This window comes from Aethalodelphis obliquidens, unplaced genomic scaffold (assembly GCF_003676395.1).
Source record: "Aethalodelphis obliquidens isolate GAN/ISIS:26980383/991018 unplaced genomic scaffold, ASM367639v1 scaffold59, whole genome shotgun sequence".
NCBI classification, from domain to species: Eukaryota; Metazoa; Chordata; class Mammalia; order Artiodactyla; family Delphinidae; genus Aethalodelphis; species Aethalodelphis obliquidens.
The window spans coordinates 5,430,134-5,574,312 of record NW_020838003.1 but is presented as its reverse complement, the minus strand read 5'-3'; the positions used below and the strand labels follow the sequence as shown (position 1 = coordinate 5,574,312).

The 144,179-nt window shown below is 41.6% G+C and overlaps 1 long non-coding RNA gene and 1 pseudogene across 1 annotated transcript; one reads left to right on the top strand and one right to left on the bottom strand.

Moving 5' to 3' along the window:
• Window positions 1-26,349: 26,349 nt before the first annotated feature.
• On the bottom strand, window positions 26,350-104,790 carry LOC113609877 (uncharacterized). The gene is made up of 2 exons (XR_003428855.1): window positions 104,634-104,790; window positions 26,350-29,257 (listed from the first exon to the last, which is right to left on the bottom strand). It is a non-coding gene; the product is annotated as an uncharacterized LOC113609877 (long non-coding RNA).
• LOC113609876 (graves disease carrier protein pseudogene) lies at window positions 49,616-51,572 on the top strand (annotated as a pseudogene).
• Window positions 104,791-144,179: the final 39,389 nt, after the last annotated feature.

The window sequence follows — 144,179 nt, the reverse complement described above, 5'->3', positions numbered from 1 at the left end:
AACTAAGCAAAAAGTTCACTGGAATCTCACTTAAGTCTGAGCCTTTGGGAATTCTGAAGCATAAATTCCACCATAAAACTAGTTGCACCTCAAGGCAAGGGGGCTGGCTTCTTATGCCCCAAGCTAGTCATTGGAAGGTCCGGCCCAGGTGAGAGCGTGGGGGAGGGAGGAGGTGTAGTGCAGCCTCCCACAGGTTTCTGTTTGCCCAGAGCCAATTCTCTGGAGGAGGAGCAGCTGTGAACTTTATTGGCTAACACCGAGAGAATCTGGGGGATGGGTGCACCAGCCAGTAAAGGGGTGGAACACCAAAAGCATCAAGAACACTATACACCTTAAAGAAATGATCTGTTTGATCGAAATATTATAGAAGGTTTCTATTATACCTGGGCTGCCAGAAACAGTACCCCTCATGGGACTTATTTTAGGCTTAGCTCCGCCATTAGCTAGCTGGAGGACCACTTCGGCCACTTTGTTTTGTGGCCTCAGCTTCTAAATCTTTAAACATTAAAAAGAAAGTACAGCAGACTCAGTTTTGCCTGTGATTTCTAACCTCATTGCTTGTGGTGAGTGAGATGGCTGTGCTGTAGCGTCAAAATTTCCAAGACGCTCATCTGTGGCCAGCTGGGCTGGGATACAGATAGAAGGGGATGCACTAGCTTATGCAATCTGCAGAGATCTCGCACAGTGGTAAGCTTAGGGACCATGGAGCCAGTTGGTTATTAAATGATGCTGATGCTCTCAAGGAAGAAAATGACACGTTCGGGTCAGCTAACTACCAACTCGGTCACAATATGAAAACTAAAGGGCCTCCCCAGGCACTATTTAAAGAGGTCATTTCCTGCAGTTTGAGGGCGGACTGTGATAAAAATCAGATCCAATACCTGATTGTAGAAGAGCAGAATTATAAAGAAGGCTGAACTCATAGTCCCAGAAAATCTCCTATGCTAAAGTCTGGCCCTATAAGAAAGAAGTAAGTAAAGAACTGTGACAGGAACATCTGGTGGGATGCATTTAAGAACCCTAAATGCCCACATTACACCGAACACTCTGGGGATGGTGGACTGGAGCATAACAGGCCCCCTACTACCTGGAAACATGCAAAGGTTTCACCTGAGGCAGGTGCCTGCAAGATGATGCTTGTCCTAAATTTTGACTGCATCTCTCCTTGTGGCTTCTAAACTAATAACAAGGATCAAGAGCCAGCATGGCCCAACTAAGGAGGTACCATCATGCTTTAGCAGTCAGAGCAAGAGAAGGCTCTGCAGCAAATTCAGGCTATGGATTCGGGCTTCATCCCATTGCTATGGGAACAAGGTTGGCTGTAACATGGGGATGAAGTACCAGAGAGTCAACATTCCCAGCAGTGATCCTCAGTCAGTGAGGAATGGGAGTGGATGAGTGAATACCCCAGTTTCCTTGCCTGTCAGTAGACAACGCAAAGTGCATTCTATGCAGCTCCTTGAGGGTCTCCAGTGGGACTGAGCCTCAGTTGCCCACAGTCGTAGCCCACTTGTTAAAACACAGTTTTTTTTGGTTTTACTCTCTTCCTTGTCTCATCTCTCTTCTCTTCACTGTGTTCCCCGGATTCCTTCCAAAATAAACTAGAGCATACAAATAGTTGTCCTGGGCTCTGCTTTTAGGAGCACCTGATCTAAGTCAAAGCTCATGGTGTCTGGAATTCAGTGAGGGCGGGGAAATGGAATGAGGTGAAGTGAAGAAGCAGAGAGGATCACGTAGTGGCTTAAAAGCTTGGATTTAATTCTAAGAGCAGTGGGAAGTCAAGACATGTTTTAAATAGAGGGATAACATGAATAAATTTGAGTTTTTTTAAAAAGCTTATGCTGGTTGCTTTGAAGGGAATTATTTTAATGAAACAATAATGGATGCAGGAGGGCCAGTTATGGAGAGATGAGGGTACTTAGTTGAGAAATGTGGCCATGGAGAGGAAAGAATGATTCCAAATATTTTAAATATTTTAAAGTTAAATTCTCCAGGATTTGCTGATGGATTTGTTATGTGGACCAAGGGAAAATGATTGTGCCATTCACTGAAATGGTGAGGATGAGGGAGGGCATGCTTCAAATTTCAGATTAAGTATTTCTTCGCTATTGTTTACCTTTTTGTCTAAAGAGGTCCAAGATCCAGGAACTTCTGCCCAGGTTGAGTCGGCAGTGAGTGGGGTGTGTAAGAGCTCAGTGGACACTGACAGAACTCCTTTCACAGGTTGGGGCAGTAAGTGGGCTGAGGACATACCTGTTAATATTTTTGTTTATGTCATACTTTCTAGGAATAATGATAAGACACTGTTGCCTTTCCAAGTTCATTTTATTATATAATTACAATTTCTTAATGACAAAAAGAGTTGCAAATTTTAACTTGACTCTTAGCCAAGTTATACCACGCAGACTACTGGAAGTGCATATTCTGAAAACGAAAACTAATTACAAATGGACCATGTTCTCTTCATGCAGAAGGAGGAACAGTCAGCTTCCCGGACAGCACGGATGGCTTGTACATTCTGAACTGTGCAGGGCAGAAGGACACTAGAAAATAGTCCAAAAGCCATTGCTTTCTAGACAAAACATAGAAGCACTTCAAACAGTCTGCATCCCCCGGCCAGCTCTTTAAGCCTCTCTCTCCACTGGATCCATGATACCCTGATTTCGGAAGAAAGAAATAGCTCCCTTTTAAACACTGGGGAAGACAACAGTCCTGCTGGCATCAGCTGTAGGTGAACAATCACTAAAGACTTATATTTCAATGACTGGAGACTTATATTAAATGGGTAGGAATTCTAGAGGCTTAGAAATAGGAGTGATGGGCCATACAACAAGCTCAGCTTCTGGAAATTTGTCTGTAGGCATTCACACGTGTAACTTTCATTTTGGTAGATGACACCACTCATGGAGAGGTTGGGAAGGGGTGGAATCCTGCTGGACAACCCCCAGTGAACTAGGGCACTTCAGGTTCAGTCCCTTTCAGGATTTCGTCACTGTGTGTGGTGCAGAATGGCTGATATTGAAGTACTAGATGACTAGGAAGAGGCCCAAACACCTCCCAAAGTCAAACATTTGTTCTTACAGAGTAGGCTCAACATTCCTACTGAAAGTCAAAGATTGTCCGAAATGCAACCTGAATTGCAGACTGCTGTCCTCGATGGGATTAATGTCTCACATCACCCACAGCCCTGTCAGTCATCATTCACATTGTATTCATTCTCTGCTACTAGAATGGCTATCAGAGCTCGCATTTTCTGGAACTGGACCAACCACAGAATCATATACCGGTTGGTTACAACCCCAAAATACAGCAGGAACTCAGAATGCTACCTAATTTTACCTTAGAGCAGATGGCATTGCTAGGCATATTCAGGGGTATGGTAGATGCTGTTTGTAGATCCTGCTCTACGTCCCCCTGGTCACTTCCAAGCTGGTCTGTGGCTGCAGTGGGCAGCCTCCCTCCTCAAACATCTATCTGAGCTGCTCTGCCTGAGGGTTTTCCCTGGTGCTAAAGGTGCTTGCCTGGAAGTGCCAAGGACTGAATGACCCTCAGGGTATCCCTCAACTAATGACAGGTGGAAGTCAGTGGAGAAATACTGTAGCCCCCCATCCCTTGGTAGGACAGTCCTGAGGCATATTCTTAGCAGATGCTCAGTGAGTCCCCAGGGGAATTGAACCACAGTTGCCTACAGCAGTATGCTGCTCAACTGTATTGGCTTTCTTCGGTGGTAGACAAAGAGATGCACTGTCCTGATCCAGAGATTGTGACCAGCAGCTCCAGACGTCAGCTCCTTCCAGGTCTACCTTAGTCCCAGAGTTGTCTCACCTGAGGTCATGTGCTTCCTGGGAAACTCACACCTGACAACTACGTGAGATGAGGGCACAAAGGTGTGGCCATTTTGGTCCCATGCAGCATGATGCTACGGGCAATATTTGCTCCAGAGCACCCTTCCAGGCTGACCTTGGCTTTGTTAAGCCTACATCCAGTGTGACTGCCCAATCCCACTTCCCCTTGCCTCCTTTCACAGACATTGATCCCTAAGAAACACCTTGCACCCCAAACTCTGCCTAGAGACTGCTTCTAGGAAACACGATCTACATTTTTCCCATCTCTCTCCACTCCTTCACTTCTGCTCCAGACACCACAGATTGACCTGCACTCAAGTCTTTGACTCTTTGGAGGGAACTCAAACTAGAACCAGAAGGAAAGAAGAGAAGTGTCCTTCCGTGTTCTTAAACTTTCCATGTTGAGGTAGCTCCTGCAGCTAAAGCACTCGTCACTTTTCTCTCACCGTTCCTTCCCTCTTCCCTGAAAGAGTAGACTGTGGACATGAAGCCCAGCTTGTTCCTCTTTCCTTTTGGGAGTGAGGCTGCCCACAGGAAACATGTGTTCTCTCCCATTCCTGCCTCTGTCAGTTTTCTAGAGGCAACATGTGACTTAAGAGTCCTGGAGGGGTCAGTGTTGCTAGAATGGCTAAGTGTCTAATTCTGGGCTGTTTTGAGAGGCCCACTGCCCTGCAGATGTAAGTTACTTTCTCCCATATCTGCCTTCTCAGTAGGAAAGGCAATATTTTGGCTACCACCTGCTGGCTTTTGTCCTGTGTCTGTATTGTTTAGGAATTCAGGCAGGAAAGAAAAAGATAATTTGTTCCCCTTCACTCATCTAGAGAGCAAACTCCAGCTCTGTTGTGAGTCACCTGGGTTGTATCCAGGCAAGGAGGGTGTAGTGGCCATGGAGATGCCCATGATGTTCCATGAAGAAACCAGCTGCAGAAAACTTAAATGACTGGCAACCTCAGCTGCTGCTTCCTGGATCTACCATGGTGTTCACCCAGAGGCCAGTGGGGCTGAGGCTTTCCAAGCCAATGGCTGAGCACATCAGGAACTCTGAAGCCAGCCAGTCCCGTGGGGTGCAGGTTTCATCTCACAGTCAGCTTTGGCTCCAGGACTACATCTGCCTGGTCACAATTTTCTCAGAACTGTACTGCAGGCTGAGAGGCTCTTCCTAACCAGCCCTTGCTTCCTTCTCTCCTTTTATAGGTGTCAGTCCTGCATGATAGTCCGAAGGCTGTCCCTGCATACTCCTGCTTCTTTCTCCTTTACACTTCGTTGGTATCTCCCTGTATCTTGCATGTCTAATCCATCCCAGTGTCTGACTCTGGGGGGATCTGAACTGACACAGGAAGTAACTACTAAAAGCTGAAAAATGAAGAATCGTTGAGGTCGTGCTTGCTTCTTTAGTGTTAGAATTCTGCTTTGGGCTGCCCATGTGTAAAGCAGTACCGGAATCTGGGCACCCCTATCTTAATTACAAAACCTTTCTATTTCATTGTTGCACATGTGACGAAAAAATTTTAAATTGTTTTGAAGGCTTAAATCTCCCACTTGCTGAGGACCTTCAGAGACATCTTGATCAGACCTTGAAAAAGGTAATTACCGTGTTGAGCCATTTTTTTATAGGTCTAGTTAATTAGGGGTCTAAACTTTCTTTCCCTAGAGATTCTTCTCCAAAAATCTTCCCCCAAAAGAGAAGCCCTACAGCTTCTCTCTCATAGGGCCTCTTTCAGCCATTTCTAACTGGCGTAGTCCTGACTGCTCATTAAATAAACAGACAAAAAAAAAACAGGTCTTTTTGGAAAGCAGTGCCAAACTTTCAGCATATAATCCTCGGCTCAAGTGGTCCATGCTGCCATTAGGAGTGAAGGAGGGCACTGTGTGACTGAAAGTACAGGACTCGTATGGAAAGAAAGATGGACTTGAGCTCAAGCTATTTCATCCACAACTGAGTGGTGACGAGCAGACCACTGTTCAGAGCCTTAGTTTCCTCATCTGGAAAATGAAAAGACTTTCGCTTTTTGTGAAAGTTACAGGAGAATGCGGAATTTACTTTATAAACTGTAGAACAGAGGTTGTACAGTGATGGTCAGTGGGGCAGACCTGGTCTACAGATGTGCTGGGTTTTTCCCACACACAAAATTTTCTTCATCTGAAACTTTTACAGAAAATCTGGCTTTCTGGCTTCTTATGAAAAATCCCACGTGGCAACAATCCAATGACAGGGAATAACAGTTGCTTCCTCATACAGGGTATGTTTTCTCTAGTTCACTCCTGTCTCCAGAACTCCCCACAGCTTAGTCCCTGAGAAATCACTCATTGCATCACTTGCCAGGCCCCTGTCGGCATCAGAGTTTGAGGCCTGAGGTAGAGCATGATGAAAGTGTCCACCGTCCGTGAGGGGACAGTCAGGTACTAACGAAGAAGGTCCATGAAGGAAGACAGTCTGTCAACACTCAAGATTGGGGCTGGCAGATTGGCTGCCCACCGTACTCCAAACTGTTTCCACGTACAACTTCCCAGAGCTGCCACGACTTTCATGACATTGTGCTTGAGGAGTAGCTTTCAGTGTCCATAAAGCTTCTGCGAGTGGAAGCCATCGTCCCTTCTGCCCCCACTCTCTCCCCTCACACAGCCCACGGAGCACTAGTCAGACCTTCCATGCAAACACCAGGGCCTGCACCAGGCTGTACCTTTCAACCACCCTCTTCCTCACTCATCAGTGGAGGGAAGTTCCATGGTCAAAGACAGAGGCATTTGTATTGTTTCCTGTGATAAGCAAAGGAATTAAAGGCCTGCACCCTGTGGGCACAGTCTCTGTGGATTCTCACTCCCCACGGATAGTGAGTGGGTGCTCTTTCCTGAAAACAGCCCCGGCCTGAGATCTGGGATCACTGGCCGAGACCCCAGCTCTGCGCTATTAGCACCGGACACATGCAGTTTCTTCTCACGGGAGGGGCAGCTTTTCTTTTGATGGGCTTTTCCTTGCCTTAACAATGAGACAGTAAACTCATGATTCATTTTTCGAGTCTCAGGATAGTGCCTTTTAAACGGAGAAGGCCAAGCACAGGCATTAGCTCGTCTAATCTTCACAACACCCCTACAGAGATAGATCCTATTATTATCTCTACTTACAGGCAAGTAAAGTGCTGGAAAGTTAAGTAATTTGTATAAGGTCCACACAGTAGGAAGAGTGATGCTGGTATTTGAACTCTTGCAACCTGAAACGAGAGCTCCTGCTTTGATCCACTCCTGTGCAATGCTGTCTCTCAAGAGATTTGAGCATATGCTTAAGGACGAAGGAAGCTGAAGTGTAGCTAAGGCAAAAATATTCTGTATGGTCCAAACCATCTTGGATGTGGAGAATGTCTCTTTGCCTTGATCCACAAATATAAGATAGGGTGTGCAGTTACTTTGGGGAGTCCTGTAGAAATCCCACAACAACATTCTTTACCAACTGCTCTTATATGATCCTGCACTGGATGTCAGAATGTAACTTTTTTAAAAAATGGAGGTAACATTGTTTTTCAACATTGTTGACGTTTCATGTCTACAATATTGTATTTTGACTTCTGTATATACTACAGGATACTCACCACCAAAAGTTTCATATCCATCCTTCATCATATAGTTGATCCCATTTACCCATTTCACCATCGCTTCACCCTCTTCCCCTCTGGTAACCACTACTCTAGTCTATGTGTTCTTTTTTGTTTGGTTTGTCTTATTCATTTATTTTGTTTTTTCATGAGGTCTTTTTATATACACCCATATCCTGCCTGGAAAGACAGCAAACTTTGGTCTGCTGTGGGGCTTCTTTCAATCTCTTGTGCACAAGGAACCAGAGAGTTCAGAATGCACTTCGGTAGGTGGAGGCAGTGTACACAGAGGAGAACGAGAACTGCTCTTAGTGGAGTCTCCTTCTGCAAGTACCCCATCAGGCAGAGGTCTGCAGTTCTGGGCAAGCGCTTTCTTGAGGACAGTGACCCTCCATGACCTCTGTCCTATGGGAGAGTGGCAAAAGATCATTTCAGGCAAAGGCACTCATCTCTGAAGGAATGGTTCAAACGCTGCTTTAGCTGTCTCTCAACCTCCTCCAGGGAGAATGTCCCTTCTGTAATACAAGAATAGATTCAAGAGGGGCTGGCAGGGCAGAATGCTGGCTCTTTCACTGAAATGGGAAACCTGTGTGGAGCTGTCCATGTAATAACTAACCAATCCATTTAGTAATGAACTTGGTTAAGGCAGCAACCTGTGCAGATGGCGGCTCTCCTGTTGTCTTCCATTCTAACATGGTCAACCCTGTTCCCATCAGAAGGGTGTCCCATCTGCTTTAATCTTTTCACAGTATTCCCCTTAATCTCCCTGGCTTCATTAACATTTGATCACCACTCAGTCTCTGCTTGAGAGGATTACAAGGGAGATGATGTCTCTCCCTCTTGGCCATGCCATGCACAAAAAGAGAGAGAATAGACTTTCTTCTCACTCCGAGCTAGGTGCTACCTTCCCCATCTTATCGTGAGCGGAGAGTCTTTGCCATGTGTTTCTTGGTCCCTGATCATGGCCTGTGTACAATTCAAATGCCTTGAGTTCAAATCTCCTCTGTTCCTTCCATACCATCTAGGTTCTTGAATCAATGGAATAATTTATGGGGAAGCAAGGTCATCCAGCACCACTTGCATGTCATCTTGGCGTGACCACTGAACATTTTTGTGTTCCAAAGCAGAACAACTGTAAATAGAATATTTGGGGATTCTTGTTTCAGGGTTCATAGAGTATAGATTTTTTAGATTTGTTTAGATTGTGAATGATTTTAGTCTAACAGGACACTGCTCCTAAACAGGAGCAAGAGTTATTGCAGCATCTCTTGTGCTCTCTAGCCCTGTCCCTTAGTTTGGGGTCCCCCAAAAGCAGACCATGAGGCTAGAATGCAAGTTGTCTGAGAGGTAGATGGAACCCTGGTAGGAAAACAGGGAAGCAAAGTCGCCAGTGAAGTGCATACTATCAAGCCAGCTACCACTGTGAGCAACTGGAGAGTAACTCCAAGGAGAAATTTTGTGCCTTGGTGGCCACCATAGTTTATAGCTCACTGGGACCCTTTCTGTATTATCAAGCAAGAGTGTGCCTACTTTGGAGACTATGACTTCCAACATGGTAGAGCCCAGATTTGTGAGGATGAGAAGCACAATGTTCCCTAGTGAGATACTGGGGATAATGATGAGTAAAGCCATTTCTGCTTCCAACTCTTGGCTCCCGGGCCAAATGTGCTCCCTGTTGGAGTCACAGTACCATAGAGAAAGCTCTTTATAATATGTACAATGTATTCTGGAGAAAGGTACCTCAGTTCTGCCTTTAGCAGGCCTTTCCAAAGCTCTCTGAGACCAGCTGATTCTGGATGGCACAGAGCCATGTGACTAGGGAATCCCATGGTCATGACTCACTCCCATACCTCCTTCACTGTAATGGGAGACGTCGGTCAGATACTGTGTTGTGTGGATCTCCTGTGATACTCTGGATACAGATGCTGAACGAGGTGCTGAGGGCAAGAAAGGCAAACCCATATCAGGAATGGCTATTCCTGTGAGAGTGATTCACTCATTTTTCTGAGACCGAAGGGTTGATTTGCCTCCAAATGGCTGGTTGGTCTCCTTGAAAATAGCTCTATATCAGGGACTCAGCGTTGGTCTATGGTGCTGGCAGGTTAAACATTCAGAAGCACCAGTAGTTAGATTGGCCTTATTGAGTGAGAGTCCACATTGCTGGGTCCACTCATGGCCTCCATCTCTGCCACTGTGGACCCTCTATCTGTATGCCCATCATGTCATTTCTGGGGTGGCAGATGACAAAGGCTAACAAATATCGACTGGCAGAGTAATTTGGGCTCAGTCTGGGGACAGTGCCAGACATTATGACTTTTTAATCGGGGTAACCACTCTCAGCCTTCTTGTCATCCATTTGTTCATTCTTCTCATACGTATTAATCAATGCCCTCATTGATTCTTAGGTATACTGCTTCTATGAATGCTGTGTTCTGTGAGATGTTACACATCTCAGAACTCTCTGGAGGTCATTTCCACTTGGCTGCCATTCCAGCCTTATCTGGCTTTATAATAATCATGACACCCTGGCTTTTGCTGGTTGAGGGCTGCCACCTGGCCTCTTTTGCTTCAGGAGCTCCACCATTCCATTATGAGAAATGAGCCAAGACCTTTAAATGCACCTCCTACTGTCTACAACTGGCCTTCAGAAGAGAGTGACTGTTGAACTTTTTATTGACGCTGGTGACCCTCTTGCCAGTACATTCCTAATGACCTTGGTGAATGAGTGTCTTTTGGGCTGTCCTGTGGAACATCATTCCATGGTAGGTATTTTATCATCACAAAATATATTTAATCCAGTATGCCCATGTCCTTGGGCTTCTTTAGTTCCTTCTTCTACTGTCTGTCATTGCAGTTAAGGTGTTTCAACTTGGCTCAGCATGGGCCCTTGCATTTTCCAGGCTTCTAGGAGTCACCATAGCATTAAGTTTGCTTCATCCCCGGAAGCCCTTGCCGGGGTATTAAATCCAGTATCAGCAGTAGTGCCACCAAGTCAAAAAACTCTCCCTCATCTGGTCTAATGTCCTGGTTCCCTAGGTCAAGCACACTCAAATCCAAAACCATGGGTGCTCTCCTGACCCCTGCTGGTTCATGTTGGCTAATTCTTGCAGGCTCATATCTACCTGGCTGTGTAATGCTTGACCCCAGGTATCAGCCTGGCTGCCAGAGGAAAATGGGGGCAGATCTTATGGTAGAGCTTCTGCTGCCTTGAGGGTGAGGGTGGGGGCTAGGGTAAGAGGTAACTCTCTTCATAGGAAAGGGAAGGGTGAGCTAGCCAATTCTGCAGTCTCTAAGGGTTCAGGGCAGTGTGAAGAGTAACATAGTTCCATCCCATAATAATGATTCCAAGTCTGTCCAACCAGGCCCTGACCTTGGTATAAGAGACCTGCCTCAGTTGAGCATTCAGTCAACTTTGCTTCTCAGGAACTCTAACTATTAAATCCAGAGTTTGGTCTTCCACTTCTTTTGCTCTTTCACTTTAGGAAATAGGGCTTTTGGGAAGCTTCTGAAGAAGTTCTCTGGCCTCCACACTTGATTTTAATGGTTTATTAACTGTTTCAGCTTGTTCCTCTCTCTATCTAGTGGCTCAGTGTGATTTAGTACCAGCCAGCCAGTTCTATTGTCCTCATTTTCATTTTCTGCTGTACCTACCCATGCCTGCTTCTCAAACAGTTGAATGATTGCTCTGGCCAGACTGTTCTCCTCTACTAAAACATTCCACTAAGTTAACCTGGAGAAAATTTTAGCAACTGGGCTGCCACCTTGTGCCATAGAACAGGAGTCAGGAGACTCCTTGTAAAAGGCTGGATAGTAAGTACTTTGGGGCTTCTGAGACCAGTCTCTGTAGCAACCACTCAGCTCTCTTGTTGTAGTGCAAAAATAGACAATATATAAAAGAATGCAGAGCTTCCCTGGTGGCGCAGTGGTTGAGAGTCTGCCTGCCGATGCAGGGGACACGGGTTCGTGCCCCGGTTCCGGGAAGATCCCACATGCCACGGAGCAGCTGGGCCCGTGAGCCATGGCCACTGAGCCTGCACGTCTGGAACCTGTGCTCTGCAATGGGAGAGGCCACAACAGTGAGAGGCCCGCGTACCGCAAAAAAAAAAAAAAGAATGCACATGGCTGAGATCCAATACAACTTAAAAAAAAAACACAGGTGGTTGTATCATTCCAACTATATGACTCTGGTAAAGGCAAAACTATGGATCAGTGGTTGCCAATGATTTGGGGATGAATAGATAAATCACATGGGATTTTTAGGGCAGTGAAACTATTATGTGTCATACTATAACGGTGGATACGTGTTTATACATTAGTCAAAAGCCATTGAACACACAGAAGAAAAAGTAAACCATAATGTAAACTATGGCCTTTAGTTAACAATATTGAACCAATATTGCCTCATCAGTTGTAACAAATGCACTACATTAGTGCAAGATGTTAACAATAAGGCTAACTTGGGGGGAGGCGAGGGGATTTCTGCTCAATTTTTCTGTATCCCTAAAACTGCACCCAAAAAAGTCTATTAATTAAAAAAAACTGAAGGTAAAATAAAGACTTTTCCATACAAATTAAAACAACAATAAACAGGTGGCAAGGTGGAATTTGGCCCTTGGTCTGGAGTTTGCCCATCCCCCTACACACCCATAGATTATCCATGTCTCACATAACAACCAGGATAGGGTTCGCATTGCCAGCTGGGAGATGAGGGATCCAGTCCCCAAAACATATCTTGCTTTCTCAGACCATTCTTGGTACCAATTGTGTCAGTTCAGATCCTCTAGGAAAGAGATGCTGAGGTGAAATTAGGAGTGTAAGAGGCTTATTGGGGGGTAACACCTGTGATAAATGAAGGGGAGGAACCAGGATTAGGCACAGAAGGTTTTTGCACAACATTCCATAGCCAGAGATATCTTGGGCAACTCAAAGGGGCTCTGGAGCAAAGATTACCCCCTGTGGAGTTGGTCAGAAATGGCCAGGCAGGCCCTTGTATTTTCACTGTACTAACTCATTGGCTGGGAACTGCTCCAATATTGGGTTAGATCCCAAAGGCACTGCAGAGAGGCTGTCAGCAGCTGCCTTCCTCAGAGCTCCATGGTAAGTTCTTTCATGAAAGGAGATCTGAGGGGACATCCCCAGGGCTGCACAGGGTTCCAGTTTCTTTTTGTTTTTTTCTCCAATTTCATTGAGATATAATTGACATATAACACTGTATAAGGTATGCAACATAATGATTTGATATGTGTTTATGTTGCAAAATGATTACCACAATCAGTTTATGTAACATCCATCATCTCACATAGTTATACATTTTTTTCTTGTTCTGAGAACTTTTAAGATCTATTCCCTTAGCAATTTTCAACTATGCTATACAGCAGTATTAACTATAGTCACCATGCTGTGTATTACATCCCCAGGAATTATTTATAACTGAAAGTTTATGCCTTTTGACAACTTTCACACACTTTGCCCATGCCCGACCCCCCCTCCTCTGGCAACCACCAATCTTTTCTTTGTTTCTATTAGTTTTTTTTTTTTTTTTCACATTTCACATGTAAATGATATCATACAGTATTTGTCTTTCTGTCTGTATTTCACTTAGTATAATGCCCTCAGGTCCATTGATACTGTCACAAAAGTCAGGATTTCCTTCTTTTTTGTGGCTGAGTAAGAGTTGACCCTTGAAAAACATGTGTTTGAACTGTGCTGATCCACTTATATGTGGATTTTTTCAATAAAAATGTACTATAGTACTACACAATCTGTAAGTCGGTTGAATCCATGGATGCAAAACAGTGGACACAGAGAACTGACTGTTATACATGGATTTTTGGCTGCAGGGGTTTGGCCCCCTAACCCCTATGTTGTTCAAGGGTCAACTATATTCCATTGTATGTTTTCCCACATGTTCTTTATCCATTCTTCTGTCCATGGACACTTAGGTTGTTTTGATGTCTTGGCTATTGTGAATAATGATACAATGACTATGAGAGTGCAGATATCTCTTTGACATAGCAATATCATTTTCTTCACATATATACCCAGAAATCAAATTTCTGGATCATACAGTAGTTCTATTTTTAATTTTTGAGGAGCCTCCATACAGTTTTCCACAGTGGCTGCACCAATTTACATTGTCACCAACAGTACACAAGGGTTCCCTTATCTCTACATCCTCACCAACACTCGTTTCTCTTGTCCCTTTGGTGATAGCCCTTCTAAAAGGTGTAAGGTTATATCTCATTGTAGTTTTGATTTGAACTTCTCTGAATGTTAGTGATATTGAACACGTTTTTACAAACCCACTGGCCACTTGGATGCCTTCTTCAGAAAAATTTCTGTTCAGTTCCTCTGTGCACTTTTGAATCGAATTATTATTTTTTGCCATTCAGTTTTATGAGTTCTTTATATATGTTTTGGATATTAACCCCTTATCAAATATAATTGCAAGTATTTTCTCCCATTCCCTAGGTTGTCTTTTCATTGTTTTGATGGTTTCCTTTGTTATGCAGAAGGTTTTTAGTTTGCTGTAGTTCTACTTGTTTGTTTTTCTTTTGGTGTTAAATCCAAAAAATCATTGCTAATACCAATGTCAAGGAGCTTACTGTCTATGTTTTCTTCTAGGAGATTTATGGTCAGGTCTTACATTCAAGTCATTAATCTGTTTTCAGTTAGTTTTTGTGTATGGTGTAAAATAGTGATCTGGTCTCATTCTTCTGCATGTGGCTGTTCAGTTTTCCCAATACCATTTATTGAAGAGACTGTCCTTTCCCCATTCTATATTCTTGACTCCTTTGTCATAAATTAATGACCATACACGAGTGGATTTATTTCTAGGTGCTCTATTCTGTTCCATTGATCCATGCGTCTGTTTTTATGACAATACCATACTGTTTTGAATACTGTAGCTTTGTACTATAGTTTGAAATCAGAGAGTGTGATGCCTCCAGCTTTGTTCTTCTTTCTCAGTATTGCTTTGGTTATTATGGGTCTTCTGTGGGTCCATACAAATTTTAGGATTGTTTGTTCTATTTCTGTGAAAAATGTCATTGAAATTTTGATGGGAATTGCATTGAATCTGTACATGGCTTTGGACAGTATGGACATTTTAACAATATTAATTCTTCTAATCTATGAGCATGGAATATCTTTCCACATATTTGTATCTTCTTCAGGTTCTTTTATCAGTACCTTACAGTTTTCAGTGTACAGATTTTTCACTTCCTTGGTTAAGTTTATTACTATGTATTTTATTCTTTTTGATGCAATTGTGAATGGGATTGTTTTCTTAATTTCTCTTTCTGATTGTTTTCAGTGTATCGAAACATAACTGGTTTTATATGTTCATTTTGTACACTGCAACTTTACTGTATTTGTTTATTCTAACAGTTTTTTGGTGAAGTCTTTTTTGTTTGTTTTTGTTTTGTGAAGTCTTTAGGGTTTTTATATAAAATATCACGTCATCTGCAAATAGACACAGTTTTACTTCTCCCATTCTTTTTTTTTTCTCTGTACGCGGGCCTCTCACTGTTGTGGCCTCTCCCATTGCGGAGCGCAGGCTCTGGATGCACAGGCTCAGCGGCCATGGCTCACAGGCCCAGCTGCTCCACGGCATGTGGGATCCTCCTGGACCGGGGCACGAACCCATGTCCCCTGCATCAGCAGGCGGACTCTCAACCACTGCGCCACCAGGGAAGCCCACTTCTCCCATTCTTATGTGGATGCTTTTTCTTTCTTTTTCTTGCCTGATTGTTCTGGCCAGGAGCTCTGTTTTAAGATTGCAAGAGTTCAAATTCCACCATCACCCTTTCCTACTATATTACTTCCAATACTATGTTGAATAAAAGTGGTAACAGTGGACATATTGTCTTTTTCCTGAACTTATAAGAAACTGTTTTAGCTTTTAACCATTGAGTATGATGTTAGCTGTGGGTTATCATATATGATCTCTATTATATTGAGGTACAATCCCTCTATACCCAGTTTTTTTGAGAATTTTTATCATAAATGGATGTTGAATTTTTCAAATGCATTTTTGCATCTATTGAGATGATCATATAATTTTTATCCTTTATTTTGTTAATGTGGTGTATTGTATTGATTGATTTACAAATGTTGAACCATCTTTGAATCTCTAGAATAAATCCAACTTGATCATGGTGTATGATCCTATTAATGTGCTTTTGAGTTAGGTTTGCTAACATTTTGTTGAGGATTTTTGCACCTATGTTCATGAGGGATATTGGCCTGTAATTTTCTTTTCTTGTAGTGCCCTTGTCTGGTTTTGTTATCAGAGTAATATTGGCCTCATAAAATGAATGTGGAAGCATTCCCTTCTCTTCTATTTTTTGGAAGAATTTGATAGGATTGGTTTTAATTACATTAATATCAACATAATTTATTGATTATATTATAGTTATAATGTTATATACTATAAAATATAATAAATAGTATATAATTATATTACATAAAATATAACAAATAATACATAATTATATATTTATATAATATATAATAAAAATATAAAAAGAATATGATAAAATTCCATTAATTAAATGTTTGGTAGAATTCACTACTGAAGCCATATGTTCCTGGACTTTTCTTTTGGGATATGTTTTTGATTACTGAGTCAGTCTCTTTAGTAACTATTGGTCTGGTCAGATTTCTGTTTCTTCATGATTCAATCTTGGTAGGTTGTATGTTTCTAGGAATTTATCCATTTTTCTAGGTTGACCAATTTTTTTTGCATACAATTCTTCATAGTAGTCTCTTATGAGCCTTTGTATTTCTGTGCTGTTGTTTGTAATGCGTCCTCTTTCATTTCTACCTTTATTATTTAAGTCCTCTCTTTTTTAAATTAATAAATCTAGCTAAAGTTTTGTGCATTTTGTTTATCTTTTCAGAGAACCAGAGTTTCATTGATCTTTCTATTCTCTTTGTAGTCTCTACTTCATTTATACCTGCCTGATTTTGTTTTATCCTTCCTTCTACTAACTTTGAGCTCAGTTTTTCTAGTTCATTGAGATGTTAGTTAGGATGTTTGAGATCTTTCTTATGTCTTAATGTATACGTTTATTGCTATGAACTTCCCTCTTAGAATTGCCTTTGCTGAATCCCATTTCCATTTTCATTTATCTCAAGGGTTTTTGATTTTTCTTTTAGTTTCTTCTTTGATCAGTTGTTTGTTCAGTAGCATGTTCTTTAACCTCCACATATTTGCAATTTTTCATTAACGTATCAGCATATCATGCTTGATGTGACTTCAATCTTCTTAAATTTATGAAGACTTGTTTTGTGGCCTAACATATCATCTGTTCTGGAGAATGTTCCACGTGCAGTTGGGAATAATGTGTATTCTGCTGCTTTTGGATGGAATGGTCTGTAAATGTCCATTAAGTCTGTCTAGTTAAGTGTTAAGTCCAATGTTTCCTTATTGATTTTCTGCCTGAATGATCTATTCATTGCTGTAAGTGGGGTATTGAAGTCCCCTAATATTTTGGTATTGCTATTTCTCCCTTTAGATCTGTTAATATTTGCTTTACATATTTAGGTACTCCTATGTTGGGTGCATACATATTTACAAATGTTATATCTTCTTGTTGGATTGACCCCTTTATCATCATAAAATGACCCTCTTTGTCTCTTATTACAATCTTTGTTATAAAGTCTATTTCATCTGATAAGTATAGCTACCTCTGCTTTCTTTTGGTTTCCATTTGCATGGAATATCTCTTTCCATCCCTTCACTTTAAGTCTCTATGTGTCCTTACATCTGAAGTGAGTCTCTTACAGGCAGCATAGTTGGGTCTTTTGAGAAATTTATTTAGCCACTCTATGTCACTTGACTGGAGAATTTACTTCATTTACATTAAAAGTAATTATCAATAGGACTTACTGTTGCTATTTTGTTAATTGTTCTGGCTATTGGTAATGCCTTTGTTCTTTTCTTCCTCTTTGTCTCTTCCTTTGTAATTTAATGATTTTTCTGTAGTGGTATGCGTAGGTCTCTTTTTCTTTATCTTTTGTGTATTTACTATAGATTTTTACTTGTGGTACCACAAGACTCATATAAAATACCTTCTGTTTGTAACAGTATATTTTAAACTGATAACAACTTAAGTTTGAACACATAGTATAGCTCTGTATCTTTACTCTCCCCCCTCCATGTTTTATATTTTTTATGATACAGTTTACATCATTTTACCTTATGTATCCATTAACAAATTATTGTGGTTATAGTTAGTTTTACTACTCCTGTGTTTTAATCTTCATACTAGGTTTGTAAGTGATTTACCACGACCATTACAACATTAGAATATTCTGAATGTAACTATATATTTACTTTACTGATGAGATTTTATGTTTTTCTGTTACTAATTAGCATCCTTTCATTTCAGCTCAAAGATGTCCCTTTAATATTTCTTATAAGGCTGGTTTAGTGCTTGTCTGGAAAACGCTTTATCTTACCTTCAATGCTAAAGCACAGCTCTGACATGTAAGGTATTCTCAGTTGGCAGTTTTTCCTTGCAGCACTTTGAATATATTATGCCATTCCCTTCCAGCTTGCAAAGTTTCTGCTGAAAAAATCAGCTGATAGTTTTATGGGCTTCCCTTATATGTAACAAGTTGTTTTTCTCTTGCTACTTTTAAGATTCTCTCCTTGTCTTAACTTTTGTCATCTTAATTATAACATTCCTAGCGGAGTCTCTTTGTGTTTTCTTATTTTGAACTCTCTGGGCTTCCTGGATCTGGATGTCTCTTTCCCTCCCCAGGTTAGGGAAGTTTTCAGCCATTATTCCTTCAAGTAATTTTCTGCCCTTTCTCTCTCTCTTCTCCTTCTGGGACCCCTATAATGCGAATGTTGGTCCACTTGATGTTGTCTCATAGGTCCCTTAAACTATCTTCACTCTTTTTTTTTTTTCTGCTCTGATTAAATGAATTCCTCTGCCCTGTTTTCCTGTTTGCTGATCCTTTCTTCTGCTTCATCTAGTCTGTTTTCAAACTTTCTCTATTGAATTTTTCAGTTCTATTATTATATTCTTCAGTTCTGTGATTTCTGTTTGGTACTTTCTTATATTTTCTATCTCTGTTGAAATTCTCATTTTGTTCATGCATTGTTCTCCTAACATGGTGAGCATATTTATAACCATTCTTGGAACTCTTTATCATGTAAATCACCTTTGTTTCATTAAGGTCTGTTTCTGGAGTTTTGTCTTGTTCTTTTGTTTGGAACATATTCCTGCCTTTCTTCATTTTCCTTGACTTTCTGTGTTGGTTTTTGCACTTCAGATAAAATAGCTACTTCTCCCAGGAGTGATCTTATGTAGGAAAGGAATCTTATCAGCCCTAGTTCCTGGTTATCTCTCAAACATTTATGATGGTCCAAGCTGCCTTCTTTGTCTTTGTGGCTCCCAGTGTTTTAGGGTGTTCCAATACTTATCAGTATCCAGGGGGAGGATCTTAGTCAACACCTAGATGCTGGCTGATTGGAAGCTGGACCTTTAGGCAGCAGCTTCTAAAGTATACAAGTAGACCTCTGTCAGAGAAAGACTGGGAGCTGGGTGGTTCTGTCTACTCCCTCTGCACTGAGTCCTGGTGGGGTGGGTGTGGATGGCTGGTTAAGAACTGAGTCTTCTTTGCTACAGTCCCGTGGGATCCATGAACACAAGCCCCACTGGCTACCAGAGCCATGTGATCAAAGGTTGCATCCTCTGGGCAAGAGCTAAAAAAGCCAGGGCTCCAGACACATGCAAACGCTTCTTTCAGGGAGATATTAGTGACCTGTAGCAGAGCAGAGGGAGGATCCAGAGATGGCTCCTAATGGCCTCCCTAGTCTCCAGGGAGAACCACAGTCACCCTAGATGTGGGCTAAATTAGGAGCCTGACCCTCAGGCCACACCTTTTAAGATATGCAAATAGTCCTATTTCAGGGAAAGACAGTGGGTAGGGGTTTGGGGGGGGGGGGGGGCCACCCCCCCCAGGTTGAAGTCTTAAAAGTTGGGGAGTGAGATGTTGGGTCTAAACCCTTCACTCCTCAGGGCGAAGCTGGGAGTTGGGAGTTCCCTTCCGATTGTAGGGTACTGTGCCAGGGGTGGAGTTTATGGTGAGTATGTCTCAGCCTGTCCTTTTTGATGTAGGTTTTTTTCTCATTCACCTTAGTGTAGGAGTCACTCCGTTTCTGGATTTTTTTTCAGAGGGAATTCTTCCATGCGTATCTGTAGATTAGTGTGCCTGTGGGAGGAGGTAAGTTCAGGAGCCTCTGATGTCACCAAGTTGGACTGGAACCCTCTGAACAGGATGCCAGTTTCTTAAGACAGTCTCCCTCAGCCTCTCAATCAGAATCATCATATAATCTTAGATCTCCTTTACAGTTGAGGCAAAAGCCACCCTTTAAAAGAATGAAAGAGGAGCAGCTGCAGAGGGAAGCAAAAGGCATGGTAGGCACCAGGATTCACTGGCTCCTATGAGATTGAAAAGAAAGATAAGAAAAAAGTCCACCAAATGAGGAATTATGGCAAGGCTCAAACAGCAAAAAGTATGCAGTGCATGTCAGAAGCCAATTTTTCTATTCCTTCACTAATGGAGGAAACTTAAAACATTGAATGGAAGTTCCCTGAGGTCAAGAATTATTTTCACCTCTGGTGTCTTCTTCCATTACTGAATGATGCCTTACTGTGGTTTTATAGCTTATGATGTAATTTTCCCTCACTCACTTTTTAAAATTATAGGCTTTTTTTCTGAGTGACCTAAATCTCCTGAAGCTGGGGCCTGTGTCTTAGTTAGGGTTTCCTTAAAAGCAGAGCCTGAGATAAGGATTTGGGATTGCCTCCTATATAAACTGCCTACACCCAGAAAACAGGAGTGTATAAGGGGAAGCTTCAGATAGAAAAGAAGGAAAAGCCACCATGAGGTGCAATATTGAAGTCCACCATTCAGCTTTTCACCTTTGCAGAAGGATTTGTATGCTTCTCAGATTTGCCCCCAGAAACAACTCCTTAACTCTTCCAGGCTGCACGTAGAAAAAAGCCTGGACTGGCAAAAGCCACGCCCCTCAGAAGAGGTCCAGTGTGAGCCTGGGGAGCATACTGCCAGCGTGAATAAGACATAAATACCCCCTCAGGTGTGAAGTCATAAGTGGCTGAGGGCATGTACCATGGGGCAACAGGAAAATGCTATGGCCCATTCTTCTAAACTCTAAATATTCAAAATAGGTCATTCCTTTGGTTTAAAGCTGTTGTGTTTAAATAAAACATAATGGTGCACATAAGGGATGCCATGTTGTCTGGATGTGAGCTGCTCCAGTGGCTTAAGGAATCAGAGTGAGTTCAACAGTTTGACAAGTTAAGCTATATCTGAGAACAGGGTATTCTGAAAGCAAAACACTAGAGACCCTTGATAGCATGTTTTACCCAGATCTGACCCCACTGTAGGGCTTTCCAAAGTTACCACCAGGATACCCCCAAAGACCCCTCTAGTCATGAATTCCATTACAAGTGAAAAGTTCCTTGTGGCCTTGGGGGCTGAGTATTTTGTTCCATGGTCTGGCTTCCTGCCTAGTGCTGGATCCTCCCCCAGGGGCTTTTCTGTTTGCCTGACATCCATCTGCCTCTGAAACACAAATATCTAAGAAGGTCAAGATTGGTCTTACATCTTTAGGAGAAAACAGTGCCCACAATGGGCATTGCAGTATTTTTGATTGGCCTCAAGAATGATTCATGTTCTACAGTTGGGTGTCTCGAATGACACCTAGTGAAGAACCTCCAGGCTAGTAGGGGGAAATGGAGCACCAATTTCTTCAGTCCCATTGCTCTGAGCAAGGTTCTGTATGGACACAACAGAGCAGGTCTCTTCACCTTGGTTTCCTGATCACCATCAGGTACCTTCTCACAAAGGAGTGCTCCAAAGAGTTTACTAATATTCAAAACTCCTACAGCTTATAGTGTGTGAACCCATGAGACCTGAAAGAGTCCATGGGTGCAGTTTCTGCTTACATAAACTAGACTGTATCATGGTGTATGAACAAAGTTCTCTGGACTAAATCAGGAGTTCTGGGATCCAGAGTTAGTCCATCTCTCAGAGCTGAGTTACCTTGGACAAGTTATTTACTCATATGCTCCAGATGAGGTTGTCGGTGTTAGAATGTGCCAGCAAGTCACTGATTACCAAATGGAGTCATCTAAGAACCATTTAACAAGTATAAACCACTAATAAGTATTGGTATTATATTAGTATGACAATAAGGCAAAATAATTGGAACCCAAGGCCATAAAGTATTAGTGTTTTTAATAAGTAAAAGTATATTTAATAAGTATTTAAAACCACTGTTTCATAATTATAAACCACTGTTCTAGTAAGTTATTTTCTTAGATAGTTTAGCTTCTAGGCAAATCACCTAGAAGTTCACTGGGTTTATATTTTAGAACCAAAGTTGCTATGGTATAGCATGTTATTTTCTTTCTATGGCACATAGTATCTCTTATCTCATAAAAGCCTTCCCCCTACCATTACCATTTCCATTTTAGCAGACCCCAAAACAGTGCATATAAACCAGGGATCATCATGCTTTTGGCAAAATAGAAGCCTCCAAAGAGGAGGGACCCATACAGGTAGGATTGCTGAACCACTGTGAGGAACACCCCTCCCAAGGCAGGTAAAAGTGGTCACGTGCCTTAACGAGAAAACAGAGATCCAAGAGATTAGGGACCATCTGTGTCTTGCCCACCGGTTGCCAGCTATGTTAGCTCAGTATATGTTTGGGGCATAATCTATTCTGTGAGAGAGGAGAGGTCAACAGAGCCATGCATACTGGTGCTTTGAAATGTGGTCCCCACAATTTCCCCACTGACAGAACCCATCTTTTCTCTCGCCTCCCTGGGATTCGTTCTCTTCTGAGACCTACACCTGTTGGTCCAACTCTTACCTCTTCTCCAGTGTGTCTTGCTCTGCTTTAGCCTTTCAGCCTCTCCCCCACTTCTTGGGGTCTTCTTTCTGCTAATCAGCCTCAGATTGGGTCAATTAGATTAACCTGGTCATTCTCCTCCCAAGAACTATGTATCTTTACCCATAGCTGTAGAACACAAGATGTCCTAAGACTGCATTAGTCGGTCACGGCTAGTCATTTCTTCTCAGAAAGCCTTCTCAGAAGCTACCCAGTTGTGGTTCCATCCAGCCAAGGTGGCTCAGGGCTCCATGAGCTCTGCTGTGTGATTAGACACTGCCATCTCCTGGCCAAAGCACTAAACCTGGTCCCACGGGTGTGCCCCAGCAGTTCACCCTTGGGCTTAGTTGTGTGCATTCCCCATCTACACTGCCAGCCAGGATTGGAGAGACACTCCTGACCACCGTGCCTCCACATCTTATAAGGCCTACAACTTACAGAATCAACAGCTAGTACTGCCCTGGGGACCCATCTAAAGACCACACCTCCCTCAGAGTTCAGATGCATCTCTCCCATAGACATCAACTTTGGATCCTAGACCTCATTATTTTATCATCCACTTAGCTGGTCCAATGAGTCATCTGAAAGGGATCTTAAAAAGTGCTGTCTTAATTTGGGTGAATACTTGTCTTCATGTGGACTTCTAATCAGTCTCTCCTAGTAACCAGGGTTAGGTTGGGTTTTTTATACAGTAGCTTTGGGAGTTCGATTTCTGATGGATGACTCCATATAAATGTAAAGGAATCTTTTGTTGAGTTATTAATCCGTTCAGTAAGCTGCAGCAGGCATAAGACATCTACTTTTCCAACAGAGAGACTGGCTAACTGACATATTCAACATCTCTATCGAAGCTAAGGAGCTGAGGCCAGAAGTGCTAAATATCTACTCTAGTCTAAAGTCTAAGCCAGCTGAATCCATAGACACTATCCTCTCTCATTCTTCATTCCCAGACCCTACGGCACAGGGGATTCTCTTGGGTGGAGCTGGCTCTTGCCTGCAACATCTGCCAGAATCTACGTAATCGCCAGCCCTGCCTCAGGAATTCCCTCAGGATCACAAAAGGGAAAGATTTCTGTTCCTCTGGCCAGAAGTACCCAGATACCAACGGGCAGATATAATCCCTGAAAACAAGCAGGCCTTCAGGAGTTGAAAGAAACTGCCAGACATAAGTTTCTAGAAGTGGGTCAAAAGAGCCTATGGCCTGAAAGTCTAAATGTGTAGGAAGTTGGTTCCAGTTTATAACGGATTATCCAGTAGACTTGGGACATGAAAGACTCTGGCTTTGCCTGTGTGGACCTCCAAGTCTATCCCAAACGAAAGAGAGATGGAGATTCATCTGGTTCAGAGGGCTTAGTGAATCTGCTTAATTACCATAATTTGGGATATTAACTTTACCCCATGCTCATTTGGTTCTTTAAAGTATTGGATGAAGTTTGAACAAGCAAAACAATTCCCCTCTACACTCTTAGTAGAGCTTAATTTCAAATCATCTGCTTCCTCTTTCCAAAAGACTAATGGAGAAAAGTGATGTTTGTGGAGAACTGATTACAGGTCAAGCAGCACATCCAATTCTTGTTATTGTGCATTCCATCCTCAGCTTGAATAGAACCCTCATGTACTTGTACAATATTTTCTTGGCCTCACACACAATCACGTTTGCTGTGTTATACTTTGGTGTTGTGCCTTCAGCTTTCATCAAGGGATGGTATTAAAAAAAAAAAATAGGCTAATGGAATCCATTACTCTCTTTGTTCCAGCAACATGGGAGATGTTGCTTACTATATCCCTCAGCTCTTGCTCTATAAAGCCCCTCAGGAAAATTGTCTGACAAAGTTGCCTGCTAGGAGAGGCTTTGCATCCCTTGAGTAACAGGCATAATTTTTCCTCAGTTGATAAGAGTATAATAACTGACTCTCCTGGTAATTTGCCTGTCAGGAACTTAGAGCCTTATTCAAAGGTCAGAGACTCAGGCTCCAATGGGAGGACATGGCTTATCTAGCACTGATGGGGTTGTTTCCTACATGGGGTTGGAGACCCCAGACACAGGAGGCTAAAATATCTTGTTCTGGGCTGCCCAGAATGAGATCTCAGTCCATGGGGCTCCTGAACTAAGTGACCAGCAGAGATTGTTTTGGAGGAAGCTTTCCCTGCTAGCCTATCAAGTTACTGAACTTGGGGCTTATAGAGGATAATCCTTCAAGGTCCCTAGCTTGTAGCTATGTTACACTTCCTTTAAAGGCAAAGTTATTGGCCTATTCCCCACAGGTTTGTTTTGGTTTTGGGTTTTTGGTTTTGTTTGTTTTTGTCAAGTAGGGAAGAGGACACAGACTTCTAGCTATTTGCAAATGTACTATCGCACATATACCCTGGATTAATTATCTCAGATTTTTCTCCTCCTCGCCTGCCCATTGCAAGCTGCTTCTTTCCATTACTTAAACTGATGAGCTCATCACTTGTCACTCTGCTGGACACAGTGGCCCCCATGACTGTCCCCCTCTCAAATTCAGGAAGGCAAAACAGTAATTACATGTCCAAAATGTCAGTCTTGCCACTCAGTAGCAGGAGCAGAACTCAGACCTACCCCTCTGAAGTTTGGAGGCCCACTGTAGACGCTGCTGCCCTGGGTCCCAGCTGCTCAGGAAGGAGTGTTTCCACAGTGCCATTGTTGACACCAGGAGGAGATTGGGTGTTTCCTCTTACTCTTATCTGTCTCCACGTGGATCTCACCCCCACCAGCAGAAGTACTCCAAGCCTCTTCACTTTCCCTAGTCTTACCCCAGAATTAATGTGGAAATGTCTTTCCCTCACAGTGTGGACTCATGGTGCGGCCTCATAGGATCACTATGGTGTGGTCTTGTGGAATTAGTGGTGCTTTGGCATATTTCCCCAAACCTGGGTCATTCCACATTGGCTATGGTTAGGTTATCCTAGAAAGGGTCATTAGCTATGGTTAGGTTATCCTAGAAAGGGTCTCCAAGAGATAGGTCCGGGTTTTAACAAAACAGAAGCCACAGTATATACCTATGTTCACATGTAAATCCAATACTTCCTACATTAAGTATATCATAGTGTCAAAATACTATGTGATTTTAAAGTGGTAATTGTACCAACTATGACTTATAGCTTTGATTTTGATTTTAATTTTAAAATTAGTACGATATAGTAAACAAATTCTAACACAACAAACACTATTAATCTACTTCATAATCTTGACTGCCATGACCCTCCAATAGAGTATCCTTCCAAAGATATTCCAGGTCTATACAATTTGATTAATGAGTTTTTATCAAACTTCTGTAAAGTTAGGATGAAGTTAATGGATTTTCTGTAGTAAGGTCTAACTTTAATATCTTGGAATGAGATATTTCCTTAGTAGGAGTAACTGACATAATTACTGGCAACCAGCCTGCAAAATCATACAAATATTATTTATGAACTGACCAGTTGTGGTAGCCCCATCATTTTAGATATCCTTTGCCTTTTATAGCAGTCTTCTTGATTTCATACTTTGGCATACGTTTCCCAGGAAATTAAAATCTTTAACTCACCCTGAGGGCTTGATGATCAAATAAACAATAATTATGAAATACACTTGATTAATAGAGTTCATCCAAAAGAAGGGTGCTGCCCAATTTTAATTTATCTGGAATCACTCTAATGTCTCAAGTTATGTAATATTAAAAAAAAAAAACCTGAGTTGCGATTTTTATCATCGTTTTGTTATTGCCTGATTAAATCCCAAGCAAGCCATTCAGTTTAAAGAGACGCCAGATGATGATTAATAGCAACCCCACTGTCTAATGAATTCCACAACCAGGTTAATTTGTTCTTGAAATATATGTGCATGGAATTGAAATTCTCCCAAAGCCAAGGCAATAGTGGAGCTGCCATCTTGTCCCCACTATCTGGGACAAATAACCCTTGATCTTCCTCACACTGGACACTCTGGCAGGACAGGCAGGGAAGTAAAGTGGCTCAAGGACCCTGCAGTGGCCTTGCCAAACTTTCCTTAGAGTTGCACTGAGTCTAAGAAGCTTCCATGCAACCTTACTTCTTTCCTCTGGAGTTAGACATGCAATGCAGCCTAATGGCTCTCTCAGCCTCACCCGGCTGCTCCGCCATTTTCCCCGATAGGCACTTTCTCTAATAAATTTCTTGCCTGATGTCATCTATATAGTGGGTCCATGCCACATTCCACAGGGTGTCCTCATGGTTCAGATCTCTTTGAGCCAGATTGCAACCCTCTGGCTGCCACTCTGACCACGCTGCTGATGACAATGATTGTGTCCACTGGATTTCTGATGCTTATGCGCTATCTCCTGCCTCTACTGTTTCAGAATCTGATCATGCTCTTTGCTCTCAGTGGTGCCAGTCCTGTAGTGGCATCTCCATTTGTCACCTCTGGCCTACAAAGGCAGCCACCACTGAACTTCTTAGCGATGCTGACGCCCTTCTCATTAGCTCATACTCAATGTTCTGGTAGACAGTGTCTCCTCCGTGCCATCCTGTGAAGCAGTTTAGGCCAGCTGAAACTCTTCAAAGGATTGACATCTTTTTTCTCCTACTTCTACGTCTGGTCATAAGGGACCCTGATGCTGCCTAGGGTGTGACCCGAGGGTAAGACACTAGTGCAACAGTGATGAGGTCTGGGCTATCTGTTTTGATGCTTTGTCCATCAGCTCTGTTCATGCTTGATCCTGGAGTACCATTCCATCTACCCAATCTAAAGATTTTTGGGTTCTGGTTTAACCCAAATTTATGAAGGGCAGTGTTGCTGCATAGTTGCTTGGTATAGCGTATTCAGATGCTCCATCTACATCAAGGCCCAGTAGCAAGCCAGAAGCTGTTTTTCAAACGGGGTACAGTTCTTGCTGTAAATGACCTTGTCCAGAACCCTAGCAATCTGCATTGTGATTCTCCCATTGAGAATTATATGGATTCCACATGGCATCTTTCTCACCCAAGAAACTTCCTTTGGGGTAGAGTACCTTTTCTCCCTGATCAGCCTAGCCAGCCTAGCACATCCCCAGCTGGGTTTTGTTGTGATTGAAATCTACTTACTGACTGAGTATAGATCTGGAGCGGGGGTGTTGGGGTTCTGCATCACCATGAATCCCATTAATAGGGAAGACTGGATAAGTTCTGCAGGTTTGTGGGTTCCGAGGAATCCAGGGATTTGAAGATGACCCCATTCTGTCCCAACTAGGACCCTGACCTTGGCATTGCATACTTGCCTAGCTGCGAAGTGAATCTTCTTCAGAGCTCTTCTATATTTATGATTAAGTCCAGAGCCTAGTCCTCTGTTTTCTCTGGCTTCTGGTGAAGGAGACAAGAGCCTCTTTAGATGCTATAAAGAAGGCCTCTGGCTTACCTTTTAGTTACTGATTAAACACTCAACTTCCTGTTATTTTTCCAAAATACCAATTGCATTTAGCAAAAGCCACCTAATTCCACTGTACGTGTGGTTAGTATTTCCCCATACTTCTCAAACACCTGACCCAGTGCACCTGCTAGTTCATTTCCTTCCACTTCACCATCAGCAAACATTTTAACAATTTCAACCTTTTAATAATTCAGCCTTGTGCCAGGGGTTATCAGTACTCCACGCATCATCAATGATGGGGTCTGTGCTAGTTTCCTAGAGCTGCTGTAACAAATGACCACAAACTACATGGCTTAAAACAATAGAAATTTATTTTTTCATAATTATGGAGGCTGGAAGTCCAAAATCAGTGTGTCAGCAGGGCTATACTCCCTCTGAAGGTTCTCGGAAAGAATGCTTCCTTGCCTCCTCCAGTTTTTGATGGCTCCAGATGTTCCTTAGCTTGTGGTAGCATCCCTCCAATCTCTGATCCCATCTTTACTTGGCCTTCTCCTCTACGTCCTCTTCTCTTGTCTTTATAATCCACCTGTCACTGGATTTAGGGCCCACCTTAATCTACCACGATCACACCTCAATCCTGAACTAATTCCACCTGCAAAGACCTTATTTCCAAATAAGGTCACATCCTGACGTTCTGAATGAACGTGAATTTGGGAGGTGGGTGTGCAGTATCCAGCTCACTACAGGGTCCTTCTGGCCAGCTGGCTGGTGACAACCCAGCTTCAGGATCCTTTCTTAGCACTGACTTTCTTGGATCATTCCTGGCACTAACTGTTGCAGGTTGGGTCCCCAGGAAACTGCCTCTGAGACAAATAATAGTGTACAGGAAGTTTATTAAATGTTGCTCTTAAGTTGAACACATGTGGAAGGGATGGATAGAAAAGAAGGATTCAGCAGAAAGGGAATTTGAACCACCGTATGGTTACACAAAGACCTCGCCAGACTCGACAGGAATCTCTGAAGCTGAGATGACCCCTTATTGTTCTCAGTTGGATCAAGGGGGCAGAGGCATCAATGAGTAGGAATAATCAGTCACTGAATGTGGACTGTTCTAGGAAGGGGCTGTGCCCTCAGGCAAAGTGCCTCTCTTCAGGCAAGACATGAAGACTGATAGCTAAGTGTTCTCAGTAGTAGGTGAAAAATACTTCACTCCTGAAGAGGTGTCTGGGTGACATGGGACACCATCCACTATACCTATCATTGATCAAGACTGAATTAACTTATTTTTATAAAACTAACTATTTTAGACAGACCATTGTTTTTATTCCCAGAAAGATAAATCAGAGGGAGAAAAAAAGCATAAGAACCCTTGAAAAGAAATAAATCTTAGTTGGATGAGACGACTGAAGGGAAGTTTTGAGACATACATTCTGGAAGATGGAGGGAACACTCACCCAAAGTGGAAGCTCCTCCTTCTGAAAACTGGAAGAATGGAGATTGCACTCTGGTGATTGAGTTTAGGGGAGGGATGTAGGAGATGCTCCTCTCTCTCTGATCTGCCCGTCTGGAAGAAGAGTATATGTTCTCCTCTGTTCTGCTCTTCTATACCATCAACTTTTCAGGGGCTGGACCTTGTTAGGGAGACCTGCCAGAGTCCAGCTCAGCTTGTACTGAGTGGGTAAATTTAACTTTGGGTGCAGTATTTGCAAGTCTTTCTGACCAAAAACCTAAATTGCATTTCTCCCAACAGCTTTATCAGCTAAAAAAGGAGATTTTTTGACCTCCACATCATCAATTCCTCTATGTCCCAACCTGTTCTGAACTCAGGTAAAGGAGAGTGGTTACTATTCACAGGGCCCTCCCTCAAACTCCAACATGGTCATCAGTATTAGTGAAGTTAAACACTTTCACTAGAACAACATTTTGGAGTTTCAGAAGTGAACAGGAAAAGAAAGTTGCATCTCAGTCCAAAAATAACCATGTGTATCCATTCAGAGTGCAGGCAGAGACAATTGAGCCTTCTCCTGCTTGAAAAGCAGACAGGGACGTAAAAGGGTGTGAAATGATTTACAGAATTGATGAGAGAAACAGACTCTAGGGCAAGCTTCCAGATATGATTCCAAAGACACCACAGAATTTTTTTAAAATACAATTGACATAACATTATAATTCGTTTCAGGTGTACAACACAGTGATTTGATGTTTGTATATATTACAAAATGATCACCACAGTAGTCCAGTCAACATCCGTCACTATACATAGTTACAGAGAATTTTTTTCTTGTGATGAGAACCTTCAAGATCCACTTTTCTAGCTACTTTGAAATATGCAATACAGTATTATTAACTGTAGTCATCATGCTGTATATTACATCTCCATGATTTAATAACTTTATACCTGGAAATTTGTACCTTTTGACCCCCCTTCACCCATTTCACCCACCCCCACCTCCACCTCTGGCAACCACCAATCTGTTCTCTGTTTCCATGGGCTCAGGTCTTTTGTTTGTTTGGTTGGTTTTTTTTAGATTCCACATATAAATGATAACATATGGCATTTGTCTTTCTCTGTCTGACTTATTTCACTGAGCATAATGCCCTCCAGATCCAACCATGTTGTTGCAAATGACAAAAATTTATTCTTTTTTATGGCTGAGTAGTATTCCATTCTATATAAATAACATATCTTCTTTACCCATTCATCTGTTGATGGACACTTAAGTTGCTTCCATATCTTGGCTATTGTAAATAATGTGTCTGTAAACATTGGGATGCATGTATTTTTTTTGAATAAGTGTTTTCATTTTCTTTGGATATATACCCAGAAGTGGAATTGCTGGGTCATACGGTAGTTCTGTTTTTAGTTTTTGAGGAACCTCCATGCTGTTTTCCACAGTGGCTACACCAATTTACATTCCCACCAACAGTGTTCGAGGGTTCCCATTTCTCCACACCCTTGCCAATGTTTATTATTTGTGGTCTTTTTCATGATAGCCATTCGGACAGGTGTGAGGTAATATCTCATGTGGCTTTGGTTTGCACTTCTCTGATGATTAGAAATGTTGACCATCTTTTCATGTATCTGTTGGCCATCTGTATGTCTTCTTTGGAAAAATGTCTATCCAGGTCTTCTTAAATAAGACCATTTTAAAATTTGGTTGTTTTTTTCAAGTTGAGTTATATGAGCTGTTTATATAGTTTGGATATTCACCCCTTATCAGTAATATCATTTGCAAATACTTTCTGCCATTCCATAGGTTGTCTTTTCATTTTGTTGGTGGTTTCCTTTGTTGTGTAAAAGCTTTTAAGTATAATTAGGTCCCATTTGTTTATTTTTTTTTTCCTTTGCCTTAGGAGAAAGATCCAAAAGAATATATTGCTGCAGTTTATGTCAGAGTGTTCGACATATGTTTTCTTCTAGGAGTTTTATGGTTTCCAGTTTTATATTTAGGTCTTTAATCCATTTTGAGTTTATTTTTTGTATATGGTGTGAGAAAATGTTCTAACTTCATTCTTTTCCATGTAGCTGCCTAGTTTTCTCAGCACTACTTAGGGAAGAAACTGTCTTTTCCCCATTGTATATTCTTGCATTCTTTTGTAGGTAAATTGACCATAAGTGTGTGGGTTTATTTCTAGGCTCTCTATTCTGTTCCATTGATCTATGTGTCTGTTTTTGTGCCAGTACCATACTGGTTTGATGACTGTAGCTTTGTAATTATAGTCTGAAGTCAGAGTGCATGATACCTCCAGCTCTGTTTTTCTTTCTCAATATTGTTTTGGCTATTTGGGGTCTTTGGTATACCATACAAATTTTAAAGTTATTTGTCCTAGTTCTGTGAAAAATGCCCTTGGTATTTTGATGGGGATTGCACTGAATCTATAGATTGCCTTGGGTAGTATGGTCATTTTAACAATATTAATTCTTGCAAACCATGAACAAAGTATATCTTTCCAACTGTTTGTGCTGATTTCAATTTCTTTCATCAGTGTCTTAGAGTTTTCTGAGTCCAGGTCTTTTAGCTTCTTAGTCAGATTTATTCCTAGGTTATTTATTCCTTTGGATGCAATTATAAATGGGATTGTTTCCCTAATTTTTCTCTTTGATAGTTTGTTGTTAGTATATAGAAATGCAACCGATTTCTTTATTTCTATCCTACAACTTTACTGAATTCCTTGATGAGCTCTAGTAGTTTTTTGGTGATGTCTTTAGGATTTTCTACGTATAGTATCATGTCATCTGCAAGCAATGACAATTTTATTCTTCTTCCTTTCCAATTTGGAGTCTTTATTTCTTTTTCTTGTCTGATTGCTGTGGCTTCAAAAACTGTTGACTAAAAGTGGTGAGAGTGGGCATCCTTGACTTGATCTTAGAAGAAATGCTTTCTGTTTTTCACCATTTAGTATGTTGATAGCTGTGGGTTTATCATATATGGCCTTTATTATGTTGAGATATGTTCCCTCTATACCCAATTTTTGGAGATTTTTTATTATAAATTCGTGTTGAATTTTGTCAAAAACTTATTCCATATCTGTTGATGACCATATAATTTTTATTCTTCAATCTGTTAATGTGGTAGCACATTAAGATTTGTAGATACTGAAAAATTCTTGCATCCGTGGGATAAATCCCACTTGATCATGATGTATGATTCTTATCATGTATTGTTGGATTCAGCTTGCTAATATTTTGAGGAATTCTGCACCTGTGTTCATCAGTGATATTGGTCTGCACTTTTCTTTTTGTGTGTCTGGTCTTGGTGTCAGGATGATGTTGGCCTTGTAGAATGAGTTCAGAAGCATTCCTTCCTCTTCAATTTTTTTGGAATAGTTTGAGAAGGATAGGTGTTGACTGTTCTCTAAACGTTTGATAGAATTCACGTGTGAAGCCATCTGATCTTGGACTTTTGTTTGTTGGGAGCTTTTTCAATTACTGATTCAATTTCATTACTGGTAATTAGTCTGTTCATATTTTCTATTTCTTCTTGGTTCAGTCTTGGGAGATTGTACAGTTCTAGGAATTTGTCCATTTCTTCTAGTTCTGTTTTTTTGTTCTTTTGTTTTTCATATAGTTCATAGTAATCTCTTATGTTCCTTTGTATTTCTGTGGGTTTGGTTGTAACTTCTTTTTCAATTCTGATTTTATTGATTTATGCTCTCTTTTTTCCTTGATGAGTCTGAAAATTGATAAACCTTTAGCCAGAGAACCACCTTTTAGTTTCATTGACATTTTCTATTATTTTTTAAGTTTCTTTCATTTATTTCTTCTCTGATTTTTATGATTTCCTTCCTTCTACTAATTTTGGGTTTTGTTTGTTCTTCTTTTTTTAACTCTTCTAGGCATAAGGTTAGGTTGTTTGGGATTTTTCTTGTTTCCTGAGGGAGGCTTGTATTGCCATAAACTTCTCACTTAGAACTGCTTTTGCTGTATCCCATAGATTTTGGATCATTGTGTTTTCATTCATTTGTCTCCAGGTTTTTTTTTTTTCTTTGATGTCTTCAGTGATCCACTGGTTGTTTAGTAGCATATTGTTTAGCATCCACTCTGCTCATTTTTGAATTGGATTTTTTTTTGCTAGTTTTATGAGCTCCATATATATTTTGGATATTAACCACTTATCAGGTATATGAGTTGCAAATATATTTTCCCATTCAGTAGGTTGCCTTTGATTTTGTTGGTTTCGTTTGCCATGCAAAAGCTTTTTAGTTTGTTGTAGTTCCACCTGTTTTTCTTTTGGTGTCAAATCCAAAACATCAGTGCCAAGACCAATGTTGAGGGGCTTACTATGTTTTCTTCTAGGAGTTTTATGGTCAGGTCTTACAGTCATTAATCCATTTGTAGTTAACTTTTGTGTATGGTGTAAAAATAGTGATCTGGTTTCATCTACTGCATGTAACTGTTCAGTTTTCCCAACACCATTTATTGAAGAGACTGTCCTTTCCCCATTCTATATTCTTGGTTCCCTTGTCATAAATTAATGACCATACATGAGTGGGTTTATTTCTAGGTACTCTATTTTGTTCCATTGATCTATGTGTCTGTTTTTATGGTGATACTATACTGTTTTGATTACTGTAGCTTTGTAGTAGAATTTGAAATCAGAGAGTGTGATGCCTCCAGCTTTGTTCTTCTTTCTCAATGTTGCTTTGGCTATTATGGGTCTTCTGTTGTTCCATATAAATTTTAAGATTGTTTGTTCTAATTCTATGAAAAATACCATTGGAATTTGGATAGGGATTGCATTGAGTCTGTATATTGCTTTGGGTAGTATGGAGGGTTTTTTTGTTTTGTTTTGTTTTTTTGCGGTACGCAGGCCTCTCACTCTTGCGGCCTCTCCCATTGCGGAGCACAGGCTCCGGACATGCAGGCTCAGCGGCCATGGCTCATGGGCCTAGCCGCTCTGCAGCATGTGGGATCTTCCCGGACCAGGGCACGAACCCGTGTCCCCTGCATCGGCAGGTGGACTCTCAACCACTGTGCCACCAGGGAAGCCCTAGTATGGAGTTTTTAATTGAAATATAGTTTATTTACAATATTATGTTACTTTCAGGTGTCCTACATAGTGATTTGCCATTTACATACATTATGTAATGATTACCATGATAAGTCTAATAACCATCAGTTCCCATACAAAGTTATTACAATATTATTGACCATATTCTTTATACTGTGTATTACATCCCTATAGTTTATTTATTTTATAACTGGAATTTTGTACCTCTTAATCCCCTTTCCTATTTTGCCCAATCATCCAATCCCTAACCTTCTGAACTACTCATTTGTTGTTTATATCTATGGGTCTCTTTATATTTTGTTTTGGTTTTTTGCTGTTGTTTTTTAGATTCCACACATAAGTGAGATCATATGGTATTTATCTTCATCTGTCTGACTTATTTCACTTAGCATGGTACTCTCTAAATCCATCTATGTTGTGGCAAATGACAAGATTTCATTTTTTATGCTAAATAATATGCTATATATATATATATATATATATATATCACATCTTCTTTATTCACTCATCTATCAGTGGACACTTAGGTTGCTTCCATACCATGGCTATTGTAAATAATGCTGCAATGAACGTTGGGGCACATGTATCTTTTTGAATTAGCGTTTTTGTTTTCTTTGGGTAAATACCCAGAAGTAAAATTACTGGGTCATGTCATAGTTCTATTTTTACTTTTTGAGGAACCTCTGTACTGTTTTTCATAGTGGTTGTACCAATATACAAATCCCACCAACAGTGAACAAGAGTTCCCTTTTCTCCACATCCTTGCCAACAATTTTTATTGTCATTTTGATGACTGCCATTCTGAGAGGTGTGAGGTGGTGTCTCTTTGTGGTTTTGATTTGCATTTCTCTGATGATTAGTGATATTGAGCATCTTTTCATATGTCTGTTGGCCACTGGTATGTCTTCTTTGGTTTAAAAAAAGAAAAGTGTCTATCCAGTTTAGTTTGATGTAGTCCCATTTGTTCACTTTTGCTTTTGTTTCCCTTGCCTGAGGAGACAGAAAAATATTGCTGTGCCAACGTCAAAGAGTGTTCTGCATATGTTCTCTTCTAGGAGTTTTATGGTTTCAGGTCTTACATTTAAGTCTTTAATCCACTTTGAGTGTATTTTGCATATGGTGTGAGATACTCTTCCAATTTGATTCTTTTGATATAGCTGTCCAGGGTTCCCAACACCATTTATTGAAGAGCTGTCTTTTCCTTATTGTACATTCTTGCTTCCTTTGTTGTAGATTAATTGTCCCTATAAATGTGGTTTTATTTCTGGGCTCTCTGTTCTGTCCCATTGATCTGTGTGTCTGGCTTTGTGCCAGTAGCATACTCTGGATTACTATAGCTTTGTAGTATAGTCTGAAATCAGAGAGTGTGATACCTCCAGCTGCATTCTTTTTTCTCAAGATTGCTTTGACTATTCAGGGTCTTTCCTGAGTCCATACAAATTAGAATCATTTGTTCTTTTCCTGTGAAAAATGCCATTGGTAGTGTGATAGGGAGTGCATGGAATCTGTAGATTGCCTTGGGTAGTAGGGTTATTTTAATATTCATTCCTCCAATTCATGAGCATGGTATATCTTCCCATTTGTCTGTGTTGTCTTCAATTTCTTTCATCAATGTCTTATAGTTTTTAGTATACAGGTCTTTCACCTCATTGCTTAAACGTAATCCTATGTTACTCTTTTGATGCAATTATAAATGGGATGGTTTTCTTAATTTCTCTGACACTTTATAGAAATTCATTAGACATTCATTAGACATTTGTATATTGATTTTGAACCCTGAAACTTTACTAAATATTAGTTCTAACAGTTTTTTGGTGGAGCCTTTAGGATTTTCTGTATATGTCATATGCAAAAAGACAACTTGGATGTCTTTTCTTTTTCTTATCTAATTTCTCTGGCTAGGACTTCCAATACCATGCTGAATAAAAGTAGGAAGAGTGGTTACCCTTGTCTTGTTCCTGATCTTAAAGGAAAACCTTAGTTTTTCACTGTTGAATATGATGTTAGCTGTAGGCTTATCATATATGGCATTTATTACGTTGAGGTACATTCTATTTCTTGAGTTTTTTTAAATGGATGTTGAATTTTGTCAAATGATTTTTCTGAACCTATTGAGATCATATGATTTTTATCCTTCACTTTAACGTGGTATATCACAATAATGAACTGAATGGTGAACCATCCTTGCATCACTGAGATAAATTCCACTTGATCATGGTGTATGATCCTTTTACTGTATTGGTGAACTTGGTTTGCTAATAATATTTTTGGTAAGTACTTTTGCATCTATGTTCATCAGGGCTAGTGCCCTATAATTTCTTTTCTTGTGGTGTCCTTTTCTGGTTTTAGTATCAAAGTAATGCTGGCCTGGTAAAATGAGTTTGCTAATCCTCTCTTCTTCTTTATCTAGCCTGCTAGTGAACCCCTCTTGAATTTTTCAGCTCAGTTATTCTTCAGCTCTATGATTTCAGTTTGGTACTTTCTTATATTTTCTGTTTCTTTGTTGAAATTCTCATATCATGCATTGTTCTCCTGACTCTGGTGAGTGTCCTTATGACAATTACTTTGAACTCTTTTTCCAGTATATTACTTATCTGTTTCACTAATATTTTTTCCTGAGATTTTATCTTGTTCTTTTGTTCAGAACATATTCCTGTTTATTCTGCTTGACACTCTGTGTTGTATATGCATTAGCTGTATAAACAGCCACCTCTCCCAGTCCTGACTGTCCTTATATAGGAGATTAACCTTATTGTACGACCCATACCCTAATTCTTGGTTGTTTGTCCTGACTGTCCTTATATAGGAGATTAACCTTATTGTACAACCCATACCCTAATTCTTGGTTGTTTTTCAAAACTTTGTGAATGCCCAAGCAGCAACATGGAGGAATTTAGAGATTATCATACTAAGTGAAGTTTAAGTCAGACAGAGAAAGGTAAATATCATATGATATTGCTTATATGTGGAATCTAAAAAAATGATACAAATGAACTTATTTACAAAACATAAATGGACTCACAGACATAGAAAATGCATTTATGGTTACCAAAGGGGAAAGGGGGGAGGGATAAATTAGGAATTGGGGATTAACAAATACACATTATTATATATAAAATAGATAAACAACAAGGACCTATTGTATAGCACAAGGAACTCTATTCAATATCTTATAATAACCTATTATGGAAAAGAATCTGAAAAAGAACATACATGTATAAACTGAATTACTTTGCTGTACACCTAAAACATTGTAAATCAAGTATACTTCAATAAAGAAGATAATTTTTTAAAAAAACTTCCCAAACCTAAAGAAGGAAACAGATACTTAGGTACAGGAATGACAGAGGGTCCCAAAAATGATGAACACAAACAGACCCACACCAAGACATATAATTAAAATAGCAAAATTTAAAGAGGATTCTAAAGATAGTAAGAGTCATATAAAAGGGAACCCCCATAAGGCTATCAGCTGATTTCTCTGCAGAAGCTTTGAATATATCATGTCACCCTTTTCTGGCTTGCAAAGCCCTGAAATGGAGAAACCTACAACTTAGGGTACCCTACCCAAAGGAGAGATAAAGAACTTCTCAGACAAGCAAAAATTCAAAGAATTCAGCAATACTAAACCTACCCTAAAAGAAATGCTGAAGGGTCTTATCTAAATAGAAAAGAAGTAAGAATATACAGGAAACAGAAAATCCAAATAGAAAAAGCAATATACAGGAAACAGAAAATCCAAATAGAAAAAGCAAATACATAGTAAGGATTGAAGATCATTTAACACGTTATTGACCGGAGACATAATAACATTCGGGCAACAAAAGGTGTATTACTGACCAGAGACATATCAATACATTTTTAGAGAGTGATACAATTAATATCACCATGAGAAGTTGTTAAAGCTTAAAATTGATCAAGAGGTTTATTATACAACTTATAATTGTCATAGTCATTCACATTTCATAGTCAAAACCTCACTCGGTTAGGTTTTTTATACCATAAAATTTTCAAAAACGACACATTGCAAAATTTTGAGTGAAGAATTTTATGCAGATGCTTTCTCTGACTGTCCGAGTGACATATATACTAGTGTCTCAGAAGATCGTTCTTCAGAATATAGTTCTGATTCAGACGATGTGAATATTAGACCAAGAAAAAGATAAAAAACCTTAGTGATTGATTCTGATACAGAAAGTGAAAATGAAATTCACAGAGCTGGAGAATGCTCCTTTGCTTCTATAGAAGAGTGGATTGAAGACATTTCAGGAAAACTAGAAGATGTTACATATGTGTCAGGTATAACTATTGAATGTAATAACCTGCAAAGTGTGTGTTAGTGAAATAACAGTATTAATTTTTGGTAATGACTTTTTCAAATTGGTCGCCTCTCAAACAAACTTGTATTACCAACAGAATGAAAAATCATATAAAAAGTATGATAAGGCTCTAAAATGGACTGATGTAACCAATAATGACATGAAGAAGTTTCTTGGATTAATTATTTTGATGGGACAAATAAAGTCACACTGGAGAGAATACTGGTCAACTGATCCCTTATTTAAAACACCTATCTTTCCAAAGATTATGACAAGAAGGTTCAAACAAATAATAACATTTCTTCACTTTTACAATAACTTGGAAACTTCACTTCCTGCAGACAGAATTTCAAAGTTAAACCTCTTTTGGATTATTTTCTACCAAAATTTCAGTCGATCTGTATACCCAAACAAGAGCTATCGCTTGATGAGGCAACGATGAGGTGGATGACACAGATTCAAAACATATAATTCTGGAAAACTTAAAAATATGGAATTTTGGTCAGGATGGTTAGTGAAACTTTGAGATTTACACAAGTGAAGGAAAGAAACTGCAATAAACAATATTATCAGTCCTACAACCTCATCTTGGTTCATGGCACCATATTTACCAAGACAATTATTACAACAGTGTGTCCACATCTGAAATATTGTTGAAAAATAAAACCAGAGTTTGTGGGACTATAAGAGAGAATCGTGGTCTACCAAACCAATTAAAGGAGAAATCTAAAAATCTACAGAGGGAAGAAATGACATTTTTATGTAAGAGAGAAATGATTCTTCTTATATGGAAAGACAAGAGGCTACTCCACATGGTGATAACTATTCATGATGCCTCCATAGCATCTACAGGAAAGGAAGACAGGAGGACTAGACATCAGATGACTAAGCCCACTTGTATATTAGAGTATAATAAATGTATGAAAGGAGTTGATCGATCTGATCAATATCAGGCAAACTTCAATATCCTCTGGAAAACCTGAAAATGGTATAAGAAAGTGGGTTTCTATTTGAGTAATTGCAGTTTATTCAATGCATTTAAAATTTATTGTAGCCTAAATGCACAGAATAAAATGACTTACAAGCAATTTTTGTTAGCAGTAACTAGAGAATGGGTAACTGACCATTCTGGTGATTGTAGTGGTAGTCCCACCCTGGTCCTTCTTGTGGTATTTCTAAAAGAGCCCCCTGCAAAGATCCACCTTGTCATCAGGTAAAATAAAAGAACATATTCTAGAGGAAATAATACCCACAGGACTAAAACAAAATGCTGCCAGAAAGTGGAGAGTCTGCTCTTCTGGGGAAAACACAGTGAAACATGGTATATTTGTAATAGATGTTCTGTTTCCCCTACACAGAGGTGCCTGCTATACTGCCTAACACACTCTAACAAAATATTAGAATGCTTCAGTAAGACATGTACAAAGTTTCAAATAAATATGTTAAATGCAAAAAAAGTTGATATTTACTCAAATGCAGGTGTTTCAGTATTCACTTATGTAACAAATCACTAGCCACAGGTATTAGTTTCTGCAAAAATCCCCCAGTCAATAATGTGTTAAGTATGCCAGTACATACATTAAAAGACAAAAAATACTGTAAAAGCAACTATAACTACAGTAAACACTAAAAGGATAAACATGAAGATATAAAACATGACATCAGAAAAATTGAGGGAGGAGAGTAAAAATGTAGATCTTTTAGAATGTGTTTGAATTTGACTATCAGTTCAAAGCAAGTAGATATAATTATGGGTCAACACATATGAACCCATGGTAACCAAAAATCAAAAACCTACAGTAGGGGCTTCCCTGGTGGTGCAGTGGTTGAGAGTACGCCTACCGATGCCGGGGACACAGGTTCGTGACCCAGTCTGGGAAGATCCCACATGCCGTGGAGTGGCTAGGCCCATGAGCCATGGCCGCTGAGCCTGCGCATCTGGAGCCTGTGCTCCGCAACAGGAGAGGCCACAACAGTGAGAGGCCCGCGTACCACAAAAAAAAAAACAAAAAACCTACAATAGACACACGAAAAAACAAAAAGAAACCCAAGCATACTACAAAAAAAAAATCAAACGACAGTGAGAGAAACAAAAAGAAATGAACAGAGAAGAACTACAAAAACACCTGGAATACAAGTAATAAAATAGCAATAACGACATACTTATCAATAATTACTCTAAATATCATTGGTCTAAATTCTCTAATCAAAAAACATAGGTGGCTGACTGGATAAAACAAAATAAGACCCTTAAAATATGCTGTCTTCAAGAGACTCACTTCAGGGTGAAAGACACACAGACTGCAAATGAGGGAATGGAAAAACGTTTCATGCAAACAGAAACAACAAGAAAGCAGAGATAGCAATTCTCATATCAGACAAAATAGACTTAAAATAAAGGCTATAAAAAAGACAAAGAAGGACATTATATAATAAAGGAATCAATACAAGAAGAGGATATTACACTGTTTAATATATACACACCCAATACAGGAGGACCTAAATATATAAAGCAAATACTAACAGACATAAAAGGAGAAATTAATAATACAGCAATAGTAGGAGACCTTAAACACCCTACTGACATCAATGGACAGATCATCCAGACAGAAAATCAGTAAGGTAACAGTGGTCTTAAGTGACACAATGGACTAGTTGGACTTAATTGGTATCTATAGGACATTACATCCAAAAAAAGAATACACATTCTTCAAGTGCACATGGAACATTCTCCAGGATATATCACATCCTAGGGTCACAAAATAACCCTCAACATATTTTGAGAGGATAGAAATTATACTAAGCATTTTTATGACCACAGTGGTATGAAACTAGAAATCAACTACAGAAAAAAAAAAAAGGAAAAGTACAAACACAGACTACACACAACATGCTACTAAAAAACCAATGGGTCAATGAAGAAATCAGAAAATCCATCAAGACATAAAAATGGAAACAAGTTTCCAAAACCTATGAGATGCAGCAAAAGCAATTCTAAGAGAGAAGTTCATCACAATTCAGGGCAATATGACCTACCACCTAAAAGAATTAGAAAACAACAAACAAAGCCCAAAGTCAGCAGAAGGAAATAATAAAGATCAACAAGGAAATAAAGAAAATAGAAGTGAAAAAAATCAATAAAAGAGATCAATGAAACCAAGAGCTGGTTTTGGGAAAGATAAAATTGATAAACCTTTAGCCAGTCTCACAAAGAAAAGAGAACCCAAATAAACAAAATATGAAAGAAACAACAACTGATATCCCAGAGATACTAAAAAATCGTAAGAGAATACTATGAAAAGTTGTATGTCAACAAATTGCCAACTTAGAAGAATGTAAAAATTTCTAGAAACATACAGCCTGCTAAGACTGACTCAAGAAAAGACAATTTAAATAAACTGATCACTACAAGATATTTGTAACCCAAACAAAAGTCCAGGAACAGACAGCTTCTACCAAACATGTAAAGAAGAACTAATACCTATCCTTCTCAAACTACTCCAAAAAATTGAAGAAGAGGGAACACTCCCAAATTCATTTTACAAGGCCACCATCACCTTGATACCAAAACCACACAAAGACACTACAAAGATATTGGCTTGTAATTCTTTTTTTTTTTTCTGATGACTATAGATGCAAAAATCCTCAACAGAATATTAGCAAACCAAATCTAACATAAAAAGGATAATACATACATTAAAAGGATCATACACCATGATCAAGTTGGATTCATCCCAGAGTCACAAGGATGGTTCAACATACACAAATCACACAATGTGATACACCACATTAACAAAAGGAAAGATAAAAATCATATGATCATCTCAATAGATGAAGAAAAAGTATTTGACAAAATGCAACATCCATTCATGATAAAAACTCTCATCAAGGGCTTCCCTGGTGGCACAGTGGTTGAGAGTCCGCCTGCCAATGCAGGGGACACGGGTTTGTCCCCCGGTCTGGGAAGATCCCACATGCCGCAGAGCGGCTGGGCCCGTGAGCCATGGCCACTGAGCCTGCACGTCCGGTGCCTGTGGTCCACAATGGGAGAGGCCACAACAGTGAGAGGCCCGCGTACTGCAAAAAACAAAAAAAAAAACTCTCATCAAAATAGGTATAGAGGGAACATATCTCAACATAACAAAGGCTATTTATGACAAACCCACAGCCAACATCATACTCAAGCTGAAAGCCTTCCCTCTAAATTCAGGAATAAGACAAGGATGTCTACTCTCACCACTTCTAGCAATTGGACGTCCAAGCCACAGCAATCAGACAAGGAAAAGAAAATGTATTCAAATTGGAAGGGAAGAGGTAAAACTGTCACTATTTGCAGAAGACATGATACTCTATATAGAGAGCCCCAAATTCTCCACCCCAAATCTATTAGAATAAATCAGTTCAGCAAGGTTGCAGGATATAAGATTAATATAGAAATATGCTGTGTTTCTATATACTGCAGTAAGTCCCCTACATACAAATGAGTTCAGTTTCGAGAGCGTGTTTGTAAGTCCAATTTGTTGTGAGTCCAACAAAGTTAGAGTAGGTGCACAATCGGCTATATAGTACTGTACTGTAATAGGTTTATAATACTTTTCATACAAATAATACATAAAAAACACAAAAAATAAACATTTTTCATCTTACAGTACAGTACCTTGAAAAGTACAGTAGTACTAGCTACATCACCTCCACTCTTATGCTTGCTTTGGGATATCCTGGGCTTGAAATAAAGATACTGTACTGTACTCTATACAGTACTATACAGTAAAGTACACAAAAGCACAATCACTTGTAGAGAATGCACACATGTGACAATGTATGCCAGACACATGAACTAACTTACATGATTGGACATGCAAATGCACTTTTGCATCTTTGAAAGTTCACAACTTTAAGGTTCATATGTAGGTGACTTACTGTAATAATGTAAATTAGAAAGAGAAAGTAAAAAAAAACCATTTAAAATTGCATCAAAAGAAAAAGACCTATACTCTGAGAAGTATAAATCAGTGATGAAAGAAACCCAGAATGTTTCAAAGAAATGGAAAGATATCCCATACTCTCAGAGTGGAAGAATTAATATTGTTAAAATGGCCATTCTACCCAAAACAATCTACAGATTTAATGTGACCCCTCTCAAAATGCCCATGACATTTTTCACAGAACTAGAATAATCCTAAAATTTGTATGGAACCACAAAAGACCCCAAATTGCCAAAGAAATCCTGAGAAAAAAGGAACAAAGCTGGAGGTATAACCCTCCCAGACTTCGGACTACATTACAAAGATACAGTAATCAAAAGAGCATGGTATTGGCACCAGAACAGACACATGGATCAATGGAACAGAATAGAGAGCCCAAAATAAACCCACGCACCTATGGTCAAGTAATCTATGACAAACGAGGCAAGACTATACAATGAAGAAAGACAGTCTCTTAAATAAGTAGTGCTGGGAAAACTGGACAGCCAGCCACATGTAAAACAATGAGATTAGAACATTCCCTCACACCATATACAAATATAAACTCAAAATGGTTTAAAGACCTAATGTAAGACCTGAAACCATAAAACTCTTAGGGGAAAACAGATGGAACACTCTGATTTAAATCACAGAAATATTTTCTTGAATCAGTCTCCTAAGGCAAAAGAAATAAAAGCAAGATTAAACAAGTGGGACCTAATTAAACTTAAAAGCTTTTGCACAAAGGAAATCAGACAAAATGAAAAGACAATCTATGCAGTGGGAGAAAATATTTTCAAATGATATGACCAATAAAGGGTTAACATCCAAAATATACAAACAGCTCATACAACTCAACAAAAAAACAAACAACCCAATAAAAAAAAATAGGCAGAAGACCTGAATAGACATTTCTCCAAAGAAGGCATACAGATGGCTAATGGGCTCATGAAAAGATGCTCAGCATCACTAATTATTAGAAAAATGTAAATCAAAACCACAGGGAGGTATACCACCTCATACCGGCCAGAATGGCTATCGTTGAAAGGTCTACAAATAACAAATGTTGGCGAGAATGTGGAGAAAGGGAACCATCCTGCACTATTGCTGGGAATGTAATTTGGTGCAGCCACTATGGAAAACAGCATGGAGGTTCCTTAAAAAATTAAAAATAGGGGCTTCCCTGGTGGTGCAGTGGTTGAGAGTCCGCCTGCCGATGCAGGGGACACGGGTTCGTGCCCGGGTCCGTGAAGATCCCACATGCCACAGAGCAGCTGGGCCCGTGAGCCATGGACGCTGGGCCTGCGCATCCGGAGCCTGTGCTCCGTGGCGGGAGAGGCCACAACAGTGAGAGGCCCGCATACCACAAAAAAAAAAAAAAAAAAAAAAAAAAAATTAAAAATAGAACTACCATAGCAATTCCATTCCTGGGTATATATCCAGAAGAAATGAAAACACTAATTCGAAAAGATACATGCACCCCAATGTTTGTGGCAATGCTAGTTATTGGGTTGGCCAAAAAGTTCCTTTGGATTTTTCATAAGATATTCGGGTTTTTCCGTAAGATGTTACGGAAAACCCCGAACGAACTTTTTGGCCAACCCAATACAGTAGCCAAGACAGAAGCAACTCAAGTGCCCATCAACACATGACTGGATTAAGAAGATGCTGCATATATGCAATGGAATGTTACTGAGCCATAGAGGAAATACTGCCATTTGCAGCAGTGTGGATGATCACAGAGAGTATTATACTTAGTGAAATAAGTCAGACAGAAAGACAAAAACTGTATAATATATGTGAAATCTAAAAAAATACATTTGAATGTATATGCAAAACAGAAGACTCACAGAGATAGAACACAAACTTATGGTTACCAAAAGGGAGAGGGATGTGGGGAGGGAAAAATTAGGAGTATGGGATTAACAGATACAAACTACTATATATAAAATAGACAAGCAATAAGGATATACTGTATAGCACAGGGAATTATACCCATTATCTTGTAGTAACCTATTATGAAGTGGAATGTGCAATACTAAATCATTATGCTGTACACCTGAACTATAATACTGTAAATCAACTGTACTTCAATTAAAAATAATAAAAATTTTTAAAAAGGACAGTAATGGATTACAATTCATTGAATAAAATTGTAGAAGTACATACTGATATTAACATATGAGAGAGAAGGAAATGCTTTCCCTTACAGTTGAGTATCAACTAATAAATGTAGAAGAAATGAGGAAAATAACAAACCATTTGGCAACCATTACAATGCTGATTGGTTCAGGTGGGAATTGTCAATGGATGTGAAGGCTGGTAGATAGAAATTTGAAACTAGGCCAATATCCCATTTCTTATTAGAAATCTTCCCACAAAATACTTCTCAATTATGAAGGACATCAGAAGGGGGAAATGGCAGGCTTCTCCACCTGTAATTCAGACCCCACCTTGAGCAGGTTATCAAGGTTAACATAAACAGTAGTGGGATGGGTCAATGTCATGTGCCTTCTGATGTGATACACTGAGACGAACACAGCATCACTTCTGGACAGTAGTTTTCTATCAGTGTTGATATCCTAATTTGGGTGGTTGCATTGTTGCTTTATAAGTAAGAGAGGGTCTTTGTGTTCCAGAAATGTACACTAGATTTAGAGGTGACAGGGCATCATGTTAGCAACTAGCTTTCAAGTGGCTCAGAAAACAAATAATGGCAATAGATATTCATATAGAGATGCTTGCAGAGCAAATACATTAATCATTGGGGAATCTTGATGATGGGGATATGCTGTACTTTACTGTCATTGCAACTTTTCTGTACATTTGAAATTTTAAGATTTACTAAAATACCTTTTTTAAAAATAATGTTTATAATATAAAATGGTTTGATGATTGGCATTTTGGCAAGGAGTTGGGAAAAACAACTGCATAGATTTCTAGGTGGGAAAGTATATAAAAGTGCTGTTCCTTATGGAGTGCTGTTTGTCACTCTCAAATTTTAAAATGCATATACACTTTGACCCAGTAATTCTACTTTTAGGAATTAACGCTACAGATATATACACCTATGAATATGGGATATACTTCAAGTTACATGAAATGCAAATAATCAAGCACAAAATGGTGTGAATATATGACCATTTGTGTGAAAAAGGAACCATGCATACATGTTTACCTGTAATTACTGATAATATCAGAGAATAGAAAAGAAGCTGGATGGCTAGGTAAAGTGGTAGGCAAGATACTTTGCCCATCATTCTAAAAGTAAAAAAAAAAAAAAAAAGCATAGATATAGGAGAGGTGGAGAATTGAGGCTATTTTGGGAATTGGTCTTAGGTTCTACCTCTTCATGGGAGGAACCACAATTTCCCCATTCCTTGGATGTGGACCTTGGCCAATTGAATGTGGTAGAACTGACAGTGTGCCAACTCCAAGCCTAGGTATTAGACCCATGCAGTTGCCATGAGAACTTGCCTAGGGAATTTGGTTGGAAGATGAAATACATAGAACAGAGCCAGTAACGCCAGCTGAGACCATTCTAGACTAGCCAACAGCAAGCCAGTCACCAGAGTAAGCCCAGCCAGGACCAAATGAATTGCCCAGCTAAACCCAGCAGAACAACCCAGTGGACCCATAGTCTTGTGAGTATAATAAATGGTTGTTTTAAGCCACTAAGTCTGGTGTAGTTTTTAATGCAGCATTAGTGTGGCAACAGATTATACCCAGCATGAACCCCTTCTTATTGGATCCTGTGTGAGTCTTGGTATCTAACAGAGCTACCTCCTGCTACAAATCTAGAAGTCCAAAAGTATATTCAACTTTTCCTTGTCATCTTGGTAACCGGGCATGGGCACATGACCTGGGCTCTGTTAATCAAATGCTTGCATATGAAATTTTGAATCCACTTTGCTGCATCTACTAATTAAAATGTCAAAATTCTCCAGTATCCTTATTTCTTGGTGTTGCTTGTTTCAGATTTATTGATGGTGGAATTGCCTGCCACGTGAGGTCCTAGCACTGATGCCTGTATCTTCAGTTGTTTCTCTGGGGAGTTTTCAGCTCTGCCTCCATTTATACATTTTCTGAGCCTGATCCTTCTGGATCCTGAAAATTAGAAGGTATTGGGCAGTTCATGGAACTAAGTTTATTTTCTGTTTACAGGGGCCAGCAGGCCAGTTTGTTTTTAAGCTGAACATCATTCATTTAGACTTTTGAAATTGATTAGTCAGGAATCTGCTGGTGTGGACATAGAATAGAGCTTCACATTGGTGAAGTGAGAGAAAGAAGGTAGGGGAGAATTTTAGGAGTGGGGATGGTATTAATGTGCCTCTATATTATTCCCTTTTGAAACACAAGCAAAGAGATTAGCTCAGTATATCTCAATTACTATGATATAGTACAAGCAAAGTAGAGATCATTCATTGTGTGCCTTTACATTGAAAAATTATACCAAGACTCAAGTCCTAGCAACCTTTCACATTAGGAATGACCAGGATTCAAGCTTTGAACTTTATCCCTAACCCATTACTTCCTTAGGTTTGTGGTTTATAAGTTTTGACCACTCTCACACTATCCTGAAAAGAAATTTAGAATCCCAAGTATTAGTGTACTTAAATGCCTTCTATTGTCCCTGAAAAAGTGCCTTGGACATGGATATATCAAGTAACTCAGGAAATCTTGAATCAGACAAGAAATTGGATAACTACCAATTTTCCCATCTCTTGGCTGACCATTGTCTCCCAATTAGTTTGAGACTCAACAGCACTAGGACCCTGGCTAGGTTTCAGCTGGCATTGATTCAGTCTTTAAATCTCTCACATCTATCATGTCTCATTCCATAGCTTAGGCCCTCATCTCTCATCTAGATGATTACTGCAATGTGAGACAAGATTGGAGGCGGACAGTCTGAGTTTTTAACAGGGGGCAGGCCTTCTGTGATTTGGGTTTTCTTACTTCCCACTGCAACTCCTGCCAATCCCAGGATAGAAAATAGACATTTGCCTGATTATACGAATTATTTTCAGAACGCCAAGCACTTACATGCTGTTCCTTATGACTAGCATGCCCTCCCCACTTGATAAATGTCCACTCATCCTTCAGTTATCAACTCAAGCATCACCCACTATGTCCATCTCCAAGTAGAGCTGACTTTTCACCTTCTCCTGCAGCCATGCTATCTATTTAACCCTATCCGTACTGTGGAGCATTGATTTCCTTGTTGTCTCTCCCATTGTTCAGAGTTCTCTTGTAACCCCAAGACATAGGCTATTGTACTAGAGTACTCAAATTATGCCTTGGGTATTATGACAAATAACCAAGAAAGAAACAAAGAAGGAAAAAGACAGAAGGAGAGGGAGGGAGGGAGAGGGAGGGAGGGAGAGGGAGGGGGGAGAGGGAGGGGGGAGAGGGAAGGGGAGGGAAGGGAAAGAAGAAGAGAGGAGAAAAGAGAAAGAAAAAAGAATCTGAAGTCCCAGGGGCTCAATTCTCTATTCTACAAAATAATTGTAAATGTTCATCCTGCCAACAAGAATGTCCCTGACGATTAAGAACAATACTTAGCAAAAGAGTGACAAGATGAAAATGCATGATAATTACTGCCTTGGATTTCAAAAATTATTCTCAAGAAATCAATTACATTAGTAAGAGTCATTTCTTCCTTATTAACTATATAAGCTGAAAGGCTGGCAGGATTTCATGGAAATTTTATGATCACTGGCATCGGTCATGGTTTAAATCTGGCCTTGGATAAAGTTCTTGCCCTCTGGAGCTCAGTTCCTTAAATTGAAAGGATTGTATTACACTGCTGGGAATCTTTCTTTATATACATATATATATACACACACACACGTACGCATATATACACACACATACATACACACACATATACACACACACATATGTGTGTGTATATATATGTGTGTATATATATATATGTATCCTTAAATAGTTTTGTTGCTTTTCCAGTGAACAGGCTTACGGGAGCTAAAAACTGGACATAGCCAAGATTTTCATTACATGGAAAAGGTTGTTTAGAAAAAAATCATGATATCCATACTATCTAGTTTTATACAGCATTTAAAAAATACTGAAGTGTAACTATATACTGATTTGGAAACCTGTCCATGTCCTGTTTAGTGGGAAAAAATATTGAACATGTGCAATTATGATCTTATTGATCAATTTGGACAAGATATCTGTATATAAGGAGGTATATATATGTGCATAAAAGTGCTTAGGGGAACAATCACCAAAACCAAAGTGTGTAATATATGAAGGGGGGGAGAAGACATTACAAGAGAAAAAGAATTTCAATAAACAATTCTATTTTGATTGATAGAGTCCATTCAGGATGCAGTAACAAAAAACCACAAACTGGATAGCTTATAAACATATTTCTCACAGTTCTGGAACCTGGGAAGTCCAAAATCAAGGCACCAGCATGGTCACATAGAAACTGCCGACCAAGAAGAGTTTACCCAACAAAGTTATGCCTCAGAAATGAAGGGAAGAGAAAGCTTTTCTTAACAACCAAAAGCTGAGGGAATCCATCACCACTATACCTGCCTTAGAAGAAATGCTGAAAAAAGTTCTTCAAGTTAATATGAAAGGATGCTAACTACTAATATGTAAGCTCGTGAAAATACACATTGCACTGGTAAAGCTAAGTATATAGTCAGATTTAGAATACTCTAATACTATAATGTGATGACATATAACCACATAACTCTAGTATAAAGGTTAAAGGACAGACTCTGCCCCTCCTGACAGGCAGTTGGTACCCTGTCACTGCCCGCTCTGGCCATGGCTAGGGCCCTTGGCTTGTAATTTGGCAACCAAATCTCCCGAGGCAGCACTGGCTGTGGCGACCCTACCTCTAGCGATGCGGCAGGCAGCAGAAGCTGGAGGGCCCATCGCAGGCCGAGACTTCTCCTGGCCGTGCTCCTTCCTGGCTGCAGGTGTTGCTGGATGCTGTGCCCAAACAGGTGCTCCTTTATATCAGGCAAAGGTTTTATTACCAGCTCACAATCACCATTACAAACATTTGGGAGTGTTTGCTGCATTGCGTGCTGTTCCCCAAAGGAGGGATACCTTGGGGGTTGTATAAAGGGAATGGTGCGGTGATGATCCAAATCGTTCCCTATGGTGTGATCCAGTTTATCGCATTTGAGCATTATAGAACATTAATTACTACAAAGCTGGGAGTTTCTGGTCTGTGCACAGATGAATGGCTGCACCGATAGCAGGTTTAACAGCAGTTATCGGTACTTACCCTCTTCACGTGGTTAGAGTAGGCCTAGCGCATACCTATACAGGAATTATTCATGCATTCAAAACAATTTATGCAAAGGAAGGTGCCTTGCATTTTACAGAGGCCTGATGCCTGCTGTATTAGGAACGGCTCCTCGTGCAAGTTTTTTTTTTTTTTACTTTTGGTACCTTTCCCATGTTCCCACCCTTCTTCACAGACCTTCAGACTACCCTAACGTCTGAGTTTTGAAAACTCACATAAACTTACATTATGGTGGTGCTGCTGGAGCAATAACACAGACAGATCCAACCCATTTGATGTAACTCATCAGTGAATGCAGTTAAGGACTGTTCTTCCAGAATTTGAAAAGTGCCATACCATGGAGGTGACTGTAAAGTATGTCTATACGGCAGAGAATTCAAAAGGATATCATGGTTTCACTCTTAATTACATTCACTGTGTTCTTTCTCAAGCAGTTGCTTTTACAGTACATGAACTAATCAAGCAGTTTTTTCTCCTCAACTAAAAAAGGTTGTTGTGATTTCTTTTCCTTCCTCTTCGAGGGAGAAATGAAATGTTAATTTGGGGGGAGAACATTACTTGAAGGGGAATATATACCCTGTCACAGGAAACCATGGGTATTTTAGCACTTGATTTTTTTATTCATCACAAAAGTGCTTGCTTATACTTTTGGATGCCAAAAGTTATATCTTAGAGCATTGAGAAAAATGTAAGCTGTTGCTGGCTAAAAGTGTTATTTGGGGGCTTCCCTGGTGGCGCAGTGGTTAAGAATCCTCCTGCCAATTCAGGGGACACGGGTTCGAGCCCTGGTCCAGGAAGATCCCACATGCCACAGAGCAACTAAGCCTACGCGCCACAACAAAAGAAGCCACCACAATGAGAAGCCCGTGCACCACAACAAAGAGTAGCCCCCGCTCACTGCAACTAGAGAAAGCCCACGTGCAGCAACGAAGACCCAGTGCAGCCAAAAAAATAATAATTTTTAAATGTGTTATTTGGAAGTAGAACTAACTTAAAATGGTTCAAGAGGTTGCCATTAAGTTTACTTAAAAAACGAAAAGTAGAGCTACCACATGACCCAGCAATCCCACACCTGGGTATATATACAGAAAAGACAAAGTAAAAGATACACGCACCAATGTTCAGCCCTGTTTACAATAGCCAAGATATGGAAACAAACCAAGTGCCCATCAACAAATGATTGGCTTAAGAAGACGCGGTGTGCGTGTGTATATATATATATATATATATAACATATATACATATATATGTATGTACATATATACACACATACAATGGAATTATTACTCAGCCATAAAAAGGAATGAAATATTGCCATTTGCAGCAACATGGATGGACCTAGAGAATATTATGCTTAGTGAAGTAAGTCAAAGACAATTATTATGTAATATCACTTATATGTGGAATCCAAAAATAATACAAATGAGTCTACATACAAAAGAGAAACAGACTCAGACAGAAAACAAAGGGGAAAGGGAAAGGGAAGGGGGAAGGGATAAATTAGGAATTTGGGATTAACAGATACACACTAGTACATGTAAAATAGATAAGCAATAAAGATTTACTATATAGCATAGGGAACTGTATTCAATATCTTATAATAACCTATAATGGAAAATAATCTGAAATATATATATTCAGATAGATATATATATCACTTTGCCATACACCCAAAACTAGCTCAATACTGTAAATCAACTATAATTTTAAAAAGAGGTTGCCATTAGCTTTATCATGCTATTCCAGTTTTTATTTATTTATTTGCAGTACACAGGCCTCTCCCGTTGCGGAGCACAGGCTCTGGACACGCAGGCTCAGCGGCCATGGCTCACGGGCACAGCCGTTCCGCGGCATGTGGAATCTTCCCGGACCGGGGCACAAACCCATGTCCCCTGCATCGGCAGGCGGACTCTCAACCACTGCGCCACCAGGGAAGCCCGCTATTCTAGTTTTTAATTGTAATCATGATTTTCAAAGACTCTGGCATCAGTTCTTATTATAAACAGGCTTGGTTATATTGCAGCAGAATCACGGGAACTGAAAATTTAAGTTATATGAAGCATGCTTAGAAGCCAACATTGAAGTATTATTATTAATATTGCTCTTCTTGTAATTCTCTACTAAATAAAAGGACACTTTCTCTTCATTTCTTAATAAAAATTGTATTTAAAAAGTAGCTGTGTGGAGACTCAACAATAAGAATTTTCAGGAATTGCACAAATGTTATTTCCAGTTTCTATGAGTGATTTAAATGTGTTTTTGAAAGTCGATGTATTGGGACTTCCCTGATGGCACAGTGGGTAAGAATCCGCCTACAAATGTAAGGGACATGGGTTCAAGCCCTGGTCCAGGAAGATCCCACATGCCGTGGAGCAACTAAGCCCATGCGCCACAACTACTGAGCCTGTGCACCACAACTACTGAGCCCACATGCCATAACTACTGAAGCCTGCATGCATAGAGCCCATGCTCTGCAATGAGAAGCCACTGCAAGAAGGACATTCACCACAACAAAGAGTAGCTGCTGCTCGCCACAGCTAGAGAAATCCTGTGCACAACAAAGACCCAACACAGACACAAATTATTTAATTAAATAACTTTTAAAAAAGTGTATTTCCCAAAGGCAGTAATAAATACTGAGTATCTTAGCTCTTAAAACAGATTAGCATTATAGATTTGTTTAAATTTTTTAGTATACACCAAATCATCTAAGTGGACTGTGAAATATCCACTAATATAGATGTGAACATCAAAGAACATTTCTAAGGTATTATGTCATGATACATCAACTAGTTCATCCCTGTAAAATAGTTTTAGTGCAATGTAAACTTAAGTAGAAACGTAAAATATGATTTGAATTGCTATCCTTTATACTAAAATGGTTTAAAATGTAAGAATTCCATTTGTTGTGTTTAGAGTACTTTTTATGTTTTAGCATAAGCATGACTAAAACACAAGGGAAACAGTTATGGTTCTCTCCTCAGAAATAGCAATTTGTAGAATAGTTTTCTAATGTCTTAAAAAATCATAAGTTGAAAGTCTTATTTCTGCTTCAATTTTTATTTTTTGCATAAAATATTTCTTGTCATACCTTGGTAAAAATTAGATGAACTGGTTTCACTTACAAAGTTTTTAGTTTAAAATAAATATGTACCTTTGTATGATTTATAAGTGTACACACAGGTAAAAACACATGGGTTCCTAGAACTATTTTGTATATTTTAATTTCTGGGTTACAAATGTATCTAAATACTGTCATTAAATCTCAAGAAAATTTAAATGTATAAAATAAATATCTCAGGTTACCAATAAAAGGACTGCAGATTTTTAAAATAAAATTTTGCATTCTATGTCTGTTATAGAATACATAGGATATTAAAAATAAATTTTATTCAAAAAGGTTAAAGAGGAGATTGGTTCAAGATGGCAGAGTAGAAGGACATGTGCTCACTCCCTCTTGCGAGAGCATGGGAATCACAACTAACTGCTGAACAATCATTGAGAGGAAGACACTGGAACTCACCAAAAGATACCCCACATCCAAAGTAAAGGAGCAGCCACAGTGAGATGGTAGGAGGGGCACAATCACAATAAAATCAAATCCCATAACTGCTGGGTGGGTGACTCACAAACTGGAGAACACTTATACCACAGAAGTCCACTCACTGGAGTGAAGGTTCTGAGCCCCACATCAGGCTTCCCAACCTGGGGGTCTGGCAACTGTAGGAGGAATTCCCAGAGAATCAGACTTTGAAGGATAGTGGGATTTGATTGCAGGACTTTGACGGGACTAGGGGAAACAGAGACTCCACTCTTAGGGCACACACAAAGTAGTGTATGCATCAGAACCCAGGGGGAAGAAGCAGTGACCCCATAGAGACTGAACCAGACCTACCTGCTAGTGTGGGAGGGTGTCCTGCATAGGCGGGGGTGGCAGTGGCTCACTGCGGGGAGGACACTTGCAGCAGAAGTTCTGGGAAGTACTCCTTGGCATGAGCCCTCCTGGCGTCTGCCATTAGCCCCACCAAAGAGCCTGTAGACTCAAATGCAGTGTCGCCTCAGGCCAAACAACCAACAGGGAGGGAACTCAGACCCACCCATCAGCAGACAAGCAGATTAAAGTTTTACTGAGCTCTGCCCACCAGAGCAACACCCAGCTCTAACAACCACCAGTCCCTCCCATCAGGAAGCTTGCACAATCCTCTTAGACAGCCTCATCCAACAGAGGAGAGACAGCAGAAGCAAGAAGAACTACAATCCTGCAGCCTGTGGAAAGAAAACCACATTCACAGAAAGATAGATAAAATAAAAATGCTAAGAGCTATGTACCAGATGAAGAAATAAGTTAAACCTCAGAAAAACAATTAAATGAAGTAGAGATAAGCAACCTTCCAGAAAAATAATTCAGAATAATTATAGTGAAGATGATCCAGGACCTTGGAAAAAGAATGGAGGCAAAGATCGAGAAGTTGCAAGAAATATTTAACAAAGACCTAGAAGAATTAAAGAACAAACAGATGAACAATAAAGTAACTGAAATGAAAAATACACTAGAATGAATCAATAGCAGAAAAACTGAGGCAGAAGAATGGATAAGTGACCTGGAAGACAGAAGGGTGGAATTCCTGCCATGGAACAGAATAAAGAAAAAAGAATGAAAAGAAATGAAGACAGCATAAGAGACCTCTGGGACAACATTAAATGCACCAACATTCACATTATAGGGATCCCAGAAGGAGAAGAGAGACAGAAGGGACCCAAGAAAATATTTGAAGAGACTATAGTCAAAAAATTCCCTAACATGGGAGACAAAATAGCCACCCAAGTCCTGGAAGAACAGAGAAGCCCAGGCAGGATAAAACCAAGGAGAAACACACCAAGATACATAGTAATCAAACTGACAAAAATTAAAGACAAAGAGGAGAAAGACATTCAAGATGGCAGAAGAGTAAGATGTAGAGATCACCTTCCTCCCCACAAATACATCACAAATACATCTACATGTGCAACAGCTCCTACAGAACACCTACTGAATACCGGCAGAAGACCTCAGACCTCCCAAAAGGCAAAAATCTCCCCACGTACCTGGGTAGGGAAAAAGAAACAAGAAAAAACAGACAAAAGAATAGGGATGGGACCTGCACCAGTGGGAGGGAGCTGTGAAGGAGGAAAGGTTTCCACACAATAGGAAGCCCCTTCACTGGCGGAGATGGGGGGTGGGGGGGGGGAAGCTTCGGAGCCACAGAGGAGAGCACAGCAACAGGGGTGCAGAGGGCAAAGCGGAGAGATTCCCGCACAGAGGATCGGTGCCGACCAGCACGCACCAGCCTGAGAGGCTTGTCTGCTCACCTGCTGGGGTGGGTGGAGGCTGGGAGCTGAGGCTCGGGCTTTGGAGGTCGGATCCCAGGGAGAGGACTGGGGTTGGCTGCATGAACACAGCCTGAGGGGGCTAGTGCGCCACAGCTAGCCGGGAGGGAGTCTGGGAGAAAGCCTGGAACTGCCTAAGAGGCAAGAGACCATTGTTTTGGGATGCACAAGGAGAGGGGATTCAGAGCACCAGCTAGTCGAGTTCCAGAGACAGGCGTGAGCCATGACTATCAGCGTGGACTACAGAGACGGACATGAAATGCTAAGGCTGCTGCTGCAGCCACCAAGAAGCCTGTGTGCAAGCACAGGTCACTATCCACACCCCCCTTGCAGGGAGCCTGTGCAGCCCGCCACTGCCAGGGTGCCATGATCCAGCGACAACTTCCCCGGGAGAACACACGGCGCATCTCAGGCTGTTGGAATGAGACACTGGCCTCTGCCGCCGCAGGCTTACCCCACATTCCGTACCCCTCCCTCCCCGCAGCCTGAGTGAGCCAGGGCCCCCTAATCAGCTGTTACTTTAACCCTGTCCTCTCTGAGTGAAGAACAGATGCCCTCAGGTGACCTACATGCAGAGGCGGGGCCAAATCCAAAGTTGAACCCCAGGAGCTGTGCAAACAAAGAAGAGAAAGGGAAATCTCTCCCAGCAACCTCAGGAGCAGCGGATTAAATCTCCACAATCAACTTGATGAACGCTGCATCTGTGGAGTACATGAACAGAAAACGAATCATCCCAAAATTGAGGTGGTGGACTTTGGGAGCAACGATATATATTTTTTTCCTTTTTCTCTTTTTGTGAGTGTGTATGTGTATGCTTCATTGTGTGAGTCTGTCTGTATAGCTTTGCTTTTACCATTTGTCCTAGGGATCTGTCTGTCCTTTTTCTTTTTTTTTTTTTTTTTTTTGGTGTATTTTTATTTATATTTTTTAGTATAGTTTTTAGCGCTTGTTATCATTGGTGGAGGATTTGTTTATAGTTTGGTTGCTCTTTGTTTTTTTTCTTTTTAATTATTTTATTATTTTTCCTTTCTTTTTTTCTCCCATTTCTTCTGAGCCATGTGGCTGACAGGGTCTTGGTACTCCAGCCGGGGTCAGGCCTGTGTCTCTGATGTGGGGGACCTGAATTCAGGACATTGATATTACATGGAGCTGGGAGGTCTTTGGTGGACCAAATGGAGAAAGCTCTCCCAGAAATCTCCAGCTCAATGCTAAGACCCAGCTCCACTCAACAACCAGCAAGCTACAGTGCTGGACACCCTATCCCAAATAACTAGCAAGATAGGAACACAATCCCACCCATTGGAAGAGACACTTCCTAAAATCATAATAAGGTCACAGACACTCCAAAACACACCACCAGATATGGCCCTGCCCACCAGAAAGACAGGATCCAGCCTCATCCACCAGAACACAGGCACTACTCCCCTCCACCAGGAAGCCTACACAACCCAATGAACAAACCTTAGCCACTGGGGGCAGAGGCTAAAAACAACGGGAACTATGAACCTGCAGCCTGTGAAAAGGAGACCCCAAACACAGCAAGTTAAGCAAAATGAGAAGACAGAGAAACACACAGCTGATGAAGGAGCAAGGTAAAAACCTACCAAACCAAACAAATGCAGTCTACCTGAGAAAGAACTCATAGTAGTGATAATAAAGATGATCTAAAATCTTGGAAATAGAATGGAGAAAATACAATAAACATTTAATAAGGACCTAGAAGAACTGAAGAGTGAACAAACAATGATGAACAACACAATAAATGAAATTAAAAATTCTCTAGAAGGAATCAATACCAGAATAACTGAGGCAGAAGAATAGATAAGCAACCTGGAAGATAAAATAATGGAAATAACTACCACAGAGCAGATAAAGAAAACAGAATGAAAAGAATTGAGGACAGTCTCAGAGACCTCTGGGACAACATTAAACACACCAACATTTGAATCATAGGGGTCCCAGAATAAGAAGAGAAAAAGAAAGGGACTGAGAAAATATTTGAAGAGATTATAGTTGAAAACTTCCCTAATATGGGAAAGGAAATAGTCAAGTCCTGGAAGCACAGAGAGTCCCATACAGGATAAATCCAAGGAAAACATGCCAAGACATATATTAATTAAACTATCAAGAACTGAATACAAAGAAAAAATATTAAAAGCAGCAAGGGAAAAACAACAGATAACATAAAAGGGAATCCTCATAAGGTTAACAGCTCATCTTTCAGCAGAAACTCTGCAAGCCAGAAGGGAGTGGCAAGACACATTTAAAGTGATTAAAGGGAAAAACCTACAAACAAGATTACTCTACCCAGCAAGGATCTCATTCAGATTCAACAGAGAAATGACAAGCTTTACAGGCAAGCAAAAGCTAAGAGAATTCAGCACCACCAACCCAGCTTTACAACAAATGCTAAAGGAACTTCTCTAGGCAGGACACACAAGAGAAGGAAAAGACCTACAATAACAAACCCAAAACAATTAAGAAAATGGTAATAGGAACCTACATATCGATAATTACCTTAAATGTAAATGGATTAAATACTCCAGCCAAAAGACACAGACTGGCTGAATGGATACAAAAACAAGACCCGTATACATGCTGTCTACAAGAGACCCACTTCAGAACTAGGGACACATACAGACTGAAAGTGAGGGGTTAGAAAAAGGAATATCATGCAAATGGAAATCAAAAGAAAGCTGGAGTAGCAATACTCATCTCAGAAAAAACAGACTCTAAAATAAACACTATTACAAGAGACAAAGAAGGACACTACATAATGATCAAGGGATCAATCCAAGAAGAAGATATAACAACTGTAAATATTTATGCACCCAAAATAGGAGCACCTCAATACATAAGGCAAATGCTAACAGCCATAAAAGGGGAAATCTACAGTAACACAATCATAGTAGGGGACTTTAACATCCCACTTTCACCAGTCAACAAATCATACAAAATGAAAATAAATAAACACAATCTTTAAATGATACATTAAACAAGATGGACTTAATTGATATTTACAGGACATTCCATTAAAAAACAGAATACACTTTCTTCTCAAGTGCTTATGGAACATTCTCCAGGATAAATCACATCTTTGGTCACAAATCACACCTTGGGAAATTTGAGAAAATTGAAATACTATCAAGTATCTTTTCTGACCACAATGCTATGAGACTAGACATCAATTACAGGGGGAAAAAATCTGGAAACAATACAAACACATGGAGGCTAAACAATACATGACTTAATAACCAAGAGATCACTGAAGAAATCAAAGCGGAAACCAAAAAATACCTAGAAACAAATGACAATGAAAACACGATGACCCAAAACCTATGGTATGCAACAAAAGCAGTTCTAAGAAGGAAGTTTATAGCAACACAATACTACCTCAAGAAACAAGAAACATCTCAAATAAACAACCTAACCTCACACCTAAGGCAATTAGAGAAAGAACAAAAAACCCCCAAAGTTAGCAGAAGGAATGAAATTATAAAGATCAGATCAGAAATAAATGAAAAAAAATGAAGAAAACAATACCAAAGCTCAATAAAACTAAAAGCTGGTTCTTTGAGAAGATAAACAAAATTGATAAACCATTAGCCAGACTCATCAAGAAAAAAAGGCAGAAGACTCAAATCAATAGATTTAGAAATGAAAAAAGAGAAGAAACAACTGATACTGCAGAAATACAAAGGATCATGAGAGATTACTACAAGCAGCTATATGCTAATGAAATGGACAACCTGAAAGAAATGGACAAATTTTTAGAAAAGCACAACCTTCCGAGACTGAACCAGGAAGAAATAGAAAATATAAACAGACCAATCACAAGCACTGAAACTGAGACTGTGATTAAAAATCTTCCAACAGGGCTTCCCTGGTGGCGCAGTGGTTGAGAGTCCGCCTGCCGATGCAGGGGACACGTGTTCCTGCCCCGGTCCGGGAGGATCCCACATGCCGTGGAGCGGCTGGGCCCGTGAGCCATGGCCGCTGAGCCTGCGCGTGTGGAGCCTGTGCTCCGCAACGGGAGAGGCCACAGCAGTGAGAGGCCCACGTACCACAAAAAAAAAAAAAAAAAAAAAAAAAAAATCTTGCAACAAACAAAAGCCCAGGATCAGATGGCTTACAGGCAAATTCTATCAAACATTTACAGAAGAGCTAACACCTATCCTTCTCAAACTCTTCCACAATACAGCAGAGGGAGGAACAGTCCCAAACTCATTCTATGAGGCCACCATCACACTGATACCAAAACCAGGCAAAGATGTCACAGAAAAGGAAAACTACAGACCAATAACTCTGATGAAGATAAATGCAAATATCCTCAACAAAATACTAGCAAAAAGAATCCAGCAGCACATTAAAAGGATCATACACCATGATCAAGTGGGGTTTATTCCAGGAAAGCAAGCATTCTTCAATATACGCAAAATCAATGTGATAAACCATATTAACAAATTGAAGGAGAAAAACCATGATCATCTCAATGGATGCTGAAAAAGCTTTCATCAAAATTCAACACCCATTATGAAAAACACCTTCCAGAAAGTAGGCATAGAGGGAACTTAACAGAATAAAGGCCATGTATGACAAACCCACAGCCAATATCATTCTCAATGGTGAAAAACTGAAACCATTTTCACTAAGACCAGGAACAAGACTAGGTTTCCCACTCTCACCACTATTATTCAACACAGTTTTGTAAGTTTCAGCCACATCAATCAGAGAAGAAAAAGGAATAAAAGGAATCCAAATCAGAAAAGAAGTAAAGCTGTCACTGTTTGCAGATGACATGATACTATACATAGAGAATCCTAAAGATGCTACCAGAAAACTACTAGAACTGATCAATGAATCTGGTAAAGTTGCAGGATAAAAAATTAAGGCACAGAAATCTCTTGTATTCCTATACACTAACAACGAAAGATCAGAAAGAAAAATGAAGGAAACACTCCCATTTACCACTGCAACAAAAAGAATAAAATACCTAGGAATAAACCTACGTAAGGAGACAAAAGACCTGTATGCAGAAAACTGTAAGACACTGATGAAAGAAATTAAAGACAATACAAACAGATGGAGAGATATACCATGTTCTTGGATTGGAAGTATCAACATTGTGAAAATGACTATACTACCCAAAGCAAGCTACAGATTCAATGCAATCCCTATTAAACTACCACTGGCATTTTTCACACAACTAGAACAAAAAAATCTTACAATTTGTATGGAAACACAAAAGACCCCTAATAGCCAAAGCAATCTTGAGAAAGAAAAATGGAGCTGGAGGAATCAGGCTCCCTGACTTCAGACTATACTACAAGGTACAGTAATCAAGAGAGTATGGTACTGGCACAAAAACAGAAATATAGATCAATGGAACAGGAAAGAAAGCCCAGAGATAAAACCAGGCACACATCATCACCTTATTTTTGATAAAGGAGGCAAGAATATACAATGGAGTAAAGACAGCCTCTTTAATAAGTGGTGCTGGGAAAACTAGACAGCTACATGTAAAAGAATGAAATTAACACACTCCCTAACACCATACACAAAAACTCAAAATGGATTAAAGACCTAAATGTAAGGCCAGACACTATAAAGTTCTTAGAGGAAAATATAGGCAGAACAGTCTATGACATATATCATAACAAGATGCTTTTTGACCCACCTCCTAGAGAAATGGAAATAAAAATAAACAAGTGGGACCTAATGAAACTTAAGGTTTTGCACAGCAAAGGAAACCATAAGCAAGATGAAAAGACAACCCTCAGAATGGGAGAAAATATTTGCAAATGAAGCAACTGAAAAAGGATTAATCTGCAGAATTTACAAGCAGCTCATACAGCTCAATATCAAAAAAACAAACAACCCAATCCAAAAATGGGCAGGACACCTAAACAGACATTTCTCCAAAGAAGTTGTACAGATTGCCAACAAACACATGAAAGGATGCTCAACATCACTAATCATTAGAGAAATGCAAATCAAAACAACAATGAGGTATCATCTCACACCAGTCAGAGTGGACATCATTAAAAATCTACAAACAATAAATGCTGGAAAGGGGTGGAGAAATGGGAACCCTCTTGCACTGTTGGTGGGAATGTAAACTGATACAGTCACTATGGAGAACAGTATGGAGGTTCCTTTAAAAACTAAAAATAGACCCAGCAATCCCACTACTGGGTATATAACCTGAGAAAGCCATAATTCAAAAAGAGTCATGTACCACAATGTTCATTGCAGCTCTATTTATAATAGCCAGGATATGGAAGCAACCTAAGTGTCCACTGACAGATGAATGGATAAAGAAGATGTGGCACATATATACAATGGAATATTACTCAGCCATAAAAAGTAACAAAATTGAGTTATTTGTAGTGAGGTGGATGGACCTAGAGTCTGTCATACAGAGTGAAGTAAGTCAGAAAGCAAAAAACAAATACCATATGCTAACACTATGGAATCTAAAAAAAAATGATTATGAAGAACCTAGGGGCAAGACAGGAATAAAGATGCAGATGTAGAGAATGGACTTGAGGGTATGAGGAGGGGAAGGGTTAGCTGGGATGAAGTGAGAGTGGTATGGACATATATACACTACCAAATGTAAAATAGATAGCTAGTTGGAAGCAGCCACATAGCACAGGGAGATCAGCTTGGTGCTTTGTGACCACCTAGAGGGGTGGGTTAGGGAGGGTGGGAGGGAGACACAAGAGGGAGGAGATATGGGGATATATGTATATGTATACCTGGTTCACTTTGATATAAAGCAGAAACTAACACACCATTGTAAAGCAGTTATACTCTAATAAAGATGTTTAAAATTTTTTTAATTAAAAAATTTAGGAAAAGACAAAGAAGAATTATTAAAAGCAACAAGAGAAAAATGACAAATAACTTACAAGGGAACTCCCATAAGGTTAATAGCTGATTTCTCAGCAGAGACTCCACAAGCCAGAAGGGAATGGCACAATATATTTAAAGTGAGAAAATGGAAGAACCTCCAACCGAGATGAACCTACAACCAAGTTGACTCTACCCGGCAAGGTTCTCATTCAGATTCCACAGAGAAATGAAAAGCTTTACAGACAAGCAAAAGCTAAGAGAATTCAGCACAACCAAACCAGGTCTACAGCAAATGCTAAAGGAACTTCTCTAAATGGGAAAGACAAGAGAAGAAAAGGATCTACAACAACAAACCCAAAACAATTAAGAAAATGGTAATAGGAACATACATATTAATAACTACCTTAAACATGAATGCATTAAATGCTCCAATGAAAAGACACAGACTAGCTGAATGGATACAAAAACAAGACCCATATATATGCTGTCTATGAGAGACCCACTTCAGACATAGGGACACATACAGACTGAAAGTGAAGGGATGGAAAAAGATATTCCATGCAAATGGAAATAAAAAGAAAGCTGGAGTACCAATACTCATATCACATAAAATAGAGTTTAAAATAAAGACTGTTACAAGAGACAAGGAAGGACATTACATAATCAAGTGATCAATGCAAGAAGAAGATATAACAATTATATATGCACCCAACATAGGAGCACCTCAATACATAAGGCAAATGCTAACAGCTATAAAAGAGGAAATCAACAGTAACACAAAAATAGTGGGTGACTTTAACACGTCACTTACACCAATGGACAGGTCATCCAGACAGAAGATTAATAAGGAAACACAAGCTTTAATTGACACAAGAGAACAGATAGATTTAACTGATATTTATAAGACATTCCATCCAAAAACAGCAGATTACACTTTCTTCTCAAGTGCACACAGAACACTCTCCAGGATAGATCACATCTTGGGTCACAAATCAAGCCTTGATAAATTTAAGAAAATTGGAATCATATCAAGTATCTTTTCTGACCACAGCGCTATGAGACTAGATCTCAATTACAGGAAAAAAATCTGTAAAAAATACAAACACATGGAGGCTAAACAGTACTTTATTAAATAACCAAGAGATCACTGAAGAAATCAAAGAGGAAATCCAAAATTACCTAGAAACAAATGACAATGAAAACATGACAACCCAAAACCTATGGGATGCAGCAAAAGCAGTTCTAAGGGGAAGTTTATAGCAATATAATCCTACCTCAAGAAACAAGAAATATCTCAAATAACCAACCTAACCTTACACCTAAAGCAATTAGAGAAAGGACAAAAAAGAAACCCAAAGTCAGCAGAAGAAAAGAAATCATAAAGATCAGATCAGAAATAAATGAAAAAGAAATGAAGGAAACAATAACAAAGATCAATAAAACTAACAGCTGGGTCTTTGAAAAGAAAAACAAAATTGATAAAACATTAGCCAGACTCATCAAGAAAAAGAGGGAGGGGATTCAAATCAATAAAATTAGAAATGAAAAAGGAGAAGTTACAACGGACACTGCAGAAATACAAAGCATCCTAAGAGACTACTACAAGCAACTCTATGCCAGTAAAATGGACAACCTGGAAGAAATGGAAAAGTTTTTAGAAAGGTATAACCTTCCAAGACTGAACCAGGAAGAAATAGAAAATATGAACAGACGAATCACAAGTAATAAAATTGAAACTGTGATTAAAAATCTTCCAACAGGGCTTCCCTGGTGGCACAGTGGTTGAGAGTCCGCCTGCCGATGCAGGGGACACGGGTTCATGCCCCGGTCTGGGAGGATCCTACATGCCGTGGAGCGGCTGGGCCCGTGAGCCATGGCCTCTGAGCCTGCGCGTGTGGAGCCTGTGCTCCGCCACAACAGTGAGAGGCCCGCATACCGCAAAAAAAAAAAAAAAAAAATCTTCCAACAAACAAAAGTCCAGGACCAGATGGCTTTAAAGGTGAATTCTATCTAAAATTTAGAGAAGAGCTAACACCCATCCTTCTCAAACTCTTCCAAAAAATTGCAGAGGAAGGAACACTCCCAAACTCATTCTACGAGGCCACAATCATCCTGATACCAAAACCAGAAAAAGATACTACAAAAAAAGAAAATTACAGACCAATATCACTGATGAATATACATGCAACAATCATCAACAAAGTACTAACAAGCAGAATCCAACAACACATTAAAAGGATCATACACCATGATCAAGTGGGATTTATCCCAGGGATGCAAGGATTCTTCAATATATGCAAATCAATGGGATAACCATATTAACAAATTGAAGAATAAAAACCATGTAATCATCTCAATAGATGAAGGAAAATCTTTTGACAAAATTCAACATCCATATGTGATAAAAAAAACTCTCCAGAAAGTGGGCACAGAGGGAACCTACCTCAACATAATAAAGGCTATATATGACAAACCCACAGCAAACATCGTTCTTAATGGTGAAAAACTGAAAGCATTTCCTCTAAAATCAGGAACAAGACAAGGATGTCCACTCTCGCCACTATTATTCAACACAGTTTTGGAAGTCCTAGCCATGGCAATGAGAGAAGAAAAAGAAATAAAAGGAATACAAATTGGAATAGAAGAAGTAAAGCTGTCGCTGTTTGCAGATAACATGATACTATACATAGAGAATCCTAAAGATGCCACCAGAAAACTACTAGAGCTAATCAATGAATCTGGTAAAGTTGCAGGATAAAAAATTAATGCACAGAAATCTCTTGCATTCCTATACACTAACAAAAAAAGATCAGAAAGAGAAATTAAGGAAACAATCCCATTCACCACTGCAACAAAAACAATAAAATACCTAGGAATAAACCTACCTAAGGAGATAAAACACCTGTACTCAGAAAACTATAAGACACTGATAAAAGAAATCAAAGATGACACAAACAGATGAATAGATAAATCATGTTCTAGGGTTGGAAGAATCAATATTGTGAAAATGACTATACTACCCAGCTGTCCCCAAGGCCATGTGCAGAGACCAACCAGTCACTGTCTGGAGCACTCCCACAGCTGTGCTTTATTCAGACTGAAATGTAAATGGTTAGGGTTTTGCTTGAGTCTGTGTATGGTTTCTAAAAGATTTTCTGTAAGATAAGAGCTTCTGCTCCATGTGCTGGGGGAAAGCAGCTCACGGTACCATTAAAACCAGCTTAGTCCTTTTTGAGAAAAAAAACCAAAAAACCTACAGATTCAACGCAATCTCTATCAAATTACCAATGACATTTTTTACAGAACTAGAAGAAAAAGTCTTAAAATTTGTATGGAGATACAAAAGACCCCGAATAGCCAAAGCAATCTTGAGGGAAAAAAGTGGAGCTGGAGGAATCAGACTCCCTAACTTCAGACTATACCACAAAGCTACAGTAATCAAGACAGTATGGTACTGGCACAAAAACAGAAATATAGTTCAATGGAACAGGATAGAAAGCCCAGAGATAAACACACTCACCTATGGTCAATTAATCTATGACAAAGGAGGAAAGGATATACAATGGAGAAAAGACAGTCTCTTCAATAAGTGGTGCTGGGAAAACTGGACAGCTACATGTAAAATGAAATTAGAACACTCCCTAACACCATATAGAAAAATAAACTCAAAATGGATTAAAGACCAAAATGTAAGGCTGGATACTATAAAACTCTTAGAGGAAAACATAGGCAGAAAATTCTTTGACATAAATCATAGCAAGATCTTTTTCAATATACCTCCTAGAGTAATGAAAATAAAAACAAAAATAAACAAATGGGAACTAATTAAACTTAGCTTTTCCACAGCAAAGGAAACCATAAACAAAATGAAAAGACAACCCACAGAATGCTAGAAAATATTTGCAAATGAATCAACTGACAAGGGATTATTCTCTAAAATATATAAACAGCTCATGAAGCTCAATATCAAAAAACCAAGCAACCCAACCAAAATATGGGTAGAAGACCTAAATAGACATTTCTCCAAAGAAGACATACAGATGGCCAAGAGGCACATGAAAAGCTGCTCAATATCACTAACTATTAGAGCAATGCAAATCAAAGCTACAATGAAGTATCACCTCACACCAGTTAGAATGGGCATCATCAGAAAATCTACAAACAACAAATGCTGGAGAGGGTGTGGAGAAAAGGGAACCCTCTTGCACTGTTGGTGAGAATGTAAATTGATACAGTCACTATGGAGAACAATATGGATGTTCATGAAAAAACTAAAATTAGAATTACCATATGACCCAGCAATCCCAGTACTGGGCATATACCCAGAGAAAACCATAATTCAAAAAGACACATGCATCCAATGTTCACTGCAGCACTATTTACAATAGCCAGGTCATGGAAGCAACCTAAATGCCCATCAGAAGACGAATGGACAAAGAAGATGTCGTACATACATACAATGGAATATTACTCAGACATAGAAAGGAACGAAATTGGGTCATTTGTAGAGACATGGATGGACCTAGAGACTGTCAAAATGAAGTAAGCCAGAAAGAAAGAAACAAATATTTTAACGCATATATGTGGAATCTAGAAAAATGGTACAGATGAACCAGTTTGCAAGGCAGAAATAGAGACACAGGTGTAGAAAACAAACATATGGACATGAAGGGGGGAAAACGGGGGTAGGGGGTTGTGGTGGTGTGATGAATTGGGGGATTGGGATTAACATATATACACTAATATGTATAAAACAGATAACTAATAAGGACCTGCTGTATAAAAAATAATAAAATTCAAAAAAAATTTAAAGGTTAAAGGACAAAAGTATTAAAAATAGCTATAGGGCTTCCCTGGTGGCGTAGTGGTTGAGAGTCCGCCTGCCGATGCAGGGGACACGGGTTCGTGCCCCGGTCTGGGAAGATCCCACATGCCGTGGAGCGGCTAGGCCTGTGAGCCATGGCCGCTAAGCCTGTGTGTCCGGAGCCTGTGCTCTGCAACGGGAGAGGCCACAACAGTGAGTGGCCCACGTACCACCAAAAAAAAAAAAATATATATATATATATATATATATATATATATATATATAGCTACATAATTTTTAGTAAATATACAACATAAAAATATGTAATGTGTGACATTAAAAACAAAATTGTTTGGGGGAGTAAAAAGTTAGAGTTTTTGTATGCAATCAAAGTTAAGTTGCTATCAGCATAAAATAGACTATTATATCTATAAAATGTTTCAAGTAAGCCACAGGGTAACCACAAAACAAAAACCTATAGTAGATATACACAAGATAAAGAAGATCAAAATATACCACTATGGCAAATTATCAATTCAAATGGAAGACAGCAAGAGAAGAAGAACAAAGGAACTACTAAAGCACAGAAAATAGTTAACAAGATGGCAACACTAAGTCCTGACCTACCAATAATTACATTAGATGTAAGTGATTATCCTCCAATCAGAAGGTACAAAGTGACTGGATGAATTAAAACAAAACAAACAAAAGAAACTAGACCAAAATATATGCTGCCTACAAGAGACTCACTTCAGCTTCAAGGACATGCATATGCTCAAAGTGAAGGGATGGATAAAAGTATTTCATGCAAGTAGAAACCGAAAGAGCAGGGGTAGCTATACTTATATCAGGTAAAACAGACAAAACAGATTTTAAGTCCAAACTATTACAAGACACAAAGAAAGTCACTGTATAATGATAAAAGGGTCAACTCATCAAGAGGCTATAATAATCATAAATATATATGCACCCAACATCAGAGAATCTAACTACATTAAGCAAACACTAACAGATATGGAGAGTTAGACAACAATACAATAATAGTAAGGCCCTTCAATACCCCACTTTCAACAATGCATAGATCATCCAAACAGAAAATCAGTAAGTAAACATTGAACTTGAAGTATACTTTAGACCAAATGGACCTAACAGATATTTACAGAAATTCCAACCAAGGGCAGCAAAATACTCATTCTTCTCTAGCACACGAGAAACATTCTCCAGGGTAGATCATAGGATAGGTCGCAAAACAAGTCCCAGAAGATTTTAAACGGTTGAAGTCATACCAGGTATCTTTCCTGACCACATGGTATGACTAGAAAACAACAGGAAAACTGGAAAATTCAAATATGTAAAAATTAAAACACTCCTGAACCAGCAATTCACACTAAAGCACTGTGTCACCAAGGCCATCAGCAATGTGTGGATGCATGGGATACTATCATCACTGGGAAGTTCCTTCTCCTGCAATATGTGATTTTGTTTGAGAGTCAGTAGTGGCTCTCTTTAGGCCAGAGCTGATGGTAGAAATAGTAGTGACATAGCTAGGATCATATATATCCATCCATGAGGGCAATGGCCCCTTCTGGTAATAAGAGACTCAGGATAAAGGTCTGGGCCACCAGACAAGTGCTCTAGTCCAGCAAAAATACTAGACAAAGGGGCAGGTAATCTAGAATGTAAAGGAAGAAAAATAAAAATTATGTATGGCCTCAGGACCAAGTGCAGCAGTGGGGGCTGTAGCTAGTCTACTAACATTGTTATAGGTTTCCCCCCAAAACTGTGACCACCTTGTGCACTTCTCACATCTATTCAAGTCTCACTTTAAGTTTATTCCTACCTGTCACATCTTCAAGATGGTGGCTGGACTCTAGCACACACTATTGGTGTTCCATCCGGATTCAGTTGAACCCTTTTTAGCATTTCTGTCTCTCCCAATTTCAGTTTGCATTGGTTTCCAATAGCTCACACTCGTCTCTTCTTCTGAGGCCTGTCACTGTACTCTGGACCTGGATGTGCCTGGGAGTTTGCATCCTTTGTGTTGGCCCTTATCCAGTGATTGCTCTTCAGCATGGGCCCACAGAAAAAGAGGAAACTCTGTGTAAATATACCCATTTTTATACATATATCAGTTTTTTAGTATATACACGTTTACTATAAAGTTATCCACTGTTAACCTGCAATACAAGTTTATCAGGGCATCCATCCTGTATTTTATCTGGCAACCTACCTTTCAGTAGAACTAAAGGTTCCCACTTTCCCCCTCTCTCGTGGTTTTTTATTAACCATTGGCAGTTTGGCCAATTACACAGCCCATCTGTGTCTCAAAGGAGTACATAGGTAGCAAGGAGGCCAAGGTCAGCATTCGGAAGCTTCCTAGAAGGGGTGCTAATTGCCTTTTTCTGAATGAGGAGATGACAGCATTTACTTCATTGGGTTGGCATGAAGATTAGTTGTGCTTATGTACACGGTACATAGTGTACATCTAAAAGATCTAGCCATTTCTCATGTTACATTTATAGCATATGCACTTTATGGCATTTATTTACATGGCCCTCCTATTGCAAAGAATGAGCTGAATCTCCTTAGTTTAGGGTAGTGAAGTAGTGCACTGAAATGAGGGCTGTTAAGATCACCAGCATTGTTGAGATGTGTTTCCAAGAACCAGTCACAGGGGCCTCCACTGAGAGAATCTTGTCCTTCCAGTTCAGTTATCTGCCTTTGAATCAACACATATAGCAGCTCCTGAGAATCAAGGTGGCTCTGAGTAGTCTGGTGGTAATTTGTCATTCTCTACCCTCCTCCCGTAAGATTTCCCTTTTACCATCTTAATGTCATCTTAAACCGGAGCCATGATGATTGTTGCCCAGGCTTCATGAATTTTGCCGCAGAGAGTTTTTGGTCAGAAGGTGGTAACATTAAGACCTTCTGAGCTTGGTGTCTATCAAGGAGAAGATTAAATGATGGTTCATTCATACTACAGAATACTGGGCATGAGTTAAGGAATAAGCCAATCTTCATCGAAGAATGACCATGATATACTGAGTATAAAAAGGAAATTACATAAAAATATGTACAATACGACCAAACTTCTGCAAGGTAATTCTTGTGCTTCTAAAATCCTTTATGTTCATTTGCATTTGCTCAGTCTTCTGAAGCATGACCTTTTTTTTTTTTTTTGCAGTATGCGGGCCTCTCACTGCTGTGGCCTCTCCCGTTGCGGAGCACAGGCTCCAGACACGCTGGCCCAGCAGCCATGGCTCACGGGCCCAGCCGCTCCACAGCATGTGGGATCCTCCCGGACCGGGCCACGAGCCCGTGTCCCCTGCATTGGCAGGCGGACCCCCAACCACTGCGCCACCAGGGAAGCCCAGCATGACCTTTTGACAGTGAACACCTGTTGAGTGTTCACTCAAACACCTGTTTTTTCAGGTGGATAGGGAGAAAGGAGGGACTTTGAACTTCGAGAAATATATTAAGCTTTTCTGCAGAGAAGATATTGCTTTTCTAAGTTTGAACTTTTGATATAAAAAAATATTTATTCTGACTGCTGCCACAGATGTTCACATTCTATAAAGTATGTTGTTTTCAGCTAGGAAGGTAACATTGTGTGTTTAGATACTCAACTCCCATTATTGGTAAAACAGAGAAATGTAAGTCACCTGACTGTAATCTTGGCGTCATTCCCTATTTTCTTATGAGATGGTGACTCAGCAGAATTGCTGAAGGATTTTCAGGAGTATTCCTTAAGAAGTCATCACTGTAACCTTTCAAGTATCACCACAAGATGGCAGAAAGGGATTAATCGTGGGACAGCTGACGTCAAAGGCTCATACCTGTAAGATTATGTAAGTCATTTTCATTCTCCCCCATGTGGTTGGAATTACTGTTATGCGAAAATTTTTTTAATCTTGGAAGTTATATCATATACTTAAGAAGATGTGTTAGTTAGGGTTCAACCAGAGAAAGAGAACTGGTAGGAGATACATATTAAGATACTGATTGTAAGGAAATGAGTTATACAGTGGTAGTAAGGCAAATCCAAAATCTTTAGGGCAGGCTGCCAGGAAGAGTAGGCTGGAACTGTTAGGTATGGATGAAACTTGTCCACAGAGTTTCATCTTCAGAGAAGCCTCAGCTCTGCTCTCAAATCTTTTAAACTGGTTCAATCAGGCCCATAAGATTATCTAACATAATCTTCCTCACTTACAGACAACTGACTATGGACTTGAACTACATCCATAAATAACTTCACAGAAAGATCTAGACTAATGTTTGACTGAATAACTGGGGACTATAGCCTGGCCAAGTTGACACACCAAAAGTGTGTCCACCCCTTGTCAACTTGGCACACATACAGTTGACCCTTGAGCAACATGGGGATTAGGGGCATCAACGCTCCACCAGTCAAAAATTCACATATAACTTTACAATTGGCCCTCTATGCTGCAGTTCTGCATCTGCAGATGCAACTAACTGGAGATCGTTTAGTACTGTAGTATGTATTTAGTGAAAGAAATCTGCATATAAGTGGACCTGCACTGTTCAAACCTGTGTTGTTCAAGGGTCAACTGTACATCACTTTAAACCATACTTAATCTTGAGTGACATCACCAAAATGGCAACACAGGAAACTCCACTCTCTGTCCCCCAACAAAGATCAACTATTAGACAGCTCTCCATGAACAGAAACAGCTCTGGGAGAGCTCTGGAGTCCACTTAGGCAGCTTTAGCAATACAGTAGAATAAAAACCCCAGGAAAAACTACACAAGAGAAGGATGCCTCCCTCATCCCTCCCCCAGGCAGGCGTTGCTCAGCACTAAGAGCTAACTCCCAAACTAGAAAGAGTTCCCACTGCTGGGAAAGGAAAGCAGGGTGAGCCATCAGCTTCTCAAGCCTTTGGGGCACTGCCTGAAGGTCTCACTTCAGTTCCACTCCACCCAGAGACCGGCAAAGGTGAGACATAGAGATGGCTAGGAACAAAGTAAAGCGGGGGCTATCTACAGCAGCCATGCGGCAGGAGCACCGGCGTTCTCAGTGACCTGCTCTGCAGACAAACCCAGCTGATTTCACCACTGAAGAAACTAACAGTCAGCAGCCCTTACAGAGCCCCTGCAGATTCCACCCACTTTTGCCCCACAAGTAGTCTTGTTTGCTCACGCCAGCCACCTGAGTCCCTCCCTGCTCCCCTGCGGGAGGCTAGGACCCACACTGGTAGCCAACCAAACTCTCTGCAGCCACACAAGTATAAAACTCCAGCTGCCTGAGTTCCTCCCTGCCCTCATTGGAGCCCAGCAGTCAGCTCGGGCTGCTGCACTTGTGTGAATGCAAGAAGCCAACCTAGGGCCCCCCCAGGATGGCCCCTGCTGCCCTACTGCCATGCCCACACTCAGGGTGAGCCCTCCAGCTGTGCTCCTGAATGCCACCACCCTGACACCTGTAATCAGCCTCCACTGCTGTGTGCATGCCATGGTTCAGAGAGTGTGCAGCCACAGGTAAGTGTACTGAGAGCCAGAGCCTCCTGAGCTGCTTGTGGGTCTGGATCAGGCCTTGTCTTCTGTAACCAGCTGGCATCACCATACCCACCTGTAGCTAGCCGCTCCAGCTGTGCACCTGCACCTCCCCAGCCCAACACACAGCAGCCTTCACTGCAGTGTGCATGCCCCAGGGAAAACTAAGCTGACAGCCGGGGCCCCGGCAGCCGCCAGTGAGCCCATAGTTGGTCCCAACACTTGCTGCCTGCTCTGGCCCCCATCACTATGGTTTGTTTTTAAGATAGAGGTTTAAAGGCCTGCAACTGGCCTCTGCCACTACATAGGCACATTCAGCTGGTCCCCACAGCCAAGAATGTACTAACTACTGTCTCTGGCCATCAGAGTTACCTACCCTGGTCCCTAACTAGCAGATGTAGAAGTGCCCCTTAGAACTCCAACAGTGCTGCAGCCACAGAGATCCCCTGCAGTGCTTGCCAAGGACCCCAGCAGCCTAAACCAAAGAGATATCATGGCCCCCCCCCCAGATCTGGTGCCACCCCATACGCCCTCATTGTACCCTGCACCACTAGACCCAGGGACATAACATGATCCAACCTACCCCACCTGCAAGTGAAAGCTTCCCTTACCAAAGACCATTAAGTCTGGAAGAGGTGATTGCTTTTTCCAAGGTGCAGACACCTATTCAAAGCTACAGGGATCACTAAGAATCTGGGAAACATGTCTCCCTCAAAGGAATACAGTAAAATTCCAGTAACAGGCCCCAAAGTAATGCAGATCCCAGAAGTGGCAGAGAATCCCAAATAATTTTTCTACAGATGCTCAGAGAACTACAAGAGAACACAATTTAATGGTATTAGGAAAACAAGAGCAAATTGAAAAGTTCAAAGAGAAAGAATAAAAAAGAACCAAAAATGTTTCAGAGCTGAAGAATACAATGATTAAACTGAAGAATTCAATAGGGAGTTTCATGGCAGACTTGAACAAGTAGTAAGCTAGAAGAAAGATCAATTAAAATTATCCAATCAGGGCTTCCCTGGTGGCGCAGTGGTTGAGAATCCGCCTGCCGATGCAGGGGACACGGGTTCGTGCCCCGGTCCGGGAAGATCCCACATGCCGTGGAGCAGCTGGGTCCATGACCCATGGCTGCTGAGCCTGTGCGTCCGGAGCCTGTGCTCCACAACGGGAGAGGCCACAACAGTGAGAGGCCCGCATACCACCAAAAAAAAAAAAAAAAAAAAATTATCCAATCAGAGGAGCAAAAAGAAAAAAGAATGAAAAGGAATAAAGAAAGCCTATGGGACTTATGTATATTATTTCCTTTGATGGTTCCTATTGAGTCCCATTAACTCAATGGGACATTGAGCCCCAGAGGCAAAAAAGAGTAGAAAGCTTATTTAAATAATGGCTCAGAACTTCCCAAATCTGGGAAGAGATTTAGACATCCAAGCTCATAAAACCAACAGGTCACCTCAAAATTTCAATCCAAAATAATCTTTTCCAAGACACAGTAAAACTATCTAAAACCAAACACAAATTGCTAATCAGGGAAACTGCAAATCAAAACCACAATAAGATATCACCTCACACCTGTCAGAATGGCTATCATCAAAAAGACCACAAATAACAAACATCGGCAAGGATGCGGAGAAATGGGAACTCTCGTACACTGTTGGTGGGAATGTAAATTGGTGCAGCCACTGTGGAAAACAGCATGAAGTTTTCTCCAAAAAAAACTAAAAATAGAATTACCATATGATCCAGCAATTGCACTCCTGGGTATGTATCCGAAAAAATAAAAACACTAATTTGAAAAGATACATGCAACATTATTGACAATCGCTAAGATATGGAAGCAACCTAGGTGTCCATCAATAGATGAATGGATAAAGAAGATGTGGTGTGTATATATATGTAATAGAATACTACCAAGGCATAAAAAAAGAATGAAATTTTGCCATTTGCAACAACATGGATGGACTTGGACCTGATTTTGAACATTTGGCTCTAATTCCTTCAAATAGTCACCCAGATATAAGGGAGATGAGATACAGTCTCTCAGAGACAAACACAAGGACACTCATTCAAAGGTTACACAATCATACCAGTCACTATGCTGCTACAGTAGTAAAACAGATCTCTCAACTCCAGAGAACTATTCTAGGAAAGAAGAGGACCTAGTGACATGAAGGAGGAGAAGACGCTTCCCTGAGAGTGGGAATCCAGTCTTGGCAAAGTAACCAATAGCAGTTCAGTTTACATCTCATCCAATCAAGTACTGTAAAGTGAATCCTTCTCTCTATAGGAGTCTCTATTGTCAACTGGTTTTACTTTGGAAAATAGCTGTCTTTGCACAGAGAGCAGATCCCCTCCTGCTATAGAACACCATCATTCCCCAAGGTTCCCTGCAAGGAAACCCAGGAGTTCCATCTATTAGTTTCCCCACACTTGCCAAACCCACCAGATTCTGCTGATTACACCTCCTACCCAGTGGGCCCTCACCTCTGTGGACACTGCTACTATTCTGCTGTGGTCCCTATGTGGGCACTGGAGCCTGCCACAGCTGACACAATACCTGCTGTCACCTCTAAAACATTCTCTGAAGAGCTACTATTTTTCTTCAACCAAGAGGTATAACCTCCACCAAGTGTCAACTTTATGCCAACCTAAAATGAGTGCTACCTCCTCTGGGCCAAAAAAAACCCTCTAGGCCTCTAGAATGGGTGCACTTAGAGTTCACTCTGCCTTTTAGAACACTTACCAAGTTCCCTAAGAATTAGAAAGTTTCAGGAGGCACGGGTCTTTCATGGGCCAATTGTCAACAAGCTTATAGGACAATTCCTCTAGCAGTAAGCAGGGAAGTGGTACCCGGGCCACAAGATTCTCAGTGAATCTTCTAACAAGCAAGTGGGAGTAGTTAAGACTTGATTGCAAGTCTAACTAAATGCAAGAATTTGTACATTTTACTCCATTTTTTATTGTGGCCCCTGGAGTGTTTAATATATGTGGCTCACATTATCTATTGGACAGCTCTGCCCTGAGGGCTAATAGGAGGTAGCTCTCTGCGCTAAGTGAATAGTTCCTAAGTTTAGGAGGAGATCTCTATGACAGTACAGAGGATGGTCATCTCAGGCAGAGAATGCTCTAGCAAGGCCCTGGCCTGCCTGCGTCTTTGTCATTCTGCTCTGCTCCCTGGAAGGCTCCCTATATTATTCCCACTTTCCCCCAACCCATTTTCAAAAAACAATGTCAAAATTTCTCAGCTGATTAAGGCAACCAGCCTATCTTGGTACAAATAGACTTTATCCTGCATTGATGAACTATAAGGAGAGTCCATTGAAAGTGATGAACCGTAGCAAATGAGGGCTGGCACTACTCAGGACATGGGTCAGGAGGTGGTTTTTCCACCTTGCGTTTAAACGCAGCTTCCAGAATGTCCCATCTCTTTACAATGTCATTATAAACAAAAAGATTTGTGTCCAGGGGGCTGCCACCATAAAGAGTCACTGGTCTTTTAAGAAATTACTGGTACTTATGCACAACTTACATGGCCCCCAAACTTACAATAGGAGCCCTTATAAATCTCCTCCTCCTATTCTTCTCTTCCGTTACAGTTCAGGCTCTAAGTTGAAGACTTGTTATCACAAGGCACACAAGGCTTCTACCTTGCTTCTCTTCATTGGAAAGGTTCTTCCACTGACACACACAGGGTAACCATTGCACATTGCCTTCTACCAAAGGCTCTAGGACCTTGAACCATTTGGCCTGGGCAGGGAAACAAATCTTCTATGTGGTCCAAACCACAGGGGACTCAGAAAACAGCATTTGAACTATCTCATTTTGTACAAGTTAGAGGTTACACTTGAGACACACAGACTATTCCTCCCATATGTGCTCTAGGACAGTCCCGAGTTAGAATCTTGTGAACTAGATTTTCCTACATTATTTTCTAGGCATGAAGAAAGGAAGTTCAAGTACTACTTGTCCCTAGTTCTATTCTTGTCCCTAGTTCTATTCTAAGTAGGAAGTGAAACTGCACCAACTATACTCCCCCATGGCTTCTGTCTCACTTGCCAAGAATCCAGTAACTAAAGCTCAGATTTCATTTAGGAGACTCTGTAGGAAAGGCAGTCACCCTCAGGAGGAAACCTGTTCTGAGAACATCCATGTGTAATAGCAGGCCTGACACAGAATAGTCAAGTTCACAATGTCACTGGATATGGATGACCTGGTGTGGCCTTCCAAAACTCACTTCAAGGAAGGTCTTTTTGCTGCAGTTCCTGGGAGTGCTGTTGGCTGTCCCCTCCTCCCGAGTTTGTCTCTGCTGCAAAGCCATGCCCTTCCGTGGCAGCCCACACCCACTAACTGACTGCAGAAGCCACAGAGCAGCCAGCCATCAGGCCACCATCGAGCAACCCTGGACAGCCATACACATGCCAATGCTCCCATTGGCCTGGACATGGCACTGCTGTGCCTAGACTGAACTGCAACCACTTCCTAATCCCACTTCCTTTCCCACTCCTTTCACAGGATTTCTTCTCTAATAAGGGCTCTTCATGCCAAATTCCACCTCAATATCCAATTCTGAACAATCCATCCTACAACAGGGGATAAGAGGGACACAGAGAAACATGATTCTACTCTTCCTAGCCCTGATGCCTGGTCATCTAGTCAAAGTCCTTCCCAATCTACACCCTGTCAAATGAGGGGATCTGCCCAGTTCTGGCATCTCTAGAACATACCATGATTTCCAGACTCCTCTAGTTTTTAATGACACGCCAAGTCTTACACATTTTAGCAGGCCTAGAGTCCAACTGTATCCTCTGATATGTAATCTCCTCACCTATTCTTTCATCTGTACACTGTGCCTATTCTATGTGTCTACCTAAACACAGATGTCTAAAAAGCTAAGTTGGTCTTCCTCCTAGACTTATAGTACATTCAAGGGCCATCCAATGGTCTGGATAGAGTTCAAGAACTGGCTGTACACATTCTTTCATTCCAGGGAGGATCCCAATACAGTCACCACCAGTAGAGGGAAGTGAGTTACTATATTTCCATGTTCCATCACTAGAACACAGAAATTGAAACTCTGTACTACTATCTCTCCCAGGAGACCTAAAAATGATGTAGGTGCATTCTCTGCTCATGTAAGTTTAATGGTGTCTAGAAAATCTACTAGATTGAGTCAGAACTGGGTTTTATACCTAGTCGAAAACCCAAGCTGAATTACCTAAGATGTCCACCCATAACTTCCAGATGTGGTAAGAGACTAGAGCCCTAAGGTAGTCAGAAACATAGGAGTTTATAAGAACTGTCTTGACAGAAACAGCATTTTAACTAATGTTTTACCTGAATATTCAGCTTCTCTGGAAAACCCTAAAATTCAGAACATTTTGAAGACAAGTTAAATACAGATATTCCTTGCCATCTGAACTTCCCATATGTAATTTGTTACAATGATTTGCAAAATGTCACTACTCAAGTGGCAGTGTACAAATTGCCAACCCAATACAATGAAGCTGTGGGTGACACCAGCAAGTTCAGCTGCACACAAGTGCACCGGGGGATGGTGATGAGCTGTGGTCTTCTCGGAGTTTCCTCACAAGGTCCACATCTCATGCTCAAATTGTTTCATTTGCTGTGCTTGATCAGTTATCTTCCCCACCTGAGAAATATTACATGAATCCAGGAGGCCAAGAAAAGCTCCTCTGTTCTGGTAGTTGTTTGCTATAAACATCCCAAAACATGAACCCACGGAATATACACTCAGCTGTGTATTTACCCCTAAGATGATCTTGTGTCACAACTGATGCCCAACTCCAGCAAGAGGAGCTGTATTTCACTCCACTCACATCCTCTGAAAGCGAGGGCTCTGGGAACATGGGTAGAGAAGTGGATATGTGAGCACAAGGGGAACTGTGGTGACCATTAGAGCCATACCTCCCACGGGCTGTTTCCAACCAACAACTAAGTGCAGTAGGGACATTGGGGAAGGACCATTCCTGGGAGACCTGGGTTATCCTGAGGGGTGATTTCTGGTCTCTTAGTTTCCATTGACCACGCCAAGACACTTAGTATTGCCCCACAGTCTATCTCACTTCCTTTCCAACAATTCTACCTTCTTACCTTCAAGGGTTAGACCAGCATTGTGGTTATGGCACCTCCAGATACTCCAGCTCCCTCTAAATTTCCTTTGCTGGCCTGTTTCACACCACAGAAGATTTCTTAAACATTCATCCCATCTCGGCACTGGCATGTCAGAGAATGCAAACCCCCCTTTCAGATCTCACCACAAATCTTAAGCACCACATTAAAGAAACCTCTATATCTGAATATATTATGCCTGAAGATACCACCAAAGCTACTCCATTCAGAGGACAATGACCATCCAGGACAGAGGAGGTGGTAGGGTAACTCCTGAGCTACTGCATTACTATGGATTTTCATTTATCCCATATTGATGGGATGCCTGAGATAAGGATACCTCTTGTCCCAAAGTTAGTCAAGAATAAAGATTAGGAGACAGGAAAACTATTTACTGAGTTTCCACCTCACTGTTCTTGGGTCCAAATCTTTTGGATTCCTCTGTCCTTGTCTTCACATTCCACCATATGCCACTTCATTCTTCTATTGACCCCCATGAACTTACTACCATCCCAGATGTAGCTATCGACTAGTGGCAGCCATCAATATCCTCATCCTGCCTCAAAAAGAGGTAGATCACTGACCATCTGAAATTTAAGCGGCTGGAAGGACCCAGGCTGACCAGGGAGGCCAGGACTCAGATCTGTTTCTTTGGATGGAGGCTCACTGAATCCAGGCTGACTGGTACCTGGGCAACTCTATATGACCAATGCTAGCCCAAGGGCTAGTGTTAATAACCATGACTTCAGTTAGCTAATCCTCTGTTTGGCATATGTTGTTTCTATTTGAAGACATTTCCTTCCGAGTGCAACCCCCAACCCTGCCCAAGGCCACACCTCCGCCTTTCTCGGGAGGCACCCCTCCAGCTGAAGCCCTGCCCGCCCTTGGGATCACCCACCAGGAGCCTGTGCTGCACTATAAGAAGCTCCTGGCTCACTCCTGGATCCTGAACATCATGTGCCAGAGAAATTGGCCACGTGGATCGGACAAAATGCTGATGGGCAGCAGGTGGGGCTGCTGCTGTGCTCTCCTTCTGGTCAACCATCCCTACTCAGCAGAGATCAGAGCTGCCCCTGGTGTTTCAGCCCTTCTATCCTGTGAGTTTTCTCAATGTGTCAGCAAGACAAGAAAGGACAGAGACTGCCAGAACCAAGGTTGGCATTTCAAGGACCTTCAAGATGGCAGAGGAGTAAGATGTGGAGATCACCTTCCTCCCCACAAATACATCAGAAATACATCTACATGTGGAACAGCTCCTACAGAACACCTACTGAACGCTGGCAGAAGACCTCAGACTTCTAAAATTTTGCTTTCTGCTTTTCATTTGTTTTTGGTTTTTTGCTTTTCATAGTTTAGCTTTTAGTGTTTGTTTTTATTTTGGGGTTAGTTTGGTCGCGATCATTTTTGTTTTCTCTTTCTTTGTTTTTGTTTTTCTGAGTGTGGGTGTGTGTTTCTTTGTGTGTTACTGTCTGTTTGGTTTTGCTTTTACCATTTGTCTTGGGGTTTTGTCTGTTCGTTTTATAGGTTTTTTCCCTTTTCTTCCACACTGTGCAGCTTGCAGGGTCTTGGTGCTCTGGCCAGCGGTCGGGCCTGAGACTCTGAGGTGGGAGAGCTGAGGCCAGGACAGTGGACCACCAGAGAACTCCTGGCGCCAGGGAATATTAATCAGCGAGAACTCTCCCAGAGATTTCCATCTCAACAATAAGACCCAGCTCCACCCAAGGGCCAGCAAGCTCCAGTGGTGGACTCCTCGCACCAAACAACTAGCAAGACAGGAACATCTCATCCATTAGCAAACAGGCTGCCTAAAGTCATACTAGACTCACAGACATATAGACACAGTGGGGAGAGGGGATGGTGGAACAAATTGGGAGATTAGGTTTGACATATATACACTAATATGTATAAAAAAGATAACCCATGAGAACCTGCTGTATAGAACAGGGAACTCCACTTCGCTGTACAGTAGAAACTAACACAATATTGTAAAACAACTATACCCCAATTTAAAAAAAAAAGGTGGGCATTTCAGTGTTTCAAGGTCCTTTTGGAAAAAAACAAATTCCTTCCTTGCCTCAAGTTTCATCATGTCTAGACAGAAGTCCCAGAATCAAGGGTGGCTTCCCAAATTTTCTAGACATGGATTATTCATGACAGATTGTTTCCATAGCACTACCTTTCTTTATAAAAATAGCACCATTATTGGCAAACTCAGTTATAAGCAGGATAGCCTTGTGGATATAGGCTTTTTAACATTGGCCTTGGAAAAGACTTGCCAGCCCCCTTTTAGGAGCCCTTTCTTTCTCCTTCTGCCCCATCGTGAACTTAGCCTGAAAAGCCTTTAACATACATTTCTACTACCTATATACCCAAGTTTATTAAGTTGCAAGTTGGTTTTCATCTTGCAGATGATGGAGGAAACCAGTTTAATGTAATACCTACATCTCTGGGATGTTCCATTGAGCTCTATCACTTAGGATTGTTTGGTTGTAAGTGACGGAAAACCTGAACTGCAATTTCCTTGAGGTAGGAATACACTGTCTTACAAAATGAAGAGTCAAGGTGTTTTGTCCCCTGAAATTGGTTGAAGAGGTCAGTTTTACCAAGAACCACACAGATTTCTTTCCTCGTCTGTCCTCTACTCTCAGTGTTTCTTCATTCATTCCTTAGGGTCCACATAGGGGTCTCACACAGGACCCCCGCTCCCACCTTCTGGGAAGGCTCTCCATGACAGCAAATACTCTAGGCTTCATTATCACTCCAGAATTTCTTCCAAAATATCTTCTCCAAAAAAAGTGCTCCTTTCCAGCAATACCTCCTTGGGTTGTAGGGGCTAAAGAGACAGCATGTCCATACCTGAGTGAGTCACTATGGACATCAGTCTATGGGAGAGAAATGGGACACTAATACGCTGAAGCCAGTCAGACCTATAACTGAGACTGACTGAGACTAATGGGAAACGTAGGAAGAGATGATTTCCTAAAAAAAAGAAAAATCGGGTATGTGTGACAATATGGGAATAAATGTTGAAGGATGTGACAAGTCTCTTTCCTAAAACAAAAGCTCAGAGTAGGATGGCCAGCCTTCTGAGTTTGCAACTCCAATCTCACTGAGGAGTTCCCACTCTGAAAATCCCAGGTCTAGCTTTGACATTAAATATCATCCTTTGAAACATGTTACTTAGCCTCCCTGATCAAGGGCAAGGAGAAAACAAAAAATCTTAACTAGCATTTGGTACTGGATTGCCTACTCAAAGATAAGAAGTTCAGTTTTGTGATCTATTTCTCAGATGAATTTGGATGGGGGTATTATACGTCCACAACATTTCCTCAGGAAATTGTAGATATACTACAATAGTTACTGTGGGTGCTCTCATTCACTTGGCCCCAAAGATGACCCAGTAACAAAATAAGCAATACATCTGAGGCAGAACTGTTGTTGCATTGCATTTCCAGTACATTTCCCAAACAGACATCCAGCCACTTGACCACTTTTACAGAAGAGTTGAGTTGAAACCTATGACACAAGAACTCAGGCATAGAGCTGATAGGGAAATTTTCTCAATGCCGATTGCAGCTGAGATAAGGAGCCATTAAACCAGCTGATAACTTATGATCCTATGAGGTGGAGGTAAGTTTAAGATTCAAACCCTCCCTCAGAGGTAAGTAGGTTTTCAAGTCTCTTTTGGGGACTCCGTGATTGGAAACACAATCCTAGACTTCTTACATTTCATGCCCTACTACAACGTCTGCAGATCCATGTTCATAGCAAGAGGGCCCAGTAATAGACATAAGGGCCAACACAAGGCCTGGCAAACAATATAGCTCAGGCATAAGTAAAGGGAATTACAAAACTGATACAGCTCATAGTCAAGGTCACTTCCTCTGTTCTCCCACCCCTGCACTGGTACCAAGGAATCTCCTCTGAACCCTCTGAGGGCAGAGCCTAGACTTGCACTGAGACCTCAGAGTCACTTTTCCACCAGGAACAGGGAAGGAGAACTTCTCCCTGACCATGAGGCAGAGTCACATCCCATGTGTACCCATCACATGGTGGTGCCGCCTGAGATTCTCTCATGTCCTTGAGGGAAAGAGCTGCCTCATTTCATGTGAGGTCATCCCATTTTACAGGCAACGTGGGTATGCTTTCAGAGCAGAGCTCCTTGACTTCTCCCACAAATTCTTGTCTTCCTCTCAGTCCCCGACCAGAGAGAACGAGAGCATGTTGTCCTATCTTGATGTAATAGAAGCTGTTCTGGGAAGAGCATGGCCTGGTATGTAAAATCAAATATTTTCAACGCCAACTATTGCCTCTTTTATTCTTCACATGTTTTCTATGCCAAGGTTTAATTTCTGCTGAGGAACAGAGATCTCAGACCTCTGGTTATAGAGCACAAGCAGGTACTTTTCAAAACGGTGAAAAAAGAGTCTCCCATGTTATAGTGTCGCACGCATGGACACTGGAGGTGGCCACTCAGTCCTAACAAGCAGTAAGATACTGAGAATGAAAAGAAAAAAGACGATGCCTCCCAGATGCATACAAAAGAGGACGGTCCAGGGCAAACTGTTGTCCCCTAGATTGGAGAGACAGGCAAATACAGAGAGGCCCTGCACTTGTACTGGGAAACCACAGGGGGAAACAGGAGGGTGAGGAAAACCTGAACTATAATTGACCAACTGCTTGATGTTACGTGCAGACATACCTGAGATTTAAATACTCCAGGGGGACCCAGCCACCTGGAGCCCTCACAATAACACGAGGTTTCCCTGTAGGACCTCGACTAGGTTCCCACAGCAACAACATGAGAAAAATCCACCCTTGTGTCTGGCAGGGAAAGGAGAAGAGGAACCATTTAAAAGAGGCCACAGCACTCTGTAAAGAATAAGAGTGACCTTGAGGCAGACAGTTCTAGAGTCTGGACCTACCTTTGCCCAAAGGCAGAGAAAAAACATCTTCCATGTAGTCCAAGCCTCCTGGCATGAAGGAGAGCATTAGTTAGTCAATTTGTACAAGCTCCAGAAATGACATCAGACAGGAATACAGACCATTCCGGGTAAGTGTGCTCTAAAATGGTCCCCCAAATTGGAACCCTACAGACTTGTTTCTCCTGCAGTAGTTTTTTTTTTTTTTTTTTTTTTATTTATTTTCTGCAGTAGTTTCTTGATTCCCTCACATTAAGTAGGTTAAGAGAATGGAAGTTAAATGTATCCTGCTCTTCTGCGAGTCTCCAAGTCCTACTTGGAATAGGAGTCACTCTAGCTCCCCCGTGGCTTTTTGCTCAGCTGCCGGCATCAGTAACTAGTGCTCCGATTCCATAGTAGGGGCCCTGTAGGAAAAGGAGGGGCCCTCGGGAGGAAAGCCGGCTGAGCTCATCCGTGTGTAAGAGCAGGCCAGAGACTAAGGAGGATGCTCCTGTTCACAGAGTCACTAGATACGGAGGACTTGGAAATGTACCCCCGGCGCTTCGTGAAGGAAGGGCTTTCTGTTCCAGCTGCTGAGAGGGCTGTCAGCAGCCTCCAGGTGTGAGCTCCCTCAGGGTTTGCTTCAGCTCCAAGGATGTGCTCTTCCCCTGACAGCCAACATCCAATTACTGAGTGCAGAGACATCCAAATGCCAGCCACTTCGGGCCACCGTGGGGCAACTCTGATGGACCACAAACATGCCGATGCCCGTGTGGGCCTAATGCCAGGGAGGACCCAACAGAACCACCATTAGTAGCAGGAGATGAGTTTCCAGATCGCCGCATTCCTACCACTAAAACGCTCAGAAAATTGAACCTCTATACCTCTCTGCCTTCCAGGAGACCTGAAATAATGTAGATGCACTTTCTGCTCATGTAAACATAATGGTGTCCATAAACATACTCTAGACCAGTCAGAACTGGGTTCTACATCTGGCCCAACACCCAAGCTGAATTACCCTAAGATGTTTACCTGTAACTTCCAGATTTAGTAACATTTAGATCATAACCCCCTAGGCTGTAAAACAAACAAACAAAACCCCATAGGATTCTATAAAAACTGCTCTAACTCATATAAAGCACTGTAACTAGCATTCTTAGTTTTCCACCCTCTCAGAAAGAGCTAAACAATTTCTTCTGAATCGAAGTTCAGTAGAGATATTCCTTACAATCTGGACTCACCATCTACGGTTTGTTTTAATGACTGGCGGTACGTTCTCCAGACGAGTCACTATGCAAACTGAAAATGAACTAAAAGGAGCCTGTGGAGGACAGCAGTGAGTTCAGCTGCGCAAGGGCAGGGTGGATGCCGCTGAGCTGCGGTCTTCTCTGCTGTTTCCCCATAAGGTCCCCATCTCATGTTCACATTGTTTAATTTGCTGGGCTTTATGCACAATCTTCCCCACATGAGGAAATTAGATGAGCCCTAGAGGCCAAGAAAACTGCCATGTCTAGGGAAGAGTTATATGCAGTAAACATCCTGCAAGGTAGACGCATAAAAGACACATTTAGCCAGGCACTGAATTCCTTCTGATGCCACGGGGTTTTTTTCTGTGTTTAAGAGGAAAACATAAATGTTGGTTTTTGGAAGAGGAAACAAACTGCTCAAGCACAGGTCCTTTTGAAACTGATATTCTCCACTATGTGACACTCCAGCCACTGACTGAGGTGTGTCCCATTGCTACATAAGGGCCAACTCCACTTCTCTGGAGTCTTTGCTCTGCTCTATCCTTCAGAGTCCATGCCGCCCCCACTGAGGTGTTCTTTCTGCTAAAAAAAACTTCAGCTTTGCATTTTCTCCTTGAGATTCATTTTCTTTTTAGCTTTTTCTCCATTTTTTTCCCTCCAAAACCGCCTCCATCCAGGGTTGTATAGCCAGGATATCCCTTAGGATCATCATAGTCAATCACTGCTGTCTCTTTTTCCCTCCCAAGCCCTCTAGGAAGCTGCCCAGCTCAGGCTCCAACCCACAAGGGCCCAGGAAATACAGCTCTGCTGTGTGATCGAGTGCTGCCATCTCCTGGCCAAAACACTGAACTCAGTTCTAGGATGTTTATTCCACACTTCACCCTTGAGCGTTGTGGGATTCCCCAACCTGCTCTGCCAGCCAGGATGGGAGAGGAACTCAGGACCACCTACTTCTCATAAGGCATAGAACATCTTACAGTAAGTCAATATCAATGTCTTAGGAACCCAGAAACCTCATTGCTTCTAGATTCCTAAAACATTTCCCTCACTGAGGTTGAGCCGCAAAAGTATTGATCCTCTGGTCAAATGAGCCAGGTGAGGGCGTCTAGAGAAGCGGTGCTGCCCGGCTTCTAGCTGCAGACGTCCTTCACATGGAGTACAAGCTCGATTCATTGTCAGTTGGGGTTGGCTCCTGAGTGACAGCACATGGGAAGTATACATTCTGATGTAAGATTTGTTATAAATACAGAGCATCTCTTATTGATCTGAATGGGTAGATGAACTCTGCTTCCCCCAAAGACAAACTGACAAATGAAAGGCAACATTGCTACCTAGGATCAAAGGATTTTCTACCAAGTATCTGTAACCAAGGCTAAGTCTTCAGCCTCCCATTATATACAAGTTCATCAGTTTGAAGTGTAGGTACAAAGTAGGACTTTTTTAAACCTTAACCTTTTTTTTTTAATATCACATCTGTAACATCAGTAACACGCCACTCCATCATCTGACAGAAGTGGCTTAATAGGAGCTTCCTCATGTACATCCAGGGGTCCACTGTAGTTGAGTGAACCCAGGCCCCTCCAACTAGAATCATAAGCCTGCCTGTGATCTAGGATTCTTCCAGTGACCTAGAAGTTCCCAAATCTGGATACAGTTTATAGCACACTGACCCAAGAGACTAGAAACGCAGGTATGTTGTATTTCCTCCAAGGCCAGACAAGTTTGCGTATACCTCTTATAGAATTCTACCTGGCCTTAGAAAGCTCATCTATCAGGAAATTAGGAATATCAGTCTTCACAGGAAACTCCATATAGGAATTCTATATAAAAGCAGACCTTTCAATAGCCAGGTCATGGAAGCCTGGCTATTGAAACCTAAATGCCCATCGACAGACAAATGGATAAAGAAGATGTGGTACATATATACATATATGTATATATATGGTACATATATATACATATATTCAGCCATAAAAAGGGACGAGATTAGGTCATTTGTAGAGACGTGGATGGATCCAGAGACTGTCATACAGAGTGAAGTAAGTCAGAAAGAGAAAAACAAACAACGTATATTAATGCATATATGTGGAACCTAGAAAAATGGTACAGATGAACCGGTTTGCAGGGCAGAAATTGAGACACAGATGTAGAGAACAAACGTATGGACACCAAGGGGAGAAAGCGGTGAGGGGGTGGTGGTGATGGTGTGATGAATTGGGAGATTGGGATTGACATGTATACACTGATGTGTATAAAATTGATGACTAATAAGGACCTGCTGTATAAAATAATAAATAAAATTAAATTTAAAAATAAAATAAAAATAAAATTACCACTATTCCATTTTTTAAAAAAAGAAAGAAAATCAGCTGTACCCCTTTATAAAAATAAATTACAAAAAAACCAAACAAACAAAAAAAGCAGACCTTTGATGTAACTTGTTACTGTAGCTTTTCAGTCCATTCTGAAGGACAAGAAAAATGACAGGTGACTCATCACGCTTTGTCCAAATAGAACAGGGCTTGAAGTCAGGGTCTACCAAATGGGTAAGAAATCCATCTCGGCCACCAACACCCTCTCTGCCCAAAAGTGACAGGTGTCACTCATTTCTTGTTCCCTAACCAGCATAGTAAATGGGATCTTGCTACTACGGAACAGGACCTGTGATCCCAAGGCAGCTTCTACCTTCTACTTTTGTCGGTAAAAGAATCACAACTACACAAGTTTCCTTATTACCCAATAATCAAGTGTTTCTTTCACCCCTGCTCTGAAGGGACAAAACACCAAAGAGTTTTATTCTTGAACTACAGCCTAGATTCTTCAAGCATCTGTCAGCATCACTGATACCGTTTTAGGATTAGGAAAGAGACCAAGTTATGTTCCACATGCTAGCCAAAGCCTCTTTCCAAGTCAAAGCATCTTGGCCATAACCTATGATTGTAGCAGCACTTAAAACACCCCTCACAGACCCCCTACTTAGGGAGAGTAATTGACAGCTGCAGGTGCTATACTACAAATCCACTGAAGTGAAGTAAGTGGCCCAAGATGAGTATATACTTGTCCCTAGGCAGTGGTCAACGGCCTGGCCATCTAGTCCACGCCCAGATGAAAAAGGACTGGAAAAATCAGAGGAGGAGTTGTAGGAGGAAGCATAAGGATGTGTAAGATATGCAGATTTAAGTCACTTGGTAACACCCACAAGCCCTGACCAAAGGCGACACTGAACACCGAGCAAAGTGGCTCTGTCAGTTAACAGCCGGCCTTCCTCAGCCAATGGGCAAATAAATGCAGTGACCGTGGTTGCAGGGATGGAGGCTACATACATGCCCAACTACATGGATTGCCAGTTTTGAAAGACAATCTAGAGATGACTGTTGAATCCCATATATGGCACTGTTTAAGGAGGCCAACTTGCTACTTAGTAGCAAGTTAACTACTTTGACCACATTAAGCCCCTTCCATTCTAGAAAAGCCAGAAATTCAACCTCCTAATCTTGCTATATATTTGTCTTTCCTGTTTGTAGAGCCTCAAACATTACTACTCTGGTGATGTCTGCCATGTTCCGTCCATAGGCTTGGGTATCACAGAGCGAAGCACTTGACCAATGGACTCACTTCACAGAATGGAGGTGGGGAATAGCCCTCTGTTCATGGGGTCCTACTCCTCATATCACATCACACACACTACCAACCCTTCAGAAGCATGTAGCTTCTGAGAAAGTTGAAAGAACATTCAGAAAGCATAGCAGAAGCACTAACTGAGTTAACAGGCTGTTAAGTCTTGGCTGTCTTCTCCAGGACACAGTCTTTACATTAAAGAGCCATCTATACACTGTATCCCTAATAGAAGACATCTATATACTATATCCCTAGTAGGAAGACTCCTTGTGTCCAAGAATCAGGAGGTAGAGACTAGAACGATCCCATTCTCCATTACTCCAAATAGCCTAGTGAGTCATTTTATGAGTCATATTTGCAAGGATAACCGATTCTTAGCAGCAGGAGGAGGTTGGGCCACCTTTACATGATGAGAGCAGGGAAGCATGTGTGTGGAATCCAGGTCATCCATTTGGATATGTCCTTATACATCCCTCCTTGCCCCATCATACTTGATACATTCAGCAGCCCAGGCTTGAAAGGGTGTGAATAGCAAGGATTCAGACCCCCTTAGGATGATGGTTCTGGTCACACCACCAGACTTCAGATGAGGGGATAGCCAGGGGTGAAGAGAGTTTAGAGTGGAGAAGGGAGAAGATGGGTATTGGTTGTGACCCAAGATCAACTCCAGCAAAGGGAGTTGTATTTCACCCCACATCCTCTGAAAGAGGGACCTCTGGGAACCATGATGTGCTGCTCTGCGGACCTGGGTAGGGGCTGTGGTAGCCATTAGAGACCATGCCTGTTTCCAACCAATGACTAAGCGCAATAGGGACACCGGGGAAGGCCTATCCCTGGGAGACCTGGGTCTCCCGAGGGGTGATTTCTTGTCTGTTACTTGTTCTTGACCAAGGCACTTCGTATTGCACCACAGTCTAACTCACTTCCTATTCAACATTTCTTCCTTCTTTCCTTCACAAGATCACACCTGCATTGTTCTAATGTCTCTCCTAGAATCCTCCAGCTCCTCTCCTCAGTTTCCTTTATTTTTTTTCCTGAAAAGTTTCCTTAATGAATCACGTTTTGTCATCTCAGATGACAAAAAACAGTAGAGAAGTTTGGGATCTCAATGAAAGACTAAACCTGTACAATACATTCAGCTGTGACAATAAGTTTATATGTGCCTGTAGTTACCTATAAGGCTATTCCATGCAGAGTGAAGATGACCATCCATCTAAGGCAGAAGAAGTGGCTAGGCACAGCTCTCGAGTTACCTTAACACTATGGACATTAACTTTACCCCATACTGATGTGCTGTTTGAGGTATGTGGATCCTCCTTTTCAAAAGTTAGCCCCTACCCATTCCAATCCTAATATCGTGCTACTGGCCACTCTACCACCTCACATCTGCTCATGGCCAATTACTTTGGATTCTTCTGTTCTAGTCTACTCATTCTGCCATATGCCATTCTCTCTGCCATTGACCCAGATCAACTCATGACTTTCCTGGGTATAATTATCTATTTGTGGCCCCCATCAATGTCCCCCATCCTTCCTCAAGAAGCTAATCACTAAGTATCCCAAAAAGTGGCTAGAGGAACTCAGACTGACCAGGGAAGCCAGGACTCAGATCTACTCCCTTGGGTTGGAGGCTCACTGGATCCAGGCTGACAGGACCCTGGGCAACTGCACCAACGTTAGTGCAAAGGCTGGTGTTATTAGCCGTGATGTCACTCAGCTAATCCTTCATTTTTAGCGTACGTTTCCATTTAAGCTTCTTCCTTCCTTGCAAACTTTATTCCTTTTTGGACAGAAATCCCAGAAGTGGTGCTAACTAAGTTTTGACTTGTATTATTCATGACATACTCTTTGAAAGCACCACCTTGCCTTTATAAAAATGGCATATATGCTGGTCAAGCCAATTATAAGCAGGACATCCCTTTGGCTAAGGGATCATTTCTATTTTATATTGGTCTTGACATAGCCTTTCCACCTCCCTCTCGGGTATCCTCTCTTCTCCCGTCACCCACTGTGAATTGTATAGTCTGAAAGTCTTTAGTATTATGCCACTACCTAACTGCCCAAATTTATTAACTAGCGACTTGACTTTAACATTGCAAATGAAGGAAACCAGTTTATTCTAATACCCACATCTCAGAGATATTCCACCGGGCTGCAACCATTAGGATGCTTTTGGTTGCAAGGGACAGAGAGCCCAAACTAATTGTCTTAAGATGGGAATACATCGGCACAAATTGAGAACTCTAAATTTAGAGTTGTCTCCAAGTAAGACTGGTTCAAGTGGCTCCAACTTCTGGGAGGTTCAAGGTTCCTCCTTAATGATAACAAGTATTCTACCTTGTTATCTTTGACGTATTTCTTCCAAATGCACCTCTTGAAAATGAGTTTCATGTTCAGCAATATTTCCTTGGGTTTATAATTGGTGAATAGATAGCATGCTCATTCCTGAACTAGCCGCTATAATCACTGGTATATGGGTAGGACTGAAGTAAGACCTATGGTTGAGAATGACCAAGGTTAGAGAGAAACTGAGGAATCATTTCCTAAAAGAAAGTCGAGGATATGTTTGTCTGAAAATGTAGAAATAGCTGTTCAGGAAGGATCTGACAAGTCTCTTTTAAGACTCAAGTCCAGAGTAGGATAATTACCCCTCTAAGTTCACAAGTCCTTTCTACTGAGGAGTCCCCACTCTGAGAATGCTAGGTCCATCTCTGACATTAGTTATTATTCCTTAAGACCTGTCAAGTTTACCTCCATGATTAAGGGCAAGGGAAAAACAACAACAACAAAATGTTAGCTAGACACTTGGTGTTTATATGCCTACTCCAAAACACAAAGTTCAGCTTTATGAACTATTTCCGAAATAATTTGAGATGAAGGTATTATACTGAAGCCACAGCTCCTTAGACAGCTAAGGAAATTGTGAGCATACTACAATAGTTACTGTGGGTGCTCTCCTACCTGATACCAACCCTACCAAATGACTACCAATTAACAGATTCTGCAATACATCCAGGGCAAAACAGCAGTTGTATTGCATGTCTAGTAAGTTTCCATTTAGACAGCTAGTCACTTGGTCAGTTTTTAAAGACTTGTGAGTTGAAACCTAAGACACGTTAAACTCAGGTATAGACATTGGTAAAGTTTGTCAATTGCAAGTGCAGCGGGGATCAAGAACCATTGAACCAGCTGATTACCTTCACCCCATGGAATCTAGAGATAACAGCTTCAGGATTCATACACAGCCTCAGACATGAGTGGGTTTTAAACCCTCTTTTGGGGACCCAAAGATCTCCAACCTATTTTCTAGGCTTCTTGCACTTCATTCCATGCTCCACTGTCTAGATCCATGTCCACACCAAGAGGGACCCCATAGTAGAAACAAGGAACAACTCTGAAGACCACAGAAAAGAGCTCCACTCAGATCTCCTATAATGGGCAGTGTAATTGACAGGTCCAGTACATAACCCATGGCAGGGAGACTAAGGCAACCCCATTTCTACAAGACACTGGACCCCTCTCTCAGGCAATTTTGAAAAATTCCCTATCAGCCTACCCAAACCTCTTGTAAAACTTCATTAAGTCTGAGGCTTTATTCCCACCTACCTTCCTTCCTCCCTTGCACGGTGAAAGCTCTCCTGCCTTCTGAGGTTCCTTTTTCCCTTCATAGGAGCTTCCTTCACTACGGCCCTGCCCATCCAATTCTGTCTTGGCATTTTCTCCTAGGATTTCACCCAACACAAGATATCATTTTTCATTCTTACATTCCTTCTATGCCAAGGTTTAACTTCTCCAGATCTCGGACTGTTTTGGTTGTAGGGGGCAAGCAGGTGGTATTCAAAATGGCAGAAGAGATTCCAGTTTCCACCTCCATATGTATGTGCTTGGAAATCACAACTCTATCCTAACAAGTGGAAATCTAAACAGACCAAAAAAAAAAAAAAACACAACCCAATTCCCCTAGGATTCATATGAGAGGGGAAGACACAGGGCAAACTGTGATTGAGGAGACAAACAGGTGAATAGAGGGAGTCCCAGATTATAAGAGGGGAGTCAAGGGGAACCCACAGTGCGGACAATAATCTCAACAGTTCTTGACCAATTTCTGGAAGTTTAATGCACACAAGTCTGAGTTAAATACAACAGGGGGACCCAGCCATAGGAAGCCCTACAGTATCATGAGGTTTACTACCAGGAGCTCTACTAGGTTCCCACAGTTAGGAGCAAAGACAAGCTCCCTCCCCCAGGGGGAGAGGAAGAAGGATCATTTAAAATATGCCAGAGTGCTCTGTTCTTAACAAGGCCTGGCCTCAGGGGAAACTAGTACATCAGAGCCTTACCTTACTGACCTGGAAGGGAAATACCCAACTCCAACCCACTCAAGCCATCATGTCCCACCTACAGGGGAGAAAAACAACTGATACACTTGTGAAGTGTACAGTCCCAAGACATGGGCTTATCGAAACCCTGATACCTAATCATATGACTATGGAACACTTCTCCACACCTCACCACCATATTACTAAAGTCTTATTTACAGTAATTCCTTTTACCTGGTATATCTATCTGACTGTCATGAAAAAATTACAAGGCATACCAAAGGTAAAATAGAAGAAAAAGCACAAATTGTTACGTGGTCTCCATTTTATTCACTTTGTTTCTTCTATCAATCCCCTGCATGGTATTTTTTCGACCACTTGGACAAAACCACAATGACACAGATTCCTCAATTGGAACAAAATCAAGAAAACTTACTCAGGACTTCCGGGAAGATGGCGGAAGAGTAAGACTCGGAGATCACCTTCCTCCCCACAGATACACCAGAAATACATCTACGCGTGGAACAACTCCTACGGAGCACCTACTGAACGCTGGCAGAAGACCTCAGACCTCCCAAAAGCTGGTCACTGGCAGACTGCAGGAAGAGCTGCCTTGAAGGGCCAGAATGTGTTATGATGATAATTATTCTTAGAAGAAAAAGTACTTGAGTCCATGTCCCTGCTACCCCTCCCAGTGACACAAGACAAGAAATAGACCTTAATGTTCCTTGGACCAAATGAAGGGAATCCCTACACATACCTTTAAAAAAGAAAAACAAAAGAATGCCAGGAAACCATGTCAGATACTTAATAAATATTTGTTGACTGATGGAGCTTGCTCCAATCAAAGGCACTGGCTTCCCTGGTGTTCTTGTTCTAACGATGGGATGGGGAAATAGCACCCACCCACGCCTATCTCAGGGGAAGCCAAGTGAGTGGAGATCAGATGGAGATCAGATCCTTGGAAGAAAAGTACTGTGTTTATTCAGATCTTGTTCATATTAACCATCCAGCCAAAGCACTTGGTCCCTGAGAAGCTACCTCTCCCTCAGTGAGTCTACAGGGCTTATTCTCAGTCTATAAATGGCCTCATTCCCCATATCATCCCACCTAACCTTTAAAACTCTTCATCCGCAATTCTCCACCCAAAAAAAAAAAAAAAGAAAACTTACTCATAATGGGCAACATATGGACACGGTGCATTTCAAAGTAGAACAAAATCCCCTGGGCACTTTAGCAACAAAACCAAGTCACTTATAACTTCAACAGTAGCACTAAGCCAGAAGATAGTATAGAAAATTTAAAGAAACTATGACCCAAAGGTTTTATAGAACAAAGAACTGATTTTCACAAATAAGTCCACAAGCTCTCCTAAACATACAAGGCTTAGAATGCTGCTCCAAAAAGCCCTTCCTTAGACCCCACTACAGAACAAGCTTCAGAACAAAAGTGACTGGTGGGACGCCAGTATTGAGACTCTTATCCCTGCCAGGAGGCAGTGCCAGGATGTTCACTGTACAGCAAACAACACGAAGTGCTTCCGTACTGATCTGTTGTCTACCCCTCTCCCCCATGATGACCTACTTCAGCTTCCAGGTGGCCCCAACAGTAGAAACTTCTCAGCCTGCAACTGGTTGAAATTTTGGAGCATTCCAGAAGATGCTGAATTAGGTGTCTTAAGACCAGAGCAAGGGACTTCAGGAATCTACCTGGAGAGAACTTCTGTGATTAAGCCCAAAGGCAAGCCTGTGCACCATGAGGAATCATGTAGGAAGGTATTATGTGAAGGAGTAGAGGCAAAAGAATCTTACCTCCCCGCTATTTATCCTTTTCCTCCTCTAACCACAGGATTGTAAGTGAACCATGTTGAGGCCATGCCCATATCTCTTCCAGTTCCTTTCTACCATTTCTCTACCCTCAGCTCTGCCTCTCATGTGACTTCCAGGGCGAGCTCCTGCATCTCTTCCTGATCACTGGCCTTGGATTATTTCAACTGTTTTGCCTGTACACCCAAAGATCTAGATGTCCCTGAGGGTTTATACTTTTCAGTCTCCAAATTAAGGGTATATTAACTAATGACTGTCAAACACGACTTTGAAAGTCCAACTTGCAACTGAATGTAACTTGTAGTCTAGTGCTCCCCAACACGATCTAGGTGGATAATACAGAGAACAGGATTTTGCCCGAGATCAGTTGCCCTTGGCTTACGTACTAACCCCTACCCAACTTCTCCATTCCATCACTGATTTCTCCTGGGAATACTTCCATAATTACTTCTATTCAAATCTTTCAAGGTCTTTTTTCTAAGGAGCCCAAACTAAAATGACATTTCACCTCATTTTAAATTCATGATATTCATGGCACTTCTGGTTTTGGTGATCTGCTTCTTTATTTAGTAGTGTTAGGATTAACACACTGGGGGTTTCCCCTTCTAGCCCTGGGCTTCAGGGAAACCCTCTATCAGAGGCTGTCAGTGCTCCGCCCACACCTCGTTCAAGCCCCTCCCAATTTCAGGCAGAATAGCTCCTGGTGATTTGACTGCCAACAGCCAGTACTTATGTCTTTGTTGTGGGAGGAAGGGGTTGCCTAAAGGCGGCCCAAGGGCTTGGGGATTTTTGTCACCCCAGTGGCAAACTTTATTTCAAAAGGGATAAGTGAGATGATATCAATACTTTTGTGCTTTCCCTTCACTGGAACAACTGAGGTATGACCAATACTGTCTCCAGAGGTCCTCTGCCATATGCCCATGTTTCCCATTTATGAGACTCTACTGGATTTCACCCCATGTTTTACCTCTCCTTGCCCATCTTACTTCTCTACCTCCCTATGAGGTTTTACCTTATATGTCCTGATCCCTCATGAATTCTCACCTTAAGGTCTGCGTCTAGAAAACTCAACACACACTCCAAACTTCTGGCCAGCCCTTTCCCCAGCTAAGTCTTTCACACACAGCACCTGCCTTTCACAAGCTTCCGTGTATTCCACAGCAGTTCCATTCAAGCAGATGCTGCTACCAACCACCTGGTCCATTTACATCTCAGCACCCTCTAGTGGGCTATTTTGACCGCAATGACGTGGCACTCGAAGACATGAGCCATTTTCTCTGGCACCTGGCAAAAGAAAGTTGTGAAGATACCAAAAATATCCTGAAGTTGCTAAGTGAGTCCATCAGCTTCACCCTCTTCCCAGAATGAATGAGGTCACATCCCTTTTACATGGACCAACATCTGAACCTAACACCACCAGATCCACATATCTTAGACTCCACAAACCATGAATATGACCATCCCTGTGATTACCTGGAGCACCACTTCCTAGAGAAGGTGAAAGGCCTTAAGGATATAGGTGACCACCTGACCAGAAGGTGCAGACAAGCCTCAGAATAGGTGAGAGGTACCTTTCTGAGAAATTCAACCTCAGGCATGAATGGGGCCACCTGAGCTCAGCTGCCTTCACTACCAGTTTTCCTGTGTTGACTGTCTCACCCAGGCTTAGTGCTTTTGTGTCTCAGGCTAATTGGGTATGTTTCAGCTAGATTCAAATCAACCCTTAAATATCCCCAATATCATCATATCCGTCAAATTATACTCTAAGTTGGAGAAATAGCCGTGGAAATGACTAGTCTTAGCCATTAGAAAAGCTGTGTTAAGGCATTAAAGCAGGAGACTTGACCTTGTTCCTTTTTCCCCTTCTGGACTTTACAGAAGCCTCTTTGGTAGAAGTGAATTAAGGGAAGATTTGAAACCAAGAGTCTTTGTTTCACCCACAGTGGTTTTTCAGTTAAGTTATGCATTTGGTTTTACATAGAATACATTTGGCTTAAAGGGATCAAGGATAGTTCTCTACATACAGCAAGTCTGGAGATGGGCAGTTATTGAAGTTCTGCTGCTTAGTGGTATCTTCAAGGACTCTGGCTCTTTCCATCTTCTCTTCTATCATCTTTAGATTGTTGACTTCCCAACATGCTTTTAATTGAGGCACAATAAGGTGCCAAGTGCCAGCTGTCACAATGATGGTACAGGCACAGAGAACCAAATCCTTTTCTATTTGATTTTTAATCGACTGAGAACTAGCTTTTGCAGAAGGCTTCCAGTGGCTATATGTTTTGTCTCATTAACTCTTTCTTAGCTCTTCTTGAAGCTAAGTGTAGTGATATTTAGTTTTCACCACCTCTTTTTTGGAGGCAGACAATAAGAGGAGTTAGGTATGACTGCTAGGTTAGCCAGCCGATAACACCACAGAGGTTTTGAACCTAATTTGAAAGCCCCAGGCTTAAAGTAGTAGGATCCAACTCTTCTCCTAGGGCACACATATCCCTACTCTCATTGTTTAGTAACCATTTCTTCAAGGCAAAGGAAGCGCAAGTGCCACAACCACTTATAGACCAATGTCAGTGGACTCTGGGATGCTGGCGACTAGGTCCAGCACAAGGCACAACATACTCCCTCCCTCTTCCACCCCTGGGAGATCAGCTTTGAAACGTTTGCCCAGAAAGCCCCGAATCAGAAAAGGAACTCTAAACAGTGATATTGCCCATACTTTGTTTCAACTGACTCCTGACCCAACAAGGACAGTCACAAGCACAGCTGCCATTTCCACATAAAATATTGCCTAAGGATCACGCGTGAAAGTACGAAGCCCACATCATGGACTCCAGGCCCACCAGAAGGCCCCCAGCAGAAAATAAGAGGGAATTACTTCCTGCTACATCCTCCACTCTTCACCAGGACCGCCTGAGTAACCTCATGCTCAACTCTGTTTACATCTCCACAGGCAAAGACAAACAATTCAGGGTTTTGCTACTATACCTCATACAGGCCAAGCAGCCATGCCCCACACTGCTGCTTTACCTGGATGTTGATGAGCTACTGAAGACAACATCAGCCTTAGGGCCAAGACCTGCTCAAACACCAGGGTGACAGGCCTTCCATGGGCTCATACGCTTTTGGTCATATTTCAACAGGAGGTTCCTCAGTGGTAGAATCCCACTTGAACCTGACAGTAGGTGGATGTCTGACCACTACACTCAAGGTCAGACTGAGCTCTAAGCCAGCTAGCTAACTTAGAGGGGTTAGACATGATCTCCCCACTTCATTATGGAGGTAGAAGAAATCTGAGCAGGTGAACTATCAGCTCATTACAGATTATAGTTCAAGTTGGCTCCAAATCTGGGAGGTTTCCTTTAGATACATGGTGGTACAACCTACTGCTGGTTATCTGATATTCATTTTCTTCTTCCTTTTAGTAAGAGTCCCCCAGGTTTAGGTAAGCACACAATCCCCCAGCTAAGATTACACGATGAGCTTTTTTATTCAACTAGTTGTGACCATGCAACTAGATACTGGGCAATGGGATGTTGACAGAAATTAAGTGCAAGTGTCATCATGCCTTTAGAAAAGAAGCTGCAGACCTGCCACCTTCTTTGGGTTCCCTTTTGGCTGTCTGGAAAACAGATGGTGGTCATGACGAGTCATCTTTGACAACCCAGAGAAACAGCTTGGAGGATGCTTCATCAAAAAGATAGACAGATCCCAAATCTATGATTGGCCCTGAAGAACAAAACCACCCTACGGAGTAACTACTAACAAACTTTCATGACAATGTTTTCCCTCATAAATTTTACATCTGTTAAGGTGGCCGAATATGAAAGTGACCGAATACGAATATCCTAAGATGAATGGATACACAATGCTATCTACCCACTTTTTCGATGCAAGTCACCCAAAGAAGCAATCTTCTCCAGTACAATACTCCAGTAAGGGCAATGGACCAACTCCACCTTTTGAAAAGTTGCTCTACTCTAGAACCTCCTACAGCAATCAGAACAGATCCTTCCACAGAGATTAGTGTTGTCACCTTTAGTTCTTACAAGTACTTCCTGACACAGAGATTTCAATAAAACCATACTTCTTCCGGCCAGTTCTTTGTTTAGATAGTAGTGATACCATAAGTTGCATTCTGGAGTAGATACAGAAAGGAAAAAACGTGGAAGATATTGCTTACTGTAGAATCTAAAAGTCAAATACATTGAAGCAGAGAGTAGAACAGTGGTTACCAGGGACAGGAAGGTAGGGAAAAATCAGGATTTGTTAATCAAAGGGTACAAAGTTGTAGCTCTGTCAGGTAAGTCTAGAGAAAATGTACAGCCTGATGACTAATACTGCATTGAATACTGGAAATTTGTTGAGGGCATTAAGTGCTCTCATCACAAAATAGAAGGATAGTTATGTGAGACGATATGTTAATTAGCTTGACTGTAAATATCTTTTCACTGTATTTATGTATCAATTTGCTGTACACCTTAATTTTTTTAATGAAAAGAGATGAATTTTAGGGCCCATATGGATCACCCAGGCAGCTGGGCTTCCTGCTACCATCTCCCAAACCATGTTAGTAAAGATGATAAAAATGAGGGAGGCCTTGAGGAAATATTCCCAACCGTTATTGACCAGGCCCTGTTATCCTAGTGAACACCAGGGATTTAATTGCAGCTCCACTGAACAGACGGGAAATTTCAACATTGAACGTCACAGAAAGACAAGTCTGGAGTAAGGAGAGAAACCCCTCAAAATCCACGAAGACTTGAATGCTGAGGAACACAAAGCTAAGGAGAAACAATGGTCAGGCCACAGGGGAAGAATCTAAGCACCTGTCCCCAAGACCTATTGTTCATCTAAACCCAAGTGGTAGAAAGTGCCAAGTCTCAGCACCTCAGATTGTAGCCAAGCAGGAGCTAGGCCGCATATGCAAACCCCAGGAAGACCTCACAGGTCAAAGTGAAGAAACAGCGAAAGGAACACCATGACCTTCTCCCCAAAAGTTACCAGACCTACTGGTTCTCAGTCTTGCCTCTTTCAGTCTTCATATCCAGCCATCCCCAGGCCTTTAGAGTCCTTGCCACGGTGCGAGTGCCTACCACATACCCCCATGGGCAGCACCAACATTGCAGACTGTTCACATGACTCCTTCCATGAGCACCTGCCCCTTTCCAGGTGGAGACTGCTTCCAAAACCCTTCTGTGGTAGGTAGAATAATGGCCCCTAAAAGGTTTACATCCTAACTCCCAGAACTTATATATTATGATTACATAACAGAAATGCATATTATATATGGAACCAAGGTTACTAATCAGTTGATCACAAAATAGGAAGACTATCCCAGTAGGACCAGTATAGTCATAAGGGTCTTTAAACATGGGCAAGGAAGACAGAAGAGTCAGTTCTAGGGTGAAGTGACATAAGAACGGCTTTGCTAGCCATCACTGGTTGTAGAAGGAAGGGGGCCATGAGCCAAAATATACAGGCAGCCTGTAGTAGCTGGAGAAGTGGAATGAATATCCCATCCAGATGCCCTAGGAGAGTATGCAGTACTGCCTACAACTCCACTTTGAGACTCAATTCAGATCTGAATAGATAATGTCTCCTATTTTAAGTCTTAATAGTAGTTTGTTACAGCAGCAATAGGAAATTAGTATCTTTTCTATTAGGACTCGGTGATCCATACAAAGAACGTGGAGTGCAGGGGAAAGCCTTCTGAGCTCAAGTTTTCTGCTAAGGAATGACTAGCTCCACTCTCTACATCCCAGCAGTACCAAGCTGGTAGCGTGCTCGACAACGGGAAAATTATAACCATTACCACCATCAGGACTACCTCTTGAAGATGATCAGACTCACAAGCAAGGGCACCATTCAATGAGCTTCCAGCTGCAGCGCTGCAGGATCTGCTGTAGCAATCCAGCCTAGATTCTTCTTCCCAGGGAGCAATTGGCCAAAGACTGAGCACAGGGCAGTACTGGGGCCTCACCATTTCCACCCAATCCAAGTTTCCTCCCCTGGTCATCTCTGTACAACATCTCCCTCTTAGAATGGCCGAGACTCTACCGCAGAGCTGTGCTGCAGTCTCCGGCTCTTTCTGTCCTTCCCCTTCTTTCTCGGGTGTTACAATGACGTGTAAAGATTTTTTCAGCCTGCCCCTTCCATCTGCCTCCTTTTTCCCCCTGGCTTTATGCCCACTAAGTCTCTTGGGTTTTCAACTCCAAAGGACCCAAACTTGACAGCAGTAGAAGTTCCTCCTCCTAAGAGGACTGCCTGCCTGTGAGGGCATGCCCTCTAGACCTGCATTCAGTGCTCTACTGCATACGGAGACATGCAAAATAGAATCCAACACTTCTGTCCTCATGCCTCAAACAAGTCAAGAAATTGGCCATAGTCCAGAGTTAAAGGTCACACGCTTGTTGTGGATGAGTTTTAGGAAGTACAAGATGCTGTTAAAAACGGTACTATCCCCCAAGAAACTGGGATCTCATTCTACTCCTTCCTGGGACTGGCAGCTTTAAAATATCTCAACCCCACGGGCTTGAAGACAGAAATGCTCTCTAGCAGATAACTGCCTGTGGTTTACTGAAGCAGCTTCACAGGACAATTAAAGCTTCCTGCTCCTGCCCCCCGCCACCTCAAGAGGTACTAGCTCTGGTCGCAAGCTTCTCTAAGCTTGTCCCAGGAGGTCCCTCTTGACCCTCAGCCTTTCTCACTTCTTCCACGATGGTGGAGTCTTCCCCCAACAATACCTCAGATATCTTGCCACTGTATTCCCTCTTGCCTACACTTGGCCACAGCAGAGGTATTCTTGCAAGTATTTCATTTTTGCCCTCAATTTAACCCTCCCAATCTGACATTCCCCCTTAGGGCAGAAACCCAAGTCTCTAAGAGCTTGGAGAGGGTCTTTCCTCTGAACAACCCCTGATGTCGACTCTGCTGTTATGAATTTACTTCTGACAGTTAAGAACTAAACATATAGTACGGGCAGTGGAGCTGTGAACATCACCTTGAAGCCACACACTAGCACGGGAAGCTGTTCAACATCCCAAGACCTTCTGAAAAGACCAGACCCAGCCGGTAAGTCTATTCTCCCAGGAGATTCGAGTCAGATCCTATCCTGGGAAGCCAGGCCCACTGTGTGCCCACACCAGTTTAACTGGGAAGAAATACTGCTCTAGAATTTCTGTGATAGAGAACCACGGAATTTGACAGGCTCCATTGCCCAAGAACACTAGACTCACCTCCATACGCAGGAGGATCAGGCTGAGCTCAGGTCCGTCCGACCACCCCTTTAGAGTAACGGCCAGGGAGAACGGTCTTCCCCACCATGAAGGGGAACCTGACCCTGCTGCTCTGCTGGTGCCACACGTTGTCAAGAGCACCTGGGAGACTGGAAATCCTTAGCCTGCCCTCAACTCTTCTGCATGCTGGTGTGGAGCCAGGGATACAGGACCAGCAGCAGCACGTGGTGGGTCTCTGTAGGCTGTCTGGTCATGGCACCGCAGCACTTCAGTTGCCAGGTCAGACTACCTTGGTGACACTGGATCAGAAGAACCAAGCTTGGGAGAAATGGTCCCCCTGAACCAGGCTGAATGAGCCTTTTGCCATAAGGTGGAGGAAGCCGGCTTGGTTAGCATTTTCCCCCACACGATCTGGAAAGGGCACTGCTCTGAAAACTAAAGAGGACGGTTCAGCTACATATGCCCCATGAATTGTTCCCCATCTCATTAACCCAATTCTTCTTCTTCCCTTGGATAAGACAGGTGATAGGAAAAGACTAGAGAAGGACTTCCCCATATTTCAAAGAGGAAAGGAATTCTACTTCACAGGGACAGCAAAGCTACACTGTGAGCCAGATTGTTTTTTTCCAGTCTCCCAACTCACTTGCCCAAACCCACTTCCCATTCCAAGGGACCCCTTTAAGGTACTCCAGTTACATGTCCCAGTGGATACTGGGAAAGCAACACTGACATTACCCACCCACAGAAGACACAGTGTGAACTTCAAGCAGCCAGCTGTGTCTTGTCCTAGTCTCCAAAACAAACAAAGCCCTTAAGCCTTTTTCTAGGACTTGCCAACTCCCTAACAAAGGTTTTCCCCACTCTTTAAAGAGATTGACAACTACAGATAAGAACCCTGTATATTTGTTATGTGGGCCAAGACTGATTTCCTTTCCTTTTTTGAATAGACTAATAATAAACTGGGTAACTTTACTAGTTTTTTCCTTGAATTTGTTCTTATTTAAGGAACCCACAGTTGATTCTTACAAAATATAGCAAGACAAAAAAAACTTGTTGAAAACAATTTTTCAACAATCATGCTACCGTGCTTCAGTGTTAGCAACTTTTTCCTATGATATATCCCCAACTCTATTTCCTTTCCCTTAATCTAAACCTTGACGGTGCCAATTAGGAGTTTTATCCCTCTAGTAAAATGCGGTCATCTATGACATCTAAAGATATGACAAGACCAGTCAGTCAGCACCACAAGAAATACATGACCAAGTAGGTACAAAGTAGGCTTCTCCCTGCCACTCCACTGCATACTCAATTCTATGTGGTCTCTGGCACCATCTAAAGCAATGATCATGGCCTCAATACCCCCCAGCTCCCATGTATCCAGTGTTTCACTGTTGTCCTTCCCAGAGAATGTAGGAGTCCCATCCTTTCTTTCCCCCTAAAAACAAAGAAACAAGAATTGATTCAGGCAGCCCTCAAATCCTTGCTTTTCGGGAGCCAGCTAGAGTGAGACAGTCCCCTTGAGGACAACTGTAATTCCATGTCTCTTCTCTAGACACAGACTTGAACAAAAGGCAACCCTTTTGATAAGAAGGACCTAAGGATCTCTGGCCAGCTTAGGCTCAGGTGTCAATTCTGATAGTGACCATAACTGTGTCCCAACTTCAATGTTTAAATTGTCATTTGAAGACAGGTTGAGAAAGCCCAACATAGAAAAGAGATCCAGTCACAGCAATTCTTGTACAGGCAAGCATGGAGAAGGTCCCAGAGCCTGTGTCTGGGTACACCTGTTGGAACTCATACCCATTATTTTATCAAAGACCTCTGGGCAAGGTCCAATGACTAAGATGTGACTTAAATCAAAATGGTACATTACAAGGTCAAGACAGTGCTTTTTGGTTTCCATACCTTCTTTCCCTGATTATCAATCCCACCAAAAGACTCCCAAGATCGACTCAATTTGAGTAGTTGAGAATGTATCTAATCCCACCTTTAACCTTCTCATTTCATACACAAAATGAACCTCAGAAGTAGCAACCTACCCAGCTAATAACTGGGTCACGGTGGTGGTCAGTGGTAGAACAAGTTGCACCAGTGTTGGTCAGGACACGAAGCTCTGCCTCGGGAACAGCCACTGCTCCTGGGTAGATTGCATGGTCCATTGCCACAGTCCTGGAAGACTCGGGATCTAAGCAAGGACCCAGTTCTTGGGACTGCTGTTCAAAGAAACAGAAGAAAAGAGCTTAGAAAATGGCAAGAACAAGGGATCAGTCACTAAAATTTGATAGCAGTCAGCATAGGACCAATAACAGATCTGACTTAAAGCTAAGTGACCATTGCTGGCCTGTTACACCATAAAAAATAGAACTGACACTAGATCCCGAGTTACAGCTAAGAAGCTTTACCTGTGAAGATGGGATGCTCTGGACACAAGCCAAGCAGGTCACCTTTCCAGCCAATGCCCCTCCATCTACCCACTAGCAATAATTATTCGTGTTTAAGAATGACCTTCAGATTTCCCCAGCATGCAGACTGTAGTCTGAAATATGTGTTTCTAGCAAGTTCTCTTCATCTTCAGAGAGATTTTCTCCAATCAGAAGAACACCTTTGAGCAAAGCTTCCTACCTAGCAAGCCACAGGATAGCAGGTTATGTTGATAGGTGTACGACACAGCTCTCATTCCTCAGGAGGGCTGGGGCCTTCAGCTGTCTAGCTTCCAATCCCCTCCAGTGTGTGAGTTATACAAGCGAAACTGTAATCATTAAATCCATTTCACCTGGAACCTGCCTTCACTAATCAAGGTGGTTTGACTGTTGCTACAAAAGACTTGCATGTCCTCCAAGTGGCACAATGCCTAAATAAGATGTTGTTTGCCCGAATTTTTTTCTCCAGGAACTTAGAGGCAGCTGTGTCTAGTTCAAGCTGATCCAGCTAAGACTGGATGGGAACCACCGACCCTCCAACATGCACAAGTGTGCACTTGGTGACCTTTGGACATCAGAGGGCTGAAAACTCCACCTTCAGGTCATTCTAAGCACCTCCAGTTTTAATGTGCAGAGGCCTGTAGCTTAGTTACTCCCGCTCAGAACTACAATTACCATACTTTTCCCCAATCACCTTTCCCCATGCAACTCACACTCCAAGCCTCAGACTGCTCTGCTTCTTTATTCTTCATCCTATAAATACCCCGAGCCCCTTGCCTTCAGGGAGGTATGTGAGATGCGTTCTCCCATCTCCTCACTTGGCTGCCTTGTGAATAAACCCTCTCTTTGCTGCCAATCTAGGAGTAACTGCATTTTGGCTTGATACCTGAGCATCTGGCAAGATGCACCTGATTCCGTAACACCAATATTTTCCAATGGAAAATGATGAGAAAGCGTGGTGCTAGAAATACTCTGCTGTGGGACTCTGTTCCACAGTTCTGTGAGCAGCTCGTTATAAACATCTCCTGTGCAGCTCTGGATTTTAGCCATTCTTTCTCACCTCTCTTCCCTTTACTCTCAAAGAACCTCATCTTAGAAAACTATTGTTGCAGAATACAAGTCCTGTCTCAGGCCAACTTCTGAGAAGAATTTTGTTGTCCTATGCAAAATATCCTCTATATACTAGTCCCAGCAGCTCTATTTCTAACCAAACAACTGAGGCTTGGGGAGGGTGAGTGATTTGCCAACAGGCTACACAGCCAGAAGATGGAAGATCTGGAACTCCAGCTCAGGCCAGGGCGCTAAGTCTGTCCTCATCACTACATTATGTTGCCTCCTTGCAGAGCTCAGACTATTCCTATGGAAAAGCAGCATCTCAAGAATTCCTATGAGGAATGGGTTTAGAGAATAATAGCCTGGTCTGCAGGGAAGTGCACTCATGGCTTGAAACCAAGTTAACATAAAACCATATTAAGCAAGAACCAGAGGGTGGGGTATGGTGGGAGAAATGTGACTAGGACTCAGCCACCCCTTGGCATAGTCACTTAAGGGAATTTGGAGACGTGGCATCAAGTGCCGTGACTTCTAGGATTTAGCCACCTCTGAATCTTTCCATAGGGAAATCCTGGCAACTTCAGATCTCTAGTTTTAGAGGTCCATCTCATATTTTCTTCCTCAGCCACAGAAAACTCCAAAAGCTATAGCTCCAACAGTGGACATCATTTATTCATAACCTGCCTTCCTCCAACGGTGTTTTGAAATAACCTGATTGACAGAATGCTCTAGTAAGTGAACAGATAAGGGGGCTGTCCATTCGCTCTGTTCTCCAAACCATACCAACAACCTTTAAAAGCTCCTAAACATCAAAATGGGTATCAGTTACACATAAGAACAGCAAAAACAAAAGTTAGACTCTTGAAGGACTAAGTTATTACATGTTACATAATTTGATCAGTGAAACAGGAGTTCTTGATGTTGCCCATCTGCAAAACAATCAAAAACCTTTTGAAATAGAAGATCCTGAATTTAGCTTTTTATCAAGAGACCCATGCAGGCAAATTCAGACCTGGAATCCATTCACCTTGAAGGTAACCATAGCTTTACAGGATATACTTGTAATTGGCTAGTGATAAAGGATTTAAGGTATATTTTTAGTACAGCATCTAGTGATTATTTTGGCTAGGTTAAATAACCCCTGAGACTGCTGTGATGGCTTTAAAATCCTCCATTCTGATCAACATGCCTATAGGAGATTAGTCTCCCTACTAGGAGAGTTATTAAAATGTAGTCTAGTAGTTTAGTTATATTATCCCTTGTGAGCAGCACTGCTGTCAATCCAACATAGATTTAGTAAGTTAAGAAGGAAACTGATTTGTCATTTAAAACTGAGCACTTGAAGTACGGACGTTTAGTACTCATTCTACATACCATTTCATGCAGTAAGTTATACTACACTTTCACTCTTGATAACACCTGTGATTCTGATTGTAATTTTCAGTCACCATTTAAAAATATATATTTTATAAATATAAAATTTGTATTTCTTCCTCTTTTATTTTGATTGTCAAAATGTAATTTTGTGTCTATTAAGTCTAGTAAGACTTGGCTTCTATTCTTCTGATAATTCACTCTTACTCTATATTAAGAAGTGTTGACCCATGACAGATTAGAAGCAAACCAGTCCTACACCAGATAGTCTGAGATGCTCTCATCTGGGCCACAACAGCCTTGCAACTAAAGATAAAATTACTGCCTAGAAAATTAACCATTTTACGTCTGTCATCCCATTAGGTCCAGGTTTTAAAACTTCCACTTCAAAATAGGGAAGTTGGGGAGAAAGGGTTTTTTCAAGATGAGTCAGAAGCCAGTGTACTTGGCCTCAACCAGCCCCCAATTTCAAGCTCTACCCATTCTCAGATATTTTGAGCAAATGAGAACAAAACAGCTAGCCTTGGGTGGGAGGTATGGAGGAACGGTGTTGATAAGTATTAATACCAGCTCTAAAAGCATCACCCTGGGGTAAGAGACCCACACTCGGGGAGGCCCAAACAATAAACACTGCAGCAAATACGTCTCAAAGTAAGACCACAGGGAGATGACCTAATGGGGTCTAACATCAGCCCCATGTTTTTGGAAACTTGGCCTCCATTCAAGGATCTAACACAGGGTCTTGCTAGTTAAGCAAGACAGGGCACAACCACAAATTACAGCCTTAAACACATCCAACAGGGGGCACTTAATAATAATAGAAAAAGGAAAGTTTGACTAAGTTGTGAAACCTTGACTGCTTCTGCTAATTTGCCTGAAAAACGAACTGAAAATATGGATACTCCCACTTTAAAGAGGGAGTGAGAAGCAAGAAGAACTACAATCCTGCAGCCTGTGGAACAAAAACCACATTCACAGAAAGATAGACAAGAAGAAAAGGCAGAGGGCTATGTACCAGATGAAGGAACAAGATAAAACCCCAGAAAAACAACTAAATGAAGTGGAGATAGGCAACCTTCCAGAAAACGAATTCAGAATAATGATAGTGTAGATGATCCGGGACCTCGGAAAAACATTGGAGGCAAAGATCGAGAAGATGCAAGAAATGTTTAACAAAGACCTCTCAGAATTAAAGAACAAACAAACAGAGATGAACAATACAATAACTGAAATGAAAACTACACTAGAAGGAATCAATAGCAGAATAACTGAGGCAGAAGAATGGATAAGTGACCTGGAAGACAGAATGGTGGAATTCACTACTGTGGAAAAGAATAAAGAAAAAAGAATGAAGACAGCCTAAGAGACCTCTGGGACAACGTTAAATGCAACAACATTCACATTATAGGGGTCCCAGAAGGAGAAGAGAGAGAGAAAGGACCAGAGAAAATATTTGAAGAGATTATAGTCAAAAACTTCCCTAACATGGGAAAGGAACTAGCCACCCAAGTCCAGGAAGCGCAGCGAGTCCCATACAGGATAAATGCAAGGAGAAACACGCCAAGACATATAGTTATCAAATTGACAAAAACTAAACACAAAGAAAAATTATTGAAAGCAGCAAGGGAAAAATGAAAAATAACATACAAGGGAACCCCCATAAGGTTAACAGCTGATTTCTCAGCAGAAACTCTACAAGCCAGAAGGGAGTGGCATGATATACTTAAAATGATGAAAGGGGAGAAACCACAACCAAGATTACTCTACCAAGCAAGGATCTCATTCAGATTCGATGGAGAAATCAAAAGCTTTACAGACAAGCAAAGGCTAAGAGAATTCAGCACCACCAAACCAGCTCTACAACAAATGCTAAAGGAACTGCTCTAAGTGGGAAACACAAGAGAAGAAAAGGATCTACAAAAACAAACCCAAAACAATTAAGAAAATGGTCATAGGAACATACATATCGATAATTACCTTAAACGTGAATGGATTAAATGCTCCAACCAAAAGACACAGGCTTGCTGAATGGATACAAAAAGAAGACGCATATATATGCTGTCTACAAGAGACCCACTTGAGACCTAGGGACACATACAGACTGAAAGTGAGGGGATGGAAAAAGATATTCTATGCAAATAGAAATCAAAAGAAAGCTGGAGTAGCTATACTCATATCAGATAAAATAGACTTCAAAATAAAGAATGTTACAAGAGACAAGGAAGGACACTACATAATGATCAAGGGATCAATCCAAGAAGAAGATATAACAATTATAAATATATATACACCCAACATAGGAGCACCTCAATCCATAAGGCAACTGCTAACAGCTATAAAAGAGGAAATCGACAGTAACACAATAATAGTGGGGGACTTTAACACCTCACTTACCCCAATGGACAGATCATCCAAAATGAAAATAAATAAGGAAGCAGAAGTTTTAAATGACACAATAGACCAGATAGATTTAATTGATATTTATAGGACATTCCATCCAAAAACAGCAGATTATACTTTCTTCTCAAGTGCCCATGGAACATCAATCCAGGATAGATCACATCTTGGGTCACAAATCAAGCCTCAGTAAATTTAAGAAAACTGAAATCATATCAAGCATCTTTTCTGACCACAACGCTATCAGATTAGAAATCAATTACAGGGAAAAAATGTAAAAAGCACAAACACATGGAGGCTCAGCAATACATTACTAAATAACCAAGAGATCACTGAAGAAATCAAAGAGGAAATCAAAAAAAAACCTAGAGACAAATGACAATGAAAACATGATGATCCAAAACCTATGGGATGCAGCAAAAGCAGTTCTAAGAGGGAAGTTTACAGCTACACAAGCCTACCTCAAGAAACAAGAAAACTCTCAAGTAAACAATCTAACCTTACACCTAAAGGAACTAAAGAAAGAAGAATAAACAAAACCCAAAGTTAGCAGAAGGAAAGAAATCATAAAGATCAGAGCAGAAATAAATGAAATAGAAACAAAGAAAACAATAGCAAAGATCAATAACACTAAAAGCTGGTTCTTTAAGATAAACAAAATTGATAAACCATTAGCCAGACTCATCAAGAAAAAGAGGGAGAGGACTCAAATCAATAAAACTAGAAATGAAAAAAAAGTTACAACAGACAATGCAGAAATACAAAGCATCCTAAGACACTACTACAAGCAACTCTAAGCCAATAAAATGGACAACCTGGAAGAAATGGACAAATTCTTAGAAAGGTATAACCTTCCAAGGCTGAACCAGGAAGAAATAGAAAATATGAACAGACCAATCACAACTAATGAAATTGAAACTATGAATAAAAATCTTCCAACAAACAAAAGTCCAGGACCAGATGGCGTCACAGGTGAATTCAATCAAATATTTAGAGAAGAGCTAACACCCATCCTTCTCAATCACTTCCAAAAAATTGCAGAGGAAGGAATACTCCCAAACTCATTCTTTGAGGCCACCATCACCCTGATACCAAAACAAGTCAAAGACACTACAAAAAAGAAAATTACAGACCAATATCACTGATGAATATAGACGCAAAACTCCTTAACAAAATACTAGCAAACAGAATCCAGCAACACATTAAAAGCATCATACACCATAATCAAGTGGGATTTAGCCCAGGGATCCAGGGATTCTTCAATATATGCAAATCAATCAATGTGATACACCATATTAACAAACTGAAGAATAAAAACCATACGATCATCTCAATAGATGCAGAAAAGGCTTTTGACAAAACTCAACACTGATTTATGATAAAAACTCTACAGAAAGTGGGCATAGAGGGAACCTACCTCAACATAATAAAGGCCATTTATGACAAACCCACAGCAAACATCATTCTCAATGGTGAAAAACTGAAAGCATTTCCTCTAAGATCAGGAACAAGACAAGGATGTCCACTCTCATACTATTATTCAACATAGTTTTGGAAGTCCTAGCCCCGGCAATCAGAGAAGAAAAAGAAATGAAAGGAATACAAACTGGAACAGAAGAAGTAAAACTGTTACTGTTTGCAGATGACATGATACTATACATAGAGAATCCTAAAAATGCCACCAGAAAACTACTAGAGCTAATCAACGAATTTGGTAAAGTTTCAGGATACAAAATTAATGCACAGAAATTTCTTGCATTCCTATACACTAATGATGAAAAATCTGAAAGAGAAATTATGGAAACACTCCCATTTACCATTGCAACAAAAAGAATAAAATACCTAGGAATGAACCTACCTAGGGAAATAAAAGATCTGTATGCATAGAACTATAAGACACTGATGAAAGAAATTAAAGATGATACCAACAGATGGAGAGAAATACCATGTTCTTGGATTGGAAGAATCAATATTGTGAAAACGACTATACTACCCAAAGCAATCTACAGATTCACTGCAATCCCTATCAAATTACCAATGGCATTTTTTACGGAACTAGAACAAATCATCTCAAAATTTCTATGGAGACAAAGAAGACCCCGAATAGCCAAAGCAGTCTTGAGGGAAAAAAACGGAGCTGGAGGAATCAGACTCCCTGACTTCAGACTATACTACAAAGCTACAGTAATCAAGACAATATGGGTAGAGTCTGTCATACAGAGTGAAGTCAGAAAGAAAAAGACAAATACCGTATGCTAACACATATATATGGAATTTAAGAAAAAAAAAGTCATGAAGAACCTAGGGGTAAAGCAGGAATAAAGACGCAGACCTCCTAGAGAACGGACTTGAGGTTATGGGGAGGGGGAAGGGTGAGCTGTGACAGGACGAGAGAGAGTCATGGGCATATACACACTAACAAACGTAGTAAGGTAGATAGCTAGTGGGAAGCAGCCACATGGCACAGGGATATTGGCTCGGTGCTTTGTGACAGCCTGGAGGGGTGGGATAGGGAGGGTGGGAGGGAGGGAGACGCAACAGGGAAGACATATGGGAACATATGTTTATGTATGACTGATTCACTTTGTTATAAAGCAGAAACTAACATACCATTGTAAAGCAATTATACCCCAATAAAGATGTTAAAAAAAAAAAAAGACAATATGGTACTGGCACAAAAACAGAAACATAGATCAATGGAACAAGATAGAAAGCCCAAAGATAAACCCACACACCTATAGTCAACTAATCTACAACAAAGGAGGCAAAGATATACAATGGAGAAAAGACATTCTCTCCAATAAATGGTGCTGGGAAAACTGGATAGCTACATGTAGAAGAATGAAATTAGAACACTCCCTAACACCATACACAAAAATAAACTCAAAATGGATTCAAGACCTAAATGTAAGACAGGACACTATAAAACTCTTAGAGGAAAACATAGGAAGAACACTGTTTGACATAAATCACAGCAAGATCTTTTTTGATCCACCTCCTAGAGTAATGGAAATAAAAAAAAACAAATGGGACCTAATGAAACTTCAAAGCTTTTGCACAGCAAAGGAAACCATAAATAAGATGAAAAGACAACCCTCAGAATGGGAGAAAATATTTGCAAACAAATCAACGGACAAAGGATTAATCTCCAAAATATATAAACAGCTTATGCAGCTCAATATTAAATTAACAAACAACCCAACCCAAAAATGGGCAGAAGACCTGAATAGATATTTCTCCAAAGAAGACATACAGGTGGACAAGAAGCACATGAAAAGCTGCTCAACATCACCAATTCTTAGAGAAATGCAAATCAAAACTACAATGAGGTGTCACCTCACACCAGTTAGAATGGGCATCATCAGAAAGTCTACAAACAACAAATCCTGGAGAGGGTGTGGAGAAAAGGGAACCCTCTTGCACTGTTGGTGGGAATGTAAATTGATATAGGAACTATGGAGAACAGTATGGAGGTTCCTTAAGAAACTAAAAATAGAATTACCATATGATCCAGCAATCCCACTACCAGGCATATACCCAGAGAAAACCATAATTTAAAAAGACACATGCACCCCAATGTTCATTGCAGCACTATTTACAATAGCCAGGTCATGGAAGCAACCTAAATGCCCATCGACAGATGAATGGATAAAGAAGATGTGGCACATATATACAATGGAATATTACTCAGCCATAAAAAGAATGAAATTGAGTCATTTGTTGAGACATGGATGGATCTAGAGACTGTCATACAGAGTGAAGTCAGAAAGAGAAAAACAAATATCGTATATTAACTCATGTATGTGGAACCTAGAAAAATGGTACAGATGAACCAGTTTGCAGGGCAGAAGTTGAGACACAGATGTAGAGAACAAACGTATGGACACCAAGGGGGGAAAACCACGGTGGGGTGGGGATGGTGGTGTGCTGAATTGGGCGATTGGGATTGACATGTATACACTGATATATATAAAATTGATGACTTAAAATAAATAAATAAATAAAAATAAAATAAAATTGATGACTAATAAGAACCTGCAGTATAAAAAACAAAAAAAATTTTAAATAAAAAATCAAGTAAGAGGGAGTACTCTATTAAATTCAGGGAAATAGTTTTGATCGGAGTCAACCAAAAGATCCTTGTCCTCTGGAAGATTGTATGAAATTGAGAACAGGTAAGCCATGACGTCTGCTGAGCTGGTTAGACACAGTTACCCAAGACCTCTTAGGATAAGTGGTTCATAGCTTTGGAACTTTGTCATGTTCAGAGCCCTGATGTCTCTAGAAGCACTTTGGAGAGTTTCTCACATGAGTACCATCATCCCAAGGGCTCTCTCCTAGTGTCCCTACTGCCAGGGACACAGTCCTGGGACTTCACCTCTAGCAGAGAGATACCAAAGAGACTGATTCAGAGAGAAGGAAGTCAGTGGGTGGGGCCCATCTTAGAACATGGCAGCTACTTAGGGTGGTAAGCTTACTATGAAAGAACCGGTGAGAGTAAGTGAAACCAAAATACGAATGTCAACTCACGCTACATTGATTTGTAGTTCATAATGCATGTCTTACCATCTTACCTGTAATCTCTGAAGGCAAGGGAACGATGTTACAAGAACAAAGCAAAAGTTACCTGGGTTTTGGGTTTGTTAAGGAGATGTCTAAGCTTAAGATTGCCCAACAACCCTGCTTTTCTGGCTTCTCTTCCTCCCCTCTGTGATATCTGGCAGTTGGGAGAATCCAAAGTCAGTGATGAGTTTAGAGGCACAAATCTACCTTAGGCTTTATAAATTCAGCCCAACTCTGTTTTTCCAGTATTAGGACAAAGTAGATACTTTGTTTCACACAGGGTTGAGGTTTATCAGAAAGACCCAAAATAGAGCTACAAAACTGGTACTTGGGAAAAGACACGCTAAGAAGGAGTAAAAGCAGCAGCTAGAATATTGAAATAATGGGGTCAATAGGCTGGAGATCAATATGGAGGCAGCCATCTTAGTAGGAATGAAGTGGGAAGAGTGGTGCAAGCTGGAGAGGAAGAAAGGTCATTAAGTGAAACAACTGGGTTACTTATTTGGGAAAACAAAGTGTATAGTGTTAATCACCTATTCATGAGGAAGTAGAGTAGAAGCAATCGACAGTAAGGGGAGTCAGGGGATGAAGGAGGTGTTTCCATAACCATCCCATCATCTCTTCATTCAATAAAACTAAGTATCTGGCTTTGGAAAGAGACCTGGGGTTCAAATCCCAGCCTCTTTTGAGAGAGACTTTGGTTAGTTAACCTCAGAGTATCACCTATAAAAGTTTGTAACTGCCTGAAACTGAGTAGCTGAGATTCATTTATCTGGCCAGTACTTCAATGCTTTCTTGGATAAGTCAGAAGTAGAAACTGACTGTTGTAATACCTCAGAGTAAGAGTTCTACATCAGTTCTAGTTTATCAGGTGACAGGTACTGCTTGCTTCACTGAATCAGACAGGTATTCTCTTAAATGATCTAGATTTTACAGTTAAGGAGAATTAAATACATGCACGTGATAATCATGTATTACAAACAACAGCCCTTAACTGGTTTATTGAAACAGCCCAGAGATCTTAGGTGGAGTTAAGCCACAAAAAAATACAGGGAAAATACAGCAAGATATGTTCCAAGCTAGACAGATTTATTCTACCTTTTACATCTATTTGGTCATTTAGTCTGACGCAAATGTGTACATGACTAAGCTCATGATATTTAACCAGTCATCTGGCCACACCAAAAGCTTCTGTTCACATAATGGCAAAAGCCCCACGTTACCCACAGTTGACATTTGAGTCAGCGTACAGAGGAGGCTGGTAATCCGATAGGACTTTGTGATACAGGAAGTGACTAGTGTTCCCCTAAGACATCTAGCTTCCTGCTGAGTAAGACAAGAAAGACAGTTACCTGATTATGTGTCGTTTGGGGTTGAGGTTCAGTCTGATATTTATGATACCTCACCCTTAACTACAATATTCAGTAGTTAAAAGGTTTGATCTATAGGCACATTACAGTAAACCATTGTAAGGGCACTTTAATTGCATACTTAAAGACACTTAACCTAAAATGAACAATTTCCTAGGTAGATAGATTGAGAAAGTGACAAATTTAGGCCTCCGAGTTTTTCCTTATGAAGTGCAACTACCCCTTAAGACTTACTAAGGAATCAGTGTATAAAGCATTCAGAACAATGGTAAAGGCTTAGCTACTGTTGCTAATGTTGTTTGTCCATATTCACACATTTTATAGAGTTAGCCATGACTCTGATCTACTGTTTGCAATAACCACCATGGTCCCACGTATTTGTGCAATGAACATGTGTATAGACTAAAAATGTTTACGACGCAAGGAAAATGGGGAACCAGAACCATCAATACCCACTAGAGTTTCAAGCAAAATGGTAAAAACAGGCTGAGGATAGGGGATAGAAAGTGAACACAAGATGTAAAGAGAGGTGGGGGAAAAAGTGATATGATTATGAAAGCGTAACTAGTATGCACATGAGCATGGGACCAGGAGAACGGTACAGAGGATCCAAACAGGAAGGGCCCTATACCACGGATCCAGGGTGTTGCAGATCTCTGCTTTGATTTGACCACTAAAAGCAAGGTAACTTCCAGTTATGTCAAACCTGGTAGAAATGTGAGCAGAAACTGCATTCAATGGGGAATTCACCATAAAGTACACTCAAGATAAACCTGGCTTCATCAACCTGAAGAGACTCCCATGTGCTATTCAGAATATTAACATTGTGTAGATTGTTTGGGGTGCACACAGCATTGTTTCAGTAGTCCTACTTTGCAGTTCATCTGGGAGTGTATGTTCTGTTAATCTGATAAATCTTCCCCACCCCTATGAGAGGTATAGGAACCTTCAACATTCTAAAATACACCGTATTCAAGGGAACACTCTTGCACTGCTGGTGGGAATGTAAATTGATACAGCCACTATGGAGAGCAAGGAAACAGCTCTTGCATCACAATTGCCTCCTAGTCACAAGTTGGCCATTATACAAGCTAACTGGTTAAGAGCTCATTTGGAAAGTGCCTTAAGCATTGAACAAATACTGTATAGTCTAAGAACTGAGCCAGACAAAGCCACAGGCAGTACTTACGAAGATTCTTCATTACCTTTACTATTAGTCACACGAGAAACAATCTAGCATCATATAGAGGAAGCAGAGTGAGAAGAAAGCACCTGAGCATCCAGGTCAAAAGGAGTTATCAACGTTCAACAAAGTCAATGGGATCTCAGTTTCCTCAGATATATAATGGGGTAAAACACCTCTTAAACTTAAGATGTAATTAGGGATAATACTCAAGATTTAACAACCACACCAGTGATGGTATAGTAGTAATAGTGCCACCGAGTGAAGAACCATAATTATTCACAAGTGTATTTATAACCCCCAGTCATTCAATGAGTTTTATAGTATAGCTACAGGTCTGAGTGATGCTCCCATCTAGCTATGATTTAACAAAGGAAGCCAATGATCATTAGACTTCTGAGGACTTATTGCAGCTGGATGGTGGCTGGGAGTTCAGCACAGAAGATATGACAAGGTACGTCTTCATGCAAGCAGTTAAGGCAAGGTCTGGACTTTAAAATCTGTACCTCACCTTTGATAAAGGAGGCAGGAATGTACAGTGGAGAAAGGACAGCCTCTTCAATAAGTGGTGCTGGGAAAACTGGACAGGTACATGTAAAAGTATGAGATTAGATCACTCCCTAACACCATACACAAAAACAAGCTCAAAATGGATTAAAGACCTAAATGTAAGGCCAGAAAGTATCAAACTCTTAGAGGAAAACATAGGCAGAACACTCTATGACATAAATCACAGCAAGATCCTTTTTGACCCACCTCCTAGAGAAATGGAAATAAAAACAAAAATAAACAAATGGGACCTAATGAAACTTCAAAGCTTTTGCACAGCAAAGGAAACCACAAACAAGACCAAAAGACAACCCTCAGAATGGGAGAAAATATTTGCAAATGAAGCAACCGACAAAGGATTAATCTCCAAAATTTACAAGCAACTCATGCAGCTCAATAACAAAAAAACAAACAACCCAATCCAAAAATGGGCAGAAGACCTAAATAGACATTTCTCCAAAGAAGATATACAGACTGCCAACAAACACATGAAAGAATGCTCAACATCATTAATCATTAGAGAAATGCAAATCAAAACTACAATGAGATATCATCTCACACCAGTCAGAATGGCCATCATCAAAAAATCTAGAAACAATAAATGCTGGAGAGGGTGTGGAGAAAAGGGAACACTCTTGCACTGCTGGTGGGAATGTGAATTGGTACAGCCATTACGGAGAACAGTATGGAGGTTCCTTAAAAAACTACAAATAGAACTACCATATGACCCAGCAATCCCACTACTGGGCATATACCCTGAGAAAACCATAATTCAAAAAGAGTCATGTACCAAAATGTTCATTTCAGCTCTATTTACAATAGCCCGGAGATGGAAACAACCTAAGTGCCCATCATCAGATGAATGGATAAAGAAGATGTGGCACATATATACAATGGAATATTACTCAGCCATAAAAAGAAACGAAATTGAGCTATTTGTAATGAGGTGGATAGACCTAGAGTCTGTCATACACAGTGAAGTAAGTCAGAAAGAGAAAAACAAATACCGTATGCTAATACATATATATGGAATTTAAGAAAAAAAATGTCATGAAGAACCTAGGGGTAAGACAGTAATAAAGACACAGACCTACTAGAGAATGGACTTGAGGACATGGGGAGGGGGAAGGGTAGGCTGTGACAAAGTGAGAGAGTGGCATGGACATATATACACTACCAAACATAAAATAGATAGCTAGTGGGAAGCAGCCACATAGCACAGGGAGATCAGCTCGTTGCTTTGTGACCACCTGGAGGGGTGGGATAGGGAGGGTGGGAGGGAAGGAGACGCAAGAGGGAAGAGATATGGGAACATATGTATATGTATAACTGATTCACTTAGTTATAAAGCAGAAACTAACACACCATTGTAAAGCAATTATTCTCCAATAAAGATGTAAAAAAAAAAAATCTGTACCTCACCACCTGAGAATGTCACCAGTCTCTCATGCCCTTCACTCTCACCATAACTCCTTGACACAGGTCCAAGGTCCAGACACCCTTCTCTCCTCCACCTTCCTGCTCCAAGGCCAAGAGCTTCCCCTTGGCAAAGATAGATGCCTCCAATAAATACAAACACCTGGAGGAAAGCCAGGCCCGCTGTGCTAAATTCCAATCCAGGTTGGATCAGTTTACCTTGAAAGAAGTTTTGGGTAAGGAGTTGTTGCCAGCAGAAGGATCTCCCCTGCTCTCTAAAGCAAACTTAGTTCAGTTCGATATCCATTTACACTGGTCCTTGTACAGACACATCATCCCAGGTCACCTAAGAAGGTGTATAGTCTTGTTGGCTTATGAGAAGTCTCCTTAACACAGCCCATCACTGAAAAACACACTCCAAGCCTAATTTGAGTGTAGCTCAATAGTAAGAGGCATAGTTCCTCCACCATGAGGAGAGTCTAGCATGTGTTTTGAAGGGGTGTGGCGGAGGGTGGAGTGTGAGGTCCTGGCGAGGTACATCAAGTGCCTAAGTACCTGATCTATAAATTACCACTAACTCAAATTGGAAAATAGTCAAAGATATCAAAGGTAAGAGCTACTTGTATCTTTCCAGGGTCCTGTCCGTAGGATAGTCAGGAGTTAAAAGCTGTAGAATGTGTGCTTTGGGTACACATGGTATAGAAGATTCCAGGACAAAGTCTGACAGCAATAATCAAATAAAGTGACTGCTCGGGGTGTGGAAGACATATTGCTGATGTCGGATGGTGTTAAACACAAAGGTAGTCATTCTAACAAAGTTTAAAGTAAACCGTTGAAGTGGTTCCAATGTTCTGGTTCCTGGGAACTTTCACTCAGCTGACAGCAATACTCAAACTACATTCTCCCTAAGTCATTTTAGATGAGTGTATCTCTAAAACAGATGGCAAATGAGGTTGAACAGTAGGGCCCAAGGTTGTCTTTTATCTAGTCCAGCATGACTAGCCACTAGCCAATGAGCACTTGAGATAGTGCTAGCTCTGATGTGCTATAAAGTTAAAAGGCATACCAAACTTCAAACACTTAGGACGAAAATATATAAGCTCATTATTTTACAGGTTTAAATCTATTTTATCTACTGGGGTAACATTAAACTTCACTTGTTTTTTTAATGGGGCTACAACCCTTAAAATTATATATGTGGCCTGTACTTGTTTCACATATCTCTTGGATAGCAGCATGCTAGAGTTCCCTATTCTCTATAAAGACCACATTCAGAGAACTTTGATCTAGAAGTTTCCCACATACAGTACTTCAGGTAGAAGTTGAGGGTTCTTTGGGGTGAGAACACTTGACTTCAGAAAACGAGGAGCCATCACAATATTGTTCAGTTTATACTACATCCTATCTCCCACCTGGAAGCTCCCAAACCCCAGACCAAAGACAAAAGAACAATGTAGGTGTATCTAGACAATTTCTGCTGGTCCTGTAGTTGACCATGTCTCATCTAAACATTCCTCCAAATTCACCAGGCTGCTTCAGAAACCTCACTAGCAGTAGTACAGACCAAATGTCATCCTAGGCTTTCCTAAGCTTTCTCTTCATTTTGAGGCTTACTCTTACCTCCATGAGGCCATCACAATTAGGGACCACGTCTTTGGTCACCTACAAGGGCTTTCCTGCTACTGAAGAGAGGCTTCATTCCCCTCCACTCCATACTTCCTAGTAGGTTCAAGCTCTATCATCTCACTGAGAAAAATCATGCCCAAATTAGACACTACAATTTAGACCCAAGGCACTGCAATGCAAAGTTGAGGCCAAAGCTGAAATCTACTCCAGCTTTTTTTTTTCAAAGTTGTTTCAAAGAAGATAGCCAGACTTGAAAGTCAGTTCTAATTCCCAGCCCGCATGTCCCCATCCTCTTCTTGGGGGAGATGTGCGTCACCATTGATTAAGCACCTGGAGCCAGAGCTGGGTCTTTGTTCCTTCGAGCTATGCTGTGGGCTCCCAGAGGGCAAGGCCTCCCTTCCAAAGTATGCTCAGCCCAGGGGTGTTGACTACCTTCATCCTCAGACCAATCTCCTAAAACACAGGCTTCAGGAGAGTTGTTTGCTGCCAGCCAGTCCTTCACTCCAGTCAGTGGGTCTCATGACTATGACTCTAGTGTGAGGTGGGAAAAGGGGACCCGCTTGACCTGGGTAGCTTCTGGCCACCTCATCTCACACCACAGGCTCCTCAAGGATTCCCTGCAGGAAAAGATGCCAGCCATTCCTGTAAAACAGAAATCAGATCCCTGAAAGGGCTGTTGGTAAGCAAACTGCTTTATGGATCAAAGGATTCAGAATTGTATCTAAGGCTCAAGCTCCCTCATGAGAGCATTTTCTCCAACTGCACCCCCATCCCATTTAAGACTTCAGACTTTCGATGTACCAAGAAACAGACATCATGGAAGCCAGAAGACCCAGGGGTCACCAGTTCTTCTTAAGCTTAATTTACCACATGAAGAAACAAGATTAGGCCTTAGAAACAAGATTAGTTTCCCTAGGAGCAGCCTAAAAAATCAGAGATGTTAACACTGTGACCACAGCTGCAAGCTTGAGGTATTTCCCTTAACAGGACTGAGTTTTAAGAACTCTTAATAGGCGAGCGTCTTTCAAGAAGCGGAAGTATCGTGTTCCCCAGCATCGTGGACATTCTCTGGGCCAGTTGTGGCAGCGGGCTAGTGGAAGGGTTCTGCATCCATTCTCCTCTGCTGCTCCAAGAGCAGGCTTCTACTTTGCTGTGTATCAGATTCCCCAAGAGTTCAAAGCCACTGGCTTAAATGACAACACCTAATATTGTCTTGCTTACATGGAGAATTATGGGGGAAGGGGTCTTGATCATCAGACAACCTTTAAGAAATCCCTCCAAAGAAACTAACAGCTTCTAGAGGCACAGGTTTTAATTCACCTAGTTCCGATTTCTATCATTAGTCTCACTTCGACCGTTTTCTTACTACTCCCTTTTCATTGCTTAATACTTGTCTGAGTGGCTTATTACAATTAAGATAAAGACAGTTGTCTTCAACTAGAGACAGTTTGAGATAGATTTGGTGCTAAGAAACAACATGTACACATGGCTACATCCAGCCTCCCGGGAAAGTAACCATTGGATCCTGGTGTGGACCAACTCTAGGGACACTGGATACTAAGCAGAAACCCAAAGAATGAGTTGAACCCCAAGTGGCCTTGGCAGAACTGAGGAATTTCAATGAAGGCCACCCTAAGGGCTGGTCAGGGTTTGAGCTTATAAAAGCTGAATCCCAGACAAGTTTTAAGAGAAAACATAAGCAGAGGTTCAGGCTGAACCGAACACAGTGACCAGAAAGCAGGCTGAATGTACATCAGGCCAAAGCTCAGAGGCCTGCACACAGAAGTAGCCTAAGGCATGGCTAAATCCCCATGGGCAGAGGGGAATCCTGCACTATTCCGCATCTTGTAAAAGTTTTCAATTGATAGACAATGTTATTCAACCCCTTCTCTCCACTCCCCAGTTACGGTTAAAGTTGTAACGTTGTCACCTCCTAATTCATCACACCATAGTTTGATATCTAGAGCCATGTGGCTGATTAGAAGCCAATGCAAAAACACCATCTATATAGACACCAGTTTCATAGGACTCACCTGCAGGAGTCCCTTAATTAACTGGTTAAACAAATAAATGGCAATTGCGTTGCCCTGCATTTCTAAAGGTGGGAAAGGCAAACTTTTCAGTATCTCCACTGTTAGTTTTCTATTGAGAGGTCAGTATTTTCTTTGCCTAATTATCCACTGAGGTATTTTGTAGATCTGAAGTACATTTGTGTATAAGGGTTGGCTCTGTTTCTATTTCCCTTGATTTTTATAGTGGTTGATAAAGTTTACAGAAATGGAGGGGGTTAGTAGACAAAACACCCACACCATGCACTTAATACCTTAGAACACACACTTAAATGTAACCACGTTTTTGGTTCACAGAACTAAGTCACTGGTATACCAGCTTTTGTAATTCAGAAGCAGAGAAATTTTTAAACGGTAAATTGACAATTACAGGTGAAAAGCCTGCAGGATGAGTAGTCATAAAATTGGTTTTCAGTGTTAGGCAGCCATGGAGAAGAAGCACCCCTGTGCTCAGGCTTCTAGTTTTAACATCAGCAGTGTTGCTTGGAAAGCCTGGGATTCTCAAGACCCCAGATCTCACGTGTCAAATTTTATGTCAAGCAAACTGCTGGCCCAGAACAACACATCTCTTGAGCAGGGTTATCTACGTGAAGCCAAAAATCTTTCTCTCCTTGAACCTTGCTTCCCTCATGAGTACCATGGAAACAAAATAACCCCCCACTGGTAAGGATGAGAAAGACAAAATTGTATGTCCCTACTCTTGTATTTTTTTTCCTCCATTTTTTTCAGATTTTTCTTAAAGCAGGTAGACCTAGGTGTTTGGGTATAGTATTGACTTTTAAGAGAAATAGATTTATGTAGTTAACATACAGAAACTTTAATTTGCTATGTAGCACCTGTGAAATCACAAGCCAAGATAATGAACACAGAATGATCTGAGCCTGTCACAAAGATGCCCATTATCCCCTTTCCCTATGATAGTTCCTCATCTCGATAAGCTCAAGGAAATGTCAAAACAAAAATAGAAATGAGGTCGTTTCCTCTCCTGATAACCAGAAAAACAAAGGGAACAGTGAGCAGGCTAGAGAAGAAACAAACTGGCCTGAGTTAATTAATCCTAGTTTTATTTTAACTGTTACTAATCTGTAGTGTCTGTGGTTAGATTTGTCCTTCACAAAGCTAACCTGTCACCCCTAACCCTGTGTAATTTAGGTAACTTACATCCTGCACCTGGTATTTACACTTTACTCTCTCTATAAACTCTTGTAGCAAATCACCCCTTGTAGTTGTTTGCATTTCAGAAAGGAGGTCGCAGACCTTCACCATTTTGATCCTTCTCTCTCACTTTGGACTGCTAACTCCCCTACAAGAATCCCTGTAATTCCCCAGGAAGGGGGGGGGGGGTCACAGTTCTTGAGGCGCCAGCTTGTGTCTTCCCTTTGCCTGGCAAAGAAAATAAAAATCCTCTCTACTTCTTATCTTCCAATTCTGTCTCCGTATTTTTATTCAGCATCTGTGCCTCAGGGAGCCAGATTCGGCAACAGAAGCCTCGCGATCCTCAGCACGTCAGGCAACCACCATCTAACCAGAGGCAATTTCCTCACTATCCCAATTGCATAAAGTTTCCCCTGACCAGTCACCGAACAGAAGAGTGCTTTCAGGTGAGCGCATTTGACACTGAAAAGCCCAAGGTGAAGTAATACATTCCCCCCACGTCCACATCCAGGTAGAATGTGTCAGCCCACAGGTTTTATATTATCTTCAGATCAGACAATTGCTTTCAAAAGGAATGAGGTTAAGACTAACTGCCTGGTAAGGGGGCTCAAAAGCCACATGAGGGGCTTCCCTGGTGGCGCAGTGGTTGAGAGTCCGCCTGCCGATGCAGGGGACGCGGGTTCGTGCCCCGGTCCGGGAAGATCCCACATGCCGCGGAGCGGCTGGGCCCGTGAGCCATGGCCGCTGAGCCTGCGCGTCCGGAGCCTGTGCTCCGCAACGGGAGAGACCACAACAGTGAGAGGCCCGCGTATCGCAAAAAAAAAAAAAAAAAAAGCCACAGGATACACCTGAAGTTCATCTTAGTTCTAGTCTTCACGAATACAGAGAACGTTTCCTTCCCTCAAAGAAGTATAATTCAAAAATAATCCACACTTTCCTCCCAGGGCTTTCACCCAAGCTGATCCGATCTTTGGTCTTTGAAATTCGGAGAGGTGCAAGTTTTCACTCACTTTCAACCATTATTCTAAACAGTTTCTCTCCAACAGTGATTTTACAATGTCAAGTGAGGGCTAGGTGAAAGGCATTTAGAAACTTCATGAAGAAAGCCAGATTAGTGAGGTAACTTTAAGCACAGAAGCTGTAAACCTGTCTTTCATTTGAAGGAGGCTTATACAACTGCAGTAGGTTAGCTGGAAAAGTGATTTCGCTGAAGTATCCTTTATGCTAGAGGTTAAATAGAAACAATGAAGAACAGGTGACTTCTAAGATTTGAGCATAAGAAATTCCAAAATTCAAGATCCTATTTAAGCTACCCTACGAACTCCCTTTAGAGAGCCCAGTAACTAGAGAAGTTTCTCCTCTAGCTGCATCTCGAGAAAAACAAGCCTGAAGAGTGACTTCAGGAAGTTGCCATGAGCACCTAAGAGGTATTTTCTGTCTGCACACGACACGCTTCCCTTCTTTCAAGTTCCTCAATCTGTTGCTTCGAGTCTCTCGCCTTTTTCGTCGTTCACCCTTCACTTCTAAAGTAAACTAATCCAAATTCCCCTTGAAATCTACGAAGTTTGGTTCTTTCCACCCACACCCACACCCACCCCCACCCCCACCCTAGCCATCAGAGAACTCTTTAGGACGGAGTAGTCCGGAAAACTTTGGACCACATTCCCGCACTGACCTCAGGCCACACCCAGCAGCAGGAGCAGAGCAATCAACAGTTGCCTACCACCTTCCTCTTTTTTATAATCAAAGCCCCGCCTTCTTCTCGGGTGCGGACCTATGAGAACGCCTAGGAGCTACTTTCAGTTCTACAATTGGTCCCAGACTTCCCGCAGGTGAAAACCCGCCTGGATGCCCAAGGCCGTCTTCTTTAGGCTTCCTATTTTAAAGAGGCACTGCTCCTTCCTCCCTGCTTTTTTACCACGTTGTAAAGGACACAGAGTTGTTAAAGACATATTTTAAGGAAATAATTTAGAATCATGTTCGAAATGTGGCTGAATCATCTTCCCCTCTAGCACTAAGTCTTAATATGGAAGATTTTTAGTGTGCCCTAAAGAATTTCAAAAGGAGCAATAAGAATAGCTGATTGGTCAGACATAGGTACTACAGTCAAACATCCTAACCTGCGGACAACGCTAATGATTTTCATAGCTCACCTGTGTGTGTCATTCATCCATTCTTCCATCTGCAAGTATTATTAAGGCCTATGATTCAAAGGAAGCAAGGAAGTGACCTAGTGGGGCTGGGGTTTTGTCTGTGCTTCTCAAACTGCACGCTAGGACGTATGAGAATCCTTAGGATACATATGTTTCTGGAAAATCAATTCCACTTGTAGATTTGGGGGTAAAAAGCACTATTTGCATTAAGACAATAGCAATCCAGACCAACATAGGTAAATGAGTTAATTAACAAATAAGGGAGAAGAGACAAATCTTCCTAACAGAAGAATTTTAAATAACATATGCTCATACTCCCTCATCCAGGAGCTGGAGTTTAACCCCCCCTCCCCCTGAGGGTGGGCTGGACTTAGTGACTCAATTCTACAGGGAAGAAACCTGACAAACACTACCTTAACCACGTGACCCAGGGTAGCAATGGTTATATAAGATGTTAACATTAGGGGAAACTGGGTGAGGGGTTTTGGGAACTCTTTACTCTCCCTGCAACTTTCCTGTAAATCTACAATTATTCCTAAATAAAGCATTTATTTAAAAGAAAAATAACAATAAGAAGAGAGACTACATTGTAAAATTGCATGAATTTTTAAGATAAAATGTGAGCCTTCAAAGAAATCTTAGGCTTAAAGCAGACGGCTCTAAACTATGCCTCCCCCAAACTTCCCTGAGACACTTCTCCATTTTTAGGGTTCATATAGAGCAAAAGTTTGAGAAGCAGCATATTTACCTAGATGAATCACATAGCTGCACAGAGGATGGATGCAAGGGGGATAAGACTGGAGGTGAGAGGCCAGCTGGAATCAAGCTGGGGTGTAACCATGTCTAAGGCAATAGGTCAAGAGACAACTAGTTACAAATTGCCTACTTATTCCTGTGATTGCTACCAGTGCTTTCTGTGAATTAGCTATTTCCAGACATTCACTTTCATCTTGAGTTTTCATATATCTGTAGTCAGGAGAAAGGAGATCCTCTTCCAAGGTAGCCAGATAGCATGAACAAAATTGCCAAATACACTTGAGAAGAATGTGTTTTTAAAAAACAACACCTGGGCTCCCCTGGTGGCACAGTGGTTAGGAACCCACCTGCCAATGCAGAGGACACAGGTTCGGGCCCTGGTCTGGGTAGATCCCACATGCTGTGGAGCAACTAAGCCCGTACGCCACAGCTACTGAGCCTGCGCTCTAGAGCCCGTGAGCCACAACTACTGAAGCCCACGCACCTAGAGCCTGGGCTCCTCAACAAGAGAAGCCACCACAATGAGAAGCCTGCGCACCACAACAAAGAGTAGCCCCCGCTCACCACAACTAGAGAAAGCCCACGTGCGGCAACGAAGACCCAACACAGCCAAAAATAAATAAATAAAATAAATAAATAACAACACCTAAAAACAACAACAGAACACTATCTACTGTGAGGGACAGGGTAAGTCGTGGTTAAGGACATGGACTTGGGAGGAAGCAGACAAACCTGGGTTTCACGCTCAATTCAATGGCTTACTTGCTCTGTGGCCTCACACTAGCTAACCTGTGTAAGCTTCCATTTCTTCCTCATCTGTGAAACAGTGATAAAAATAGTGCGTACTGGGCTTCCCTGGTGGCGCAGCGGTTGAGAGTCCGCCTGCCGATGCAGGGGACACGGGTTCGTGCCCCGGTCCGGGAAGATCCCACATGTCGCGGAGCGGCTGGGCCCGTGAGCCATGGTCGCTGAGCCTGCGCGTCCAGAGCCTGTGCTCCGCAACGGGAGAGGCCACAACAGTGAGAGGCCCGTGTACCGCAAAATAAATAAATAAATAAAAATAATATGAATGAAAAGCATCTAGAATAGATCATGACCCAAACACATACAGCACTTACTATGACCCAGATCTATTCTACATACAACACCTATTGGTTCATTTAATCCTCACAACAAACCTATTATGAGTCTTTATGGTCCACGTGAGAAATCTGAGCCACAGGAGGATGACTCATCGGCCTGAGGTGACACAGCCTACAAGTGGTGGGTGTCGATTCAAACCCAAGCAGCCTGGCTCTAGAATATTTGCTTTAAGCTGGCACACTGCATTGCCTCTTCTGCAAGGAAGGAAGAAGAGTACACCTGAAACTAATATAGTAAATGTAAATCAACTATACTTCAAGAAAACACAATTTTTTAATAAGTAAATTTTTACTTACTTATGGCATGCCCCCTTTTGGGAGGTCTAAAAAGAAGGGTACCTTTATAAATGAGAAATGGTCAGCCCTACATTGCAAATGTATAAATAATGCAGGGATGAACTGGGGATGATATCAAATTCGTGTCAAAGAGCCAAGTGGAATACTAGCCCTTGCTTCTGCAGGCCCAAAAGTCAGTGAGAACATTCTCCTAGAAGTCATGTAATAACACTGCAAAAGTAAAGCTTACTAAGGCTTCCCTGGTGGCGCAGTGGTTGAGAGTCCGCCTGCCGATGCAGGGGACATGGGTTCGTGCCCCGGTCTGGGAAGATCCCACATGCCGCGGAGCGGCTGGCCCGTGAGCCATGGCCGCTGAGCCTGCGCATCCGGAGCCTGTACTCCGCAACGGGAGAGGCCACAGCAGTGAGAGACCCGCGAACCGCAAAAAAAAAGTAAAGCTTACTAAATATGAAGAAGCCACCTCCCTACATACTTATCCTAGTGTTTTTTCAGTTGATTTCCTGGACAGAAAGCTCAAATACCAGATAGTCCAGTTCAAACCTAGACACATGACAATCCTCACTGCAGAGGAGCCAGCCAACATTCCATAGTTAATCATCAGCCTTGGCGATGAAAGCCAACCCAAGCTTGAGGCAACATTCCTGAAGGTTCCCGCTGCTCCCCAGCCTAAGTGGATGGCAACCACAAAAAAGGAGCTCCAATTTAGGCTCCTAATTTGACCACTCCATGTCTGACTTGCTATTCAAATATTAAAAGTTACCACCTTTTGGGCTTCCCTGGTGGCGCAGTGGTTGAGAGTCCACCTGCCGATGCAGGGAACACGGGTTCGTGCCCCGGTCCGGGAGGATCCCACATGCCGCGGAGCGGCTGGGCCCGTGAGCCATGGCCGCTGAGCCTGCGCGTCCGGAGCCTGTGATCCGCAACGGGAGAGGCCACAGCAGTGAGGGGCCCGCGTACTGCAAAAAAAAAAAAAAAAGTTACCACCTTTTGAGTCTGTACTTTGAGCCAGGTAATCTACATAATTCGGCTCACTCAGCCCTCCTTGACTCCCACGAAATAAATATTGATGTTCCAAGTTATAAAGAGAGAAAACTCAGGTTCAGAGGAGTCAAGCAACTTTCCCAAAGTTACACAGCTAGCAAGAGGCAGAGCCAGGATTTAAACCCGGGTTGTTCACATTCCAAGGCCCTGCCTTTAAGCATTCAGCGCACCGGTTGAGGTTGTCAGGAAAGTGAGTTTGAAGGGCTGTAGGGTGTGGTAGAGCCACTAACAACTTGTGACCCTATTTTTCTTTCTTCCAGTGAGAGATCCCCGACCCATAAAAGAAGGCAGACCAAATACTCTTCCTGCCACAGGAGCTCTCCTTAGGAATGGAGGCACAGAGGGAAGAGATCCGGGGAAAGCACTCCAATTTTTATTTCAACAGCTTTATTTCAATGCCATTACTTTTGAACCAAGCAAACTGCTTCAGAATCCTCATCCTACCCACCCTTTTCCTTTCCTGTCTCATTCTCCCCTCGCCCACCCCCTCGCCTCCCACCAGAAGGGGAAACAGTGTTTGTGCAAAGAACAATTCCAATTTCAGTTTTCTTAACTCATATTCGGAACTGGACTAATTCCAATAGGTTATTCACCAGAACCAACTGTCATCTCATTGCATTCTGATGCCTGCCTGGATCCTGGGCCCGTTCTTGGAAGAACAAAGGCAGCCAGGGGAACAGGTGGTAGAAAGTGGCTTCCATCCATACCAGCACAGCACGAAGCACTCTATATTGGTAGCCTGCCCTGCGGAAGCCTGAATTGGTTGCTCTCTAACTCATTACAGGCATACCTCATTTTACTGCATTTCGTATTTTTTCCAAACGGAAGGTTTGTGGCAACCCTGCGTTGATTGAGCAAGTCTATCAGTGCCATTTTTCCAACAGCATTTACTCACTCTGTGTCTGTGTCACATTTTGGTAATTCTCACAATATTTCAACCTTTTCCATTATTATGAAAGTTGTTATGGTGATCTGTGCTCGGTGATCGTTGATGTTACTGTTGCAAAAAAATTATGACTCCCTGAAGACTCAGATGATGGTTTGCAATTTTTAGCAATAAAGTTTTTTTTATTTTTTTTAACTGGGGTATAGTTTCTTTACAATGTTGTGTTAGTTTCTGCTGTACAGCAAAGTGAATCAGCTATACATATACATGTATCCCCTCTTTTTTGGATTTCCTTCCCATTTAGGTCACCACAGAGCACTGAGTAGAGTTCCCCATGCTATACAGCAGGTTCTCATTAGTCATCTATTTTATACATATTAGTGTATATATGTCAATCCCAATCTCCCAATTCATCCCACTCCCCCTTTACCCCCTTGGTGTCCATACATTTGTTCTCTACGTCTGTGTCTCTATTTCTGCCTTGCAAACAGGTTCATCTGTACCATTTTTCTAGATTCCACATATATGTATTAATACATGATACTTTTTTCTCTTTCTGACTTACTTCACTCTGAATGACAGTTTCTAGGTCCATCCACGTCTCTAAAGTATTTTTAAATTAAGGTATGTACATTGTACTTTTAGACAATGCTATTGCATACAATAGACTACAGTATAGTGTAAACATAACCTTTATATACACTGGGAAGCCAAAAACAATTTTAGTGTGACTTGCTTTATTGCAATATTCACTTTATTTCGGTGGTGTGGAACCAAACCCACATTATCTCCAAGGTATGCCTATGTTAGATAGGGCTGATGGTGTTACATATACAGATATGTCATAATATTTATTTGAGATTTTACAACAACAATATGACATTGCACTTCAAAATGTACAAGCCTAATTTAGAATATAAACAGATCGAGAACTTTCCAATACCTTCCCATGCCTATATTTCTGTATCCTTTTAAAATTACAAAGCAGCTGCAAGTTATGTAGTAAAAAGCCTACCCACGTAGACTTTCTCTTGAGTCCTTCCACCTCAGCATCCACTCTGCTACTGCCCTAACTTAAGCCCTTATTTCTCACTTATTCCTTTGTTTACCCTCCCACCTGTCTTCACTGCCTCCAGGGTCCCACCGTACACCATTCTCCACATTGCATCCATAGAGATCTTTCTAAAACACAAAATCCTTCTTTGGATCCCCATAATCTTTGGGATAAACACAGAATTTATGCCACAGCCAAAAAAAAAAAGACAAAAAGACAGGTCGTTTTATTCACTGATCCAGTCTTACATCACTCATTCAAGTGCCTTCTGAACACTGGCCCCCTTCAGTTGGTCCTCCTTCTAGCATTTTCCAATGCTGCTTCCTCTAGTACATCCTTCTCTCTTTATCACCCTTCCCATCCACCTGGCTAGTTCCCACTCTTCCTTCAAAGATAAACACAAGTTTTATCTTCTTCAGAAAGCATTTCTCTGCCAGACTGCCCAAAGTGATTCAGGAACCTCCTCATGTCCTCTTAAAACAGAAATGCTAATACACCTGTTATCACAACTCTATTGTCAACATCTGCTCACTTGTCTGTTTCCTTCACCAGAATTGAGCTCGTAGAAAATAGAATGTCTTATTCTCCTTTGTGTCCCAGTTCCTGGAATGGTTCTTGGCCAGAAATGTTACTCAATCGTGACTTTTGAGGGAATGAAGGGATGAACAAATGACTAGCCTATTGTATCTAGAAACAAATGGTACAACTCAAATGCTGTAATTGAGGAGAGTTTAATAAAGGGACTATTTATAAAGATGTAGACGAGGTAAAAGAAACCCATAAGAAAAAGTGAAGCATCCTTGGGTCCAGCTACAGCAGGAACTGGGATCACCTTTAGGCCCAAAGGTATAAGGAGAAAGAGAGTAGTTCCCAGAACCCAGAGGGAGTCACTGCAGGGGAGGACCAGCTGATGGGAGGTATGACCTTCAGTAGAGGATGCATCCAACATGTAGTGACCTGGCATGACAGAAGCTGAGGGAATAAATATGTGAACTCATTCTCCTCCCATCCTCCAGTCTCCTACTGCTGCCTCTCACTGGCCAAACCAACCAGAAGCCAGAGGGCAAGAGAGCCAATGATGCAATCAACGTGGGTCAACCTCTCAGGGCACAGAGCAGGGGGTGGGAGTGGGGGAAGAGATCTGGATGTACAAATGGAAAATATCCAACACAGCTTCTCTCCAAGGAAAGAATCATTGACTGCATTCTAAAAGTTAAGAAGTTCATAAGGCCAGAAACTATCAAACTCTTAGAGGAAAACATAGGCAGAACACTCTATGACATAAATCACAGCAAGATTCTTTCTGACCCACCTCCTAGAGTAATGGAAATAAAAACAAAAATAAACAAATGGGACCTAATGAAATTTCAAAGCTTTTGCACAGCAAAGGAAACCACAAACAAGACCAAAAGACAACCCTCAGAATGGGAGAAAATATTTGCAAATGAAGCAACCGACAAAGGATTAATCTCCAAAATATACAAGCAGCTCATGCAGCTCAATAACAAGAAAACAAACAACCCAATCCAAAAATGGGCAGAAGACCTAAATAGACATTTCTCCAAAGAAGATATACAGACTGCCAACAAACACATGAAAGAATGCTCAACATCATTAATCATTAGAGAAATGCAAATCGAAACTACAATGAGATATCATCTCACACCAGTCAGAATGGCCATCATCAAAAAATCTAGAAACAATAAATGCTGGAGAGGGTGTGGAGAAAAGGGAACACTCTTGCACTGCTGGTGGGAATGTGAATTGGTTCAGCCACTATGGAGAACAGTATGGAGGTTCCTTAAAAAACTACAAATAGAACTACCATATGACCCAGCAATCCCACTACTGGGCATATACCCTGAGAAAACCAAAATTCAAAAAGAGTCATGTACCAAAATGTTCATTTCAGCTCTATTTACAATAGCCCGGAGATGGAAACAACCTAAGTGCCCATCATCGGATGAATGGATAAAGAAGATGTGGCACATATATACAATGGAATATTACTCAGCCATAAAAAGAAACGAAATTGAGCTATTTGTAATGAGGTGGATAGACCTAGAGTCTGTCATACACAGTGAAGTAAGTCAGAAAGAAAAAGACAAATACCGTATGCTAACACATATATATGGAATTTAAGAAAAAAAATGTCATGAAGAACCTAGGGGTAAGGCAGGAATAAAGACGCAGACCTCCTAGAGAACGGACTTGAGGTTATGGGGAGGGGGAAGGGTGAGCAGTGACGGGGCGAGAGAGAGTCATGGACATATACACACTAACAAACGTAGTAAGATAGATAGCTAGTGGGAAGCAGCCGCATGGCACAGGGATATTGGCTCGGTGCTTTGTGACAGCCTGGAGGGGTGGGATAGGGAGGGTGGGAGGGAGGGAGACGCAAGAGGGAAGAGATATGGGAACATATGTATATGTATAACTGATTCACTTTGTTATAAAGCAGAAACTAACACCATTGTAAAGCAATTATACCCCAATAAAGATGTTAAAAAAAATAAATAAATAAAAATAAAAGTTAAGAAGTTCAAGAGCAATGATCACAGAAAAATGTATCTTCTTTACAGCCGAAGAGCTGAGAGTGGGTCTGAAGGGCAAAGAGAAGATACCCTGTCCTTGCAGAGGTGGCACTGAACAACTCTAGGACCAAGACAAGGAAGAGGGAGATGAAGAAACCAGGCCTGGATCATCTGCAGATGGTGTAACTTGTTCATCAAAATTTGAGCACGTCCGAAAACACATCAATAAAAACTTCAGTCTTTCAAGTAAGACTTGGATTCAGCAGGCTCTGTGGGGAGATGCTGAGGAGGGTTCTAAGGAGAAATACTTTAAGTCAGTTGTGATCAAGAAGATAGCAATAGGCTGGCACCCAGGTTTCTTACAGAAGATGCACCTGTCTCTGGAAAATAAAGGAGGAAATGGGAAGGAGAATGGGGTTGAATGCATTTGGGGGCAAGTTTAAGAAGAAGAGGAAGACAGTGGCTGAGGACCAAGAAGAAAGAGTTGGGAGAAGAGTTTTCCAAGTGAAATTGTGGGCACTCTGTGTGATATCTTCCTATGACCATTATGACCCACAGTAAAAATGAAAAAAAATATCACAATATGCTCAGTGTGAATGGATTTCTTGTGAAAGTTCATAAAGGGGTTGAGTTTATTTACATCAAGATTGGTATCGGGCTGCCAAAGACAAGGGTCCAAGATAACAAATTTCTTAGTCAAACAGAGAAGGAACTGGGGTCCAGAGAAGTAAAGTGGCTGAATGAAGGGCCCAGCGTTAGAGGAGACAGAGCAGGACTCACGACCTGAGCTGTCTGAGTCCAACTTCTAGGTGTTTTCCTCTGCCAATGCACATCCTTCCATCAGGTCTCTGACATGGATGGGGAGAGGTGGGCATTGGAGAAGACTTACACTGCCCTGAGCGTGGAAGTTATGGCTACGTAATTCTTATAGTTCACAGACACATACTAATATAAGGGCTAGAATTTATGGAGTACGTGCTGTGTGCCAAGGGTTAACTTGTCTAATCAAAGTAACCCAAGGAAGCTTCTATTACTATCCCATTTTACAGGTGAGGAAATAGATCAGAAAGATGACGTGCATAGTTTGAACTCAGAATTTAGACTCAGGCAATCTGTGTTTCTAGATCCTCTCAACAGCTACCCTGAGTACATTTACTCATTTCAAGCATTTAAAAAGGAAGTACATATACCTTTTTAAATGGCAACTTGCAAATCGAGGTGGTTTTTGAAGCTGGGTTGCTACCAGCTCCAAAATACTATGGATCTGTTATCACAAGTCTCCCTTGATTTTTAGCCCTAGTTCCTCCTGTCTTGCATACCACGATACCTGCTGCAGTTGCTTTTCACATTTTCTCTCTGAAACAAGACTAACAAAGGCAGCTTTGGAATCCCACAGAGCTTCCTCAGGACCCATATGTTAGAAAAGATCTCCTGCAAGGATCTCAGCGACAGCTCATCTCAGCACTTGATCCTCTCTGCAGGCGCCCTTCACGTCCAGGAGTCAGAAAAGGCAGACAGGTTCTTTGAGAACAGAAAAGAGGAGGCATTATCAGTGTCTGTGATTCACGTTCCCAACAGTCATTTCTCTGAGTTCTTAGCTTTTTGTAGTATTTAATCCCACTGTCATTTCGTCCAGTAGGAGTGATGTTCTGCCTCTATCTGGAAAGTTCTTGTTGAGCACCATGGTCAAAAATGCTGGTTCCACATGTCTTAGGCTTTTCCTTACAACACTTTACTCACAGATATTAAAGCATTTGCTAACATTGTCATTACATTTCACATCATCTGTGAGTTTTGAGAAGGTATTGTTATTTCCATTGTATAGACAGTAAAAAAAAAACTGTTGCACAGAAAATAGGTGACTTTTCTGAGTCATAAGTCAGTGGCAAAACTAGAACCAATATCCAGTGTTTCTGACTCCAGATCAGATTAATTCATCTCCTAAAAATACCGTTTTTCCTTCTCCATAGGTCCAAAGCCATCCTTACCTACAGAATAAATGCCAGTCCTTTAATAAATACCAGTATCTAAAAAGTACCTAATAAGTATCTAATAAACCAGCTTCTAATAAATGAGTTGTTTACCGCTATGTTAAGGTAAGAAGCCAGCACCAGCCTTCCATTACAGCTCTATGGCATTTGCTTTGGAACCAAAAAGAACAGACTCTGAATCCCAGCTCCATCACTTATTAGCTGTGAATTGGGGGGTAAATTCCTTAGTTTTTTGCCAGACGGTAGACACTGCTAGTTGTCTGCCCAATATCTACTCCCCTTTTTCTGTCTTCCACTGGAAACCTGCCTTGGATCAGAGCCTCCATGGACCCAGGTAGAAACACTTCTTTTCCCAGACTCCCTCACAGCTAGCGGTGCCCACCTCCATATGGCGAAGATTGGGGCAATGAGTCATCAGCTGAGGGTTTCTGGAAAGCCTTGCTTCCCTCCATAAGTGTCCATCCCCTACCCCTTCTTCCTATTCAGTCCCATTTTCTTTAACACTAATATTCATTTCTATATATTTCTCCATTATGTTACGCTTCAATGAAATAACGAGTTAACTAGTTGAAAGGAGAATTCTTATTCCTTTAGTACCAGCCAAAAGTACATTTCCAAAAACCCTCCTCAGCATCTCCCCACAGAGCCTGCTGAATCCAAGTCTTACTTGAAAGACTGAAGTTTTTATTGATGTGTTTTCGGACGTGCTCAAATTTTGATGAACAAGTTACACCATCTGCAGATGATCCAGGCCTGGTTTCTTCATCTCCCTCTTCCTTGTCTTGGTCCTAGAGTTGTTCAGTGCCACCTCTGCAAGGACAGGGTATCTTCTCTTTGCCCTTCAGACCCACTCTCAGCTCTTCGGCGTTGTGATTTCTAGCCAGGAAATGGACTAGCCAGGACGGACTGTATAAATGAGGCTCTCCTACACTCTCTGGCTTCTGGCTGGGGTGGTGGGGCGCCCTCGCAGAGATCAGAAGGAGGGAGGCGGATGAGGTTGGGATATTTTATCCCCCTGGCTCCCACAGCAAACAGAGCCACAGATTCTCTCTCAAGTCATCTTTTCTACATAACTCTTTCCTTTGGGTTCCAGAAACCATATCCTCCTTTCATCTCTTTGGGCCTAATCTGGTTACAGCTTTGCTGTTTCTGGCTCTGGCTCACTGCACTGTCCCTTATGCTTTCCCTATACGCTCGCTACCTTTTACCTTTGAAACAGTCCTTTTATTAAACCCTCTTTGAATTATCCTAATTTGAGTGTGTCATCTGCTCCCCTGAGAACACTGACTGGTACAGATGAGAAAATCAAAACAGTATATTTTTGCTTCTAAATAGGGCCCCTCAGATGTCTCAGGCATCTAGGGTCCTCGTGCGAAGGCACAGATACCCTGAATGGCTCCTGCCGCAGCCCAGCAACATGGTGGTCTCCACACTCTATTCCCACCCCATATTTCCTTCAACCATGTTTAAAACTTAACTACTCTGTATCCTTTTCCCATGTCTCTGTCTTCCAATGTGACAGCTGATGAATTTGCTCACGGGTGTTGATACCTTGATAAGAGAAGGCTGCCACAATGTTTGTCTTCCATAAAAAAAAATTACATCCACTACTCATCTTCCTATACAGCGCCCATGATGTATTCCATAGTGTGTATTCCATAGTATTCCATTATTGTCCCCCACACTATAATTAATCAGACCTGAAGATTCACCTTAAAAGTACAGGCTCTGGGCCTTCCCTGGTGGCGCAGTGGTTGAGAGTCCGCCTGCCGATGCAGGGGACGCGGGTTCGTGCCCCGGTCCGGGAAGATCCCACATGCCGCGGAGCTGCTGGGCCCGTGAGCCATGGCCGCTGAGCCTAAGCGTCCGGGGCCTGTGCTCTGTGGCAGGAGGGGTCACGGCAGTGGGAGGCCCGCGTAACGCAAAAAAAAAAAAAAAAAGTACAGGCTCTTTTTTATGTCTTCACTGCAGAAGAGCCAATCAAATAGGTTACAGGTTTCAGGCTTTTAATGTTTTAAAACTTGTAGCTGACTGGGACACAGAATGTCAGTTTACCCCGGGGCTTGATTAAATGCAAAACCACTTGCTAAGACTGGAAAGCACAATCTCAGGAAGGACACTGAGTGAATACACACTGTCACCCTTTCCCATGAGTAGTCTCGCTTTTCAGGCCTCAAAACCATTTTCTCAGTGCACTCATTGAATCTTGATTTCATAAGGTCTGGCTCACTCTAAGCAAGGGAATAAGAAACTGATAGGTAAAGCAGAATGCCAACTTACTAATTTAAATGGGAACTTATATATACATTCTGTAAGTTATGGGTACCAGGCAATGAGTGTAACAGTTAGCTGCAAGTAACAGGGGAAAAAAAGTGGATTAAACCGTAAGTACATTATTAATTGTTTATTCAACAAGAAGAAAGAGCAGTCTCATCAATATCATCAAAGAACTATACACTTTGGCACATTTGTTTATGGCCTCGTGGTTGCAAGGTTGCTGCCACCCCAGATATCGATATGGCGTGCAAAAATCAGAGGACGAATAGCTGGTTAGGGGAGAAGGGGGCATGCTTTTCATAAGGCTTTGTCTTTTTGCCCAGTTAGCTTCCCAGAAGCTCCACTGGCCAGAACACGGTTGCATGGTCATCCCAATTGTCAAGATGGCTGGGAAAGCAAGCATCTAACCCTCTAGCCACTGTTTGTTTTTTTTAAATTTTTCTTATCAATATATATTGGAGTATAGTGATCAACAATGTCATGCTAGTTTCAAGGGTACAGCAAAGTGATTCAGTTATACATATACATGTATCTGTTCTTTTTCAAATTTGTTTCCTATTTAGGTTATTACAGAGTATTGAGCAGAGTTCCCTGTGCTCTCCAGTAGGTCGTTGTTGGTTATCTGTTTTTTTTTTTTTGTTTTTTTTTTTTTTTGCAGTATGCGGGCCTCTCACTGCTGCGGCTTCTCCCATTGCGGAGCACAGGCTCCGGACGCGCAGGCTCAGCGACCATGGCTCACAGGCCCAGCCGCTCTGCGGCACGTGGGATCTTCCCGGACCGGGGCACGAACCCGTGTCCCCTGCATCGGCAGGTGGACTCTCAACCACTGCGCCACCAGGAAAGCCCGGTTATCTGTTTTTAAATATAGCAGTGTGTACGTGTCAATCCCAAACTCCCAACCTATCCCTCCCCCCTACCCTTCCCCCCTGGTAACCCTAAGTTCGTTCTCTAAGTCTGTGAATCTGTTTCTGTTTTGTAAATAAGTTCATTGACATCATTTTTCTTAGATTCCGCATATAAGCGGTATCATATGATATTTGTCTTTGTCTGACTTACTTCACTTAGTATGATAATCTCCAGCTCCATCCGTGTCCTAGCCACTGTTCTGTGGTGGGAGTTGGCACGGAATAAGAGATTTGGAAATGGCTTTCGAGAGTGCGGCAGCTGTGGTTGTGTGCCACACCGATCTCCCTTCGAGAAAGTTTGCTCTCCAGCTTCAAGGAGGGCAGCTGACTGCCAGCTTCTAGCGGCAGTGCCTTCTGGATCCGTGACATGTTTGAGCTGAGGCCATGTTCTTCCTGGGGAGCCCCCAGCCGATACTGTACAAGCTGGGATTACTAGGGTCTGGCCAGGTCTGCCCAATACAGGACTCCTCTGATCTTTGTTCCGACACCCCCTGTTGCGTTGGTAGAGACTTGTTCAGGTGCAAGCCACAGTCTGAAGCTCTTCCTGTCCAATCCTGCTTCTCCCACACCCCACCCCGCCTTTCACGGCCATTACTGCCCAATAAACCTCGTATACCCCTAACTCCATCTCAGCACCTGCTTCCTAGAGGAGCTGAACGGACAGCAGAGGGCAGCGTCAGCATATCTGTTCCCTAAAAGGAAACCATGGAAATCAAATATTTGTGCTAAGAGAATACAGGATCGGAACAAGTCTACTCTGACTAATACGTTTTCACTGTGAAGATATGCCTCATGTGGGTGCTCTCTTATTGCAGAAAGGACCTCCATGCCCCCCGCCTACACAGGTGAATAATGGCAAAGCTGGTCTCTGATTCTCTGACTCGTTTTTCTGTTTCCACTCAAATCATCCCTGTTCTGTTGGCTTATGCTTTCTTAGCCGTGTTGATTCCAACATGGAATGCTGTAGCCAAGCCCTGTTTTCTCTACCTTGGGGCCCAGAAGACATTCTGTTTTCTTTTTTGATCACGTGTTTGCTTATTTTGTTCTGCTTTAAGGAGAATTCTCCCAATATCTGCTCTCTTCCATTATGCGCGGACTCCACAATTTCAATTCTCAGAGTTCTGAAGGAGTGTCACTGCCACTCCCTTTTATTTCATAGGTAGTCCTGCTGTAGACCTTTAAAATAGCATCAGTTCTAGAGCATAATTTCCTCTGAGGAAGTAGCTTCATCTGTTTTTTTGTTCATTCCATTTTTTTTTTTTTTTTTGGTCATCCCATGCATGGGATCTTAGCTCCCGAACCACGAATCAAACCCGGGGCCCCAGCAGTGAAAGCGCCAAGTTCTAACCACTGGACCACCAGGGAATTCCCTCAACTTTCATTTCTTAAGCAGCTACTATGTGACGGGCACTCCTGTAGGTGCTGGCCATACAACAATGAAGAAGACACAGGAACTCTCCCAAGAAGCTCATGGAAGCTGTTTCTAAGTTCAACAAAGCTAGAAAAAGAATCAGAAGATGTGAAGTTTCAGCCAAGGGAAGAGTGAATCGCACATCAGAGCTCTTCTACAACATAAATATTATAAGCTTTCCAGCCTCCATGAGACACAGCTTCAGAGATCTGCAGACTGGCCTGTCCTCTCCACACACACTGGATAGTAAATACGGATGTGGTTTATTTTCCGCAGGTCTATGTTGCTCGCAAATGTCTGGTACCATTCTCACATCCACTCTGCTCAGAGCTGCCTGCCTGAGATGGTTCTCTCTCACCAGGGCTTGGAAATTATGGAGCTGCCCAAACGGTACCTACTTCTGGATCAGGCCCACCTGCAGCACATCCCCAAGGATGTCTACGTTAAGGTCTTTATCCTGGCCTTGGTTTCAGACGGTATCTGTGCTGAATGGGCTTGCCCCATTTATGAATGTTTATCAGAGTTGTCTATACAATCATGTATCAGTTCTATCCTTCTAAGTGAAAATTAATAGACATCAAGGTAAACTGGACTGGGTGCAATCCGGAGCTTAAAACTGATGACCAGGTCACAGACTGGAGGTAATCTTTCAAAAAGATGACAACTAGTAGTCATGACAATCCTCTCATCTAGGATTCAAGAAACTTTCCCAGAAGACAAAAGTCTTGAGTTGCTTTGGCGTTTTCTTCACAATTTTAGAAGGAGGATGACAAAGCTACACTGGACCTCAGGAAGTCACCGAGTCCCATCCCCTAATTTTATAAGGAGGAAAGTCAGTTCCTGAGCAGCAGAGTAACTAGTTTAGGTCAGACAGCTATCAACAATCTGGGGCTAAGACCCACAATTCCTTACTCCCAATCCAGGCTCTTTCTAACAGCCAGCCCACACTGGATCTGCCTGGGCTCGCTGGCTTCCCCAGTAAATTCCTCTCCCTCCATATTTTAATCCCCGTTCTTTCATCTGTTGTCATGTGCAGCTTCCTTTCCTTCCCTCTTGCTTCTCTCTCCACAAGATTTTTTACATTCTTGTTAGTCCTGTGTTTTTCCCTCTTCCTGAACGCTTTGTTTTTTCTGCCTTTGCTATCAGTAAAGGAAGAAAGCCAATATGCGTGTCTATCTTTGTATCTTCCACATTTAGTACTTAAAAAAAAAAAAAGCTGGATGTATATGGAAATTCTGAACTATCTTTCAAATTACAATTCTGTGAATATACTATAAAGCAGACTGGAAAAATAATACTACCAAATTCTCAAGACTGAGTACTAAAACACTTCTGGGATGGCAGTATAGGTTTTGAAATGATTGCATAGGGGCCCTCGAGACTTCAAGAAAAGACATAAAGTCTCTACAGGGGAATTATAGTCTTCCATGATACAACCAGATCAAAATGTCATAGATACCAGGGCTTCCCTGGTGGCGCGGTGGTTGAGAGTCCGCCTGCCGATGCAGCGGACACGGGTTCGTGCCCCGGTCTGGGAGGATCCCGCATGCCGCGGAGCGGCTGGGCCCGTGAGCCATGGCCGCTGAGCCTGCGCATCCGGAGCCTGTGCTCCGCAACGGGAGAGGACACAACAGTGAGAGGCCCGCGTACTGCAAAAAAAAAAAAAAAAAAAAAAAAAAAAAGTCATAGATTCTATTAGCTCTCTGTAATAGCAGTGGAAGTAAATGATTGAAGAGAGTGAAAAACAAACATACAACAAAAACAGCTACGCCCATCAGGTTAACTGGAGACGGCTGCTTGGGGGCAGGCTGGTGCACCATATTTCATCAGCCCTGGATGGGATGAACCCAGTGTTTGTTCTCACATCATGCTCTCCAAGCATGGACTTTCTGATTAGTTAGTTTCCTATGTATTCTGCTAGCAGGAAGGGCATGTTTTGATGGCAGGCATTAACATCCTGGATCCAAGGGGAATCCTCAAATACAAATTAATTAGTTGATACCCTCACTTGCTTTCACTAAAGGCTCTTCTACTCCATGTGTTAGACTCTAGCTCTGGGCCTGCAGAGCTGAGGTCCTGATCTTGAACTCTGGTGACCCCATGAAAGTGTTGTCACCATGAGCTCAGCCCTACAGTCCAGCCAGCTTCCCTCTTTAGCATTCCAGGACTCTCTTGAACTTTTGCAAGTTGATAAAATAACAAATATCTACTGAGCATAATTGCACGGATTTGACTATGGTTGGTCAGTTGCCCTTCAAGAGTGGGCAATCTGGGCTTCCCATGTGGCGCAGTGGTTGAGAGTCCACCTGCCGATGCAGGAGACACGGGGTCGTGCCCCGGGCCGGGAAGATCCCACATGCCGCGGAGTGGCTGGGCCTGTGAGCCATGGCCGCTGAGCCTGCGCGTCGGGAGCCTGTGCTCCGCAAGGGGAGAGGCCACAACAGTGAGAGGCCCACGTACCGCAAAAAAAAAAAAAAAAAAAAAGGGTGGGCAATCTTGTTGATTTAAACAGACCAGGAAGGAGTAATGGGTGCTAATGATCTGAGGAAATGGATAATTAGGTCTGCTTCCCTCTGTGTTGTCTTTTTTCACGTTCTTCTAATAGCATCGAGAAAGGAAGAGAAGGCAGTCCTGAGAAGCTGCTGGGGCCAGCCCTGGATAAGGAAACACCTAGTCCCCTCTGCTCCCCAGGCAAAGGAGAAGTGCTTCTCATAGGACCATTTTACTGCTTGAACTGCTGTCTGTTCCTGGAACTCAGAGTCCTAGAAACCGCATAAAAGAACTACGTCACTGAGCCTCAAACAGGGGTCCTGCCCTAAGTCCAGGCGACAGCTGTTAGGCAGCTGCACCAGTGTGCCCTAAAGCCGCTTAGTGTAAGATGCAAAGGGAAAAACGACTAGCTCTCAGAAGCTATGTGGAAAACACAGACCCCTGTGGCAACAGCTGGCAGGTAATGTATATCATGAAGACATTTGTGGCATGAGAATGGACACATAATAGATGGCCTTTAGAGTTATATTTTTTTTTTTTTTTTTTTAGAGTTATATTTTAAGGGGGTTTTTTTCTATAAAAGTTACGTGCCCAAATCTTTTCAGTTTAAGAAAAATTAATAAGAAGAAAAAAAGGGGATGAAAGGGAAGAACCCTGGCAACTGGTACAACACAGGCATGGAGGCAGGTAAAATGGGCCTCCCTGTCATCCGTCGCCTCCTTCCCTGCCCAGATGCTCCACCCAAAAATAACATGAAAGGCTTCCCTGAAGCAACCAAGATAAATGTCTGCTCCTGGGGCTGAGCCCCAAGTTCAGGCACAGCACCACTTCTGAGACTTGGCATCTTGTCTAGCCTTTGATCGCCTTCCCTTCGTGGGACACGTCAACTTTGCTCCTCTTTAATGTACAAGATGGGACAGGGCTGAGGCCAGGCAGCTATAGCCGCAGGCAGGGCTTTCTCCTGCACTGCACAGGGAGGCTTTTGCCTGCCCAGGCCCAGGGGGAGCAGCTGCAGTTGCCTGCCTGCACATCCTATGAAAAGACATTCAGTGTCTGGTGGCTTAGCATGCGTGACGCCCAGCGGTGGACAAGCTGGGACGGGGGACCCAACGGAAAGCAGGAAGCAGGTGACTTTCTGAGCCCAGATTTTAGTGTCTATGCCCCCTCCCCCACATCCCTTTTAGTGACAACTTTTTCTGTGTCCTTTAGGAGTCTAATGATCCCATGCACTTTTTCTAAGCTGTTCCCAGCCCCATCCCCCATCAAAATCCTCTGGCACAGAAGTAAAAAAACTGTCACTGATGCGCATTATTGATGGGAGTGTAAACCCATATAACTTTTCAGGGGAGCAGGTCAACAATATATAAATTTTAAATATGTGTTCCCTTAGACTAGACCCAGGAATTTCACTTCTAGAAAGGTATCCTAAAGAAATTACTGCATGGGTAAGCAGAAATGGATGTTCAAGAATAT